The 137,939-nt window shown below is 43.9% G+C and overlaps 8 protein-coding genes across 24 annotated transcripts; 3 read left to right on the plus strand and 5 right to left on the minus strand.

Annotated features, from left to right (window-relative positions):
* Nucleotides 1–13,305: 13,305 nt before the first annotated feature.
* On the minus strand, nt 13,306–22,290 carry paics (phosphoribosylaminoimidazole carboxylase, phosphoribosylaminoimidazole succinocarboxamide synthetase). 2 transcript variants are annotated; one of them, XM_035737173.1, is made up of 15 exons: nt 21,864–22,290; nt 20,866–21,366; nt 20,722–20,775; nt 20,051–20,626; nt 19,696–19,767; nt 18,891–19,042; nt 17,549–17,585; nt 17,149–17,346; nt 16,334–16,512; nt 15,947–16,126; nt 15,697–15,810; nt 15,459–15,542; nt 14,448–14,628; nt 14,024–14,182; nt 13,306–13,905 (listed from the first exon to the last, which is right to left on the minus strand). In XM_035737173.1, exons 1-15 carry the CDS (start codon nt 22,273–22,275, stop codon nt 13,739–13,741), a joined length of 3,066 nt encoding a protein of 1,021 aa, XP_035593066.1. In that variant the 5' UTR covers nt 22,276–22,290; the 3' UTR covers nt 13,306–13,738. The 2 variants fall into 2 exon arrangements, with proteins under 2 accessions (XP_035593066.1, XP_035593067.1); XM_035737174.2 differs by lacking the exons at nt 18,891–19,042; nt 19,696–19,767; nt 20,051–20,626; ... (1 more) ...; nt 20,866–21,366; nt 21,864–22,290 and adding an exon at nt 17,674–17,822.
* ppat (phosphoribosyl pyrophosphate amidotransferase) lies at nt 17,872–26,666 on the plus strand. The gene is made up of 11 exons (XM_052480293.1): nt 17,872–18,440; nt 22,718–22,784; nt 23,235–23,441; nt 23,526–23,638; nt 23,741–23,886; nt 24,340–24,412; nt 24,503–24,654; nt 25,003–25,130; nt 25,324–25,545; nt 25,699–25,819; nt 25,952–26,666. Exons 1-11 carry the CDS (start codon nt 18,310–18,312, stop codon nt 26,119–26,121), a joined length of 1,530 nt encoding a protein of 509 aa, XP_052336253.1. The 5' UTR covers nt 17,872–18,309; the 3' UTR covers nt 26,122–26,666.
* Nucleotides 26,667–26,669: 3 nt separating this feature from the next.
* LOC127912007 (uncharacterized protein DKFZp434B061-like) lies at nt 26,670–32,057 on the minus strand. Its single transcript, XM_052480292.1, has 10 exons — nt 31,772–32,057; nt 30,563–30,620; nt 30,317–30,375; nt 30,170–30,203; nt 30,033–30,079; nt 29,333–29,459; nt 27,298–29,195; nt 27,168–27,204; nt 27,028–27,073; nt 26,670–26,930 (listed from the first exon to the last, which is right to left on the minus strand). Exons 1-10 carry the CDS (start codon nt 31,847–31,849, stop codon nt 26,900–26,902), a joined length of 2,415 nt encoding a protein of 804 aa, XP_052336252.1. The 5' UTR covers nt 31,850–32,057; the 3' UTR covers nt 26,670–26,899.
* Nucleotides 31,153–37,557, plus strand: aasdh (aminoadipate-semialdehyde dehydrogenase). 2 transcript variants are annotated; one of them, XM_035737172.2, is made up of 13 exons: nt 31,153–31,530; nt 32,821–32,941; nt 33,060–33,328; nt 33,462–33,654; nt 33,742–33,983; nt 34,135–34,414; nt 34,523–34,799; nt 34,947–35,065; nt 35,170–36,049; nt 36,364–36,527; nt 36,607–36,732; nt 36,866–36,997; nt 37,104–37,557. In XM_035737172.2, the coding sequence occupies exons 2-13, from the start codon at nt 32,891–32,893 to the stop codon at nt 37,494–37,496; spliced, it is 3,126 nt and encodes a 1,041-aa protein (XP_035593065.1). In that variant the 5' UTR covers nt 31,153–31,530; nt 32,821–32,890; the 3' UTR covers nt 37,497–37,557. The 2 variants fall into 2 exon arrangements, with proteins under 2 accessions (XP_035593065.1, XP_035593063.1); XM_035737170.2 differs by lacking the exon at nt 31,153–31,530 and adding an exon at nt 32,174–32,549.
* Nucleotides 37,558–38,553: 996 nt separating this feature from the next.
* Nucleotides 38,554–67,338, minus strand: cracd (capping protein inhibiting regulator of actin dynamics). Of its 6 annotated transcripts, none has more exons than XM_035737166.2 (9): nt 67,114–67,338; nt 45,815–45,986; nt 43,608–43,740; nt 43,176–43,337; nt 42,742–43,020; nt 40,268–42,605; nt 39,909–40,102; nt 39,605–39,764; nt 38,554–39,407 (listed from the first exon to the last, which is right to left on the minus strand). In XM_035737166.2, the coding sequence occupies exons 3-9, from the start codon at nt 43,647–43,649 to the stop codon at nt 39,247–39,249; spliced, it is 3,336 nt and encodes a 1,111-aa protein (XP_035593059.1). In that variant the 5' UTR covers nt 43,650–43,740; nt 45,815–45,986; nt 67,114–67,338; the 3' UTR covers nt 38,554–39,246. The 6 variants fall into 6 exon arrangements, with proteins under 6 accessions (XP_035593059.1, XP_035593057.1, XP_035593060.1 ...); XM_035737164.2 differs by lacking the exon at nt 67,114–67,338 and adding an exon at nt 61,997–62,130; XM_035737167.2 differs by lacking the exon at nt 67,114–67,338 and adding an exon at nt 52,115–52,194.
* Nucleotides 67,339–68,099: 761 nt separating this feature from the next.
* chst14 (carbohydrate (N-acetylgalactosamine 4-0) sulfotransferase 14) lies at nt 68,100–71,151 on the plus strand. Its single transcript, XM_035737181.2, has 2 exons — nt 68,100–68,540; nt 70,109–71,151. The coding sequence occupies exons 1-2, from the start codon at nt 68,247–68,249 to the stop codon at nt 70,934–70,936; spliced, it is 1,122 nt and encodes a 373-aa protein (XP_035593074.1). The 5' UTR covers nt 68,100–68,246; the 3' UTR covers nt 70,937–71,151.
* A 244-nt stretch (nt 71,152–71,395) lies between these two features.
* cep135 (centrosomal protein 135) lies at nt 71,396–86,209 on the minus strand. Of its 4 annotated transcripts, none has more exons than XM_035737178.2 (24): nt 86,077–86,209; nt 85,460–85,587; nt 85,155–85,345; nt 84,817–84,984; nt 84,498–84,639; nt 81,763–81,976; nt 81,350–81,565; nt 81,181–81,246; nt 80,838–80,988; nt 80,486–80,721; nt 80,175–80,330; nt 76,114–76,332; nt 75,743–75,894; nt 75,528–75,643; nt 75,254–75,408; nt 75,092–75,147; nt 74,794–74,962; nt 74,502–74,612; nt 74,110–74,295; nt 73,695–73,904; nt 72,685–72,887; nt 72,459–72,563; nt 72,171–72,326; nt 71,396–71,992 (listed from the first exon to the last, which is right to left on the minus strand). In XM_035737178.2, exons 2-24 carry the CDS (start codon nt 85,570–85,572, stop codon nt 71,971–71,973), a joined length of 3,513 nt encoding a protein of 1,170 aa, XP_035593071.2. In that variant the 5' UTR covers nt 85,573–85,587; nt 86,077–86,209; the 3' UTR covers nt 71,396–71,970. The 4 variants fall into 4 exon arrangements, with proteins under 4 accessions (XP_035593071.2, XP_035593073.2, XP_035593070.2 ...); XM_035737180.2 differs by having other exon boundaries at nt 73,695–73,886; nt 85,951–86,209; XM_035737177.2 differs by having other exon boundaries at nt 85,951–86,209.
* A 231-nt stretch (nt 86,210–86,440) lies between these two features.
* On the minus strand, nt 86,441–100,391 carry exoc1 (exocyst complex component 1). 7 transcript variants are annotated; one of them, XM_052480294.1, is made up of 20 exons: nt 100,217–100,391; nt 99,453–99,584; nt 99,110–99,240; nt 98,757–98,916; nt 98,496–98,513; nt 96,397–96,584; nt 95,982–96,209; nt 95,124–95,366; nt 94,708–94,776; nt 92,500–92,649; nt 92,201–92,312; nt 91,264–91,308; nt 90,461–90,624; nt 90,206–90,307; nt 90,030–90,109; nt 88,452–88,680; nt 88,167–88,350; nt 87,828–88,027; nt 87,426–87,620; nt 86,441–87,248 (listed from the first exon to the last, which is right to left on the minus strand). In XM_052480294.1, the coding sequence occupies exons 2-20, from the start codon at nt 99,574–99,576 to the stop codon at nt 87,096–87,098; spliced, it is 2,775 nt and encodes a 924-aa protein (XP_052336254.1). In that variant the 5' UTR covers nt 99,577–99,584; nt 100,217–100,391; the 3' UTR covers nt 86,441–87,095. The 7 variants fall into 7 exon arrangements, with proteins under 7 accessions (XP_052336254.1, XP_052336255.1, XP_052336256.1 ...); XM_052480295.1 differs by having other exon boundaries at nt 99,453–99,618; XM_052480296.1 differs by lacking the exon at nt 98,496–98,513.
* Nucleotides 100,392–137,939: the final 37,548 nt, after the last annotated feature.

The raw sequence follows: 137,939 nt of genomic DNA on the forward strand, positions 1-137,939 counted from the left end.
ATGGGGACAAAGATTGTACTTTTTGGAGAAATGTCCTCTGGTCTGATGAAACAAACATACAACTGTTTGGCCATAATGACCATTATTTGGAGGAAAAAGGGGGAGGCTTGCAAGCCGAAGAACACCATTCCAACCACCGGGGGTGGCAGCATCATGTTGTGGGGGTGCTTTGCTGCAGGAGGGACTGGTGCACTTCACAAAATAGATGGCATGAGGAAAGAAAATGATGTGGATATATTGAAGCAACATCACAAGACATCAGTCAGGAAGTTACAGCTTGGTCACAAATTGGTCTTTCAAATGGACAATGACCCCAAGCATACTTCCAAAGTTGTGGCAAAATGTCTTAAGGACAACAAAGTCAAGGTATTGGAGTGGCCATCACAAAGCCCTGACCTCAATCCTATAGAAATTTTGTGGGCAGAACTGCAAAAGCATGTGCGAGTAAGGAGGCCTACAAACCTGACTCAGTTACACCAGCGCTGTCAGGAGGAATGGGCCAAAATTCCACCCAAATTATTGTGGGAAGCTTGTGGAAGGCTACCCGAAACGTTTGACCCAAGTTAAACAATTTAAAGGCACTGCTACCAAAAACGAATTGAGTGTATGTAAACTTCTGACCCACTGGGAATGTGATGAAAGAAATAAAATCTTAAATAAATCCTTCCCTCTACTATTATTCTGACATTTCACATTCTTGACATAAAGTGAGGATCTTAACAGTCCTAAGACAGGGACTTTTTACTCTGATTAAATGTCAGGAATTGTGAAAAACTGAGTTTAAATGTATTTGGCTAAGGTGTATGTAAACTTCTGACTTCAACTGTATCTGCTTTTTATACTTGCCTACACTGGTTTAAGTGTCAGTTCACAGATCACAAGAATCAAATAACTCACATTTCTTTTGTGTACTTGTAAAGGGAATTGTATTTTGTGCATCTTATCGTTGGTGTCATAAAACAGTCCTTGGTTCCTGCCTGTGTCTGGTCAAGATATGAGAGGCGGAAGGCATCATGGCCCCTTCCGGAGGACGATCTGGCAGAATGCCCAAAATATGTTCTTTAAGTTAAGATATGAGACGGAGCCAGTCCCATGTAGGAACCAATCCAATGTATCATGTTTATGTAGGTTTAGGTAGCCGTATATAAGGCTCTATGCAAGTAACGCCGTTTTAGAGCTCACTTCAGACCACTACTTTATGCATCTAAGTTTGACTGTGAACTTTCCAGCTTACTGACAATAAAGAGTGACCCGGTGAAGGTCTGCAAGGGAGACACCGGTGCTGCATTCCCTAGTGCGGGTTTTCCCACACTAGGGTACGCGCAATGCCGTCGTGGGTACGCCAAATAAAAATGTGATTTTTAAATATTTTTTTAATGTCTTCACATTTTCAAAAAGTCCAGTTATATTTTCCAACGGCGCTATACATGTCAGTGAGGTTTTTTTCTCACCTGAGTAGCCTCATTTCACTGCCAAAAATAAAATGAAACCTTCTAGTGTTCAGTGAAATAACAACACAATGTCAAAAATACAGGTAGCCTTGTCAAATAATTGACATTCAATCACATTAACCATTACTCTCTCGCAGGAATTCCACTAATGGTTTGTATGTAGCCAAATGTAACTGCTGCTCATTCCGTTTGCTCAAAAATAGTTTTAAAAAGTAAGGCCCACGTCCACAGAGACACATACCAGCTCTACTGGTAGTACTGCTACTACCAGCAGTACTACACCTGCACCTGTCGACTACACAAGTTGTTCTGCTTCCACGAGCCCATCCAATGCTAACATCAGTAATTCTACATTTGTTGTTAGCCCAGGTAGCATGGAAACTGACATTTGTGAATCTGATGCAGCCGAAGAGCTATTGCCCCCTTACCCGGGAAAGCATTGAATAACAAACAGGGACGTTGGAACTAAGTTCTCCACAGTGGTAGGGGGCTTGCCTGTCCTAGCCACTTGTTAGCTCACCATATAAGACACTTCTATCCCCTTCTTATTACTGGTATATGTTGCTTTGATATATGTCTTACTGCTCGAAATTCGTCTTAATTCTCGCTCAATAAACTCCTGTGGCTTATTTTTCAAATTGGCATGTTTTGTTTCAACAATTACTGCTTCGCATCCAAGCCAGTGAATTCTATGCATTACAGCTGGATGAGTCAACAGACGTGGCGGGCCTGGCACAGCTCCTGGTATATGTCTGCTACGTTTATGGGTTGTCGATTAAGGAAGACATCCTCTTCTGCGAACCACTGGAAACCAGGACAACAGGAGATGATATTTTTTAAGTACTGGACAGCATTGTGACATCAAATTGACTTTGGTGGTCAAGATGTGTTGGTATCTGTACTGATGGAGCAAAAGCCATGACAGGGAGACATAGTGGAGTGGTAACGCGTGGGCAAGCAGTTGCTCCTGACACCACTTGGGTACACTGCAGCATCCACCGAAAGGCTCTTGCTGCCAAAGGAATGCCTGATAGCTTGAAATACATTTTGGACACTAAGGTGAAAAAGGTTAACTTTGTTAATTAAAGCAAGGCCCCTGAACTCTTGTGTATTTTCTGCACTATGCAATGATATGGGCAGCGACCATGTAACGCTTTTACAACATACAGAAGTGCGCTGGTTATCAAGGGGCAAAGTATTAACATGTTTTTTTTTTTAATTGAGAGACGAGCTTAAAGTTTCCTTTACTGACCATAGTTTTCACTTGTCTGACCACTTACATGATGATGAGTTTCTCACACGACTGGCCTATCTGGGTGATGTTTTCTCTCACCTGAATGATCTGAATCTAGGATTACAGGGACTCTCTGCAACTATATTCAATGTGTGGGACAAAATTGAGGCTGTGATTAAGACGTTGGAGCTCTTCTCTGTCTGCATTAACAAGGACACTTTCCATCATTGTATGATTTCTTTGAGTGCAAATGAACTCAAGCTTACGGACAATGTCAAATGTGACATAGTGAAGGACCTGAGTGAGTTGGGTGCGCAATTGCGCAGGTACTTTCCCGAAACGGATGACACAAACAACTGGATTCGTTATCCCATTCATGCCCTGCCTCCAGTCCACTTACCGATATCTGAACAAGAGAGCATCATCGAAATTGAAACAAGCAGTTCTGTGAAAATTGAATTTAATCAGAAGCCACTGCCAGATTTCTGGAGACACTGATGCCCTTTGCAACCATGTTCCTATGTGAGAGTGGATTCTCGGCCCTCACTAGCATGAAAACTAAATACAGGCACAGGCTGTGCGTGGAAAATGATTTAAGACTGAGACTCTCTCCAATACAACCCAACAGTTCAAATTTATTTCAATAAATCTAATTTATTTATAAAGCCCTTCTTACATACGCTGATGTCACAAAGTGCTGGACAGAAACCCAGCCTAAAACCCCAAACAAACAAACAAACAAAAAAAAAAAAAAAGAAACCTAGAAAGGCCAGAACCTAAGAAGAAACCTAGGAGGAACCAGGCTGAGGGGTGGCCACCTAGAGAGGAACCAGGCTATGAGGGGTGGCCAGTCCTCTCTGCCTGTGCCGGGTGGAGATTATAAACCTAGAGGGGTTGCCAGTCCTCTTCAGGAACCAGGATAACCATGAGGGGTGGCCAGTCCTCTTCAGGCTGTGCCGGGTGGAGATTATAACAGAAAATTGCCAAGATTTTCAGGACACCGGAAAAGACAGGAGAAATACTCCAGACATAACAGACTGACCCTAGCCTCTCGACACATAAACTATTGCAGCATAAATACTGGAGGCTGAGACAGGAGGGGTCGGGAGGCACTGTGGCCCCGTCTGACGATACCCCTGGACAGGGCCGAACAGACAGGATATGTGCATCCTTTTATGTGCATCCTTTCAAGCACACCGTTCTCATTAACCTGTGGTGAGTTATTCACAATTTTCGATTAACAAATAAAGTTTTACATGTAAGATGGCTAAATAAAGTGCAAAATGATTGATTATAATTATATTATTATTTGTGTCCTGGTCCTATAAGAGCTCTTTGTCACTTCCCACAAGCCGGGTTGTGACAAAAACTCACGCTCATTCTTGTGTCATATAGTGTGTGTGTGTGACAGGCTTACAATGATGGCAAAAAACAACATTTGAGAGTGCGCTGACCCTGGTGCTAGAGGGGCTACGCAGCTGGAGGTTGAATGTTTGACGGTGTAAGTAGGGGGCTATAAAAAGTTAGGGAACCATTGCCCAAGTGGGAAAGCATAAAGGAAATGTCCTGTTTGACCAAACATGACGTGGACCCGCCCAGACCAGACTTTACCTGAAGATACCTGATCCGCGAACCTCTGAGGGACATGTCTTCTGAATTTCAGTAAGTCAATTTAAATTCATCTGTAAAAAATAATGTAAGCAAGTAACACCCAAAAAGGCACCCATAGTCTTATAGAGAGAAGGCTATTCACTAGTTTTATGAGAAGACTAGAGCGAGGACGTAACGGTACCATGAAAAGCCCCGCTGACAGCTGTCTGTAGGCATTTAGAAGAAATGTCTACGTGGTGTGGCAGACCAGGGGGTTTGGTCAAGACATTTACATAGATCAGACACGGACAGAGCTGGATTAGCTCGGTAACAAACTAAAGAAAAAGAATAGGTCTCCTCCAGGAGACCTCCTCTGTGATACCATCTTCCGGGCTGTATCCTGGGGGAACCAAACTGAGCTCCCGCCGTTATCCCTGTGACTGAGCACGACTATACGGGAGTAACCTCTCTTCCCCCAATCAGCCACTTGATTACTCATCTAGCACAATCAGCTCCAATTACTCCTGGCAGGAGAGCCCATAGAGACCTGGCATGTCCAGCAGAGGGAGCCATCGCCTTGAGATGTAGACTCAGTCTGTCACCAGGCCTCGACGAGTCAATTCAATTAAATTAAATTCAAGGGCTTTATTGGCATGGGAAACATGTGTTAACATTGCCAAAGCAAGTGAGGTAGACAACATACAAAGTGAATATATAAAGTGAAAAACAACAAACATTAACAGTAAATATTACACATACAGAAGTTTCAAAACAGTAAAGACATTACAAATGTCATATTATATATATATATATATATATATACAGAGTCTCCCCCTGGTGGCTGACCTGCTGTACACCACAGTGGACTGCAGCCACAACAAACAACACAAGGTATTTTTGAATATGGGTTGTTATTTATATGTATAGCAGTTGTACATATGGTGCATAGCAAGTAATGACAAGAGAATTGTTGAAGATGCACATGGGGAAATGAAGAACATTACCTAGTGTGTTTGAGAATAATACTAAGTGAATGTGGATGTGAAAGTTGTGTGATTGTGAGATATTATATATTAAGCTGATTGAAATTTGGATAATAAAAGGATTGAAATTATTACTATTAAGATTGGAATTTGGATAACAAGAGTGACATTTGGATGAGATTTATTGGAATTTGAATATTAAACTGATTGATGAAATTTGATAACAAGTTAATAAGAAATGTAGCTATAAATACGTTTTTCAATCTGCAACATTCTCTAGGGTTTTGTCCACCAATGTTGGATCTCCAGGTAGAGGATAACATGTCTCAGAGGATAACATGTCTCAGAGGATAACATGTCTCAGAGGATAACATGTCTCAGAGGATAACATGTCTCAGAGGATAACATGTCTCAGAGGATAACATGTCTCAGAGGATAACATGTCTCAGAGGATAACATGTCTCAGAGGATAACATGTCTCAGAGGATAACATGTCTCAGAGGATAACATGTCTCAGAGGATAACATGTCTCAGAGGATAACATGTCTCAGAGGATAACATGTCTCGATTAGTAACGAGATAACATCATTAGTAACGAGGATAACGTGTCTCTGAGGGTAACATGACTTTAGATGACATGAGGATAACATGACTCAGAGGATAACATGTCTCAGAGGATAACATGTCTCGATTAGTAACGAGATAACATCTCATTAGTAAGGAGGATAACATGTCTCAGAGGATAACATGTCTCGATTAGTAACGAGATAACATCTCATTAGTAACGAGGATAACATGTCTCTGAGGGTAACATGACTTTAGATGACATGAGGATAACATGACTCATCAGTGGAGTTTGATGGTATAATGTTATTATGTAATTGGAGATATGAAAGGAGAAAGTACTATTCCCAAATGTGCTGTTAAATAGAGCAACTAGTGTAAATATCTAAACCCCTGTATGAACAGAACACTAGTCTAAAGGAGGAATTGATGAAGGAAAGAACAAATAGTGTATACGAGGAATTTGACAAAGCAAGGTATGTAGAGTATTGTGTACTTGACTAATTTACTGGAGATTAACGGGAGATTAGCTCCAGCGTGAGAGCTGTGGTTGTGAATGTAAGTGTTAATTTGAGAAACATTTCTAGAAGTTTTTTTTTTAACACTTTAAATATGGGTAATGGAAATAGGAAGAGCAGGATGGACGATCCGAGCTGGGAACCAACGGGGTTTTGTAAAAAGATGGCTAATAAATTTGGTAGGGGGTTACTGAACCAAATAGAAGATTGGACAAAATGGACAGATGGAGATTTCCCAACACTGAGCACTGATAAACTGGAGTCAGTGAAACTTGAGAGAAAAGAAAGACGAATGAAAATGAAACTAAGGACCGAATGACACTGAAGAAGGCACAGCTGATGTACTACTCTGGGAGAGGAAGAGAACATCAATGAAATGGCGGTAACCGTGGAAACCAAAGAGGTAGAGGCCAAGGGGCCCCTGCTGGAGCTGACATAGGGAGAGACTGGAGCTGCTACAACTGTGGGAAGTTAGGGCATTTCTCAACAAACTGTCCTGAAGGAGGAGAAAAACAAAACGATTGGCCTAGCCCACCTGTTGGTGTACAGGTTGACGACCCATTTGGAGGAGGAGGAGGTCAAAGGGCCTACCAAATTTAGGATGAGGTGGAGACAGAAGAAGAAACTAATGAAGAAAACAATGATGAAGAACCAGAAGAAACCTGTTAAAAGTTCAAGTTGACCACCTTGTCAACCCAAAAGCCCCTGATTGACGTTTAAGATAACAACCATAGAATAATATTTTTGGTGGACACTGGGGCCGCGGTCTCAGTGTTGAAAATGCCTGGTTCCTCCATCAAAGAAAACAATGCGCACAGTTGGAGCTTCTGGAATTCCCTCTGAAGAATGTTTGACCTTACCCCTAGATGTGGAGTGGGGTGAGGGGAAATGGAGACACCGAATCCTATATTCATCTACCTGCCCGGTAAATTTGCCGTGTAAAATTAATTTAAATCTGTTGCATGTACTGAAGAAGGATTGTCATTGCGATTGAGAGAAAATGGAATATTCCCGTACCTAATGAACTGTTCCTAAGCCTGCCACTTGAATGAGCAGCATGTTGAGGGTCAGCTGAGAGAGCAATTCCCCTCTTCCCCATTGCATGCTAACTGGGAAGTGTCTGAACACCTACATTGTACTACTGCTGTTCCCTCATTCGAAAGAGACCCTGAATACCAACAGAGATTGTTAAACAAAAAAAAGAAAGTTGAGAAATCCATGAATGGGATATACAGAGGGGTAGACTTCACAACAGCTGGAGTGGTATTGACAGAGTCTGTATGAAGTCCCCGGCTCTGTTCCCCATCGTAGCTTATCAAAAGTTCCTGGAAAGCAAATGGAAAGATGTGGGTGTTTGGGTGAAGACAGTGATGGAAGCAACTGATTGGTTGGCTTGGGAAGGAGAAGGAAAGTGGTCAGCTTCAACAGCTACTTTCTATTCCTCATTCTGGGCTATTGCAATGACATGACCAAGAAAAGGACCAACTCCCATTGAAACCATGCCTGTGGTATTAACAAGATCATTCACACATTGATTGGCAAAAAGACATACCTGAAGAACTGTGGGCTAAATTAAAGACGGACATTGGAAGCATTAAAGGAGCTGCGCCCAGTTGTGGTCATTCCAAAAAGCACCCCGAATTCATAGTGCATTGGTTGAAAGAGGCGCTTTGATTCCCTGTCTGAAATTCACCCTGTAAACACACCAATTTCACCTGTTAGTAAACCATCTGGTGATTATTGTGTTGTGCGAGACCTTAGACTAGTAAACGATGCTGTACATCATAGGGCACCCCTGGTGCCTATAACACTGTAACCATTTTATCCCAGTTGCTTCCAGGTAGTTATTTTTTGTGTGATTGTTTTGGCAAATTCTTTTTTCAGTATCCTGTAGCTGAAGAGTCAATGGAGTGGTTCTCGTTTACATTTCTTGGTAAAAAAAAAAGAAATGGACTTGGACGTTGATGCCCCAGGGTTATGTTGAATCACCGGCCATCTATGTTGCCCCTGGTGGAAGCATTTTGGTTCATTATGTCAATGATTTGTTGGTTTGCTCACAATCAGAGGAGAGTTCTCACAAGGACACTCGAGCATTGTTGCTTTTTTTTTCTCGCAGAAAATGGTCATAAAGTTTCCCCGAATAAAATGCAGTTATGCCGGAGCTCCGTTAAATATTTAGGTCATGACATTACTTCTGAGAGTCGCGCCCTCTCCAAAGAAAGATTACAGACAATTAAAGTTTTGCCTAAACCTGTTACTAAGCAGCACATGATGTCTTTGTTGGATGTGGCTGGATACTGTCATCCATGGTTGAAAGACTATGCAAAGATAGTTTTTTATTTAACTAGGCAACTCAGTTAAGAACAAATATTTATTTACAAAGACAGCCTAGGAACAATGGGTTAACTGCCTTGTTCAGGGGCAGAATGACAGATTGTTAACTTGTCAGCTTGGGGATTCAATCTAGCAACCTTTTGGTTATTGTGCCTATGCTCTAACCACTAGGCTACCTGTCGACACCATTGCAGGACTGTATTTATGGGAGAAAGATGGAGGTGAATGAAGTTGTGGTCTGGACGGATGAGGTTGAGACGGCATTGGTCAAATTGAAACAAACTCTGATGTCTGCCCCTTGCCTTGGCCTGCCAGACCATATGAAATATTTTCATTTATTTGTTTCTGAGATGAGTGGGTTTATGTCAGCAGTTTTGACACAGTATCATGGTGTGGGATATAGACCTGTTGGTTATTATTCTAAATGTTTGGATAGTGTCATCAGGGGAATGGTTTCCTGTTTGAGATTGGTAGCGGCTGCTGTTTTGGCATGTTCTGATATTGTGGCTATGTCTCCCCTAACCATCCATGTGACTCATGCTGGGCAAGTAACTATTACACTGGCAAGAATGGCTCCTTTGACGCCTGCGAGAATGCTAGACAATCAATACATTCTGTTGACCTTGTCCCATGTTACTCTGAAACACTATAATCTTCTCCCCACAGCAGAGGCTGTTGAAGACCATGATTGTGACTTGGCTATTGAAATTGACTGTAGGACTAGGTTGGACTTGAGAGACACCCCATTACAAAATCAGGAATTTGAATTTTTTTGTAGATGGGTCTGCTCAGAGTAATGATAAAGGTGATGATACATCCTTTAGTTGGCTATTCTGTTGTGACTAGTTCGGAGATGGTGGAGAGTGCAAGGCTCCCATCGCATTTGTCAGCTCAAGTAGCAGAATTATTTGGTTTGACTAGATCTTGTATTTTGGCTAAAGATAAGCTCTGTTAACATATACAGTGGCTTGCGAAAGTATTTACCCCCTTGGCATTTTACCTATTTTGTTGCCTTACAACCTGGAATTAAAATAGATTTTTGGGGGGTTTGTATCATTTGATTTACACAACATGCCTACCACTTTGATGATGCAAAATATTTTTCTATTGTGAAACAAACAAGAAATAAGACAAAAAAAACAGAAAACTTAAGTGTCCATAACTATTCACTCCCCCAAAGTCAACACTTTGTAGAGCCACCTTTTGCAGCAATTACAGCTGCAAGTCTCTTGGAGTATGTCTCTATAAGCTTTGCACATCTAGCCACTGGGATCTTTGCCCATGCTTAGGGTCATTGACCTGCTGGAAGGTGAACCACAGCTTTCCCTCAAGATTTTCCCTGTATTTACTGCCATCCATCATTCCTTCAAGTCTGACCAGTTTCCCAGTCCATGCAGATGAAAAACATCCCCACACAATGATGCTGCCACCACCATGCACCACCATGCTTCACTGTGGGGATGGTGTTCTTGGGGTGATGTGAGGAGTTGGGTTTGCGCCAGATATAGTGTTTTCTTTTATGGTCAAAAGGCTACATTTTAGTCTCATCTGACCAGAGTACCTTCTCCCATATGCTTGGGGAGTCTCCCATATGCCTTTTGGTGAACACCAAATGTGTTTGCTTATTTTTTCTTTAAGCAATGGCTTTTTTTCTGGCCACTCTTCTGTAAAGCCCAGCTCTGTGGAGTGTACGGCTTAAAGTGGTCCTATGAACAGATACTCCAATCTTCGCTGTGGAGCTTTGTAGCTCCTTCAGGGTTATCTTTGGTCTCTTTGTTGCCTCTCTGATTAATGCCCTCTTTGCCTGGTCTGTGAGTTTTGTTGGGTGGCCCTCTCTTGGCAGATTTGTTGTGGTGCCATATTCTTTCCATATTTTATTAACGGATTTAATGGTGCTCCGTGGGATATTCAAATGTTTTCTATTTTTTATAACCCAACCCTGATCTGTACTTCTCCACACTTTTGTCCATGACATGTTTGGAGAGCTCCTTGGTCTTCATGGTGCCGCTTTCTTGGTGGTGTCCCTTGCTTAGTGGTGTTGCAGACTTTGGGGCCTTTCAGAACAGGTGTATATATACTGAGATCATGTGACAGATCATGTGACAGATCATGTGACACTTAGATTGCACACAGGTGGACTTTATTTAACTAATTATGTGACTTCTGAAGGTAATTGGTTGCACCAGATCCTACTTAAGGGCTTCATAGCAAAGTGGGTGAATACATATACACGCACCACATTTCCGTTTTTTTTTTTTTAAACAAGTAATTTTTTTCATTTCACTTCATCAATTTGGACTATTGTGTTTGTCGATTACATGAAATCCAAATAAAAATCGATATAAATTACAGGTTGTAATGCAACCAAATAGGAAAAATGTGATGAATACTTTTGCAAGGCACTGTACACCGACAGTAGATATGCATTTGGTGTAGTGCATGGTTTTGGAACATTGTGGAAGAATAGAGGGATGTTGACTTCCTCTGGAAAACAAATTGCTAACGGTAAACTTGTGTCCTCTCTGTTGGAGGCATGTTCAACTCCCCTCGTCAATCTCGTGATAAAGTGTCAGACCCATACTCCCTCTAAAGATAACATTTCTCTGGGGAATGCCAAGGCTAACTGCAGCTAAACTGGCTGCATCTTCTTCTGTTTCCCCTCTCCTACAGATGACAGCAGTTCCAGCTCCCACCAACTTTTTCTCTGTTAATGATATTGTTGCTTTACAGGCCACGGCTGATGCTTCAGAGAAATGCAAGTGGGCTGCGTGCTGTCATAAAGATGGCTCGGGTGTATGGCTTGATGAGTGGAGCAGACCTGCCATGCCCCGCTGTACATTCCATTCTCTTGCAAAATTATCACATGGTCAAGAACATGTGTCAAAAGTAAGGATGGTGAATTTAGTAAATAAATATTGATGTAGGTTTTACTGTGTTTGATTTGTATGTCGCGGCATTTCAATATTCCCTATGTCCCAGCCACGGCCTGAAGGACATTTTGAGCACTTAATGATGGACTTCACTGAATTGACCCCTTGTGAGGGGAATAAGTATTGGTTGGTGATTGTTGACATGTTTTCCTAATGGATTGAAGCTTTCCGTTGCAGGAGAGCCACAGCTCGCGCTGTTGCAAAAGCACACCGTGAGAGAGATCATACCCAGGTGGGGTCTGCCATCAAAAATATCTTCTGACAATGGTTGCAGATTGATTTGAGAAACCATTTTAACTATCATCCCCGATCAGGGGGTGCGGTAGAAAGGGCAAACCAATGTTTGGCTGTCCCATGCAGATGACAAATACACCTTTTTCCCCAGAATGCTTCTTAGCCAGATCTAGCAGGTGAAGCTGAACACTGTTTGAACCCAGGTGATTTCTTGGTGGTGATAGACTTCAGGAAAAAGAGTTGGAAGGACCCCTCATTGGAGAGGCCTGTACCAAGCTCTTCTGACCACCCTCACTGCGGTGATGGTTGCTGAGAGAGATTCCTGGATTCATGTGTCACACTGCAGACAAGTTCCTGATCCAGAAGATGATGGGCCCTCGCCAGTTCCAGTGGTGCAATCTGGCCCTTCTCTGCATTAGCACAGGGGTGCTAATAAGAACAGTAGGTTGTCCTCTTGTTGGAGACCTGACAGAGGTTGAAAAGTCCTGAGCCAAAGGGGCCAACGCCAGCCTGTAGTTGTGGCCCAGAAGGAGATGGTCATCATCGAAAGAGAGCCCCGCAAGGCCCACAACAATGAGGACAACTTGTTCTTCTCTAGAGCAGAAATTGTTGCTAATCTTACATCTGGACAAAAAGAGTGTTGAGTGTGTGGTTTGGGGCCAGTTAAGTTAGGAGCAGGTTTACCGCTTGTGGGAGTTCCCATAGGACTTATCATTCTTAGTGGAGATGCCACATAACACTGACCCTATGACGTTCTCTGCATTACACAACCACAGTCCCACCGTTGTTGGCTAGGACAGATAATACTTAACTCCCACCTAATTCAGTAGCAGGAGTGATGACAACCCCTTGGTGTATTAGGAGGTAATCATTTGGGTGAACTAGAATGTAAATTGTATAATGTATTACAATGGAACCAATACCTATAAGTTAACTGTTAATGCCGACACCTATGGTACTTCAGTCTATAATGACATTATCCCTTTCAGAGGAGCTCCGAATGGAACCGATTGGTTGTGTGGAAAAATGGCTTACTATAGCATTCCCTCAATCGAGGTACGTGTACTGTTGGGTCTGTGGCGAGAGCTATGAGAACCATTCCGAATGATTAGAGGGATCTGAAGGCTTTGTTTAAAGACTTACAAACCCCCTGGAATGAAGAGCGATAAGAGATCCCTCACCGACATCACTCGCACTCTGGCACCTGCCTCCAAGTTCAAAGTAACATCTATCCTGGAGCCCTAGACAAAGATTTCCCCAAGGCATCATTTTCCCCCAATCAATTGAATGTGTAATTTGGGCTAAGATTAGCTTGCAGTTTTTTTTATGAACACCCACGAGTCACCACTTAATTCTGGCGCATTATATAATGGAGGAAACATTACGGTTTCATTAATAAAGGCTTAGAGTATGTGAATGTTGCTCATCCAATTGATATTCAGTGTAAAAAAGAAAACCCCATCCATCTATGGTTTTAATACTTTATCAACATTGTATTATGTCCAACAGGATGTAATGTTGCTACATATTACCACATTTTCAAAATAATGTAATATTATTGTACATGTAGAAAAAGTCTTAAAACAGACACCACAGTTTATATTAATCTATTTATTTTTTATTACCTTTATTTAACTAGGCAAGTCAGTTTAAGAACAAATTCTTATTTTCAATGACGACATAGGAACAGTGGGTTAACTGCCTTATTAAGGGAATGATTAGAGGAATGTGCTGTAGTGCTGATTTTACAGTTAGTAAACTATCATGGTAAACATTTCATGAGACATGACACACAGCCAGGCAGGGACCCATGATAGTTCCCATCTTGGAGGCCAGGCAGGGACCCATGATAGTTCCCATCTTGGAGGCCTGGCAGGGTCTGGAATGGTACTGGGGCTCCTCACAAGCTGCAGGCCTGCAGCTTCTTGTCAGCCTGCTTCAGAGACACCCAGGTGTTGAGCATGGAGGCTCGCAGTTTGGACCACACCAGGTGGTCACTGAGCCCGAAGATCTGAGCAGCAAACTGGGCCGCAGCTTCTGGGGAGAGGACGGTGGAGCAGCCAAGACCTGCGGGAGAGGAGCTCACAGGGTTAAGGTAAACACACAGATACAATAAAAATGGGAGAATTACCACACATTACTGAATACACACAGCAAGAAAGACCGCATGCAGGGATGTACTCACCGCTTGGCATGCGAAGGGATGACCAGATGTCCTGTGCCCCCCAGTTGGGGGTGATAGGAGGGCAGTTGATGACTGGGTAGACGGTGTTTCCTGACATCACTGGACCAAGGCCGTTGCTTCTGCCTGCCACAGCCACAAACACAGTTGGTACTCCGTCACCTGGGAAAATACTGCACATTAGCTCATCCATCCTAATATAAATGTTTTATATTAGATAGCCACTATACTACACAGTTACTCCACATACCAAGCAATTATTTAAAACACTTTCAGAAAAAAATTGATATATCAGAATCTTCCATTCTCAATAAACATAATAAGCAAGCAATGGCTTTTACAATGCATGAACAATCTACGTAGAGGGGTAGCTATATTTGTAGAGGTGCCCAGTAAGCTTAGGGCTAAAAGACTGAGCTCAGCCCACCTTCATATTCAGCTTTGATGCGGAGAGTTTCATCTGGTCCTTTGTGTGCTGAGGTGACTCTGAGGTCACAGGGGATTCCGTAGGAGCCACAGGCCTTCCTGATCTTCTCACAGTGGTCCGTGTCAGAGATGGAGCCCATCAGAACCACCACTCTGCCACTGGCCTGGGGCTCCAGCAGCCGCTAGACAAAAACACACTGCCTGTTAGCCTCTACTGAATGCCTATTCCACTATGGGCTGTACTTGTACCGGGTCTGCAGGTAATTTCAGATTAAAACAAACTTGGTTAATTTGACAGAAGTTGTGAAGGTCACAAATGGTTCACCTGAGAACCTGATAATGTCTAAGAGATGACACTGGATTGGAACACAATCAACAGACACAACCAGTTAATGTTAAACATTTTTTTTTACCCCTTTTTTTCCTCCCCAACTTTCTGGTATCCAATTGGTAGTAGTTACAGTCTTGTCTCATCGCTGCAACTCCCATACCGACTCGGGAGAGGCGAAGGTCGAGAGGCATGCGTCCTCCGAACCACAACCCAACCTACTGCTTCTCGACACAACGCACATCCAACCCGGAAGCCAGACGCACCAATGTGTCGGAGGAAACACCGTACACCTGGTGACCTGGTCAGCGTGCGCTGCACCCGGGCCCCGCCACAGGAGTCGCTAGTGAGCGATGAGACAAGGATATCCCTGCCGGCCAAACCCTCCCTAACCCGGACGACACTGGGCCAATTGTGCGTCGCCCCATGGACCTCCCGGCCAGAGCCTGGGCTCGAACCCAGAATCTCTGGTGGCACAGCGACGCAGTGCCTTAGACCACTGCGCTACCCGGGAGGCCACCAGTTAATGTTAAACTACGTGATTCTCTATCAGTATGGTATGTTGATTCAACACAAACACTAGTGCTTGTCCTCCTGATAACAGATACAGCTGGTCAGCTTAGGCTCTTTTAGGCTAGAGAGCAAAAGGGCACAGGAGTAGTGGGATACACAAGGTTAGCTTACCTTCACGCTTTCAGAGACCCACTCAAAGTTCCTCTTCACCATCTGCATAGCTTCAGGAGTCACCTCCTTCAGGTCCCGGTACACCTGCAGAGAAGAGGAGAGCACACAGGTTTACACTACAGCTAATGTGGTGCAACTCAAAAAATGAGGTGGTTAAATAATGGCAACATTAGATTTTTTCCATAAAGGGATGGCAGGATGGGAGAATTGAACAGAGCGATGCGGGAGATCACCTCACCTGTTTGTCTTTCTGCTGACTCCGATCTCCCGCTGGCCACAGCCTCCAGGAGTCATTGTCAATCACGTCAGCAAGCACTATCTCTTTAGTGCTCACATTCACACCAAACTCAATCTGTCAACAACAAAAAAATACAAAAAAACATTCAAAAGCAATGTTTTACGGGAAGACATTAAATTCAAAATGCCCCAACATGACTTCCACATCTATACCCCCCATGACCAGCAGATGGCGGCGCTGAGCTGCATACCTTCATGTCCACAAGGGTGCAGTTCTGGGTGGCCCAGGCCCTCTCCAGGACCTCAAAGATGGCAACAGTGCTGCGGTTCATGATGTCCACCTCACAGCGGCCAATGGTGAGCCCAGCCAGAGATAACTTAGTCTCCAGCAGCTGCTCCTCTGACCATTGAGGGTCATTGTTGGCATCGTCCTGGGACAAACGGTGACCAAGATAAGACATTGATGTAAATTGTAAAACACAGCAATATTTGTATAAAGGAGGATGAGTTGATTCACCTAACTTTCAATGTTGTCCCCTGAGCGGACAGTGAATGTGTGCAAATCAAACCGGAAGATTGGATTATGGGAGAGGATATGTTTCTACTGGGCATGATTGGACAGAGAAATACACACACACCTTGAAGAACATTTCCATTTTCAGAGGGTAGAACCTGTAGCCCTCCTTGACCCCTGGGTTCCTCTTGAGAAAGGACCCGGTGGCCACCCTCCGACAGACCCACTCGATTGGAATCATCTCACAGCGGGCCGCCACGAACGCCTTCTCCGACTGCTGCCTCACAAAAGCTGTCTTAATGCCTGAGGGATAGGGACATCACAAGGTCTTACTCAGCCACTGATGATTAAATCAAATGCACTACTACTAAGGCCACGAAGCCAATTAACAGCCAGTCAGATATGCCATTGTCTTAGATGAAGGGGAGGAACGAGGGCTAGAGTGGGACACATTCTGAGTTGCAAGGAATTCATTTCCACAGTTAGGCTTACAACGTTTATTTAAAAATAAACGCAACATGGGAGTTATTTCTGATCAAGTAGTGTTTATTAACAGACTACTGTGATTCCAATGTCAAACACAGGAATGTAACATGGCCTGGATACTCAGGACAGCTGGCCACTGTGCTCAGTTAGACAGAACAATCCCTGATAATAGCTGTTTGATTGCATTCTAGCCTGCAGACGAATCCATTCATGAATTGTTGGCACACTTAAAATTTCCCAGGACAATGTATATTTCTCACAGGTCCAATAAGCTTTCGAATTGATTACAAAAAAATTGGATGTTCTCGACACTTGAAAGGATGAGAGGGCACATCTAAAGAAAGTATCACAAGCACCCACACATGCAGACATTGCCAAACTAATCATTACATTTACATGTCATTAGCATGTACCAACTTGCATAATTGACAACAGTGTAGCCTGACGACTCACCGGCCTCCTGCAGCAACTTGAAAACACAGCTCGTGGTTCTGTTTGCTATCGCGGCCTTGCCCTCCATCTGGTCCTTCCTCGCTGCATTCCCTGCTGTGATTTGGTCCTTCGACTGGACCAAAACATGGCCTGGCTCATCCGCGAGTTCGAAAATCTGCTTGGTCTTTCCCTCGTTTAGTTTTTGTCCCAGTTTCAGCTCTTCAAAACCAGAAAACAAAGAAACAGTGAGTAACCCCAAAATATTGCTTATTCGATTTTTACGATAAACGCGTGTTGACAGTAGACATCTGATTGCATCATCATTTCAACTATCCATCTTTAAATTACTTGATGGGGCCCTTTTGCAAATGAACAAACATAAGTAATGGGCCTACAAGTTGTACTTTGGTGGAAAACATACCTGATGGAGACGCCATGTTGGAAGACGATCTGCAACCCTGAAAAGTAAAGCAAGCAAAAATATATTAAATCAAGTGTGGGAAATGTACACCCAAAATATCGTATTTATAATTTTCGCAACTTCACCCGCAACAGGAAGAAAAGTCAGCACAGAAAGAGGACTCTGCACTGCGCGAGTTCGTTGTGCATGGCCTGGTTCACTGGGTGGGCGGGGTTTGTTGATTTAGACGCAGTCAAAGTAACGAAGGCCTCTCCACGTGGGGGGAAGTTATGCCTCATCATACAATGGCTTATTTGTCTGAAATGCCAAGTGTCGTTTTTTGATTAGTATCTCTTGAATACTTTCAAATAAATCTCATTGCACCTTTATCTCACACACACACAAAAAAACAGGGCGAATTATTGAAATCTTGGACGAGCTGACATTATCAGTCAGTCATCAAATCTATATACTTTTTTTTCCGTTTGTAAATTGTCGGCCTAGTACTTTCGCAATCTGCCACGGATGATTCCGTCTTGTCAGGGGCTGTCAACTCGAAGTAACGTTACATTTTAGCGAGTCAATTCAATAGGCTTCATAGCAAGCATCCCCATTTTGTAGCCCTGTACTAGGTTGAGCCCGTCTGTGTGTAGACGCTAACCAACAAGAGGAAGCATACTTTCCCGCGAGCTCTATTTTTAACACGTGGTCAGTGTGTAAAACGTGGAATTGCACTGCTGTGAGTGTGAGGTATACAAGCTGAGACGCGCAGGGACTGAAGAATGAGCGAGTTCGAAGAATCTGGCATCGGAGAAGAGTGCGGAGTGTTTGGCTGTGTTGCAGCAGGGGAATGGCCAACACAACTAGAAGTTGCCAAAGTGTTAACTTTGGGTCTTGTAGCGCTACAGCACAGGTGAGTTGATGTTTTCTAGCTAGCACGTTTACATAGCGCCGTCAACTATTTTGTATACCCACCCGCTAAGCACAAATTCCGATTATCTTTCCCATAATTGATTATACACTTGCTTTATCAAACCCTCAACCCCGTTGTGCAACTTTCAATGAGAAAATACATTGGAGGGAGCGGTCCATTTCTCAGAACAACACATGATGTTACGTCAAACTTTCTTGATCACTTCTTGCTAAATTGGACATTTTAAGTGTTACTTTGTTTCCCGTGAAAGTATGGACATCTCGTCCTTGGATTCCAGACTAGCGCTGATTACATTTCTCCAATGGAGACTCAACTCAATATCTTTCGTGAAGGTATTGTGTACCACGACTCAGACAGACTCTTATTGTATACAACAGTCAACTGGTTACTGTGATGCTAAAACATACTTTTTCACATTCTGACGCCTACCTGTTTTTCTCGGAATGAGTCAGAGGCTGCCATGGAACAGACTGAGTTGATCTCTATAATAGGAATGTATTGATCCTCCTCTTTGTACTGGAAGTCAATACTCTCAGCACAGCTGCCCCCAGTGTCATGCCTTTTCACAGGTCTATGTGTATCTATAAAACAAGGAATCAATAGGGTCAGTACATCAGAGATTGAGTTGAGGGGTTAAGTGAACACATGGGTTGTGTTCATATAGGCAGCCCAATTCTGATCTTTTTTTCCACTAATTGGTCTTTTGACCAATTTGGATCTGACCAAATATCTGATGTGGTTGATCAAAAGACCAATTTAGTGGAAAAAAAATATCAGAATTGGGGCTGCCATGATGTACAAAAGAGCAATCTGGCGCAGGTTCTTGACCGTGGTCCTCTCAAATTGATCGTGCTTGATGTGCTCGAAGAATATTTCAAAATGTGCACAAAAGAATGTGATCTCTTCAGATTTTGATGACAGATTGTAATCTTGATTCGACTGGTAAACACTGTTCTACTTTTTGAACAGATGGGACAGACGTAAAAGCCATATTTCAGTTTTGTAAAGGCCAATGTTGTAGCCTTTTCTCAGCAGTTTCCTGACTCCTTACCAACCCACCCTCTCGTGATTTGATTAGGAGACTCCTTGGCAAGTCACTGGACTGACTCACCCAGTCACACTGTCCATCATTAGTCTGTTACTGAGCCTTTGGTCACGTGTGGATTTTAAAATGAGATAAGACATTCTCGTGATGTGACAAACATAATTGTTGATGGACGAGGTACAATTTAACCTTGATCCAATGCTTTCCTCTTCAGCCCTCTTTTTGCTGTCGCGTCCTCTCTTTTATCCATCTCGGCATTGCCTGTAAGAAACCAATAGGCACAGGACAAATCAGTGTTCATGCACAATATCAGAACCTCTTTTCCTCCACCAAGTTCTGCTGTCTCCGACTACCAGCTTTGGGGCTGATTGGGGTTCACTTTTAATCTGAGAAATGAGCTTGTTATAGGCTATAACATAGAGATGTGGGATATGTCTGAAGATGTAATGGCTTGTTTGTTATCTTTTATATGGTCGCCACAAAATTATTGAGTGACGGTTTATCTACAATTGCTATCTGAGTCATTTTTTTTTTTTTTTTTTACCTGTGTATGCTCGTTTGTCCTCATTCCTGGGGATAACCTCGTAACTTTGAGCTGTGTAAGAGTTAACTGGACGAGTCCTTTCTTCATGTCCCATTCTTGCAGTTGCTCTATCTGACGACATGAAAATGGCATCTTTGCCATCCTCGTACCCCATCATGGCCGCCCCAGCCAAAATGGCACCAGCCTCTGTTTGTTCCTCATATCTCATGGCAGGTCCACTATCCGACCTGGTCAAAATGGCATCCACCTCATCATAGAACCTCATAAGGTGGCGCGGGTCCGTGCCGTCAGCCCTTCCCCTCTGTAAGGAGCGGTACAGGTACTTGAGGTTCTTGTATTTGGTGTGACACTGCTTCCAGTCACGCTCCACCCCTTGCTGCAGTAGTCGGCAGGAGATCTGCACAAAGATGTCCCTCTTCCTGGTGGAGCTCTGCAGCTGCCTGCACACGCCCTCTTCAGACCACACCTGGATCAGTGCACGCACCTCCTGGTCACTCCAGTTCCGTCCTGTGTCGGACACCGTTACCACGTGGAACTGCTCGGCGCTAGACTGGTCCAGTGGTGATATGTGGGCCTCTATTAGGGTGGGAGACAGAATAGTGAGTGGGCAACGGGCATAGCTGTTAAATTTCAGAAGGCATTTCTGCTGTAGGTTATTTGATTACACATACCTAATTCCCTTTGATTTGGGTCTGTGTCCAGCTCATAATCGTCACTATTGTCATCTGAAAGAGACATTTGTTCCAGGACTGTAAAAAGTAGAACTAAGACTAGGCAATGTACTCATTCAGTATCATCATTCATTAAAACCTCACCATCAATCTCAATGACCAGGTCTCCTGCAGGTGCTGTTGACTGTGTCGGACCTCCAAGAGTTTCCAGCCTCCCAGCTCCCCGGTCAACATCAGGTCCTCTCCTCTGCATATCATGGGTCCCATCCTTCCCATCAAGTCCCCTGTCCAGCAATATGGCCTCCAATTCGTCGAAGAATTTCATGTACCTTCCTGGGCCACTGCCGCTGCTGCCTGCGGCGGCCTGGGCGCTCTTGGCCATCTTGTACTCATACTTGAGGTTCTTATATTTTGTGCGGCATTGTTTCCAGTTGCGCACCACTCCGAAACCTCTTTGCATGCGGCGGGCCATCTCCTGGAAGATGGCCTTGTTGCGTAGCGTCCCTTTCAGACGCTGCCGGACGTGGCGGTCAGACCAGACGCACAGCAGAGCCCGCACCTCCTCATCTGTCCAGTGGCGGCCCCCCTCCGGGCCCACGCATTGGGCGTAGGGGAGAGCCCCATGAAGAATCTGACCCGGGACTCCTAAACGAACACACACATACGCTTACATTTTTAAAGGAATGTGAATCAAGGGATACTTTTTTGATATGGTCTGTTACAGATACTCAGGTTTATTTAGATTCCGTGTACTCCTTTTTCTAGGCTACTGGTATGTGACTCCAGTTGTGTCCGAGTCAACATCTTGGTCACAAAGCAGCCTCTGAGGCTTCTTATTTAGATGAGGGATCACTTAAAGACTGCTAGTTAGACTACTGCTGCATATACTAAACAACTTAAGATTTGGTACTACATTTATTAGGCATAGTCTATGGTCCACTGTTTTTCAGACATTATCTTAACAATCCTTCACCCACAGCTAGTGTGTTGGGATGCCGCAGATCGTTTTATTTTATTGCTTCCTATAACCTACGCCAATTGCTATATACTCTAATTGTTTCAAAGTTTCCGTATACAAATATTTTGTAAGCACTTGTATATTTCTCTCCCAATATAACACTGTTCCTGTAACTCCGAGTTACCTTCCTGCATTGTGACTAAGGAAGAGTGGGCCTCTTTCTCACTGGTCAGATCCTCCTCCTCTTCCACCAAGTCACTTGGGGTCATTTGGGTGTCCATCATGGCTGCTGCCCCCTGATTGTAGTTGTTGAATGTGCCTGGTGATTCAGCCTTCCTGGCTTGCAGTCCCAGCCTCCTGCACTGGGCTTGACACTCCCTCCAGTCCCGCAGCACGCTGAGCCCTCTCAGCTGCTCTGAGATGCATTCAAATGTGGCTCTGCTGCTGACGCCTGAATGCTGAGCTGCTCCCAGCTCCCCCCACACTGACAGAAGAGCCAGCACCTCCGCTTCCCCCCACTGTCCTGCTGCTCCTGTCTCCTCTACCTCTACCGTCTCTTCTTCACCTCTTCTTTGTCTCCCTGCTCCTCTCTCCATGTTTGAGCTGACCTGGAAACGCTTCTTTCTCTCCCAGCCCCCCTTCCTCTGCTGCCCGGTTCCCTAGGCAACCAGGCGTTTAAGCCTGAGAGGAACGCCCACGCAGCCTCACTACTGGCTTAAGCTTTGTGATGTGGGGGAGGGATGGACTGTAATCCGAGAAGCAGCTTGGCAAATCGTCTGCAGCGCAAGGCCACTCCATATAAGGAAACTCCACTGCAGATACACACAACCCCCCTACACCACCTCTCCTTCACCAAAACGGTTTAGTCTGCCCCAAGGCATTATGCATGCATAAAAGCTGGCCTCAAACATGTTGCATCAAGCAAAGTCGAGTAGGTTTGGCTGTAAGAGATTTAAGGACTGCTGTGTCATTGTTGCAAGTGTTTCCACCTCACTAACACTGTCATTCAAGCAATCTATTTGTTTTTGTTTTACCTAGGGGTCAGGAAAGTGCTGGGATTGTCACAAGCAATGGAGTCAACCCACCAACGTACAACACCCTCAAGGTACAAATGTGTGACAAACAGAACCATTCAGTATGGAAACATGAAAGAGAAATGACTACAATCCTACTCATTCTAGATTACAAAGATACTCAACTTGTCCTCTAATTTACACAACATCCCATCAGTTGCCTCAAACTAGGCATAATACTATCACCCCCAAACAACAAAAACAACATTTTTAAACCCTTCCATCTGTGGGAGTTTCAGTCCTATTAGTTAACTAAAATCTAAGAAGTACAAGGAGAGAACACACTATAGAAATGAGACACTTGTAGCATAAAAACAGGCATGTGATATCATCACTTTAAAGTTTTACTAGTCACAGTTCGGCTACATTTATTTGTATTTTTAATGCACAGGGTTTTAGGAGAGCAAAGTTCAGTGGGTGTGTACCCAAGATGTCCCTGTCTGCCTATGTGTTGTGATTAGCTGCGTCTCTTCCCAACTCAGGGAATGGGCTTAGTGAATAACGCCTTCCCACCTGAGAACCTTCTGAAGCTGCGCTACGGTAACCTGGGCATCGGGCACACGCGCTACTCCACCACGGGCATCTCTGAGCTGCAGAACTGCCAGCCCTTTGTGGTGGACACACTGCACGGCAAGATCGCTGTGGCACACAACGGGGAGCTGGTCAATGCAGCCGCACTGCGTAAGAAGGTGGGTTGTGCTGTCATAACACACACGGTCGGTGGATTTCTTTGTTTTAAAGGTACATTACTGTGTGTGTTATGTGTATGGCAGGTGATGCGTCACGGTGTGGGCCTGTCCACCAGCTCAGACAGTGAGCTCATCACCCAGCTGCTGGCTCTGACTCCACCCATGGAGGAGCTGGATGCCCCTGACTGGGTGGCCAGGTTGGTTCTAGAACCTTCTATTCTAATAATACCCCATCTCCTCTTTTACCTCCTGTGACACTCTTCTTCATCTTGATTGATTGTTTATTCTCGCCATTGCAGGATAAAGAACCTGATGCATGAGACCCCGACATCCTACTCGCTGCTGGTGATGTACACAGATGTGATCTATGCTATCCGTGACCCGTATGGAAACAGACCCCTCAGTATTGGGCGCCTCGTCCCCATTTCTAAACTCCACACTGCAGGTATTTTTGGTCCTTAGCGCTGCATGGTATTTTTGGATCTCTTGATTTGTGCATTATCTATGAGCAGGGTTACTAATCTATAATCAAATATATTGGCACTCTTGCACTTTGCAATGGAGCAGAGTGTTCTCTTTTCAAAACTGGTTGAATGGCAGGTAAGATAAATTACACATGAATGAGAATCACTTGCCTTCGTTTTAATTTTGAATAATTTCGTTCAGGCCATTGTTCACTTTCAGTCAAAATCTAAATTTCAATATAGAATTTTTCTTTCTTGGTGCTGTGCAGTAGTAAATCAAGCAAATTCACGTGTGAACACCATTTTTATTTTAAAATGTCTACTCATTTGAGAAGAAATGGTGAATTGTGCCACTGCCAATATATTTGACCACAACTGTATAAAGGGGTGGAAGCGGATGGATGATTGACAGGCCATACTCTGTCCACTGTCAGGTGCTGGCGTGGGGGAGACAGAGGGCTGGGTGGTGTCATCAGAGTCCTGCAGCTTCCAGTCCATCGGTGCCAAGTGAGTGCTCTCATCATCATGGTTACTGTTCTCTTATTGCCATGGCAATGTGTGGCTCACAAGCCTCTTTCTGCTCGGTCTGGTCCTCAGGTACTACAGAGAGGTGATGCCTGGAGAGATAGTCCAGATCTCCAAACACGGTGTGAAGTCCCTAAGCATCGTCCCTCGCCCTGAGGGAGACCTCCCTGCATTCTGCATCTTTGAATATGTCTACTTTGCCAGACCAGATTCCATATTTGAAGGTAGGCATATTTAGAAGTTGGCCAGCTAATAACACTAAAACTGATTTAGTACTTAGTCGGTGAGAGTAGTGAATAGTTTGACTGGGAGATTACGGCACACAATGTGTTTTTTTAAAAAACATTTATTTAACTAGGCAAGTCAGTTTAAAAAAACAATCATCTTATTTACAATGACGTCATACTGGGGAACAATGCCTTGTTCAGGGGCAGAATGGGACAGATTTTCACCGTGTCAGCTCTGGGATGTGATCCAGCAACCTTTTGGTTACTGGCCCAACGCTCTAACCACTAGGCTACCTGCCTTTGACCTGATGCCAGAGCACCTATAGTTTCCCCCCGGTGTTTCAGGTCAGATGGTGTACACGGTGAGGCAGCGCTGTGGACGTCAGCTGGCCGTTGAGGCCCCTACAGAGGCAGACGTGGTCAGCACTGTGCCCGAGTCTGCTACACCGGCTGCACTGGGATATGCTCAACAGGTGAGGCAGCAAAAACACACTGATCAGGTCTTCTGTCTGTGTTTTCCATGACCATTTTTTTCTATGTAGTCACCTATAGGACATTTTGATAAGTTGCATGTCTTGACTATTCTTTCATATTGTTTTATGCTGGGTATGTATGCATGTGCCTCTCTTGGGCTTCAGTCTGTACTATGCTGTTCCATCTCTGCAGTCGGGACTGCCGTACGTGGAGGTTCTGTGTAAGAATCGCTATGTTGGGAGAACGTTTATTCAACCAAACACACGCCTCAGGCAGTTGGGGGTGGCCAAGAAGTTTGGGGCACTGACAGACAACTTTACAGGCAAGCGAGTGGTGCTCGTTGATGACTCCATCGTCAGGGGCAACACCATCTCCCCCATAATAAAGCTCTTAAAGGAAGCAGGAGCCACAGAGGTGAGTTGCCCAGTTGGATCGCTATCAGCTCTCTTTCTATCAATTATACTACAGGTAATCTCTCCTTGTTATAATGGTTGAGTACTATACTAAGTTTGGTCTTGCGTTGTCTGTAATGACCACTCATTTTGGTTGCTTACCTCCCTCCTATAGGTTCACATCCGTGTTGCCTCACCACCCATCAGGTTCCCATGCTACATGGGCATCAACATCCCCACAAAAGAGGAGCTCATCGCTAACAGGCCAGAGTTTGAGGACATTGCGGGCTACATTGGTGAGATTTGGAACGCTACAAAGTTCATGTTTTTGAGAGTAGTCCCCTCTAGATTCACATTTTAATCTGTGACTTGAGAAATAGTTTGCTAACACCAGTTGTGTGTGTGTGGCAAACTGATGTGTTCTGTAGGTGCAACCAGTGTGAGGTATCTGTCGGTTGAGGGCCTGTTATCAGCGGTGCAGGGAGGAATCCCCTCCCTCCAGGGGAAGGATGAGAGGATCAACACCAATGCCAGCAGGAGAGTGGGCCACTGCACCGCCTGCCTCACAGGCAAATACCCTGTGGAACTGGAGTGGTGACCATTGACCACAACCCTCTCAACAAGTCAGACACAGATGAAGCTGCCATAGATGACCACAACCAAACTGTTCTCGATCACACTACTGCTGTTTATTGTACTTAACTCTGGGGCATTAATGCTGCCATTCTGGCAACACAACCGTATGCATGTCAATGTATTACATTTGAACCCAGCCCTTTCATTCCACGTAAGATTACATTCCATTGTTACTGAAAAGCAACATTTTGTGAGGTGAAAGTAGCTGTGTTCCAACCCCTTATTTCTATCCTCTTATAGGAGAGATGTTACAAGTTGCCTTATCAGCTGTAAGACGCACAAGACTAAACAATGTTTAGTGGAAACAACTTGCCTTCATTTCATATAGCCAAAAATGTTTAAATAGGCAAATACATATGCAGACCTGTTTAAAGTAGTTGAATCCTCTGTCTCCCTTATTTACATGAATCCTCCTGTAAAGTACATTTCAGTTTTTCTATGTTGATCATAATTAGATTTACCCTATTGTGATATGTAAGAAAATTAAAGTGATAAAATAAATCCATACAGCCAAAAAAAAGTCAACTTATTTTATTACAAAGTAATTTAGTATGTATTTTATGCATCTATCCATTCAAAAAACAGCTATTGTTATCCCACGGGGGCATAAAAAGACCTTGTGGGAACACTGTTCATTGTAACAAACGAGTTAGTAATTGGAACATCAGAACTGTTTTAAAAGCTGATATATAAAACAACATTTAACAGTCAGGCATATCATCTCGAGGTGCAGGCCGACATCATTTATACAGAAGCTGTCTCCTAGAGAAACTGGGGAAAGAAGGGAGGCTGGTTAACATGAGAAACAAAAATGAATCTATGAAAGATTAACGACAACACAGAACAGACTGAATAAGGTCATGGTTACCTTGGCGAACAGCCACATTGGCACTCTGCCTTGACAGGTGACTTTCCTGGGGGGAGAAATGGTCTCATCAGAACTGAATACATTCATTGCGGTGGTCAAAGTTCGGAATTTTATTTTCCAAGAAAACAAAGCAAACGAACCTGGATGAATCCCAACAAATCTGTTGTATTTCGCTCTCTAAAACAGGACACAGGACAGCAATGTTATAAAAAATATAAGGAAACAATACTGGTATTCTGTATGTACATTGTTTCTGTGGAAGACCCTTACACAAGCAGGAGAGGGCTGATCAACATGCAGGCCAGACCAGGAGCCTGCAGCTTTCCTGACTTCTGCGTCTGAGTGGTGATGGGGGCTGTGGCGGATCTGAGACAGGCTGGCCCTATGCGGGCTCCAGGTGTGGGAGTCACAGGAGATGTCCCTCTGGGTGGAGGACAAGTGGCTGTCTAAGCGATTCTGGCACCTGATCATTTCTCTCCTCTGGCGGAGAGATCCTGGTGAGTACACGCAGGAGTTGTCTCTGAAGCGTTTGGACTCTGGGGAATGTTTCTGGACCAGCTCCCTGCGACGCTTCCTCATGACAGAGTGGTGAGGAGACAGGGCCAGGGCAGCCAGAGCAGAGGAGGAGGGGCCTCTGGTGGTCTCTGCTCTCCTCTCACACATGCGACAGGAGGGGACCGATTTGCCCTGACAGACAAGCTTGTGGTATTTGCCCTGACACACAAGCTTGTGGTAGAGCTTCTGGAAGTCCTCATCGATCTGCTTAGTGGAGTTCCTTAGACTGGTGGATGGGGAGAATGAATCCAGGGAATAGTGTCGCTGGAGCTTTGGCTGAGCTGCCCCAGCAGTAGACTCCTGATGGGTGACTCGAGATGAGTGGACTTTCAGTTGGGAGGCACTGCAGGTGTCTAGGTGGTGGAGCTTCCTGGGTGACAGAAGACTCTGAAAAGAGGGGGAAAACGCAGGGGAAGATCTGGGTTCCACCGTCACCATGTTTCTCTGATGATATCCAGCAACGCCTGATTTGAGGCTTGTATGGTCAGTGTTAGGAGATGCACGCTGGCCTTCCCAGCTCAGCAGTCTGGCTCTGTAGGGACTTTGTGCTGCTGAGGAGCGGTAGACAGACCTCTCTGTGTCTGAAGACATGACCACAGGGCGTACTGCTGTGAAAATCCTCTGACTGGGGACGGCACACCTCAGAGATGGGCTGCTCAACCCTCCTGCTGTGGAAGGGCCTTCAGATCTGTCAGGACTGAAGACAAGGGTAGTATACCTAACCCTGGTGGGTGGGGCAGAGGACATAGACACCGTGAAGGTTTGGTTTAGGGGGGCCTCATCTAGCTCAGGGTTCTCCTGTAGGGAGGAGTCTGCAGAGGGAGGGGAGGAGGGAGCGGAGGAGGCTGCAGAGGGAGGGGAGGAGGGAGGGGAGGAGGGAGCGGAGGAGGCTGCAGAGGGAGGGGAGGGGGGAGCGGAGGAGGCTGCAGAGGGAGGGGAGGGGGCTGCAGAGGGGGCTGCAGAGGGAGGGGAGGAGAGAGCAGAGGGAGGGGAAGAGGGAGGAGCAGAGGGAGGGGAAGAGGGAGGAGCAGAGGGAGGGGAAGAGGGAGGAGCAGAGGGAGGGGAAGAGGGAGCAGAGGCGGCAGGACTGGAGCCTGCAGAGGAAGGACAAGAGAAGTCCATCAGTGGAAAACGGCGAGACGGTTGTCCGTTTCCTGAATTTGTCCGCTTCCTGGGTGACTGCCTCTCTGCTGGCCTCTTCTGGAGGATGACCTTGGTCTGTGGAGGATGGGTGCCGTTTGTCCTTTTGAGGTTAAACTTTGGACTCTTGGGGTTACTCACATTCGGTGTGGTGTTCTGAGATGTTGGGAGGATGGATTGGCTAATGTTGAGGTCAGGTTTTCTGTGAGCTGGTCTCAGGGTGCTGTTGAAGGTGCGGTTGAGGTTTCTGTTAGACGACCGCCTGAGTCTGTGGTACCTCCTTAGCACCCCTACAGCTGCGTCGGACACATGTTGGCGCCTCCAGGCCTCTCCCATCTGACTGAGCATGCTGGGATACAGCTCCTGTAGAGTGCTCCGTTGACTGCTCAGAGAGCGCTCCAGCTCCCCATCCTGCTCCTCTGGTGCCCCCCACAGGTTACTTCTAGTCTCATTCACCTTGGAATTGTCCACCCCTGTTGGAGGCGATAAATCCAATTTATTCATCAGAAATGTCAAAAACTTTAAAAAAGTGCTGCAGTTGTATTTCATGTTAACTTTAAAATGTTCAATTCATAAGTCACTGGGGTTTATGTTGAAATAATTAACGTACAGTGGCTGCTCTCGGCAGCCTGATGCATAAAAGAATCGTTACTGGGGGCAGTGACAGCACTCGTGTCTACAGAACCCTCATCGACACAATCACTGCTGGCATCATACTGGTGGTATGAGATGTCCATCTGTTGGAAACCATGAGAAGTACAGTAAGATTTATTTTTCCATGGGGTTTTGTTATGTGTATTTAAATCTTATTCTTGACAAACGCTACTATTATAACATTGCATTTTTGCTACACTGATTATATATTTATATCCTGGATTCTTGACATATCAGGATTACTGTTACGGTGCCACTTGGGTTAATTGACTCATTCGGACATTAAGATTTTATATGTATTGATTATTTGCATACTTTGACCTTTTACTACATTGTTAGGAACTAGTAACATAAGCATTTTGTGGCACTCGCTATAACATCTGCAAAACGGTGTACGCGACCAACAACTTTCATTTTATGCTATAGTAATGTGAACTGTTAACATCTGGTTGGACTCTAATCAGTTTTCTGTGTGTGTAGGTCATTACTCCATACATTTTTTTATATTACATTTATTTAACAAGGCAAGTCAGTTAAGAACAAATTCTTATTTTCAATGACGGCCTAGGAACAGTGGGTTAACTGTCTGGCTACCTAGGCTACCATGGCGCCCCAGATTGGGAGAACTGCAATTAGATTAAGTAAAAGCAATTTACCTTGAAGTCTCCAGTGGTGTCATGTGGCCTGTGTATTTCAGAAATATCTAAAAGAACAAAACATAACTTGAATACAGATTTAGATCAATTGAACAAGTGCACATCTCACAGAGAAACAACATGTTGTAGTTCCCTACCTCCTAGTGACAGCTCTGCCAGGCCAGCATCACTCTAAAGAGAAGGTGTGATCCAGAAAGAGATTCCTCAGAAAAAATGTAAAGTCAACATAAACAGAAAATGTACAAAGTGGATGTAAAATAATTAGCCACAGATCATTTACAAACCTTTGACAAGTCCAGCTTTGACAGCGCCAACTCTGACTTGAACATGCAACGGCTCACCTCTTCTCCATCCAATGACAGGATACATGAAAAAAAAACAAGAAAACATCAAGGCATGGAGCCAATTCTTCTGAGTCCAGATGGTTTACCCATCAACATAAAGCTGGCTACTTGTTGTTGACAAGACTAAACAATTATTCTTCAAGCACTGAAGGTCCACAGTGACACCATAAACTGACTTTTGTTTACCTTGGGGAGTTATGTCCTCCAGGTTCACCTCAGTCCCATCATCATGCAGCTTTGAATACTGTTGAGTCAGAAAGAGTAAATACAGGCACATTTGGATGTTTCCCTACAGGGGGGGTCAGAGACCTGGCCGTGTGGTGCCAGGATAACAACCTCTCCCTCAATGTGATCAAGACGAAGGACTACAGTCGTGAAGAGGGCACGACAAAGCCTATTCCCCCTCAGGAGACTGAAATGATTTGGCATGGGTCCTCAGATCCTTAAAAGGCTCTACAGCTGCACCATCGAGGGCATCACTGCCTGGTATGGCAATGGCTTGGCCTCCGACCGCAAGGAACTACAGAGGGTAGTGCGTACAGTCCAGTACATCACTGGGGCCAAGTTTCCTGCCATCCAGGATCTCTATACCAGGCGTGCCAGAGGAAGGCCCTAAAAATTGTCAGACTCCAGCCACCCCACCCATAGACTGTTCTCTCTGGTACTGCCAAGTCTATGTCCAAAAGGCTTCTTAACAGCTTCTACCCACAAGCCATAAGACTCCTGAACAGCTAATCAAATGGCTACCCAGACTATTTGCATTGTCACCCCACCCCTCTTCTACACTGTTCATTATCTATGCATAGTCACTAACTCTACCTACATGTACATATTACCTCGACTAACCTGTGCCTCGTTATGTTATTTTACTGCTGCTCTTTAATTTTTTATTTTATTTTTTTACTCATCCATTTGTATTTTTTTACTTACTTAACTCTTATTTTTCTTAAAACTGCATTGTTGGTTATTAAGGGCTTGTAAGTAAACATTTCACTAAGGTCTAAACATGTTGTATTCGGAGCATGTGACAAATACAATTTGATTTGGTACATGCTTGGTAGTCCTGAGTGCCATTGATGAGGGGTGTGCATTGTTGGAGCATTTCGTCCCGTGGCCATAAGGGGGATTGGCGAGAAAGACTAGCTACTACCAAAGTGAGTCGCTACATACGGTTTGAAAACTGCATCTGCTCTGCTACTACTAGTTAGTTGGCGAACACCAAAAGAGGGTGTCTTTTCTAACTATGATCATCATACAAAATCGTCAGAAGAATACGGTCTACAAAATAAGCAAACTTCTAGTTACAGTCACGGCTCACGGCAGTTACATGTTAGCCAACGTTAGCTAAACTAACGTTCCCCAACGTTAACTAGCTACCAGTCCATTTCCACCTACCTTCTGAACGATTCTCTCCAGATGATCAGTGTAAATCTTGACATTGTTCTGAAATTTATTTTTTACGAAGTCGTCCATGTTGTCAGTCTTTATCAATCAAAACACTAAAACGAAAAAATGTATTCCCCTCATTTGTTTGCTTCCCTCCGGGTCAAGGGCTCTTGACTAGCGGAATACAGCTTCGACCGGAAGTAGTTTTTTTTGTAGCAAGTTAGGATAATTAATGTGGTAGGTTAGGAGACAGGTTTAGGTTTTATGGTTAGCTAAATTGATCTCCTACCCTGATGCAAAAAGTCCCTTCCGGTCGTAGCTGTACTCCATCTAGTCACGAAAATATTTTTAAATTTCCCGCAACAAAATACTGAACTATGATTGGATGTTTCACAATGTGACACGTTTTTTCTACATGGTGTGATGTCATCTTCATGCGACAAAACATCGACCAGCCAACAACAAAATCAGTAGTTCTGTAAAGTAACTATGTAACATGAATTTGATAGTGAATAGCCATACTTTAGATTTTCCGTATTCACCCGGAGATGGCAACGAAAACACTACAAGACATGGTGCTCGCAGCTTCCTCTTTGCATAGTGGCAAAATAGCTGTCACATTTGACAAGGGAATACCAGAAGGAGGTCCTATGTTGCTTTATTACCACGAACTTGTTGCTCTTGGAAATGAATTAACACATTTTCTACAGATACAGTGTGTGCAAAATACAAGAGCTATTGCATTATATTGTCAGCCAGATATCAACCTTCCTGTGTGGATTCTGGGGTAAGTTTATTATTGGAAATCAAAGCAATTGTCTATTTATACAATAGATGATCTGGAACAGCACCATCCAATTAGCCCAAATTAGATCCATCTCTATGGCAAGATATTATTCACTGCTCTCTTTTTAATGGTGTGCAGATAGCTAATGACTCTCAATGGGGGTTGTTGATCAGCTGTTGCATACCATAGATTAGTATTACCCAAGTCTACTGTAAGTTCTAGGCTTGGACTACTGTAAACACAGCTCTCAAGGGGATCCTCTGTCTGTCAGCATCCTCCAGTTACCTGCTGCGTATGTACCACTGGACCCAGATGCCCCAGCACTCTTGTCTGCTCGTATCATGAAACAGTGTGGGCTGAAGTACTGTGTTCTACAGAGTGACCTGTTGCAGGTAAGAGTGGACTTCACAGAGCATTATGAGAGTGGTTTATATTACAACTGTGGCTTAAAATTATGATGACTTCCTGACAGGTTTCACCTTCTGACTATTCGACTCTCTCTTTCCCTAGCAATTCCAGATGGCATTTTCCAACCTCATGTCTATAGAGGTGTGTGCAGTGTGGTCTGCTCACAACCTAACCCTCGTATTAGTACAGCACAGACCAACTGCAGCACGTAAAGAAGAGCCGAATGCTGACCTGTTTACTCCTGCTGCAGTTCCAGAGAGTGCCAGCCAGGGGGCACTGGCATATATATTACACACATCTGGAACCACAGGGCTTCCCAAGACCGTGAGGGTACCACATAAGTGTATAGTGCCCAATATACTGCACCTCCGGTATGTCCCTTTGGCTGGATTGGTGTAATGCATGTATTCCTGTATATCAATGTCCAGATTACTGGTTGCATTGAATGTTAAGAATTTCATTAAATGTTGTTTGTTTAACAGCATTCTGTCTTTATCTCTTCAGATCTCTGTTTCAGATGACACCAGATGATGTGGTGTTCCTGGCCTCTCCCCTGACTTTTGACCCTTCAGTGGTGGAGATATTTTTGGCGTTGTCATCAGGGGCACGTCTCCTCATCGTCCCCACTGCGATTAAGAGAATGCCCAACAGACTGGCTCATGTGCTGTTTAAGAAACACAAAACGACCGTCTTACAGGTAACTATGACAGTGGGATGAGAGTAACTTATCAAGCCTTTTGTTGCTTTTTGTTGTTGCATGTGCTAATTTTTTTGTCTCCCTCAGGTGACGCCCACTCTGCTTGGGCGTTTTGGAAGGCGTGTCCTACAGGAAGAGGTCCTCTCTGCTGGCTCTTCTCTGCGTGTGTTAGCCCTAGGCGGTGAGGCCTGTCCCTCCCTAGCCCTGCTCCGTAGCTGGAGGCAGCAGGGGAACTGCACTCACATCTACAACATCTACGGCATCACTGAGGTTTCCTGCTGGGCCTGCTGCTACCACTTACCAGAGAGCCTCCTGCAGTCTACTGACGTGTGAGTGACCACTGCACCCTAAAATCCTGACTGTGGCATCCAACTGCTGCCTAAACCAGCAACTCATTTTATGAACCTTTTATCCATTTCTCTGCACCCTGGACATATAATTGATTTGACTCTGTTGTTTACCGGGATGGATATTTCACAGGGCTGAATCCTCTGTGCCGCTGGGTCCTCCCCTGATGGAGACCACCGTGGAGCTAAGAGATGAGGATGGCTGCGTCATCACTCAGGGGGAAGGACAGGTGTTTATAGGTGGGATGGACAGGGTGTGCCTTCTAGATGACGAGGTGACTGTTGCTCCTGGTACAATGCGGTCTACAGGAGACTGGGTGCAGATTAGAGACACACATCTCTACTTCCTCGGGAGGCGAGACCGACTGGTCAAACGCCATGGACAGCGGCTGCATCTGGACACCTTACAGCAAGTCAGTACCATTTCAGACAGCATGTCATGTCAGGCACATATCACCAATTTTCCTGTGCTATCCCCACCTCCAGTCATTGATCTTTCAATCCTCCATATCCCCCTTCAGGTTGTAATGAGTCTACCCCAGGTGGAGGCATGTGCTGTGGGTCTGTATGAGGGGTCTCGGCTGGTGGCCTTTGTCGTAGCCTGCTCTACGTCTGGAGAACAAAAGGCAACCCATTCCTCCTCCCCTGTAGAGCACCAGGTAGAGCATCTTGAAGAGACTGCCCCCTCAACTAGAGGCCTACAGAAGGCCATCCTCCACAGGTTGTCTCAGGTCCTACCCAGTCACAGTGTTCCAGACACCCTAGTCCTGGTCCCGGCCCTACCACTATCCTCACATGGTGAGTGACACTGTCCTCTGTAGCTGAGCATCGCTAGACTCTACTGTAGATGCTGCATTCTAAAACATTTTCTATCAGGGTTTTACCATTCGTTTTTGACCATGGTAGTATCTGAAGTCTGGTGTAAATTAAATGGTGTTTCTTCAGGCAAAGTGTCTATGGGTGAACTTATGAAGATCTACCAGAGACAGAGAGCAGGTTCAGAGTCCCATAGTGCACTGGGGGACATGGAGACACTGAGAGAGAGACTCCAGTCTCTGTGGAGGGTACAGACAAGCCATTATGTTGTTTTATTATGGTCACATACAAGTCAGTATCCCCTTTACATCAAGAGTTTACATATTTGTACCTGTATATTTGTGTGTGTCAGGAGACTTTAGGTCTAACGGAGGATGAAGCCATCCAGGAGGACTCCAACTTCCTGTTAAGTGGAGGCGACTCTCTGCAGGCCCTGCGTCTCTGTGATGACATCACCACTGCTGTTGGAGTGACCTCATCAGGGCTTCTGGAGGTTATCCTGGACGGATCCTTCTCAGAAATACTGCGCCATGTTACCATAGCAACACTGCCTTTCCCATCTGAGCACAGCCGGACATCCCATCCTGTGTCCATGAAACGCCCAGCAGACCCTGTCTCCTCAGCACAGCCCAAGAGACAGCATACAGACCCCTACTCTACAACAGCTGCAGAATGGCCTCTGGGAGTTGTAGTTTCTTCTTTGAAGAAGGCTGTAAGATGTACAGTGGTAAGGAGAGCAGGGGAGGTTGTAGAGATGGGTCAGTCAGACTCTTTGAGGACCAATGAAAACTCCTACTCAGACTCAGAGGGACCAATCAAAAGAACGAGAAATACACAGGAAAAAGGAGCCAATGAGAGTATAGAATCCAACCACTCCCAGACATTTGGATGCAATAAGTGGACAGAAAGCAACCATTCCCAGGATGTGGAAACCAATGATCCCAGTGCTAGCAGTGTTACCCCTCCCTCCAGAGAGGTTGGTGGTCTGGGGCTGGTGGTGAGCTGGGAGTCAGACACAGGGAGGTGTGTAGACGCCTCTCCAGTCCTGCTGGTCCAGAGAGGAGCGGACGGGTCCTCAGGAGGCACCAGGGCCACAGTGTTCATTGGCTCCCATTCCCACAGGATGCAGGCCCTGGACCTGACCACCGGGGGTCTGCTGTGGGAAAGGGTTTTAGGGGACAGGATCGAGTCCTCTTCTGCTGTGTCCCGATGTGGAAGACTCGTCGTGGTTGGTCAGTATCCACATAAAGCATCTGCTTTTTTTGGTTATGATAAATTGTTTAGTCTATTCTACTCTACAGTGTATATTTGGGGGCGGCAGGTAGCCTAGTGGTTAGAGCGTTGGACTAGTAACCAAAATGTTGCTGGATCGAATCCCCGAGCTGGCACGGGTAAAATCTGTAATTTTGCCCCTGAACAAGGCAGTTAAACCACTGTTCCTAGGCCGTCGTTGTAAATAAGAATTTGTTCTTAACTGACTTGCCTAGTTAAATAAAGGTTAAAAATAAATACATATTGAGGGTCTATGTTGTGTGTTTGTTCTCAGGGTGCTATGATGGTGGTGTGTATTTCCTGTGTGTGGAGTCTGGGGAGACACAGTGGGTGTTTGAGACTGGAGACGCAGTGAAGAGCTGTCCTACTGTGGACCCTCTCACAGGCCTAGTGATGGTGGGGTCGCATGATGGCCACGTCTATGCCCTCGACCCACAGGTGTGTGTATGTGCATACCTTTCCAGTGTAAATCTTGCATCACATGCTTAATAGTTATGTGTTTTTGTGTGCATTCTAGGTTCGGCAGTGTGTTTGGAAGCGCCACTGTGGGTGTGGGGCGGTGTTCTCCTCACCCTGTCTCCACCCCTCTCTCAGGCAGCTGTATGTAGCCACCCTCGGAGGACATCTCCTCTGTCTCAATCCTGTGAGTGTCCATGCTTCCTTACCTGCACAAATCGCACTTAGTAGTAATACCCGCGCTTGTTTACTGACATGGCTCAGAAGCACTAGCACTGTTTGAGTGAAGACAACCGACTGACTCAACGTTTTTCTGTTAGGACACTGGTGCTGTCCTGTGGACATATTCCAGGAAGACTCCATTCTTCTCCTCACCAAGTTGCTCCTCAGGTCACATCATCATCGGCTCTGTGGATGGAAACATCTGCTGCTTCAGCCACACAGGGGAAATGGTGAGAGGAAGACCTGGCACTAAGATAATGGCCGTTAAGTGTCTTTATCGTCTTCATTTTCCTCACTGAAGTGTTTCATTTGTTTTAATGCTTTGTGTTTTCGCAGGTCTGGCAGTATGTGACCAATGGACCAGTTTTCTCATCCCCCTGCATCACACCAGACAAGCAGAGGGTTGTGTGTGGGTCACATGACGGGTGTGTGTACTGTCTGAACTGTACTGACGGCTCATTGGTGTGGCGCTATCAGACCCCCAGCAGGGTGTACTCCAGCCCCTGTGTGTTTGACGGGTCAGCCTGGGGTAAGGAGGGTACATTGGTAGGCCTGGCCTCCACAGACGGGACCCTGTGCATTCTGGATGGAGAGGATGGGACCTTGAGAGCATCTCTCTCTTTGCTCGGGGAGCTGTTCTCCTCTCCTGTGGTGTGGGAGCGCTCCCTGGTGGTGGGATGTCGCAATGACTTTGTGTATTGTGTGGCGCCGACAGGGGAGCTCAAATAGATTCCTGAGATATGATATTGTGTTTTTGTACCCTCTTATAATATTAAAGAATAAGATGGGAAACAAATGTGTCAACACTCATTTGAATGAGGAATATGATTCTAAGCTTTGAGTTCAGACGTCAGTATTTAATTTACGTCATTCATAACATTTGCATCACTTTAAGATGTTCTCATGAATACCTTTTAAGTCAGACAAAAAAAGTGCAAATATTATCGAACGATATGTTGTTACATACAACACTGTGTACACTACACTATTGCACACAATCAAAGTTAAACAAAAATGCCAAAGTGACTGAGCCTTGGGGGGTCCTCTTTTTGACCAACGTTCTGGTAAAAACCGCCTCTAACAACACACACATACAGGTCTTTACATTGAGTAGTGAGAGCAAGGTAGTGATGGGAGAAATAGCCATAGGATGTCTGTCATCAACAGACAGCCCAGCAGATGTTCTCATAGCAAGGCTAGCTGGTTCACATGACATTGAGGAAAATGGAAGAGGATGTGATATAGCTGTAAGCTTATCCCATGATGGGATTCACAGAATGTGACTTTCCAAATGCTGGAGGAGAAAAGGCCTTATTATAGGTCAACACATTAGCGGTGACATGACAGGAGAATGTATGTTACAGCCGGTAGGTTGTCTTCTTTCCACAGCAAAGCAAAATACAGGACACAATTAGAGTGGTAAGAACATTGTGCAATTCACAACCACCTGACACCTGGTCTATAATGGTTTGTTTCAGTACAGTCGACATTTGATTATGACAGATCTAGTGTTATTTTACAAACTGCGGTGAGATTCAAAACAACTCTGTCATGGCAATGTATTTATCTTTTTTTTTTTTTACAATATAGCATCTTTGACAGCTGTCACAGTCATCACGGACACAGTGAGAATAGTTCTATACTAAGTACTGCTTTTGAATACATGTTTGTTTGTTTTTTAAGAAAAAAAGAAGCTTATTCTGTACATTGCAGACAAGGCTCAGAGATGACAAATATATTGTTTCAACATGGTTAAAACCAGTGCTTGAAATAAACCCCCACGAGATAAGGAAATGTTTTTATTTGAAGGGAGATAAACCAGGGGTGATCATGTTGGGTTATTGGCTACTGGTAGCCCTTAAAACACTGTCCCCAAAGTACCCTTGAAATGAAGAATCTTTATCCCTTTTCAGACCTGTCAAGACACATCTTTCCAATACGTCACATTTTTTATCTTGTATTATGTTTAGTGTATGATCTATTTACAGCTGTGGAGCTTTGATTGGCTACTGAAGGGAAGGAAGGGTTGGGATTGGCTAATGCAATGGCCAGCAGTGGCCATGATTGGCTGCTATAGGATCTTTTGACTTGTTGGAAGATATTATATAGTTGATAGTATACAGCCAGGTAATCTTGAAAAAATAATTGCGTTTGTGTTCATGTTTTCGTGTGAGAGCATGCTTGAACTGAGTGTTCATGTTTTCGTGTGAGAGCATGCTTGAACTGAGTGTTCATGTTTGTAAACGTGTGATCATATTTATATTATGAATGTGAAACACACTTTTGACATAATCAAACAAGTGCATGGTTATTGTGGCATGGGAGGAGAATGACTTGGTCTGGTGGCTGAGGTTAGAATGCAGGGTCAGGTGCACACCAGAGAGGAGAGGTCAGGGGATGGTTTGGGACAGGGGTCATAGTTCATGGGCAGTGTGTGTGTGTGTACTGTACTGATGCAGTGTAGACGTTAGAGAGTAGGTTATTTGATGATCTGAGGGCAGTCACTCCAGGCTTTAGCCTTGCGCTTGGCCAGAGCCAGCCAGGCCGGCTCAGTGGACACCTGGGGAGAGTCAGTGGATGGGAAGCGCTTGGTCAACTCCTTCACTGCAGGGGGCGATGGAGTGGGGTCTGCAATCTCAACTGGAACACAAGACCCAGAGAGAAAGGGTTATAAAGCACGCCGAGGACGCCATAAAAGTGTAGTCATCCATGCAATTTACATAACAGATTGGTTTGATTATGATGATCCAGATGTAATATATGTGAGATATCCTAACTGTCCGATCCGATCTTGGGAAAGTGTGATGTCAAACACTTGTGAATATGCAAGCTCTTACCTGTGACAGAGCTGGGCAGGGTGTTGGCTTTCTTCAGGAGGTCCCGGCGCTCCAAGCGGCCCAGGAGGGTGTCTGGTCTCTTAGCTTCCTCCGGTGTCTGTGGTTTGGGAGAGTTGGTGTTTCTACTCCCCTTACCCTCCATAGGACTAAGCAACACATCCTATGGAACACAGTTACCTTTCAGCTGTGCTCTCCTACTGTTATTAGTACAGGTGACTACTGAGAACGTGCATGTCTTTCTCTACATAAGCACATGTGTGTGTGTATGTACGGCATTTGTGTATGTTAAAGTGCAGTAACATACGCTGTCTTTGTCCTTGGTTTGCTTCTCAGACAGTTTGGCCTCTCTGTGGCTGCGGCGTTCGTCTCGGCTCTGCTGCTGCTCCCTGAAGCCTTTCTGTTTCTGCAGCGCTAGCGTGATCCACAGAGGCCCTGACTCCTTGTCCTGGACCCGCGTACTGTCCAATGAGTGCCTACTCTGCAGTGATGGCTTTCCCTCTGTAAGGGGCGAGACGAGACAACTATCATATACTGGGACATTCACACAAAATGACTCAAGTAATTAAAATGCAGGAGTGACTTTCCTACTCGCTTAAAAAAAAGAAATCCATCAAATCTCTGTCTTGGACTCGCAGCACAGGCGTTTCCCAAGGTGACACTGACCTCTTCTGATGAGCTCCGTCTTCCTGTCAGCCTTCTCCCGCCAGGGGATACTGATGGAGGGGAAGAAGGACCTCTTCTCCTTGGGCTCCCCCTCCCCCTGGCCCTGGCTCTGTCCCTGGCCGTTCCTGTGGAGCTGGGCCACAGCTGAGGTCTCCTCCCTCCTCCTCTCACCTCGCTCCTCATGGCCAGCTGAATCAGCCTCCACCCAGCTCCTCTGGACCACTGCGTCACTGGAACTCTCTCTGCCCACTTTGGGGAGTGGAGAGGGGGGAGGGGTTGCAGGTTTAGGGGATGTGCTGGGTCTCTGGTAAAGTGAGGGTTTGGACGGCAGCTTCTCCCCCTCGCTGTGCATGGAAGGGGTGGGAGACTTGCCTGCTTTGGCCCGGGGCTCTGGAAGAGATACAATCACATGTCCAGGCTTGACCCCAGGAATGCTCTCTCTGAGTGGAGATGCAGGGCTGGAGCTATTAGAGAACACTGAGGCGTCAGAGTCGCGGTCAATGGGGGTCAGAGGTGAGGGGACCCCGTCAAAGCTGTCGCCGGCGCTGTACCTCTTCTTCCTCTTGTCTGTCGACTGATCACTGTGGAAGCGGAGGGAGTAGTTGGTCCTCCTCAGCTTGATCCCAAACGGAGATGGCTGGCCCTTCTCCTCCCCCTCCTCCCGGCCATCAGAGTCCTCTGATTCTCCTCCCAGGCTCCCAGTATCTGTCTCAGAGCCCTTGGGTCTGGGTGAGGCCTGGGAAGAGCTGGGGACTATGAAAGACGGGAGGTCTTTGGCAAACATGCACTCCCCTGTTCCATCTGCAATCCGGACAGTCTTACCACCCCGGCTCTGGGTCTTGCTGTCTGGGGCTGGTGAAGCTGCAGGGGGAACAGAGGCACTGGAGGAGGTGTCGGAGACAGCAGATGCTGGCCTTCCTCCTTCCTTCTCTTCCTGACTCAACACCTCAGAGTTCCTGTTTGAGTCGGCAAACTTCTTCCTGGCCGGGGTGATGGAGAACTTGGCGCTGGCGGACATGGTCTTCCTGAGGTTGCTATGGAGGAACGGACTCTGGTCCTCACTGCTGGGTCGGCTCTGGCGGTCTGGGTATTCCTCATACTTTCCCTCCCCCGCCCCCTTGAATATCTTGGAGCGGATACTGGCCCACTCTGCAAGGACGGCTGCACTGGACTGGTCTGTGGACTCGCTGAGGGATTTGGTTTTCCCAGACTTGCGGTCTGGTGAAGTCTTGCTCTTGGTTGGTGGTGGGGTGCCCATGGCAGCTTTCTTTTCATCTGCCAGACCCAGGAGAGACTTACAAGCTGTTTCTTTGATATGGTCCAGGTTGACAGCAGTCCCACAGAGCTGGGCACCCGTCACCAGGATGGCTGTGTGGGGGACATACTGAGAGGACGGGAGGGTTGGGGAGTCAGCTCCTCCAGGGGACGAGGCCTTGACTCCCTCTTTGTGTTCAGTCACAGCGCCCCCCTGCTGGCTGGAGGCCGGCGTAACAGGCGTCAGGTTGACCTTCTGGAACAGAATCTGCTTCTCCCCAGAGGACACTTTGAAGGTGAACGGCCTTTGTCTCTCCTCCATCTCTCTCCAGCGCACCTCCTCCGCCCTCCTCTTCCTTTCAGGGTCAGAGCTGCTCGCAGCCACTTCTGCACACAGTCTCTTCTCCTCCTCCTCCTCTGCAAGCAGTTTTCTCTTTTCTTCCACCTGGTTTTTCTTCCTTTCCTCCTCTTCTTCTGCCTCTTTCAGTCTCTTTTCCTCCTCGACACAGAGACGCTCTGCCTCCAGTTCGTGCTGCTTCCTCTCCTCTTCCTCTTTCCTCATTCTTTCCTCTTCCTCTTTCCTCCTTTTCTCTTCCTCCAGTGTCCTCTGCTCCTCCTCTCGCTGCATAAGCTCCAATTCCTCCCTCATCCTTCTCTCTTCTTCTCTCTGTATCCTCTCTTCTTCCTCTCTGATTCTCATCACTTCCAGTTCTCTCTGTCTCCTTTCTTCTTCCTCCCTAATCCTCCTTTCCTCTTCTTCTTTCATCCTCCTCTCCATCTCCTCTCCCTGCCTCCTTTCCTCCTCCTCTTTACGTATAAGTTCCTCCTCCTGTTGGCGACATCTCTCCTCCTCTAACTCACGCAGCCTCCACTCCTCTGCTTTCTTCTTCCTATCCTCTTCTTCCTCTCTGTGCCTTTGTTCTGCCAGTTCTCTCTTCCTCCTGGACTCCTGTCTCTCGTCCTCCTGCAGTTTCTGCTTCTTAGTTTTCTCTGGGGGTGTCTCTTCCTCAGCGGTTCTGTATTGGACGTCGGCGGCATCTGTTTCCTCCTGCAGTATGCCAGAGATATCCACCTCTTGCAAATCCTGGAAAAAAAGTATGTATTTTGATTTCTATTGTTGAGCTCCATCTCACTCTATTCCATCTACATGACAATTCTATGCATTGCACATTTATACCAAAGAAAGACCACCAACTGTAAGGAACCTGACCCCCTCTCACCTGTGTGAATCGGCGGTGCTTGCGGGAGATCCTCTGGTTTTTGGGTTTGACTGACAGTTTATGCTTGGCAGCGGTGTTGTCCAGTCTAGGGACAGACTGTGGGACTCCGTCCAGGTCGATGGACTCGATGGTACCGGTGGCTGGAAGAACTCGTTTGGACCTAGGAGATTTCACTGGAGTACTTGGAGTCCCGGCCTGGGCAGCTCCGTGGCTCTGGCTGGGCCCTTGGCTCTGGCTGGGCCCTTGGCTCTGGCTGGGCCCTTGGCTCATGCTGGCCCCCTGGTTGTCATGGAAAGAATATTGTCAATCTCTTCCTATATTTCCAATACTAATTCTTTAGGTTACTACTGTAGCATTATAAGCTAACAGTGAACCAAAGAGTATGCAATTAGTATGTATACCAATGGTGCCCAGTCTGCCATTAATAATCCTACCTTTACCTTTGTCTCTGTGTCCACTGGCTCAGCTTCCACCTGGGCTAAGACCTTCAGGGGGCTCCTGGGCACCTCCTCTTCATCTGAGCTGCCCTCGTCTCCCTCACTCTTCCTCAGAGAGGGGGGCCTCTGGCCAAACTTGATATTCTGTGCTATCTGCCTCTGCACATTCAACACGTACACACACACATTTTGGGTTTGGTGTTAGACATTGACGAGAGCAGGAACGCTAAAGTGTCTGTTAGAGTGTAATTGATTGTTACCTGGGGCAACGGTTGACTTACTACAAGTCATCAACCAAGACTGTGAACATACATCTGACTGTGTGTGTGTGTGTGTGTGTGTGTGTGTGTGTGTGTGTGTGTGTGTGTGTGTGTGTGTGTGTGTGTGTGTGTGTGTGTGTGTGTGTGTGTGTGTGTATTTAAGTGCCACCTGCAGGTTCCTGACTTTATCGGAGACGTTTTCCTGGGACATGGTATGTTCTGGACTGGGCTCCTGTACTGCTTCCTCTGGGATAAACACACTGTCGTGGGAGAGGGCTCGGGAGCCAATGGGGTTCAGCTCCCTGCAAAGACAAAACGGACTCTACAGATATAGTATGTTATTACAGTCAGTCATTCATTTCTGACAGGGTGTAGTGTCCCTCACACACTCTAAACTCCATAAATGAAAAGCTAAAAGTCAGTCAAGCAGTTTATAGACCACATTTCAACTGAACCGCACCCCTTTCTCACCAGACCGTGAGATTTAATCGACTCTGCTGACATGAACATAGATCACCAGATCCATTGCAATCGAGAAGCCACATGGTAATACAGTGTCTTCAGAAAGTATACATACCCCTTGATCTATTCTACATTTTGTTGTGTTACAGACTGAATTCAAAATGAATGTAAACCAATCTACATACGATACCCCATAATGACAATGGGAAAACATGTTTTTCTACATTTTTGCAACTTTATTGAAAATGAAATATCTCATTTAGATACATAAGTATTCACACCCCTGAACCAATACTTTGTAGAAGCTCCTTTGGCAGTGATTACAGCTGAGTCTTTCTAAGAGTCTAAGAGTTTTGCACACCTGGATTTTACAATATTTGCACATTATTTTTATTTTTTTTTATTCTTCAAGCTCTGTCGAGTTGGTTGTTGATCATTGCTACACAGCCATTTTCAAGTCTTGCCATAGATTTTTAAGCCGATTTAAGTCAAAACTGTAACTAATCCATTCAGTCAGGAACATTCAATAATATCTTAGTAACCAACTCCAGTGTATATTTGACCTTGTGTTTTAGGTTATTGTCCTGCTGAAAGGTGAATTTGTCTCCCAGTGTCTGTTGGAAAACAGACTGAACTAGGTTTTCCTCTAGGATTTTGCCTGTGCTTAGTTCAATTCCATTTATTTGACTCTTTAAAAAACTCCCTAGTCCTTTCTGATGACAAGCAACCCATAACATGATGCAGCCACCACCATGCTGGAAAATATGAAGAGTGGTACTCAGTGATGTGTTGTGATGGATTCGCCCCAAACATAACGCTTTGTATTCAGAACATGAAATTCATTTCTTTGCCACATTTCTTGCCGTTTTACAAACAGGAATCACAGGATGCATGTTTAGGAACATTTGTATTCTGTGTAGGCTTCCTTCACTTCACTCTGTCATTTTAGGTTAGTATTGTGGAGTAACTACAATGTTGTTGAGCCATCCTCAATTTTCTCCTATCACAGCCATTAAACCCGGTTTCCTTCCTCTCCGGCAACTGAGTTAGGAAGGATGCCTGTATCTTTGTAGTGACTGGGTGTATTGATACACCATCCAGAGTGTGATTAATAACTTCAGCATGCTCAAAGGGATATTCAATGTCTTCTTTTTTTAAATGTATGACCCATCTAACAATACGTGCCCCCTTCTTTGTGAGGCTTTCTTTGTAAAAACCTCCCTGGTCTTTGTGGTTGAATCTGTGTTTGAAATGCACTGCTCGACTGAGGAACATTACAGATAATTGTATGTGTTGGGTACAGAGATGAGGTAGTCATTCAAAAATCATGAAAAACACTATTATTGAGTCCATGCAACTTATTATGTGAGTTGTTAAGAACATTTCTACTCCTGAACTTATTTAGGCTTGCCATATAACAAAAGGGGTGAATGCTCGACTCAAAACGTTTCCGTTTTTCATTTTAAATGAATGAGTAAACATTTCTGAAAACATATTTCCAGTGTCGGCCAGTGACACAAAATCTCAATTGAAATTAATTTTACATTCAGGCTGTAAAACAACAAAATGTTGAAAACGTCTAGGGGTGTAAATACTTTCTGAGGCCACTGGATATAAGTTGGGTCTTCGTGGGAATAGTATCATAAGCTTTCTCTGTGGTCTGGGTAAGTGTGTCTTTACTGAAAGGGATTAAAGACATAATGTGCTCAAGGCCATGCAGACTAAATTATTGATAAGACCCGTGTTTAGAGTTTGTTTCATTTTGAGGTGGAGGCCTGTACAAGCAATCGGTGGGGGAAACTGCAATGGCGGTTCAACTCTTTATGACAACATTATGAACAATGTATAGATGCAATCTTGACTGCCGGAGTATTTCACAGCATCAAACCGAATGCATAAATGTCCATGTTTTACCTCAGATGTTGATTGGTCTCCTCATCATCTGAGACGACTCCGTTGCACACTTCCCCTGTGGAGAAGCTAGCCTTCAGCTCTACTGCATCAAAGCCCCTCTCCGCTGCCTCCCTCTTCTTCCTCCTCCCAAACAGGCGTCGGAACGGCTGGAATTTGCCCTGCCGTCGCCTCTCTGCAGGCAGAAAGTGAAATGATAACCAAAGCCGCTAGCCACGCACTATCAGCTTATCTCTCTTTATATCACACCCATGAACATGTTTGATTACATATAAATGTGAATGTGTGCAACTTACACAAGGTGTGTGAACGGATACAAAAGAACTCCACAGCAGATGAAGTGAAGAGAAAACCTTGGCTCGGTTGATAATACTTACCTTCAACAACAGTACGTTTATGTGAGCGCCTATCTGAAAGCCTATGTACAGTAGTAGGACTACTCTGGAGGACATGGTTGAGAACCAACATTCTGATCACATAACAGGCTGAATCATTCTGTCCTGACTGGACCTTTGGGAGTCACTCAGGAAATCACTCACTCTGACTGACTGACTGTGTCCTTCCCTATCCAAACATATACTGTAATCCGTGTAATATCACGTGTTTCACTTGATTACTCAAAACGCTCTTTGGATAATGTAGAGACACAGGTGAGGAGCACTCCTTTGGTTATAGTTAATCCATGAGGTGATCTTTGATCAAGGAATGAAATATTATAAAACAGAAATACTATAAAACAAAATGGCTGTTGTAGCCTCAACGGTGCATTTTTTATTCTTGCAATGCATAAGCCGTGAACAATAAAGTTTTTTTTTTTATCCACAGGTGTTCTAAAACTTTTGGCTGGTATTGTATATTTGTGTTCTTTTGTTGAGGAAGCATTTTTTAAATCAAATAAATGCATTATTATTGATTAAAATCACAGAATTTAGCTCTATCCCTCAGTGTACACTCAACCCCGTTACGCCAACCAAACACCGCCAATAAAAATGGTCAGTCCACCCTTATGTGCCATCATTAACAGGAAGTGGCATTATTCAACCATTCTTAACTGCATGGTACGTAATCACATTATTTTATATCTTTGTTTTATTGTTTTTTAAAGACAGGTGGGGACTGTTGAGCAGACCAACACAACCCCATTACATGAAATACAGATGGAAAACTAGTACTTATCAAAATGATACTTTAACCCATAAAAATATACAATACATTAATTTCGTTGCACACCATGTGGTCTCCTGTCCTTCACCACATGAGAAGCCATTTTGAGCCCCCAAAGGAGGCCATTTTGAGCCCCCCCCTCCCCAAATGAAACCCTGTCACACTCAACCCGTACACATGTTTCATTGTAACTGTCACGCCCTGACCTTAAAGAGCCTTTTTATGTCTCTATTTGGTTTGGTCAGGGTGTAATTTGGGGTGGGCATTCTATGTTCTATTTTCCATGTTTTTGTATTTTTTTTGTTTGGGCCGGGTATGGTTCTCAATCAGGGACAGCTGTCTATCATTGTGTCCGATTGGGAACCATACTTAGGTAGCCCTTTTCCCTCCTTTCTGTGTGGGAAGTTTTATTTGTTTGTGGCACTATAGCACTTAAGCTTCACGGTCGTTTTGTATGGTTTATTGTTTTGTTGCCGTCATTTTAAATAAAGGAAAAATGTAAGCTCACCACGCTGCGCTTTGGTCTTCCTTCAACGACAGCAGTGACAGTAACAGGGGTTGTAAACCTGTGACAGGCTTGAGTTATATACTTTATTTATGAATATTGCATCTAAACAAATACATTTGTCAATATATTATACATGATATATAGTTTATATTCACTTATGAAACATGCTGTAATGTGTTCCATGTGAACAAAAAAATATATTTTAAGGCAGGTAGCCTAGGGGTATGAGAGTTGGGCTCTTAACTCCAGTTGTTCCTTTAAGTCGCTCTAGATCCTGAATTACTCAAGGATTATAGTGTATACATGCATATATTCTAAGAATCTTTGATTTAACGTTATCCACTGAAACATCTCGGGAATGGTGGCTCCCACATCAACAGCAGAGAGACAAAGGCAGTGTGGAGCACGTCAAAATGATGACCCAGTAAAAAAGGGAACAATACCTTGAGACGGAGCGTCAGATATGGAAAAGAAATGTTGAGGCAGGGAAAACGGAAAAGATCAGTGATTTAAAGTGAGAGAGACCAGCGTCAGAGGCGTAAACAGTGGAGAACAGCATACAAAAGAAGCAAGGAGGGGAAAGGAGCACTGTGAGGAACTTGACCACTCCTCCACAAAGTCCAGATCATGTTCCAGAGCAGTCCCCACAGACAGGATCTTCAAGGTCAGGGCAATGTGGCAATGGTACATGGAACTTTTTGTTGTTGTTGGAGTCAAGCCATGGAAAAGGGGCTCCTGATGGTGTGGGAGGAACGTTGGAGAGGACGGGAGGACGGGTTGGTGGCTGAGGGCCGTGATATCCAGTGATGCACAGGAGCTTTACAAAGCCCTCCGTGAGACAAACACGTCAGGGAAGCTGTTCTTTGTGAAGTGTGCCGATGTCGAACGTGCGATGGAGATGATGTCAAGCCCGATAAAAGCGGTGCCCTCCACCATGAGAATACACCAGGTCATCACCCGCGCTCCTGGTGAGCTGATGTCTCGTGATGTCAGCTGCCTTTGTTCAACAAAGAAGGACCGAAACTGTACATGCTTTAACACACACTACTTCAGTTTCAGGCAGAAGGTCCTGGCTGCTCCAGTACTGCCAGCCAATGAGGAAAATCCACAACCTGTGGACGAAATCCAGTGGGGAAATCCAGGTCTTCTTAGGCAGTGGTGTATAGTGGAATACGATGATGACCTTTATCCAGGCTTCATCCTCTGCACGGATGAAATGAGTGTACAAGTGAAATGTATGCATCGTGTAGGACCAAAAAAAAACATTTTTCTGGCCTTTTGGAGACGACATCCACTGGTTTCAGTTTGATGAAGTCCTTGAGATGATTCCACCCCCACAGCGTGTGACATCCCGCCACGTAGAGGTTGAGAGAGACGTGTGGGCCAGACTCTCAGGAAGAAAACCATGAATGAGTGACTATGGTGCTCCTGAGAAGAAGGATAGTCATGTTGACACTGTTGCTGTAGTTACAGCTGTTCTAACATTCTAAATGCCCTAAAATGTTCCTACAGTCTGATGACACGTTGAACTTTTCTGATGAAACGTGTTGAATGTTATTAATTACTCTAATGACGGATGTTTTTTTAATTCGTTTTTAGATATTTACTGCAGTTTGGTTAATAAAAACCAGATTGTTCTAAATATATCTGAATGTCCTTATTACATAGTTGCATCCAATGAAGTGCAATGTTTGCGGGTACATCTTGAAGGGATTTTGATAGTAAACTAAACTAGTTTATATCGAAACCGAAGTGTCTCTTCAACCCTGTTACAGTATTCAACCATCACCCTAGTCTCAACCCTGTCACATGACAATATTTGTTCAAAGAAATGTCAAAGATGAATAAATGTGAATTGAATGTTTTCTGAGCTCAGTCTGAAATGTTACGGACAATCCCAAGATGATTAGATTTATGTTAGAATTCTGAATTGAAAGCATTTTTTTTTTTAAATGATGAGCCCGTTGACACGTGTCTATTTCAGGGTTTACTATAGGAACATTGTGATTTTGCATACATTTTAACGTGTTTTTGCTTCGTCATGTGGTGCGGCAGGGTAGCCTAGTGGTTAGAGCGCTAGACTAGTAACCGGAAGGTTGCAAGTTCAAACCCCCGAACCGACAAGGTACAAATCTGTCATTCTGCCCCTGAACAGGCAGTTAACCCCCTGTTCCTAGGCCATCATTGAAAATAAGACCAGGCAACCATGCCTGGTTGAATAAAGGTTAAAAAAAGAATAATAATTAAAAAAATTATGGGGTATTTTGTGTAGATTAATGAGGATCATCAATGATCGGCTATGAAAAGCCAACTGACATTTACTCCTGAGGTGCTGACTTGTTGCACCCTCGACAACCAGTGTGATTATTATTATTTGACCCTGCTGGTCATTTATGAACATTTTAACATCTTGGCCATGTTCTGTTACAATTTCCACCCGGCACAGCCAGAAGAGGACTGGCCACCCCTCATAGCCTGGGTCCTCTCTAGGTGTCTTCCTAGGTTTTGGCCTTTCTAGGGAGTTTTTCCTAGCCACCGTGATTCTACACCTGCATTGCTTACTGTTTGGGGTTTTAGGCTGGGTTTCTGTACAGCACTTTGATATATCAGCTGATGTAAGAAGGATTATATAAATACATCTGATTAGATTTGATTTAAAATATATATATATTGTAGAATAATATTGTAACGTATCAAAATGTGGAAAAAGGAAAGGGGTCTGGATACTTTCTGAATGCACTGTATTCCAGCTATTTATATATAATTTCCTGTTGTACTTTATCAAAAGCCTTTAAGTCAACTATGAATACCAGGCCTGGTTTCCCTGATTTTTCATAATGTTCTATTTTTCCCAGTACTTGTTTTATATTACCTCCAATGTATTGTCCATGTAAAAAATCTGTCTGATTAGGATGAATAATATCCAACATTTTTTTTAACACCTTTTTAATTCTATACGCCATGGAATTTGTCTGAATTTTTGCCATTTTTGAATTGTAATGGGCCTCCCATTTTTTTTATGGACTGGATCTTTATATTTACCACTTGGGTCCTGTTTCAGAAGTTATGAAAATCAGACCTGGTTGAGTATCTGATAATCTACCATTTTTACAGGAGTGGTTAAAACGGTCCTCTGAGTACATCAAAAACTGTTTGGTATACCTCAACTGATATGCCATCTATCCCTGGATTTTTCCCAGACTTAAATGCTTTAATTGCATCAATAAGTTCCTCCTCTGTAGTTTGGCCTTCACATGAATCTTTCTGTACAGTTGTTAATTTTACACTATTAACAGAAAAAAAATCCATACAATTAACTTCAGTTAGTGAAGATGGAGGAGACTGAAATGAAAACATATGCTTAAAATAATTAGCTTCCTCTTTAAAAACATAGTTTGATGAATCATGGGTGACTCCATCATTCGTAACAAGTTTCAGTAAATTCTTTTTGGTTGCATTTCTATGTTGAAGATTCATTTGTTTCTTCTCCCATATTCCATCCAGTTCACTTCATTTTTTAAATAATATGTTATATTTGATCTTTCTTGAATAAGTTCCTCTATTCCTTTTTGTTTTTTTCTATAACGTATTCCGTGCCTCTATTGCTCTCTGTCTGTACTGTTAGTCCTTTTTTACTTCGTTAATATGAACTATTTTGACCTAAATTGCTTTTGTTTTAAAGATGAGTATTGAATTGCATGGCCTCTAAAGGCACATTTAAAAGTGTCCCTCACATTAAGGGGATTTGCTGTACCTATGTTATGTCGGAAAAAGTCAGTTACAAATTATTCTGTTCTAGTTAAAAACAAGTTATCATCCAATAGGCTTTGATTAAAGTTCCAATATCCTTTCCCACATGGAAATTCTGTAAGAGTAAAGGTATATGCCAATTATTTGATGATCCATTATGCCAAGATAGTGCAGGTCCACTTAGGTCATGGCCCAGTGAGTCCCAGTAGCCGGGCCATGGAGGTGGAAACACAAAAGTATGAGGCTTTTTGGTAAAACACTAGGGTAAATCCTCAGTGGAAATGCAACATTATTAAAGTGTAGGGAGCTCCTAATGTGAACATTGGTGCTCAGCATGCCCACAGAGCATTTTAGATCTGCCAAGTGGTAGAATGCTAGCGCACCAGACCAGCTAGGCCACAAACAAAACAAACCAATATGATATCTACAGAATCCCTGTCTATAATATTGAATGATGAAGCTCTACTACAGCGAAGACAGGAAATGACATTGACAGCTATGCTCAAGAGAATTTCCTGTTTATCAGAGTATAAAATGCGGTTCCCTGAGTGCCGAAGCTTATCTCTGGAAATGTCAATGTCAGTGTGTAAAGGACACATTACAGTGTACATCTAATTTCTTCTCTCTACAAAATTCATTAGAGATTCGCACCCTGAGACCTAACCTCATAATGCACTTATGGACAAGAAAGTCTCATGGACAAGGAAGCTTGTTGTTCATTTATCTACAAGGCAGTTGCTTACTGCTACTATAACAACATAATGATTACAATATAATTTTGCTGGTATTGGCCATGTGAATTATAGACCCGTAGTATCCAGGCTTGAAATATTGATTCAGTAAATTACCTTTGTCCAAAACATAAATCATAGTGTACCTACCTACCACACAACCACGGACGATGCAAACCCCTCCACTGGCTCACACTGATAGGGCATGATTTCAGTTGGTCATGACTGAGTCATGGCAAAAGAGCAGTTTTAAATGCCACAGGGTTGAATTGAAGATAAGACGAGGACCTTTGATTCCAGTCTTTATCGCCTTGTTAGCTTTCCTTGCCAGTCAGATATAAACTTTAAGCCATATAATCTAAACATTCCCACATCAGGGGTGGTTAGGGGGTGTGTTCTCCTGGATTAGTGAGCAAAAGCTGAAGAACATACGCACATCCAGGTACTTTTTTTGTATGTGCTGGAGTTATGGTTGAATTCATAAAAATAACAAGGAAAACGCTGCTGTTCATGCTCCCAGGTGGTTTTATTGTTACAAGGTTTCGACCCTTAGGTCTTTATGAGCGCCCATGTGTCTGTACGAGCAGCTATGTGTGTATCTATGTCCGTGTGTGTGGAACTATACTAGAATAGTACACTTTTTTGTTGTTGTCGACATACTGTGTACATGTTGTTAGTCCCCACAAGATGAAATGCTATTTCTAGGGGGTTTAGGGTTAAGGGTACAATTAGTGTTAGAATTAGGTTTAGGGTTAGGAGCTAAGCTTAGTTTTCTGGGTTAGAGTTTGGAGCTAGGGTTAGGTTTAGGGTTAAGGTTTTCGGGTTAAGGTTAGGGGTTAAAATCCTCCCTGGATTTTGTGTTAAAAGCTCTACAACAAAGCTTTCTTAGTGTCCAACAAGCTTTCTCTGCCCTTAACCTTGTTCTGAACATCTCCAAAACAAAGGTCATATGGTTTGGTAAGAAGAATGCCCCTCTCACCACAGGTGTGATTACTACCTCTAGAGCTTGAGGTAGTCACCTCCTACAAGTACTTGGGAGTATGGCTAGACGGTACACTGTCCTTCTCTCAGCACATATCAAAGCTGCAGGCTAAAGTTAAATCTAGACTTGGTTTCCTCTATCGTAATCGCTCCTCTTTCACCCCAGCTGCCAAACTAACCCTGATTCAGATGACCATCCTACCCATGCTAGGTTACGGAGACGTCATTTATAAATCGGCAGGTAAGGGTGCTCTCGAGTGGCTAGATGTTCTTTACCATTCGGCCATCAGATTTGCCACCAATGGTCCTTATAGGACACTGCACTCTATGCTCCTCTGTAAACTGGTCATCCCTGTATACCTGTCGCAAGACCCACTGGTTGATGCTTATTTATAAAACTCTCTTAGGCCTCACTCCCGTCTATCTGAGATAGCTATTGCAGCCCTCATCATTTACATTACATTTACATTTAAGTCATTTAGCAGACGCTCTTATCCAGAGCGACTTACAAATTGGTGCATTCACCTTATGACATCCAGTGGAACAGCCACTTTACAATAGTGCATCTAAATCTTTTAAGGGGGGTGAGAAGGATTACTTTATCCTATCCTAGGTATTCCTTAAAGAGGTGGGGTTTCAGGTGTCTCCGGAAGGTCATCCTCCACATACAACACCCGTTCTGCCAGTCACATTCTGTTAAAGGTCCCAAAAGCACACACATCCCTGGGTCGCTTGTCTTTTCAGTTCGCTGCAGCTAGCGACTGGAACGAGCTGCAACAAACACTGAAACTGGACAGTTTTATCTCCGTCCATTCAAAGACTCAATCATGGACACTCTTACTGACAGTTGTGGCTGCTTTGCGTGATGTATTGTTGACTCTAACTTCTTGCCCTTTATGCTGTTGCCTGTGGCCAATAATGTTTGTACCCTGTTTTGTGCTGCTACCATGCTGTTGTCATGTTGTGTTGCTACCATGCTGTGTTGTCATGCGTTGCTGCCATGCTATGTTGTTGTCTTAGGTCTCTCTTTATGCAATGTTGTGTTCTCTCAATGTGATGTGTGTTTTGTCCTATATTTTTATTTAATACGTTTTATCTGTCATCCCAGCCCCCGTCCCCGCAGGAGGCCTTTTGGTAGGCCGTCATTGTAAGTAAGAATTTGTTCTTAACTGACTTGCCTAGTTAAATAAAGGTTAAATAAATGGGGAAACTAGGATTTTGAATGGGACTGAATTGTGTCCCCCCACAAGGTTAGTTATACAAGACTGTGTTTGTGTGTGTGTTAGTGGGAGGTCCTGTGATGAACTGAAGTGGGTTAGAGTTACCAGGCTACTCTACACCACTGTGAAGACAAACACTTTCTGGGCTCTCTGAGTATCCCTTTCAGGGCTATAAGTAGCAACCAGTGTGGGATTTCACTCAGTGTGTGTTGCTGCACAGGGGCATTGTGGGAAATGATACAGTAAACTCCATATCATCATCTCTGGCAGCTGCGTGAGTTTGAGTAGTGTGTTATGCTAAAAGCATCAGCAACTACATCCATCTATCCTTCGTGATTCAAATACTATACTGTATGTTGACTGTTCACTCGTGACCATGTAAATCCTATCAAAATGTCCACCTTTACCAAGACCTCAGCCAAATCATAATCTGTCCTCATATCCAATCCACCACATCAGTGGTATAAATCAATCATAGAATCAGTGTTACCTTATCATTTATTAACAATGGTGCAATTTAGAAAAACAAAGGCCTTAACAGAACAGTGCACCAACAGGATGTCAACAGTGTGCCAGTCTGTTGAACCAGACTGCTGACTGAGCCAACCCAGAGAGTCTACTGGACTCCGCCTCTGTGTTTTTAGCGTGTGTTATTGAGTAAACTGATGAGCTTCTCCAGCCTATTTATCTCTGACTGTCAGACTGTTCCTCACTCCCTCTGTGGAAGTGCTGAGTGTCATTGTACTGTGGCACTGATATCCTATTTCCCCACAACGTGCTCTGCTCTCCCAGCATCAGGACCTGTCCTGCACTGCTTCTGCTCTGTTTCGCTAGCCGGCCCCATACTGCACTCACTGCCTCTGGCGTGCTCACACACTCATGCGTGAAACTGTAAAGGACAAGTTTTCTGCAGAGTAGAACACTCAGCAGCACTCCACACGTCTACTCGAGCTGGCCGACTCCCAGGTTATGTCTATGAATGGTCCACATAAAACATCTTGTACACAGTAAAGGTATTACTACTAATATTCTGCTCCCAACACATACCGACATTTTGAACTACAGCGCAACATTACATTAGACTGTCTGTGAATGGAGAAAGGAAATGCTTAAAGCCCGAGCATAAAGTGGAGAGATGTGGGCCGTGTATTGATTTACCAAGGCCTGAACCATAGTCAACTAAAACGATCCTATTGATCCAGTTTTGTTATTTACCGTAGCTCGTATATCAAACAATCTACTGCCATTCACTGCTCGCTGTCCCGATTCATGTTGTTTTCATCCCTTTTTGTTTTTGTCCTGACAATTCAATCAATTCAGAATGTATCAGTTCACCACGGTAAATATCAATAGGAGATAAAAGAGCAGCTCTTCGAGCGAGAGCATAAGTGCAGAGAACACATAGGGTCAAAGCAGAGGCCTTAGCACATCACACACATCTAAGACAGGCCTATGTAAAGCTTTTGATGTCAGTTACTGTACTGAATAAATCATCACACCATGCCTTTCTTAAAGAGACACTTAAAGAGAGCTCTAAATGTAATCCAACAAAGGCCTCGTTGTAATCCTGACGTTATCGTTCATTCTCGTCTAAGTCCTGTCTCTTTAAGGCTGTGTCTAAAATCACTCTTGTTTTCCTTATTTACCTGGGCTTTCGGATACGGTTACCTCTAAATGAGTTTCACTGGCGTCCGTAGCCATGGTAACGGCACAGCTTGTCTGCGGTGAGAGAAAAAGGGAGTGAACATGGGGGTTGTAGTTGTCTTTAGTGGGAGAGTCCCTTGTCAGGAAAGAGAAAGAGAAAATGCTGTGGACAGAGCAGCACTCACTGAGTGAAGGGAGAAACATGAGAGTTCACGCAAAGGGCGCACTTTGAATGGCACACTTGTCCCTTGCTCTCCTCTATCGAGCTATGCTCCTCTCTCCCCTCTTTCGGAGAGTCCCTTGGTGACTAGCTTGTTAATGGCAAGGGGAACCGCTCAGAGACCACTGTGCTCCACACATTTTGTGTACAAACATCACTGCTATTATGAAGCCAAACACACACCCAAGATAGCTGGAAAAAGTTTTCGCAATTATATGACACTAACACACCTTTCAAATGACACCTAACGCACCTTTCAAATCAATATAATCCCAACTGAACAAAATCACAGGATACTCACAGTATCATTTCCCTCTGCCTCTCCTCCTCCCCCTCCTCCTCTCCTCCTCCTCCTCCTCCCCTCCTCTCCTCCTCCTGTCCTCCTCCCCTCCTCCCCTCCTCCCTCCTCCCCTCCTCCTCCCCTCCCCTCCCCTCCCTCCCCTCCTCCTCCTCCTCCCTCCCTCCCCTCCTCTCCTCCCTCCCCCTCCTCCCTCCCCTCTCCTCCTCCCCTCCTCTCCTCCCCCTCCTCTCCTCCCCCCCTCCCCCCTCCTCCCTCCTCCCCTCCTCCCCCTCCTCCTCCCTCCTCCCTCCTCCCCCTCCTCTCCCTCCTCTCCTCCTCCCCTCCCCTCCTCTCCTCCTCCTCCTCCTCTCCTCCTCTCCTCGCCCCACTGCAGCTGTGAATAATGTGTTAACCCAGCAGGGAAGCACTCTGTTGCTCCAGACCTGCATTTGATTACAGACCCTCCACGTAAGCACAACGTGGATAATACTCGTCACACATGACTGCAGTGCTCCCTCAGATCAAAACCACATGGTACACCCACCAAGACCACCGCCACTTCTAACAGACACCATTTAACAAACATAATGTATGGACATGAAAGATGCTGGTGTTATCTTGCACCAGAGGATGGCTGCAACACCTCCATCATACACATAGCCCTCTGGCTGCAACACCTCCATCATACACATAGCTCTCTGGCTGCAACACCTCCATCATACACATAGCCCTCTGGCTGCAACACCTCCATCATACACATAGCTCTCTGGCTGCAACACCTCCATCATACACATAGCCCTCTGGCTGCAACACCTCCATCATACACATGGCTCTCTGGCTGCAACACCTCCATCATACACATGGCTCTCTGGCTGCAACACTTCCATCCTAAACACAGCGCTCTCTGGCTGCAACACCTCCATCATACACATGGCTCTCTGGCTGCAACACCTCCATCATACACATGGCTCTCTGGCTGCAACACTTCCATCCTAAACACAGCGCTCTCTGGCTGCAACACCTCCATCATACACATGGCTCTCTGGCTGCAACACCTCCATCATACACATAGCTCTCTGGCTGCAACACCTCCATCATACACATGGCTCTCTGGCTGCAACACCTCCATCATACACATAGCTCTCTGGCTGCAACACCTCCATCATACACATGGCTCTCTGGCTGCAACACCTCCATCATACACATAGCTCTCTGGCTGCAACACCTCCATCATACACATGGCTCTCTGGCTGCAACACCTCCATCATACACATGGCTCTCTGGCTGCAACACTTCCATCCTAAACACAGCGCTCTCTGGCTGCAACACCTCCATCATACACATGGCTCTCTGGCTGCAACACCTCCATCATACACATAGCTCTCTGGCTGCAACACCTCCATCATACACATGGCTCTCTGGCTGCAACACCTCCATCATACACATAGCTCTCTGGCTGCAACACCTCCATCATACACATAGCTCTCTGGCTGCAACACCTCCATCATATACCTGGCCCTCTGGCTGCAACACCTCCATCATACACATGGCTCTCTGGCTGCAACACCTCCATCATACACATAGCTCTCTGGCTGCAACACCTCCATCATACACATAGCTCTCTGGCTGCAACACCTCCATCATACACACGGCGCTCTTTGGCTGCAACACCTCCGTCATACACATAGCCCTCTGGCTAAAACACCTCCATCATACACATAGCTCTCTGGCTGCAACACCTCCATCATACACATAGCTCTCTGGCTGCAACAACTCCATCATACACATAGCTCTCTGGCTGCAACACCTCCATCATACACATAGCTCTCTGGCTGCAACACCTCCATCATACACATAGCTCTCTGGCTGCAACACCTCCATCATACACATAGCTCTCTGGCTGCAACACCTCCATCATACACATGGCTCTCTGGCTGCAACACCTCCATCATACACATGGCTCTCTGGCTGCAATACCTCCATCATACACATGGCTCTCTGGCTGCAACACCTCCATCATACACATAGCTCTCTGGCTGCAACACCTCCATCATACACATAGCAACACCTCCATCATACACATGGCTTTCTGGCTGCAACACCTCCATCATACACAGCCCTCTGGCTGCAACACCTCCATCATACACATAGCTCTCTGGCTGCAACACCTCCATCATACACATAGCTCTCTGGCTGCAATACCTCCATCATACACATGGCTCTCTGGCTGCAACACCTCCATCATACACATAGCCCTCTGGCTGCAACACCTCCATCATACACATAGCTCTCTGGCTGCAACACCTCCATCATACACATAGCTCTCTGGCTGCAATACCTCCATCATACACATGGCTCTCTGGCTGCAACACCTCCATCATACACATAGCTCTCTGGCTGCAACACCTCCATCATACACATGGCTCTCTGGCTGCAACACCTCCATCATACACATAGCTCTCTGGCTGCAACACCTCCATCATATACCTGGCCCTCTGGCTGCAACACCTCCATCATACACATAGCCCTCTGGCTGCAACACCTCCATCATACACATAGCTCTCTGGCTGCAACACCTCCATCATACACATGGCTCTCTGGCTGCAACACCTCCATCATACACATAGCCCTCTGGCTGCAACACCTCCATCATACACATAGCCTCTGGCTGCAACACCTCCATCATACACATAGCCCTCTGGCTGCAACACCTCCATCATACACATAGCCCTCTGGCTGCAACACCTCCATCATACACATAGCCCTCTGGCTGCAACACCTCCATCATACACATAGCTCTCTGGCTGCAACACCTCCATCATACACATAGCCCTCTGGCTGCAACACCTCCATCATACACATAGCCCTCTGGCTGCAACACCTCCATCATACACATAGCCCTCTGGCTGCAACACCTCCATCATACACATAGCCCTCTGGCTGCAACACCTCCATCATACACATGGCCCTCTGGCTGCAACACCTCTCATCCAACACCTGTCAGTCTCTAGACACCATCACCTTGTTGAGCCACAGATTTTCAGATGTACAGTGGAAACACACGGTGTGTAAAATTCGAAGCACTTGGGCCAGAAGCCTGGCATGGTGAGACAGTCCTGAGAAAGGGATGGGGAGAAATAGAGACAGACATATAAAGATGGGGGGGTAGAGATAGAGGGAGCGAGAGGGATAGAGACAGAGAGAGCACGAGGGAGAGAGAGAGAGAGAGAGAGGGGGAGGGATAGACAGAGAGTGAGATCAACAACGTGCTGTACTCTCTCTGCTACATGCTTCTCCTTTCTGAGGGTGACAGGGTCTGACAGAACCTCTCAGAAATGTCTCACCAAGAATGGCTCTTTGTCCTGACTGACGATAGTTAGGGCAGGACAAGGAGCCAGCAATCACGTGTGGAGATGTATAAGAGGGAATGTGTATATTGTGTGTATTGATGTGGGTGAGAGTATGCTATTGGTTGTAAGAGAGTAGTGACTGTGTTAGTGTATGCCGGTATTCATGTAATTGGTGTGGAAGTGTGTATGAGTGTTTGCATACGTGTACAGTATGTGCGTTGTTATGGATGTACAGTGCCTTCAGAAAATATTCATACCCCTTGACTTATTCCACATTTTATTGTGTTACAGCCTGAATTCAATGGATTAAATATATATTTTGTCCTCACCCATCTACACACAATACCCCATAATGACAATTTGAAAACATGTTTTTAGACATTTTGGCAAATTTATTGAAAATTAAATACAGAAATATCTCATTTACATAATGTGTCTTTCTGGGTAAGTCTCTAAGAGCTTTCCACACCTGAATTATGCAACATTTACCCATGATTCTTTTAAAAATTCTTCAAGCTCTGTCAAGTTGGTTGTTGATCATTGCAAGACAGACACATTCAAGTTTTGCCATAGATTTTCAAGTAGATTTAAGTCAAAACTGTAACTCAGTTACATTGTGTCTTCTTGGTAAACAACTCCAGTGTAGATTTGGCCTTGTGTTTTAGGTTATTGTTGTGCTGAAAAGGTGAATTCATCGCCCAGTGTCTGTTGGAAAGCAGACTGAACCAGGTTTTCCCCTATGATTTTGCCTGTGCTTAGCTCCATTCCGTTTCTTTTTTCGTCCTGACAAATTCTCCAGTACTTAATGATTACAAGCATACCCATAACATGATGCAGCCACCAATATGCTTGGAAATATGGATGGTGGTACTCAGTAACGTTTTGTATTGGATTTGTCCCAAATATAACACTGTGTGCTTTGCCATATTCTTTGCAGTATTACTTTAGTGCCTTGTTGCAAACAGGATGCATGTTTTGGAATATTTCAATTCTGTAAAGGCTTCCTTCTTTTCACTGTCATTTAGGTTAGTATTGTGGATAAACTAAAATGTTGCTGACCCAGCCTACATTTTCTCCTATCACAGCCATTAAACTCTGTAACGGTTTCACAGTCATTATTGGCCTCATGGTGAAATCCTTGATTTCATTCCTCTCCAGCAACTAAGTTAGGAAGGACGCTTGTATCTTTGCAGTGACTCAGTGTATTGATTCACCATCCAAAGTGTAATTAATAACTTCACCATGCTCAAACAGATATTCAATGTCTGCTTTTTACATGTTTTATCTACGCCCTTCTTTGCGAGGTATTGGAAAATCTCTCTGGTCTTTGTGGTTGAATCTGTGTTTGAAATCCACTGCTCGACTGAGGGACCTTACAGAGAATTGTATGTGTGGGGAACGGAGATTAGGTGGTCATCATGATAAACGCTATTATTGCACACAGAGTGAGTCCATGCAACTTATTATGTGGCTTGTTAAGATGTTTTATTTTTTTTACTCCTGAACTTAATTATGCTTGCTATAACAAAGGGGTTGAATACTTATTGACTCAATACATTTCAGTTTTCATTTTTTATTAATTTGTACAAATTTCAAAAAACATAATTCCACTTTGACATTACGGGATATTTTGTGTAGGCCAGTGACAAAACATTTGAAATGCAGGATGTAGAACAACAAAATGTGGAAAAAGTCAAGGGGTGTGAATACTTTCTGAAGGCACTGTATGTGACTGGGCATATTTTGGGTGTGTGAGTAGAAAAGCTTTAGCTAAGCTGACCATATGGGTGTATGTTGGGCATGTGTCTGCATGGCAATGTGTGTGTGTGTGTGTGTGTGTGTGTGTGTGTGTGTGTGTGTGTGTGTGTGTGTGTGTGTGTGTGTGTGTGTGTGTGTGTGTGTGTGTGTGTGTGTGCCTGTCTGTCTATACTGTGGTAGACAGACTTGAGAGCAGAGCTGCAGATGGGATGAGAGAAGCACGAGGAGCGGCCATGTGCTCTGCAGAAGCAGAGAGAGAGATGCCTTTGACAAGGGTACAGCTGCAACACAGTGTGACAGTGGCATAGCATCACAATGCTGTGTTGCAGTGGAGCTGCTGTGTAGCCACTGGAGAGCTCAACATCACTCCACTGTGACACAGCCCTGTGCAATGGCTTCATAGCACAGCTCATTGTCATAAGCACAGTGGGACAGCTAACAGCTAACTGCCATAGCTCAATGGCATAGCTCAGTGCCATGATAAATAGCGCAATGGGTTGGCTAAAGTGTCGTAGCTTGACAGCGTAAACAGCTTGTTGTCGAAGCAGACAGACGAGGTGGAACTGTGCAACCCTTTACCTATTTTAGCGGCACAACTTGACAGGGCTGCGCACCACTGCAGATAAACCTTAGGGAACATCGATCTGCCCTTCTGCACAATGTTTTACCCAGACCAGTGGTGTTGCTGCTGCTGCTTCCTCTCTCTGCGGCTTTGGGAGAAACAAAGGGAAATAAAATACAAACAGAAAGATAAACAGCAGCTTTGGGGTTGTTATTAAAAATATAGGATGGCGATCAGGTATGAAATGGAGGGCAACTAAAGGTATTTGAAGGTATGGATGAGGATGAGGGTTGGAGCCAAATTCCCTTACTTTAGCAGATACCTGTAGCCTCAAGGCAAGTTTTTAATTGGATTACAAATGTCCCTTATATTGAGGAAGCAAACCTAATAAGTAGTACTACATAGCAAGGTGGGCGTGGGGGACAAGGACATAGAATCCATAGATTCAGGTCAGGGCCTCTAGTTGGTTACAGAATATTGGTTGTTATTGACTAGAGTGCCAATAACGTCTGCAATGCATTACAACAGGGTTGTTATTGTCACATTTACCCCTCTCTTTGTCTCACTCTCTCTTCTCTCCATCCTCTGATGACAAATATCTTAAGTTTAGCAACCACAGGTTCCCATGGCAACAGAGTCTTGGCAAATCAGAACCGAAGGAGACGCCAAAGGGATCTACCACCACAAGAGGCTTGTCCCTCCTCACTCCAAGGAAGACTCAACTATCACCACTGCTTCCGTAACACATAGAAGCTGACGTCACAATGAGATCGGCAGGAACATGATGGCCAGATGATGTTCCCTGTCACCATACTGCAAGTCTTACCATATGCAAGAATATATCTTCTATAAAACCGAGAGCAACAACATCAGCTATAATATGACAGCAGGAGTTGGAGTGAAAAAGAGGATGATAGAAGGGATCAAACAGAAGATGGACCAAATTGAAGTCAAGATGTGAAGAGTAGCAGAAGACAGAGGAGACAAGATTGGATGGCGGGACAGAGCATAGAGATACACAAAGCAGTAGTCACATGACCAACAGGGTTACACTTACCCTACTGACCACTAGTGAGGTAATAGGCTTCCATCCTGTGCCATGCAATAACAAAAAAACTAAACAAATTGGCCTTTTCTCCCCCTCACACTTGCCATCTCACAATGGCACAGTGATGTGAGGCTGACACATCATGTGCAAACTGTTCATGTTACCTACTGAAGCATATTTGCATCCTATAAACTTGGACAATACAGTATAGCATTATTCATTTACCCATTTACCAGGAAGAAATGTAAAATGCTGTTCCAATCAAATATGATTGCATGTTTTTGGGTGATGAGCATTACACCAACCTGCTACAAGTTGAATTCCGTCAGGAGCAAGCTAACAGTAATTATATCATTCTACCATTGTGCTCCAGTACTACACATACAGGACATGTACTTTACAATTGACACAATGGATGTTTAAAGAGAAATAGTGTTTGTTACTGTGTAAGAATGCAGTCTTACCTTGCTGCTATTGTGTCTGTGTGCAGAGATACTGTATCTCTATGCGAGTGGTGTGTGTGCGCGTGGCCATTCAACCTGCCTGCTGTCACTGTGGAACTAGGGCATTACCTGGAGTCAGGTGTCGTTGCGCAGATGCAGTGAGGGCTTGAGTGTGTCCGTGTGTGTACCCCTTGCATGTGACCGTGTGTTTTTGTTTCCAAATGTTAAGACTGCAAGTGCACGCAGTGGCTATTTGTTGTGATTGTCAGCACATGGCATCTGCAGTATGTTTGCATGCATATAGAACTTTCTGTGGGACTGTGTGTAGACACGTTCATGTTTAAGTGGAGGTGTCTCTCTGAGGGAAGGGCGTGAGGAAGGGGTGGCCTGTCAGCCTGTGATAGGAGAGACGCTGGGTGTCCTGCTGTGTCAGTTGCAGCTGTGCCAGTTGCTGGGAGCCTAAGGAGGCACAAAGTGATACTTTGTTTCCTAGCCTGATCTGCCAGTGCAGGAGGAGAACAGTGGCATTTTGTCATTTCAACTGGCTGACGCACACAAAGCCGATCACTGTGAATGAACTGCAAATCTGTGTGTGTAACTGTGTGTGTGCCTATTATAATACATGTGATACAGTGGGTCTCGTGTTGTAGCAGTATCTCAGAGCACTTCCCTAATGTCAGGAGACCCATCTTGCAGTCTTGAGGAATGCAGTCTTTGTGGACTCCTTCATAGAGTAGTCTGGTGGAATTATGATGTTGTCAGAGGGTTCAAGTCACAAGAGTCACAAGATCAATTGTATAGGATTATAAACATCTGAGAGGGTTAGAAACCATTAGGTCTAAAGAGATATCATTGGATGATCATAAAATGATGAGGCTTTATTGGACTAAAATCCAAATGTTATATTAGGGTAAAGCTATACAAGTTTTATTGAGAAATACGTTGTATTGTAATCTGAGATCATGTACAGTAATCGCATCAGATAAAAAAATAATTGTATTTGGCTAGCAGACGACTAGCCATCACTATTTCAAAGTTAGAAGGGTCTCCTCCAGCAGCATAATGGGGTGTCGCGTTACAGCCTAATAGGCCTGTACGAGTCACCTATAAAGCCCCTCAGAGCATTGGCAGTATTATCACACTGCAGTCTCATAAGGATATGGTAATGTTGGGGCTTTACCAGCCTGGAGGCTGGCTTCATTACAGCAGTATAACACATCAAAGACTCACTACTCTCTGACTGGCTTTATTAATAGAAACTCCCACAAAACACACACACACACAGGGGAAATGTGAGGAGAAATAAGTCTAAATCATTTAACATTATACGAGCAGGGAGATTTATCAACAGCCTGCAGCGATGACTCTCAGTCATACAGTGGCAGCCATTGCTCGTATATCGTAAACTGTGGCTTTTAATTTGAATGCAAATGTGTATTGATCGGAATGAAATTCCTCCAGTATGATTGGCCTGTTAGATGGTGCTTTATGGAAAAACTGGTCCAATTCTTATTCAGGAATGTCATGTCCTGATGGATTGAACTATGTGGTGCTACAGGAATTGTGCGGTGTTTGAATAGTGTGATTGGATCGGATGCTGTGGTAAGAGGCTCATGGATAAAATGATTGTGAAAATGGACTAAAATCTATTACAGGAATGGCTCAGATCCATTTATGGAAGAGGAAGCCAGTACCGAATGCAGACAAAAACAACCCTTCATAGAGTAGTTTGTCGACAACGCTGGGAAAACAGGATGCATATCAATTCATTCCATTCATTCATTCCTAGAATTCCCTCAAGGATGCTTTCTCTGACTGCTATTTTAGCTTGAACTAAATCTGTGAAAATGCACTATCATACTGTACTTACAGGCCAGAGGGTCAAATTACAATTTGGACAGACCTGGGAAGGAATCAAGTGATTCAAGTGATTAAACATCACCGATTACACTGTGTGACACAGAGACATGTCCTCATCCTCCCAAAAAAAGATGCTGTTTGAGCACATTTCCATTTGTAATTTCTTACAGTATATCAACAATACTTGTTGCTACATGTAATCTCTCTCCCCATAGATTACAGGGAGCACACACTGTTTATATGGCAAAGCCAAATGTATAAACAAACAACATACCAATACGCTATGGTTTTGACCACGGATTTGATTTCTGTCTATAGCAAGAGACGACTTGACTAAGCTACTGTATCTGAGAAACCACAAAAACTTGTCAAAAGCGGAGGACCTTACACCGTGGCAAGGTACCAAATACCAATGCAGTATTTTATGTTCTTTCTAAAAAAATAAAAAATGTATCCCCTGCCCCATGAATTATTGACAGCGAAAGTGACGCTTTGGGAAATTGTTTCTCTAGTTCCCACTGCAAAGGGTAGAGTACAGACTACAGGGCTACAAAATGCAGCAACTCATTTTGATGACTCCAAACATTCAGTGCTACAGTAGGGAAGGAGCATCCATCTGTCTATGTGCCCACGTATCACCTACCCAACCATATACATCCATAGACTTTAAGCAGGGATATGATTATTTTTGCCAAACCACTTTGGTCTCATTTAAGACATGGAAGTAGGCACTCGGAGCTCATTTAGGGTTAGATGTATGAGCTATGAGATATGTAAACACTCTCAGAGGTCTATTGTCAACAATGCTCCCCATCTGGGAGACAAACAAGTCTGGGCAGTTAAAAAAAAAAAAAAAACGTCTACACATCAAGGCATGGGGCTTTACTGGATCTTCTTATTGCTCATTCTGCAATGAGTAAGCTAATGAGATACTCGAAAGAAGCCAACCATACCTGATATGTAGACAACGCAGCATCAGCCAACGGTATCTTTACTAGAGATAATAAACCTGAATGTTAATTTCCGGCTAAATTCATGGACTAAAATCGAAGGAAAATTGCAATACACAACGGTAAATGCTGCATTGAAGAACGAGGCCAACATCTTTGACTGAAACACCACAGATCCGTTGTTACAACGTTTGAGACAATGATTTCTGTTTTATACATTCCATCTAATATATGGGGATAAGGATCGAAACAATAGTGCGTGAAATGCATAATGGCATCTCTCGGGTCCATGGCAAAATAAGAAATGTCACAGGTAGGCCCTACGTCATGGAAGTGATGCAGGGATGGACCCAAGAGACCGTGGGGGGTCGGCAACATAGTAAAGATTTTCACTATAACAGAGGCGCTGCATTCTTGGTTATATATACATTGCTATAAGAAGGCGCATGTAAGCATGATATGGAGCACAAAGCATCTATCTTTTATGTAATATGTTATCACAAATATGCCAACTGTATATTGAGACAGTAGCCAACAAACGAAAGCTGTAGGATGAACATCCAATTGATGCAATCATCGAAAATATGATAATGAAAATGACACACAGCCAATTATCGGCGCAATTCGAGCCATGCCAAATATGTTCACGCATTTATAATGAAATAAAACAACATTGTCCATTTCCAGCACACAAACACATCTGTAAAGGATGGAGCAATCGTCAGCAGGTCAATGAAAACGAGAGGCTGTGACAAGGTCAGCAGACTATTGAAAAATAAAGACACCATTTATGACAAAGAAAATATGCCAGAATAAAGAACAAGCTCCACCACCTTATAAGTGATCTCGTTTCCCCCGCAAATCGGCCTTGAAGTTGCCGGCGGCGCCTTGTATCTCCAATCTAACAGCTCATCGACCCTCTTTGTGTTGCTGATGCTGCGGGTGCTCGCGACAGACAAGCACGCATGGCCAAGCGTACAGACCGCTCTGGTGAGAAATAGAGTCCCGCACAGTTGCACGCACGTGAGGGTGTGGCTGGCGGAGGCTGCGCTTGGCACAAGAATCACCCAACGTCCACAAGCGATCTCCTTCCTCAAGGCTACGATGCCACCCTCCTGTTTGTTAAAAATCGTTGCCTAGCCTAGGCCTATATAGTATATGTTCACACAATAGCTTTGGCTATTGATCTAGTATAAATAATGTCTGGATAGGCATAGTATATGTCTTTGATTTGATTCGGAGTGGAGGTGCTTGTTTGTCATTGACAGTCTTCACGGTCTGTCACAGTGAAGTGGCCTATCACATTTTGTCTGAAAATGATTACTATATTAGTATAGAAAATCTCACTTCAATTGGGCTAAAATTTGATGTGACGAATATGCGCTCTCTCTGTATTTATATATGGAGGACATACGTGACACCGTTATTGTTCGTTGGCTGTGGGGCAAGACTGGCTTCTTTGTGCATCTTGAGCCAGCCCTTGCAAAATGACCAATAAGTGGGTGCTTCCACAATTCACGAAGCATAAAGGCCTCCATAGTTGGAGACGATTCCAATGATTTAGCACCACCCTAAAAAAATACGCCTAAAATAATACAAAAATGTTACTTCTTTATCAGATCAATGTGCAAAACTGCTGTTGGAAAGACAGACATTCATAACGCAGTCATAAACTGAAAACTAGTTACAACTGTAGGTAGGCTGGACTTCCAGTAGGAGTCGGCATAGGATTCGTAAAGTCCTTCCCTGCTCCCTCCCAAACCCAGCGGGACAAAATATACTCCACAACTACAGTTCCCACAATCCCCACTGACGCTTTCTTCTTTTTACAGGAACAGGAATATTTTTGGTAGTAGCAGCCTACTTACTGAGAATACGATATTATGTGTACGTGGTAGTTTACACACTTTTTTTCTCCTCATAAAAACAATATATCACATATCCAACGGACATCATTCAGAGATCGATGATGCCTCCGCGAAACCAAGATTTCGGACTGAAAAAGCCTGGAGGGGCCAGGAGCGGGTCCGTGATAAACTTCAGAAAAACAGTGCATTCCGGCTCTTTACGCCGCAGCTCTGCTGTCTTGCCATCGGTGCTGACGTTCGCTGTGATCGTGGCGTCCGGGGGCCTTCTGCTCATGATAGAGAAAGGAATGCTGAATAGTATGGAGACACCACCACCTCTGGGATACAGCAAGAGGTCAGGCTACCTCAGACAAGCCCGAAATCTCGATCCAGCTGTGGACGCAGAATCGCAGGTAAATTGAAGCCACGGTGTGTAGATTCCCAGTGGCCCACCTCTCGATTTGGCTGGACATGTTTTGGAAGAATATGACGTTAAAATACCTTAGGCCGACAAATGTATTCATAACCAAATAACTAAAGGACTTATTACTCCATTAATGTTTTTGTCACAGGACACTTTGTGTAAACAAATAATGTAGGCTATAACTTCAAAGTAATTTTATTTATATAAAAGTACATGATGCCATCTCGTGATGAAATGTTAGGCCTTGCTTGAGCACTACAGATATTTAATAGAAATCAAGTGCCGTTTGCCCATGAACATTTAATGGGAAGCATTTGCTATATAATTTCCATTATCTTAGTGGTCTACTCTGATGGAATGCATATCATAACATGTTGTGTAGGTATTAGATTGACACGAGTGATATTGTACCATTATCTTAAATGTCTTACATGAACTCAGCAAACAAAAAGAAACATCCTCTCACTGTCAACTGTGTTTATTTTCAGCAAACTGAAATATTTGGGGGACAAACTGAACAAGTTTCAAAATCAAAAGTAACCCTGAGTCAGTATCTGGTGTGGCCACCAGCTGCATTAAGTACTGCAGTGTATCTCCTCCTCATGGACTGCACCAAATTTGCCAGCCAGTTCTTGCTGCGAGATGTTACCCCACTCTTCCACCAAGGCACCTGAAAGTTCCCGGACATTTCTGGGGGAGAATGGCCCTAGCCCCCAGCCTCCGATCCAACAGGTCCCAGACGTGCTCAATGGGATTGAGATCCGGGCTCTTTGCTGGCCATGGCAGAACACTGACATTCCGGTCTTGCAGGAAATCATGCACAGAATGAGCAGTATGGCTGGTGGCATTCTCATGCTGGAGGGTCATGTCAGGATGAGCCTGCAGGATGGGTACCACATGAGGAAGATGTCTTCCCTGTAACACATAGCGTTGAGATTGCCTGTGTAACGGATGTGAAACGGCTAGCTTAGTTAGCGGTGGTACGCGCTAAATAGCGTTTCAATCGGTGACATCACTTGCTCTGAGACCGTGAAGTAGTAGTTCCCCTTGTTCTGCAAGGGCCGCGGCTGTTGTGGAGCGATGGGTAATGATGCTTCGCGGGGTGACTGTTGTTGATGTGTGCAGAGGGTTCCTGGTTCGCGTCCGGGTATGGGCGAGGGGACGGTCTAAAGTTATACTGTTACATTAATGCTGTTGACCCGGATCACTGGTTGCTGCGGAAAAGGAGGTCAAAAGTTTGTAAGTCGCTCTGGATAAGAGCGTCTGCTAAATGACTTAAATGTAATGTAAATGTAAAAGGGGGGTGAGTGTAACGGATGTGAAACGGCTAGCTTAGTTAGCGGTGGTACAGGTGCATGTTCATGAATTGTTTATGGTTCATTGAACAAGCAGGGGAAACAGTGTTTAAACCCTTTACAATGAAGATCTGTGAAGTTATTTGGATTTTTACGAATTATCTTTGAAAGACATGGTCCTGAAAAAGGGATGTTTCTTTTTTTGCTGAGTTTAGTTTTAAAATTTCTTTTTTCTTTTACATCTCCCCCAAACCCCATTCAGATTCTCCAGGAGATCCGTAACCGCACCATCCGGACCATGTGTGGTCAGAAGAACATGCCTCACAATGTGTGGTCCCTGAGCCCCCTGCAGAGGAAAACCCTGCTGCAGCACATCCTGGTGAACGACGAGCACCGCTTCCTCTACTGCTACGTCCCCAAGGTGGCCTGCTCCAACTGGAAGAGGGTTCTGAAGGTCCTGAGTGGGGCTCTAGAGAACGTGGACGTCAACATCAAGATGAACCACAAGAGTGACCTGCTCTTCCTGTCCTCCCTGAAGCCTGAGGAGATCCGCTATAGGCTGAAACACTACTTCAAGTTCATGTTTGTCAGGGAACCTATGGAGCGCCTTCTCTCCGCTTACAGGAACAAGTTCGGGGAGATCAAGGCCTACCAGGAGAAGTACGGTGCCGAGATCATCAGGCGCTACAGAAAGGGCCATGCCAAGGATACAGCAGTGGCTGGGGATGATGTGACTTTTGCGGAGTTTGTGCGCTACCTGCTGGATGAGGATGTGGACCGCATGAATGAGCACTGGATGCCCATCTACAACCTGTGTCAGCCATGTGCCGTGTCCTATGACTTCATTGGCTCCTATGAGCATCTGGAGAGTGATGCGGACTATGTGCTACAGCGTATTAGTGCACCTCCACACGTCCACTTCCCTGAGCGACAGACGTGGTACAAGCCTGTCACCAAGGAGACGCTGCACTATTACCTATGCAGTCTGCCTCAGAAGCTTCTCAGGGAACTCCTGCCCAAGTATATTCTAGACTTTTCCCTGTTTACTTACCCCTTCCCCAACACAACCACTGAGTACTGCAGACATTAACTGCAAGATGGTATTTTATACTTGGAAATATTATTTTTCTACAGCATCTTGTTACACATTTGCCATGTCTTTTTTTATTTTGTATTATTCTGAGGGAACAAGCAGTATTTTGATATGTTACTTTTTACATTGTTGCACAATGTTACAGCATTGGGAAATATGAATTGTGTGTTTGAGTATATGCATAAAACCACTAAAACTCAACAGGAATTGTATTTTAGAAGGAAAGAGGATGTTACTGAATCAAATCAATTAAGACATTAAACTGTTACTGTCCAATTGCTCTAATTACTGTGCACTCCATTTGGGCTTCAACCAAACAATGACCCAACAAAGTATTACAGCCCCAATAACACATTTGTATTTTGTAAATACATTTTCCTCTACACTTTTATGGAAATCTCTTATGGGTCATTTAAAGGCTGTTGTGTTGTCTCTGTTAGGTACAGACGAGTGCAGTGAATTTGTTTGTACAAAACTTTATTTGAATGAATAAGTTATTAATTTAGGCATAATGGGAATAATATGTAACATTAAACATGTAAAAAATACCACAGAACACAAAGCTGAACTAATGACCTATTCTCCTATCAGTGGTCTACTAACCACGTCCAGTTTCTTATATAAATACATTTGGTAAAAGTATCTCAGTCCAATCACCTATGGATCTCCCAAGTATAAGCAGAAAATGTACAGTACCTCCAAGGTACACTTCAATTTGACAATACTATTAGTAGCTCAATTAGTCTATTTTTTTCCATGGAGAAACATAATATAGACAATCAAATTCTTCAAACAATTGGCACTGGAATTATCTTTAGTGAGAGGACGGCATGATTTCAACTTTGATCCAAGTTATTGCATCCTTCATAGAGAAGGACGGTGGCATTTTAGACCATTAGAAGCATTTTTGTTGGACCCAAGAGTTGCTAAGTTGTGTGTGAATCGTTTGTGTGATGCGTCCAAACTGATACCCTTACAGGCTTCTCACGCACTCACTCCAGCTCCTTCATTTCCCTGTCTGTCGGGTGTCTCTACTCCTTAAAGCTCACAATTCTGTGGAGGAAAAGGGAAGTCGCATCAATTACAGGCTTGAATACAAATCAGTGTGATCTATAAAAAGTCTGTTTTATAGATGCTAGGGGATCGCAGTGATTGCAGAATGGATATGAAAGTAGGAAGTGGTGTGATGTGTCTGTGCAAGCACGTACGTAGTATTGTGAGTGTAACTCACTTCTCTGGTGACCGGTCGGTCGAGCGCTCTGGAGTTCGCAGGATGGACCGTTCCGGGGAGGGGGGACGGGGACTCAGAGATCTGCTCAGGGGGGAGGAGCTCCGCAGTGAGGAGAAAGACATACCTTGCCTGCGCATCTCCTGCACAGCCCTCTCACTGAGGTAGAGAGACAACAAGGGCATGAGGGACAGATAGTAGCTCTCAGCCTTTTCAATTACACGCAAACAAACATTTGGATTATTGAGGTAGGTGACTGATAAGCTGGGCACATCGAGTCATTCAGCTCACCGCTCAAAGCGCTCAGTGGTCAGCTGTCTCTTCAGCACGTCCATCTCTGTCTGCAGCTGAGAGACTTTCCCTCGGAGTAGTGAAACCTCCCTGGCATGCCCTGCCCTGCACACACACGCAGTAACTTATCTTTATTAAATCAGTAAGACTCAAGATTGTGTGTAATCAGTGGGTCTGTGAAGAAGTACATTCGTTGGCTCGAGGATTCTTTAGGACCTTCTCTTACGTTTTGCTGTCAGCTAGGGCGAGTCTGTCCCGCAGAACCTTCAGCTCAGACTCCCTCTCGCTGGCGCTCAAATGAGTGTGGAACTCCTTCTGCCGATTGGAGGAGAGAAGTGTCTCTAGGTTACGGACAGTCAGCCTCTCACTGGCCAGCTGCTTCTTCATCAGCTCTGCCTCCGAGCGCACGTCCTCCAGCTCTCCTGTCATCTACGAGAGCAGCACAAGCTCATAAACAGACATAATGAAAGGCAGAGTCGACACTACACAGACAGGGCACATTTTCTTATAGCTGAGGTTCCTGCATTTAGCCTGTAAGGCCTGTATCGCAACTTATTGGTACATGCATTGTGTGTGTGTGTGTGTAGTCAAAAGTTCCAGGGTTCTTTATTTTTACTATGTTCAACATTGTAGAATAATAGTGAAGACATCAAAACTATGAAATAACACATATGGACTCAAGTAGTAACGAAAAAAGTGTTTGAAAAATCAAAAATATATTTTAGATTCTTCAAAGTAGCCACACTGATGACAGCTTTGCACACTCTTGGCATTCTCTCAATCAGCTTCATGAGGTAGTCACCTGGAAATATTTTCAATTAACAGCTGTGCCTTGTTAAAAGTACATTTATGGAATTTCTTTCCTTCTTAATGCATTTCAGCCAATCAGTTGTATTGTGACAAGTTCAGGGGGTGGTATACTAAAGATAACCCTATTTGGTAAAATACCAAGTCCATATTTGCTGAGTAAAAAAACAATTTTATATATATTATATATATATATATTTAGCAATGGTGGAAATGTACACCACACACGTGTGTGTTTATATTTAAACACACACACACACACACACACACACACACACACACACACACACACACACACACACACACACACACACACACACACACACACACACACACACACACACACACACAGTGTACATTTCCACCATTGCTAAATTCATGAAGGGAAAAGAAAAGGGTGGAGGACTGAGATGCAGTCAGTTTGCTCACCCTCTCCAGCTCCATGCTCTTGGAGGTGAGCTGGCGGGTGCTGAGCTCTTTGCTTGAGTCTAGTTTGACACAGAGCTCCCTGACAGAGGTCAGGTCAGACAGCAGGACAGTCTTCTCCCCCCGGGCCGCCTGCAGCTCCTCCTCCAGCCGGGACATGCCCCGGGCCAGGGACGACACCTGGGCCTCGTATGCCTGCAGGGCATTCATGTGCTATAAGGTTGGGACAGAGCAGGCATCCTCATCACCAATTGCAACAATGCAAGTGAATTCAGTACAGTAGATATTGGGTAGAGGTAGGCAAGAACAGATATCATAAGCTATTGGACATTTTAAACAAAACTCAAACTCTACCCATTTTAAGCTTTATCTACAGCATTTTTCTCCACCCACATTTGCCCCCCTCCCCCAGTCTCACCTCCTGGATCTCTCTCTCCTGATGTCCCACAGTCTCTCTGAGGTGTCGTCTCTCTGTGTCTGAAGAGAGCAGCTCCAGGCGGATGGAGTTGTTGAGGCCCTCAGCGTGCTGCAGCTTCAGCTCCCGGTCCTCTGACTCCCCATGGGCCATCCGGAACCGCTCCAGCATCTCCCTGTTCTCCTTCTCCTGGAAGACAACATTATTTAAATCAGTTAAAAACTATTGGAAGGACTCCATAGCAACTGGAGGATGGCTAAACACTGGAAAACAGCCATTATCAATTCCAGTAGATACATCATAATCCAATTGTAATATCTACACTAGAATACAATCCCTTTGAGGGAAACATCTAGTGTGAATATACTACTGCTGTGTAGAGTGTTCCTGCTTACCTTCGCAAGCATTATATTCTCTATCCTGGCCACTTCTGAGATGTACGAGTGAACTCTCATCTTCAGCTCGTCTTTCTCATGCAAGGCCTCTTCCATCTCGGCATGCACAGCCTGGACACACAAACACGTGCAAATGAGACCCATGAAAACGGAGTATGTATGAAATGTTGGCATCCCAATTAAATTAAATAACTTGTAGGGTAAACGTGCCCCCAAGTTAGATACGTCTATTGTGGGTGACAAGAGTTTTGTTCTGTTCACAAAAGCTCCGTTATCCAACTGTGCTCTGTACCTGGTTCTCCCTGGTCATAGTGGCTAAGTCATCCTGTAGTCTTCGGTTCTCTCGCAGGGCGATCTCTCGGTCTCTCCCCACTCCAGACAGCTCCTCCTGGGCAGAGTCAAGTTGTCTGCGTAGACTGGCTATCTCCCGCTCACGGCTGCTCAGTGCCCCCTTCAGCTGACTGCAGGTACAACACAATATCACTGATCCACTCGCTCGCCACACACACACACATATATTCGGTAGACATGCCTCTCACACAAATACACGAACAGACAACTCAAAACACACAAGAAGAGTGTACACTTACTCTAGGGAGTTCTCCATGTCTTTAACAGTAAGTCTAACTTCCTCCAGTGTCTTCTCCTGCAGAACGAGAGACGGAACAGTGCTCACTCTGCAGGACTGCCTACTCCTATAGTTCTAGTCCCTCTAACATGTACAGGCCAGTCACTGGTATCTAGTGCCCTACCTTCCTGGACAGCTCGTCCTGCAGCAGGGCCAGGCTCTCAGTCTTCTGGTCCACGTCATCCTGCAGAGCATCCTTCTCCCTGTCCAGAGCAGAGACAGTCTTCTGGAGCACAGTAACTCCGTCTCTCTGGGTGGAGCCATGGCGACTCAGCTCAGCTGATGGAATTATTTATTTATTTAAAAAAATATTTTTAAAAGCATCTCAGAATAAACAAAGGGAAACAGTATGTAAGATATCTAGGTCTAACTAACCCCTGCATCCACAAACCCCTCACCTATTTTCTCCTCCAGTTTCTCCATCTGCTGGTGGGCAGCATGGAGCTCGTTGGTCTTCACAGAGAGCCTGTGTTGTGTGTCAAACAGAGACTGTTCCATCTGCTCCTGCAACAGCCTGAACATAGAGCGGGAATTAGCCATTTCCCATCACTACATTACATAAATGACATCACATCCACACAAAGAAAGACAGACGGACACCGACAGACAGTACCGTAGTGCGCTGGACTCAGCTCTCTGCTGGGCCGTCTCCTCTGCAGTGTGGACCAGGGCAGTGGAGCGAGCCTTCAGCTCCTCCTCTATAGCCACCCTGCCATCCTTCAGCACTGACACCTGAGACCGCAGGTCCAGACGCTCCCTCTCCAACTGGGGACCAAAAACACACACCATAACACACTCTACTCCTGGTACATCATGCATGTAAGATCAGCTGAGGTGGTAATAATAGCTGAGGCAGACATGATTGACAGCGCAGTACACGGTGGTTGTAAAATCTGTGTACGGTGTTCTATCTACAAAAAGTAATATGATCAGCTGCGACAGGATCATTTGGCTTTGATTTGGTGAGAAGTTGATCAGTCTCACAGTCTTGATGGTGTTTTCCAGGTTCAGGATCCTCCGCTCCTCTTCCTCTCGGTCTGTGAGAGCACAGGTCTGGGCAACTTTTAGTCTCTCTCGGAGTGTGTCCCTCTCGGAGGTGATCCTTTGTAGGACAGCATCAGCCTGCTCCCTCTCCTCCTTCAGCCTCAGGACCTCTGTGGACAGCTCTGATCCTGTACGGACCTGCCTCAGCTCCTCCTGAACCTACAGTAAAGACATAGATATTAAAGGTCGACCGATTAATCGGCATGGCTGATTAATTAGGGCCGATTTCAGGTTTTCATAAAACGGTAATCTGCCTTTTTGGCTGCAGATTATGGCCGATTACATTGCAATCCACAAGGAAACTGCGTGGCAGGCTGACCATGAGTGCATCGTCAAAAGGACCTTGTGGCTGCAAGGAGCTAAGGTAAGTTGCAAGCTAGCATTAAATTTATCTTATAAAAAACAATCAATCTTCACATAATCACTAGTTAATAACACATGGTTGATGACATTACTAGTTTAACTAGCTTGTCCTGCGTTGCATATAATCAATGCGGTGCCTGCTCATTTATCATCAAATCACAGCCTACTTCAACATCGCCAAACGGGTGATGATTTAACAAAAGCGCATTGGCGAAAAAAGCACAATCGTTGCACAAATGTGCAGTTGAAGTCAGAAGTTTCCATACACCTTAGCCAAATACATTTAAACTCAGTTGAACTATTCCTGACATTTAATCCTAGTAAAAATTCCCTGTCTTAGGTCAGTTAGGATCATCACTGAGTCAGGTTTGTAGGCCTCCTTGCTCGCACATGCTTTTGCAGTTCTGCCCACACATTTTCAGAAGCTTCTAAAGCCATGACATCATTTTCTGGAATTTCCCAAGCTGTTTAAAGGCACAGTCAACTTAGTGTATGTACACTTCTGACCCAACTGGAATTGTGATTAATTGAAATAATCTGTGTGTAAACAATTGTTGGAAAAATTACTTGTGCCATGCACAAAGTAGATGTACTAACCGACTTGCCAAAACTATAGTTTGTTAACAAGAAATTTGTGGAGTGGTTGAAAAACGAGTTAATGACTCCAACCTAAGTGTATGTAAACTTCCGACTTCAACTGTACCTAACCATAAACATCAATGCCTTTATTAAAATCAATACACATAAGTATATTTAGTTAAAGAAATTCATGTTAGCAGGCAATATTAACTAGGGAAATTGTGTCACTTCTCTTACGTTCAGTGCAAGCAGAGTCAGGGTATATCCAACAGTTTGGGCCGCCCTGGCTCGTTGCGAACTGCGAACTAATTTGCCAGAATTTTACATAATTATGACATAACATTGAAGTTTGTGCAATGTAACAGCAATATTTAGACTTAGGGATGTCACCCGTTAGATAAAATATGGAACGGTTCCGGATTTCAATGAAAGAATAAACATTTTTGTTTTCGAAATGATAGTTTCCGGATTTTACCGTATTAATGACCAAAGGCTCGTATTTCTGTGTGTTTATTATATTATAATTAAGTCTATGATTTGATAGAGCAGTCTGACTGAGCGGTGGTAGGCCGCAGCAGCCTCGTAAGCATTAATTCAAACAGCACTTTACTGCGTTTGCCAGCAGCTCTTAGCAATGCTTGAGGCACAGCGCTGTTTATGACTTCAAGCCTATCAACTCCCGAGATTAGGCTGGCAATACTAAAGTGCCTATAAGAACATCCAATAGTCAAAGGTATATGAAATACAAATGATAGAGAGAAATAGTCAATGCATAATTCCTATAATTAACTACAACCCAAAACTTCTTAACTTCTTTGGGGTACCCCCTTCTTCTCAATTTCCACCTAAAGACATACCCTAATCTAACTGCCTGTAGCTCAGGCCCAGAAGCAAGGATATGCATATTCTTGGTATCATTTGAAAGGAAACACTCTGAATTTTGTGGAAATGTGAATTGAATGTAGGAGAATATAACACAATAGATCTGGTAGAAGAAAATACAAGGAAATAAACATATGTTTTCTGTTCTTTATTGTTGCGGCATCATATTTCAAATGACCAAGAACAGCCAAACATATAGATAGGATGCTGGGGATGATTTTAATTAAGAACTTTTTTAAAACATGTTTTTTTCACCTTTATTTAACTAGGCAAGTCAGTTAAGAACTAATTCTTATTTTCAATGACGGCCTAGGAACTGTGGGTTAACTGCATGTTCAGGGGCAGAACGACAGATTTGTACCTTGTCTGCTCGGGGATTTGAACTTGCAACCTTTGCAACCTTTAGGGGCTACCCTGCCACCCCAACATAAGATGGCAACAATAGCCGAGCAAAGTTTTAGACAGATAACTTAAAAAATGAGCGAGCTACATGACATTGAGCATGAAGTCACCCAGGTGTCCCATATAAATGTACCCAAGTGGCCGAATTGGTACAGCGATACATTTTGAAGGTAATAACTATATACAAAATACATAAATGCTATTCTAACACACACCAAAAAGTACATATAAAATTATTATTATTATTATTATTATTATTTTTTTTAAATAACAAGGCTAACTATTTACTCGGTCTCGCTTTCTCTATCAATTTCCTCTATAATTTGGGTTAAATCTGTATACCTAGACTTTGTTTTAGCTTTTCCTGATTTATTCGCCATAATTTAAATATATAAACTTGCTGAAAATGCAATTGACTATGTACTGCTATGCGTAACACTTGTGGCTCCGTCAAGTAGGATTTGCAATGGCGAATGAAACTCTTTTACAAAGGCTGGTCTTCGAACGTATAACCATTACATATTGCCGTTTACCTCAACTCATTGGCTATCTTCCAAGCTAGATTTCAAGATGATCCGTGGTCATTGGGCCAAAATACAGTCAATCAACAATAGACCGGTCCTACCATTGGTGCGCAATGAGGTCATTGATTGGTGTCTTCAAATCGGTCAATACATCCCGGGAAAAGAACCATCACGTATGGTTGTGTTAGTAACAACTAGAGGATTGCAATGAAACCAACCATGACTGGATAAACATTTATTTAGTGTGTGTAATTACCACGAACGCTTCGTCCAAAGTTGAATGAGACGGAAATCACGACGCAAGCGGTTTACAAATGTTTCGTGTTAGGCTATAAAAATGGATGTCATCAAACAAAACAAACATTCACTGTGTAGTTTGGACACTTGGCATTGCCACCAGAGGAAGATCTTCAAAGGTAAGCAATTTATTTTATTGTTATTTCTGACTTTCGTGACGCTAATGCTTGGTTGGAAAATACTAGTAATACTTGTGTGTGCGGGGAGCTGTCCTCAGAAAATAGCATGGTTTGCTTTCGCAGTAAAGCCTTTAGGAAATCTGACACAGTGACTGGATTAATAAGATGCTCATCTTTTAGTGGGTTCGATTCCCGGGACCACCCATACGTAGAATGTATGCACACATGACTGTAAGTCGCTTTGGATAAAAGCGTCTGCTAAATGGCATATATTATTATTATTATTATTATTATGTAAAATCCATGTATTTACAAGAATGTTTACGATAACAAATGGTGTATTTAGAATGTTACCGCTCTGCAGTTTCACCGGATGTTGGCCTGGTGGGACGTTAGCGTCTCACCTACCCTAGAGAGGTTAACTGGGAATATTGAACCACCAGCTTTCATATGTTCTCATGTTGGGGAAATTGGTGAGAAAAAGTGTAGATTGCAGGAAATTAGCTTTAAAACAAAATTCTCTTCGCCAACAAGAGGGGTGTGAACAGTTTGGGGTTGCGAGGTTGGAGTTTGTTACTATACCGATAAACATGATTATTATTATATGACAATATCCATCCAGACCTTTGCCATCTAGGAAATGTGTGTGACCGGACAGTAGTAGTACTTGAGTGCCCCCGTCATAGACACTGGCTTTTAAATACTGATCCAACGGAGGAGGGTGTAAGAAGTACATTTGACACCTGAATTGATAGGTATGTTTAGACTTTAAATGTTTGGTACTACACTGAAACAATCTTTTTCATTTGATATGCCATGTCCTGGCCTGTCTCACCTTTTTGCACTGTAAACTAAGCTGGTCCCGCTCAGCAGTAAGGGCCTTGACGTTGGTTTGGATGTCCTCCATGTGTCTCTCAAAACCCAGCAGTACAGCCTGGAGCTCATCTCTCTCCTTCACTGTCCGGGAGAGCTCCAAATCAACATTGTCCCCCTAAATAACACAGAAAAATAAATGATTTACCATACATGCAAACAAAATAATGATATAAGAGGCTTACTAGTACCATGAGTTTATGTACGTATATACAGTAAATAAGAACATAACTATGTATTCTTTGCATTAGTATAAATGGCTGGCTCCTTCACCCTGCCATGCCAGCCTGTTCTCCCCCTGGGGCTCCTGCCTGGGCTGCTGCGGGTGTTGGTGTGGTCCATGACGCCTGGTCCCCTGGCCCTGCGGTAGCGCTCAGCCTCCTGTCGGTAATAGTCTCGCTCCTCTTCCAGGCTCCTGACAAATGCGTCCAGGCGAGATGGGGAGCGGTCCTTCCCACACACACCGTGTTTAGACCTCATGCTCTCCAGCTCAAGCACCAGCTCTTTATCTAGATACAGCAACCAGAGTCAGTTGGGCTTAGGCCAGCTCAGGCCAACTATAATCAATGAGAGACATTTGAGTCCCAAAGTTCCAGTGAGACAGGAGAAAAACACTGCTACTCACCAGCATCAGTCATTTTCTCTAGTTTGTCCTGAAGCCTCCTCTTCTCTTCCTCCAGGAAGTTCATCAGTCCCTCCATCTTCTCATTCTGCTCCCCGAGCTCCCCCAGCTGGTTCCTCAGACGGTCCTTCTCGTAGTCTCCCTCAGCGTGGTCCTAAAACATCCAGTCAGATACAACTATGATATTGTGAGTAAAATGCTGCACAGATTCAAGTTTCCCTTTAACAACTATCTGATGTGGTACTGTAACAGATAGACATTCTCTAGTCATTGAGACGTTAAGTTTTAACAGGAACGTGAAGGCTACAAGCCTTTATAAGCCCAATAAATAAATAAAAAGTCATACCCTTCTTAACTTTGTGATTACATCTTCCAAGTCCTCCAAGGCTCGGTGTTGCTTTTGGATTTCTTTCTGAGGAGAAAAACAGGCCACAGATTTTCCTCAAATTGAACCCTCTGTCTGTCTTTATACAGTACTCCTCCTGTTCCCATTTATCATCTTCCTCCTTTCTCACCTTGGCCTCCTGTAGTTCCAGGTCAGCAGTCTCCAGCACCAGGTCCTTGTCCTTCTCCAGCTGCTTGGCCAGGTGGTCTATGTGGGTGAGCTCCTGACACAACTCCTGGTTCTTGGCACTGAGGTCCGCCACCTCGGTGGATGCATCCTGCTTCCTCTGCTGCAGCCCCTGAACCTTCTGCTCCAGAGTCCTGTTAGTCTCCTGCAGGTACTCGATCTGGGAACACGACACCGAGAGGTCAATGTGTGGTAAGTGCTCAAAGGACTTTGGCAAGCCGGAGTTAATGGTTGTTGGTGTTGACAGAAACAAGTAAGTTATTTGTGGTCAGTTTCAATTTGAGGGTAGGTTGCGGAGATCAATTCAATGTGTGGGTAATACCCATTGTGTGAAGTGGGTCAGGTTTCAGTTCTTACCTGCAGGTTAAGGTGGGCAATCAGTTTCTCATTGCTGATGGTCTGAGCCTCTAGGGAGATGACATCATAAGGACGCCCTCCATCAAGTGCTCGACTAAGACGCTCAATCTCTTTTTCTCGCTCCTCAACCTGTATGTGCAGGTGTTTGATACCGCCCTGAGCTCTTTCAAGGTCTAATTTCAGTTTGGTTACATCCTGCTGCAGCTCCTGGATCCTAGGGTAAAATTAATCACAAGTTATTACTAGGACTGTAATGGTACACATATTGTATTGGACTGGGGGGGTATATAGATAGATATTCTAAAATGGATTAAGAAATATATATCCTCAATCTACACACAATACCCCATAATGACAAAGCGAAAAATATAAAAACAGAAATACCTTATTTACATAAGTATTCAGACCCTTTGCTATGAGCCTCGAAATTGAGCTCAGGTGCATCCTGTTTCAATTGATCATCCTTGAGATGTTTCTACAACTTGATTGGAATCCACCTGTGGTAAATTCAATTGATTGGACATGATTTGGAAAGGCACACACCTGTCTATATAAGTTGACAGTTCATGTCAGAGCAAAAACCAAGCCATGAGATTAAAGGAATTGTCTGCAGCATTGAAGGTCCCCAAGAACAGTGGCCTCCATCATTCTTAAATAGAAAAGTTTGGAACCACCAAGACTCTTTCAAGAGCTGGACGGGTGTGTGTAATCCATTTTAGAATAAGGCTGTAACGTAACAAAATGTGGAAAAAGTCAAGGGGTCTGAATATTTTCCGAATGCACTGTATGTATGTACACACACACTAAGATCTGCTTTTTCAGACTGACCAGGTGAATACAGGTGAAAGCTATGATCCCTTATTGATGTCACTTGTTAAATCCCCTTCAAATCAGTATAGATGAAGGGGAGGAGACAGGTTAAAGATGGATTTTTAAGCATTGAAACATTGATTGTGTATGTGTGCCATTCATAGGGTGAAGAGGCAGGGTGAATAGGCAAGACAAAATATTTAAGTGCCTTTGAACAGGGTATAGAGGTGCCAGGCGCACCGGTTTGTGTCAAGAACTGCAACGCTGCGAGAGTTTTCCACACTCAACAGTTTCCCATGTGAATCAAGAATGGTCCACCACCCAAAAGACATCCAGCCAACTTGACACAACTGTGGGAAGCATTGGAGTCAACATGGGCCAACGTTCCTGGGGAACACTTTCGACACCCTGTAGAGTCCATGCCTCAAAGAATGCAACTCAATATTACGAAGGTGTTCTTAATGCTTTGGACACGATCGATAGTGTCATGACTCTCCTGGCTGAGGATCCAAGGCCTCAGATCAGCTTAGCAAATAGCTGACGATGACCAGACCTTGGAAAGTGTACGCACTGTTTATGTCAAGATTCCATCCAATACGTGGTGTAGACACATATTGTTGGTGTAGACAATATGCAAAAGGTTGAAACTATTTTTGTAAAGATAGGAATGTGATTTTAGTTCTCTAACGAGATCAGTTTTTGCTTATACTTTGCACAGCAACTAGCCATGCCCCGAATAAGGTCAGAGAGCTTGTCAGCATGATGGAACCGCCCTTTTCAACCAGAGTGCTTAAAAGGACTGGGTAAGAATGAACATTTCATACCAGAAGACGTGAGACCATGGTCCATACGTTGAAATGGTTGGAAACTCTAAAGAAATAACCTCAGCTACCAGACCAGAAAAGCGTGGAGCGTTAGCTACATGTGGGAAATGGTTGAAACAGTGAACCAACACGAGGTGAAGAAGATCCTCACCTACCAGACCAGGGTACTGCCAGTCTGCAGCTGCGTGTGTAACGTGCTTCAAACTCTGACTAAAGACACGAGGTGTGAAGGAGAAAAATCGCATCTTAGACAACCATTGGTGTATCTAAGTAGCTGCTGAGGAAACAGCCCATTGAAGCCAGGACAACTAAGAAGGACATTGTGACCTCTGGTGGACAACCAGAGCCTTACACCAATCGACCCCTTCCTATAGAAGAATTGATTGGTTGCATCAAAGACATACAACGAACAAAGACATCCACACGTAAATGCATTCATTACTTCTTATTCCAAAACAGGCGGTGGTTCGTGCGCAAAGTAAATGGTTACTATGAGCGTAGTTTCCAAATGTCTCTTTCGCTCTCACTTTTTTTTGTGACAGCCCCATTACATTACCGCGGAGTGGGAGATGAGAAGTACCGCGCTACAGACACGCCTCCTTTATGAGAGTCACAAATGCACATATTTTTCTCTTTGTAAGAAAACATTATAGCATAAGCCTATACAATGTCTGAATCATGTTTACATATTGATTTCACATGCATATTGCACATTATTTTAGTGTTGTTATTGAGTTGTTATTGATTTAAGAAAATACTAAGTGTTGATATGGCACCATATACCTGATGAGAGCACAATCAGGAACACCAATACTTTCTATTTTCTAAAATAAATAAATATTAACTACAGTAACGGCTGGCATTGAATTTTCCACTGTACCGAAAGCGAATCGTGACCCCCAAACCCACAATACGTACTGAACCGTGGCTTTGGTGAACTGTTACACCCCTAGTTATTACAAAAACATTGTAAATATCCATTTGATGCATCTTGATGTGAATAGCACTAGCATACTATTTAATTGTACATTGTTAATATGTTTAAATAAATACAAAATAAATTGCTTGAAAGTGATTAAACAGCTACAAGGAGTATCCCACCTGTCATCAGCCACCTGCAGAAGATCTGCGATGTACGGGTCATCAGGCTGCGCCACAGGTTGAGTGGGGCCAGAGGAGGGCGGGATAAGGTCATCAATCTGCATCCGCTGACGTCTGAAAGGAATGCTGTGCTTTTTCCCTCCTGCCAAATCATCATTAATGGAAACATCCTGGTGTGTGGTTGTATAGAGGCTGGATGTACACGTTAGAAAAACAAGACATGTAGTGGTGCTCTAGCTTAAGAACTTGAGTGAATAACTTGTGGGTGAGTAATAGAAGTATGAGGTGGATGCCAGTGGATGTTGGGTCTATGTCCTACCTGGTGTCTGCACCACAGCCTGCATATTCTTCTCCTGCAGCTGCTGAATGCGCTCAGTCTTGGCCTTGCTGTCCTTCTCCAGGGAGCGGACCTTGTGCACATACTGGTTGTTAAGGAACTTCAGGTCTGATGTCTCATGGTCCAGCTTTCTGATGTAGGCTTTGAGCTCTGAGACAAAGGGCAGTGACAGGTTTCAAATCAAAATATATGGATTGCCAGTGATAACAGAAGGAGTCAAAATGAATGGGTTAGACCAGTTATTTCTGTTACGAGAGGACAGTGGGATTCATATATGAATGGACTACTGCTTCACTGAGTGGCATTGTGTGGACTGATACCTCTGCTTACTCGCTCTTTCTCCTCCCCGAGTTTGAGGAGTCCAAGGTGCAGCTCGTTGTTCTCCCGGACCAGCCGGGCATTCTCCGTCTTGTATGGCTCAAGGAGGGCATCTAGATTACGGCTTTCTTTCTCAGTCTTCCCTGCATTGAGCTTGGCATTGCGCAGACTTTCTGTGGTGTGGACCAGATCACTGCAATAGAGGAAGAAACACACAAACCTCATTCACTATAACATGGGACGCAATAACATCTCCCTATACAACTGGTAATTTACTATCATGTCCCAGAGGTGAATATGTATTTACCTGAACAATCTTTCCACCAGTGGCAGGGTCTCGATTCCCAAAGGCTGTCTGTATCCCAGTTGATCCAGACGTTTCCGAAGGTTGATAAACTTCCTCTCTGCATTGGTGCTCATTGTTGCTGCAACAGTCTAGAAAACAAGACATAGTAAAGATTCGGAGACAACTCCATCTGTGGTTATAGCTAGTTTATTTGCTGACTACGGTTTATTGACTACATAGCTAGCCAATACTATTGGACTAGCCAAAGATGGACTGGTAGTGCATTGACAACTGAAACGGGCTTCTATTGCACCAGAGCAAGTAACGTTAGCCAGCTCATTCATCCTATCAAGCTGCAGCTAGCTAGCTAACGTTAGCTAAGTCGTTCAGGCCAGGTAAAGTTATGGCAAACGGAAAAACAGGATTTCACTGACAGTCTAGCTTGCTATAGCTAACTTATATATTCTTGCCAGTAAACTTTCATCAATTGTTAGTCGCTAAATTATACTCACAAATCTACGGTCCGGTTTGCTAGATAGCTAACTTAGTTAGCTAACGTTAGCTGTGATTGTTGACATCACTTCTGTAAACAAAGTTATCGAACAAACAACGCTGAAAAGACTGCATGAGACTCTCACGTATGTGCCAGGTGGAACACCTTGTAGAGGTTTGCGATGGTGGTCAGTCAGTACATGGATTTTTCATGAATGCAAAGCTGTCGTTCGACTCGCCCTGATCTGAACTAGCTAGCTAGCTTGTTCTCTGTCGGCGGTAAAGTAGTTTGAAAATGGCGCCGAAGCTCATCCCACTTCGCTTTAACTTCTCCATGGAAACGAGACACATGTCACCTGAACCTGTGCCAGTGAACATCTCCAAAGTCTCCAACGAGTTCAGTAGTAGCCTACACTCAGTTCTACTTCGCAGTTATCACTACATAATGAATGAGCTCAGTGCTTCTAATCTAATGCAAACTATAAAATAGAAATGTTAAACAAATCCATGAAAAATTTGACATTTTTACATTTATTTGGCAATATGGCATTATGTTGAAAGGTTTGCAATCACACAAAAATATTCCAGTAGAAGACTGACATTCTGTGACTATACAAAGTTCAAGACATCAGTGTGATGAAGGGGGCTTTAGATTTTGAGTAGTGTCATACAAGCTAACATGTATTTGGCCCACAACCTCACAATTTTGAAGAGTTTATCATGTACAGGCGATGTGCGTTATAACAAAGGAAAATCACAGACAGAAGAAATCAGTAACATTGTGATCTCTGTGCAAATAAGATCTCACTCACTCACACACACACACATTTACATAGGAGTCATTTAGCAGATGCTTTTATCCAAAGCAACTTACAGGAGCAATTAGGGTTAAGTGCCTTGCTCAAGGGCACAATGGCAGATTTCCACCTAGTCGGCTAGGCTTTTGTGCCTGCTACCACACAAAACTTTTTACAACTGTTAATTCATTCCCATCCATACCAGTACTGCAGACAATTTCAAGTGCCATTTATTCAATTTCAATTAATGTACTTCGTATTGGCCACACAGCAATGACGGATTGGTTTCAGTAAATAGTGGTTCTTCTGTGTGTGGCACTATGAAGCAATAGAGAGCATGTGTAAAGTTATAATATGTATGTTTGTAATTAATGGGACTGGGCAATGCTTGAGAAGTACTCCAACATGTCTCCAATGGTAAACTCCATGGTGATACCAGACCCAGGGTAGCAACGGCCAATCAAGCCTTCAAAGTGCTTGTACTGACGGATGAACTCATCCTGCATGGAGTGCCACACCACCTATTGGAGAAATTGAAAAGTACACAACAACAAAAAAACAAGCCCAGGATCAACCACTGAAACTACCAGCTGTTAAGATAACATATCTACAGATCTATAATAGATCAACACAATAAATGATCATTATAATAATCTAGAATAGACACACTGCAAACTTCTAGGTTCTCTATCACTAACCTGTAACAGGCTCTCCTCCTCACACAAGTGCTTATCCACCTTCTTGTACAGGTTGTCCAGGCCCTTCTTCACCTCCTTGCCGGGGTACTCCTTGATAACTTTACGCAGCTCCTGTTTATTGAAAGCCAACTGGTAGCTGACCTCCTCCTCACGCACCCCCTGGGCCACACGCGCCTCCACTCCCTCAAAGAAGTGCTGCAAAGCATAGAGGCGTACTTGATCAACTTTGTGCGTTTTTAAATTCTGTACATTCAAGTATGCATGCCATGTAAATATGTGAAATCACATAATGTGTTATATGTGAAATCACAATGCGTTACAGTTATCATATAACATGTATGTTACATATAAACATGAATCAAATTTACATTAGCTTTGTCAAGTGCAAACCCCCTCTCTCACATTGAGTTTCTCCAGGGGCTGGCCCAGGGAGTTGATGACGTAGGACTGCAGATGGTCTGTGTACTTGTGTTTGGCCTCTCGCCTCTCTGTCTCAAGGCAGGAGATCTTCAGGCGCGACTGTGTGGAGAAGATGTGGTGGAAGTTCTCCATCATCACCACGTCCCGGGGCGTCTTCTGACTCTCATTGGCCACTTTCTCCACTGGATACACCCCCAGCAAGACAAACACCAATCAGAGCACAGACTATCAGCCAACCACATTACTCAACATACACACAAAACATTCACCAATCATAATATTCAATCTTCCTGACAACACAGGGCAAGTATTAAGACCTACCATTCATAAAGACGGCTCTGATAAGCTTGACATATGCCTTGTCCAGATCCCCTCTGCGCTCTGCATTACGGAAGATGGTTTCAGCCAGCTCAGCAAACTCCTCGAACCCAGTGACAAAGGGCAGGATGCCCACCTTGCTCTTCTTAGAGATCTTCACTTCCTCCATCTGTCTGATCTGACCAGACTGAGAGAAACATGAACAGCTTCACACACACATCCAACAGTCTGTAGCAGTACTAGATACACAGATCAACAGACTCAACTGTTAACCTGAACTCTACTCACAATGCACTTGTCAAAGTTTCTCTTGACAGTGACCAGCACATTGCCGAGGGTGGTGCTGAGGTAGGAAGCGGGGTCCACATTCTGGGCTGTCCACACGTGGTGACTCATCTTCACCAGCATGTACAGGGAGTGGAAGCTGTCGATCTTGTCTCCCAGGGCGATGAGGCTGTTGAGTTCCGTCTCAATGCTCTGGAAGATCTTGTTCATCATCAATCGCACCATGTCCTTCCTGAGGAGGACCAGACGGGTGATAAGACACAGAACGAAAGATAATAATATGGTAAAAGTGAAGAGGAGGATAGAAGTGGACCATGAAAGATGGTATTTGGACTTGTCATATTTGTCGCATGTTTAGTGCCCCAAGTACAGTGGTTACCAACCAGTCGATTGTGATCCTCAAGGCATTCCTAGTCGATCACCAAACATTTCTGTAGAAAAGCCAACAAAGGCTTGCGCTCCTTTTTCAATTGATTTTTTCACTGCTGGCGGGAGGTGCACATGATTCAGAAGCCATGTGCACCGGGTAGGCAAAATGCCCCAATTTTGAACTTTTTCAATTGTCTGAAAATACAAAACTCTGGGAGCTCTGTGGCTAAATCAAGTGTGCCTACTGCGCTGGCCAATCGGATAGCTCACAGCCTACAGCTTCCAGCAAAGTGTGATACTAGCCTACATGAGATTTCTTAACATTTTAAAAGCCATGACTAGAGAGAGACTGAAGAATACAGCAAAGTGCTGCTGTTTTTAAGAGTGAGTTCATGTTTACGTTTTTATTCAGCATTGACAACACTTTTTATTCAACACTATTACAAAACAAAAAACATGCTTCTCCATACTACCACTTGCGCTGCAATGAATTAGTAGCCAGGTGTATCGATAGCCCTGTATTTGTATTATTTTGTGCACGAGGCAGATGCGGTGAGACTCGAGTTTTGCAATCAGGTGGAAGACTTGTGTCCCCTCTGGTCAGTCTCACTGGAGGAAAGGATTGAGAGAGCAGGGACCGTGAGAGGCGAACCAAAACAACTGTGAACTAGGACATCTCCGACTTGTTTTGAAAGGTCATCCAACTCGGAATTCCAAGTAGGAAACTCGGGCATCTTTCTAGAGTTCCGATCTGAAGATCACTGACATGAGTTCCCAGTTGTCTTGAAAGAACCATGACCATCAGATGCAGGTACCACCAGTCCAGTAAAATAAAAAAGCAAATTATTTGCAAATTATTTCAATTTATACTCAGCTATGCCTCACAAGTGCTACTACACCAACTGATCTATTTTGTTATCAAAGCTTGAGTTTTGAAATAAAATATGGTCTGAGAATATAGCCAATATGCTGTGATAATGTATTTGGCCTACTGCACAAACCTCATTCCTACATAACTGTTATAATTAGGTTAATGTTACATTTTTTAAGTCATGTTAAAAAATCTAATCTGAGCAGTCGATCATGGCTTACTTTTTGACTGAGAAAGTGATCTTGACTCAGAGAAAGTTGGTGACCACTGCCCTAGCACTATTGATGGACATTCAGAACATACAGTAAATGTCAGTAAGAGATGAGAGGCTAGCTACTCACTCAGTCAATGACATTGAGTGTCTGTGTTCCCCTGCAGGGGGCTGTCTGGAGGGCACCCCTCCATCAGACTCCACTTCTCCCTGATAGAACAAACAGAAAACTGTGGTTAATCATTTAGAAGTTACTCATAATCTCACTTGCAAACACTCAGCCAGTCAGACTAGCATGGAATTCACCTGAGCCAGGGTGGGGTGCTGCTGTAGCTTGAAGAACTTGCTGATGAAGTCTTGTTCTGCTAGACAGAGAGGCTCCAGCTCACTAAGAACCTGCTCAAAGATCTACAGAAAGAGAGACCCCTACATCAATTGATCCAACATAAATAAAACACACAAAACAAATGGCGCATCTAAAACGATAAAAAGATCTACAAAAAACCACGGGTAGTATGTGCAATATATAGACTGTAGTAAGGCCCTGTCTGTGAGCATCACCTTGTCGAACTTGGTCCTGTCGGCCACATCCAGGTCTGAGGCAGACATGTTGCCCATGTCCAGCAGAGAGGAGGACTGGGAGCGCCTGCTGCTGGAGCCCTGCACTGCCAGCTTATTCAGACTGGAGGTGGAGCCCGTCAGCTTCCCAGAGCTGCCATGCAGGCCTGGGGCACCAGAGGGGAAACAGTTGAAGGCACATTCTAACCACAGGCTAAATACTAGTCTGTGGAACATTTCCCTATCTATAGCCCATGAGACTAAAGCTGCATTCACATGGACTTATTTTCAAAGCAGAGCAACTGTGCTGTTAAAAATGAAGAACTTTGTGGCATCTCAAAAAAAAAAGTGTGCCACAAAGCCCAAGTGAATATGCATCTTTAAAACATGTTAGTTTAGCGGTAATTACACATAACATGAACAGCTGAAAACAATTGAGAGACAAGAACATATGCAACATTGAAACGTTGAAAGGCGTGCTCGGTGATAAAGACCATTAAATATCTTATTATGGATGTTGGACATTCATTATCAGAGAACCTCGCTGGATGAGTAGTAGGATCCTATGCCATACAGAATGTACATGCTCATTGTTTTTAAATGTCTGATCGGTGTTAGTTTAGGTGCTCTTTAAAAAGTGGCCTGTAGAACGTTCTATGGATGGCAGATTGGGGTTACTCTAGGTGGAGGGCTGAGGGAGGGGGCCCTGGCTGTGCAACAGTATCAGGGACACAGTAGTGGGGAGCAGGTGGGTGTGGGTGGCAGGTTACAGGGGTCTCACTGCGTGACCCGTATGGGATACTTACTTTCCGTTTCCTGTTTGAGAGCACTCTCTTTCCGTGGAAGCGTGGCTGGCGGCCAGTTAGAACGGCAGGCATCAGAGACAGAGACATGTTAGGCTCATGACATGAAGAATGGGGGGCACGTTAAGGAGGTGAGAGTCAAAGGTAACAGACTGAAATGCACTGCAGAGGCTGTGGTTGGCCTTAAGAAAGCCTTTTTGAAAACAACAGTTTTGCTAATTTTGTTTTCTAGAGAGAAAAGCTAAGACTGAAATTCAGAATTCAGGAAGCAGAGCCTTATACTCCTCCCAAATGAAAGGACCGTTTTTAGAGCATTAAATACAGTATATTTCAGTTTACTTTACAGGTAAACTTAAATGAGGGATTTCATTCCCCATGTAATGTTTAGGCTCCCCAGTTAGTCTTAAAACACTAAATTAGTGAAGTCATACTCTGCAGTTAAAATGAGTAGCAGGGTTAATTTTCGGCTCTTCATACAGTAAACAGACAAATAGGGAAATAACAATGAGCAAAACACCAGCTAGCAACACTGAGCAAAACAATGACATCACACAGGGGCCTTTCCTAGGCAGTGAAAGCTATGACACAGGAAGCAGTACAGGGCAGTTAACTACATGTAGTTGTGTTTGCTGTTACCATATAGTCCAGGAATACCGCAAGGGGAACCATGCAGAAAAAGCTGGTGATGTTACAGTATAGATGGACAAATATTGAACAGAATTACACACACTTACCTCAAAACCAAATCACATAAATACAGTACACACACACACCACAAATACAAACAATACGCAAAAACCCAAGGGGAAAAAAAAACGCACCTAAATTGGCTAAACAACACCACAAACAAACCCCACAGCAACTACAAGCTCTCACAGGGAAAATAAAAGACAAACAATCACAAAAACATCACACATTTAAAAACACGCCAAGGTCTTACCAAACTTATTTCCTTTCCCCTCTTTGGTTGTGCCCGCCATTTTGATCTTCGCCACCTCAAAGAAATCTTTGATTTCTCGTTCATATAATCTGGTCATGTAATCAACATAGGTCTGAAAACAGAGGGAGAAAAATCCATGAATACCTGTCTACTTGTTATGAGACACAGTAAGCGATGATGGTAGGGCTGCTGGTGATGGAGACGTTATAGTAGTGGTGGTAATGGTGATAACAATAGAATATAGCTAGGGCAAAGGCAGTAATAATGATGATGATGATCTTTGAGAGGAAGCCACTCACCCTGGACAGGCCGTCATACTTCTCTCTCTGGGTGTTCTTGAGCCACTCCATGAGCTTGGCGTATCTCAGCAGGTCCCTGTGCAGGGGGCTGTGTTTAGGCAGGGTCAGCTCTGCCGTGTGTTGGGAAAGCGTGGAGCTCTGGTCATGCCCCTGGATGTAGGGAACACAGGTAGTTAACACAGCTCATATAGAGAAACACCCTCTCAAACACACACACAGGCAGGGAGAGACTTTTTCTTGAACCATCTTGGTCCCTTTAAGGACATCCCCTGCATTTGTGTGGCCCGATGGACCACTGAGGTAGTACAAGATTAACTGTTCAGATATTCAACCTCAACATTCAAATAACCTCATCGACAAGAACATCCTGGCATTTGTAGATTTTCAAGCTTTTTTCCCTTTCTCAGTTAATTTATGGCTGGGGGCAGTATTGAGTAGCTTGGATGAATAAGGTGCCCAGAGTAAACTGTCTGCTACTCAGGCCCAATTGCTAATATATGCATATTACTAGTAGATTTGGATATGAAACACTCTGAAGTTTCTAAAACTGTTGAAAACACGCCAAGGTCTTACCAAACTTATGATGTCTGTGAGTATAACAGAACTCATATGGCAGGCAAAAACCTGAGAAAAAAATCCAAACAGGAAGTGGGAAATCTGAGGTTTGTAGTTTTTCAACTCATTCCCTATTGCATACACAGTGTCTATGGGGTCATATTGCACTTCCTAAGGCTTACACTAGATGTCAACACTCTTTAGAACCTTGTTTGATGCTTCTACTGTGAAGTGGGGGCGAATGAGAAGGGAATGAGTCAGAGGTCTGCCAGAGAGGCATGAGCTGACCACACGCGTTCACGTGATAGTTAGCTTGAGTTCCATTGCATTTCTACAGACAAAGGAATTCTCCAGTTGGAACATTATTGAAGATTTATGTTAATAACATCCTAAAGATCGATTCTATACATTGTTTGACATGTTTCTACGGACTGTAATGGAATTTTTTTACATTTTGTCTGCTCCTAGTGAACGCGTGTCATGAATTTGGATTACTGGGCTAAACGCGGAAACATAAAGGAGGTATTTGGACATAAATGATGGACTTTATCAAACAAATCAAACATTTATTGAGGAACTGGGATTCCTGGGAGTGCATTCTGATGAAGATCATCAAAGGTAAGTGAATATTTATAATGCTATTTCTGATTACACCACATGGCGGATATCTGTTTGGGTTGTTTTGGTCTCTGAGCGCTGTACTCAGATTATTGCATGGTGTGCTTTTTCGGTAAAGCTTTTTTGAAATCTGACACAACGGTTGCATTAAGGAGAAGTGTATCTATAATTTCATGCATAATAGTTGTATCTTTTATCAATGTTTATTATGAGTATTTCTGTAAATTGATGTGGCTCTCTGCAAAATCACAGGATGTTTTGGAAGTACTGAACATAACGCGCCAATGTATACTGAGTTTTTTTTTATATAAATATGAACTTTATCGAACAAAACATACCTGTATTGTGTAACATGAAGTTCTATGAGTGTCATCTGATGAAGACCAAAGGTTAGTGATTTATCTCTATTTCTGCTTTTCGTGACTCCTCTCTTTGGCTGGAAAAATGGCTGTGTTTCTCTGTGACTAGGCACTCACCTAACATAATCGTTTTGTTTGCTTTCGTCGGAAAGCCTTTATGAAATTGGACACTGTGGTGGGTTTAACAAGAAGTGTATCTTTAAAATGGTGTAAAATACTTGTATGTTTGAGGAATTTTAATTATGGGATTTTTGTTGTTTTGATTTTGGCGCCCTGCACTTTCACTGGCTGTTGTCATATCGATCCCGTTAGCGGGATCTCAGCCCAAAGAGGTTAATTCACTTGCTTCTAGGGCTGCTACCAAGCATGCAGACAGGCAGAAGTATTATGACATGGCACCCCAGCACAGCAAAGTCACAGCAGCACTCTGACACAGGAAGGAAGCAAAGTGCAAGGTGAGCCCAGTCAATCCTTCAATGGAGGTAGTGGAGCAAGGTCTGAGACGTTCAGACCCGTTGAGATGAAAGAGAGGAGGGTTAGCTAAGAAGTCATGAGCAGCACAACTCATGCGGTCAGTAATGCATTTTGTGAAGAAATCAGAGGCGTGTAGATAAGTAGGAAAGGTCAGCGGTAAGAGGGGAAGGGTCAATGGGGTTGCTGTGAGGGTACTACTCACTGGAAGCGACATACAGGAGGACCTATAGAACTGAGGGATGGTCATTTTGAAGTGACTGAAGTGGTTGAACTGACAGGGACAGAGAGCAGAGAGAGCAGAGTGGGGTGGTTCAGAGTGAGGCAGAGAGTGAAGGACAGGAGGACCAGAGTAGTACAGGAGGGAAACAGCATAGAGACAGGAAGAGACACGATCAGAGGAAACAGAGCTTAAACTAGGAAGTGGATGAGGAGGACAGAAAAAGCCACCTGCCGAAGGCAGGAAACATTCAAATACTGTAACAAGAAATGTGTACAGCACTCTGTTATGCCTCATTTCTAGTCATAAATGTTGTTCAATACGAATCTGAATATACATCTTGAGACCATGTTTAAATTACCTAGAGATCTAATGAAGTGTTATTGTGTTGTGTGGATTACCTGGTGGACGAACACGTTGTTGAGGTGATTGGTGAGGCGCCGGGCAAAGGTATCTCTGAGCTCAGTGAACAGGTGCTGCTGCTGTTTCACAGCCATCAGTTTCTCATGACCTGGTCTAAGTGCCACGTTCATGCACTGCAGTAGAGCCTCAGAAGCATTGATACAGGCCTCAATGCCTTTGGGCGAGGACAAGTCTCCATCCTGCAGGGCCCTGATGTGTCCCTTCGACAAGTCCATATAATTCTGAGGGACAGGTATTCATCATTTACATTTAAATTGTAGTCATTTAGCACACTTTTTCCACTCAGTCCCCCTTTTCAGCATTGGGGAACATCCTCCGTCCCTGTGCGAGGGCACCATGTCTATTTGTATGGTCACAAGCACTGTTCATGACACAAACTGGTCATACGTGACACAAAATGTTGCAGTTTTAAACCTAATTGTCTGGCAATTCTATAACATTTCCATGTCTAATGTTTATTCATGTGATATCTGAGTGACTCAAACATCACAACAAAATCTATGGGCTAAAAAACCTAGCTAAAAAAACATTAGCTGACATGGGCTAATTGATCTTTATAACTTTCGGACAAGTTATAAATAGCTCTCTAAGGTTTGCAATGAGTAACATGACAAGACGAACTGATGCTGCACTATCCAATTTCGAAATCGCACCTTGTGCATTCTACTATTATAAGCCGGACTGACTTTTGGAAAAAGAAAAAAAAAAACATTGAACCACCGCTTTAGCAGATGCTCTAATCAACCACGTACAGCATCAATTGGAGTTAAGTACCATTCATCCAAACAAACCAACAGCAACAGGAAACCTCCCCCCACATCAACCACAATGCTCACCACCAGGAACTGGATCTCGTCCAGCAGCTTGCCATTGTTGGTGTTGCTGATCTGGATGAGGCGGTTGCTCTGGGAGATCTGGTCCATCTGCTCCTTGACGCTCTGCAGCATCTCCTCATAACTGCTCAGCTTGCCCTCGATGGTGTCCACTTCCGACAGAGCCTCGTCCAGCAGCTGCATCAGGATGTTCACCTGCTTCTCAGATGCCATGATGGACTGGATGTTGGCCTGGGATTGGGGGGTATTATTGGAGGTGGTCACTTTAACTACACTGTTCATCAAATCACGGTGAGCCAGACCACACTGTAATGTGCTCAACCATAAATCACAAAGGGCAGTAGTCTGCGCATGTCAGGCAACTCAAGTCTATGTTGTCCTCAAGAAGACCCAAGTCTCCATGGCGCTGTCTACTTACCCCATCCAGAACCTGTAGCTCCCTGGAGAGTTTCTCAGCAAAGGCCTCTGCGTTAGAGATGGCATACTCGCACACCTCCATCATGCCTTCAATGTCTTGCTCCTCACGGGCATTCAGCTCTTGGTAGTCATCCAGAGCATCCTCGTCGCCCCCGGCAACACTCTGGCTCTCACCACTGGGGACTGACTCTAAACCAAGGGCGGAGAGGATGGTTTAACATTGTGCACAGCGCATACAGTACAGTACACACACACATCCACACAAACAAACGTCACCCTTCCATTTGAACAAATATACAATCAAAAACACATACACTACCGGTCAAAAGTTTGAGAACACCCACTCATTCAAGGGTTTTTCTTTATTTTTACATTGTAGTATAAACGTGAAGACATCAAAACTGCGAAAGAACACATATGGAATCATGTATTAACCAACAACAACAAAAAGTGTTAAACATATCAAAATATATTTTATATTTGAGATTCTTCAAATAGCCACCCTTTGCCTTGATGACAGCTTTGCACACTCCTGGCATTCACTCAACCAGCTTCATGAGGTAGTCACCTGGAATGCGTTTCCATGAACAGGTGTGCCTTGTTAAAGGTTAATTTGTGGAATTTCTTTCCTTCTTCATGCATTTGTCCCAATCAGTTGTGTTGTGACAAGGTACGGTGGTATACAGAAGATAGCCCTATTTGGTAACAGACCAAGTCCATATTCTGGCAAGAACAGCTCAAATAAGCAAAGGGAAATGACAGTCCATCATTACGTTAAGACATGAAGGTCAGTCAATCCGGAAAACTTCAATTTTGCAGTCGCAAAAAGCATCAAGTGCTATGATGAAACTGGCTCTCATGAGGACCCAGAGTTACCTCTGCTGCAGAGGATAAGTTCATCAGAGTTACCAGTCTCAGAAATTGCAGCCCAAATAAATGCTTCACAGAGTTCAAGTAACAGACACATCTCAACATCAACTGTTCAGAGGAGACTGTGTGAATCAGGTCTTCATGGTCGAAGTGCAGCAAAGAAACCACTACTAAAGGACACCAATAATAAGAAGAGACTTGCTTGGGCCAAGAAACATGATTAATGGCCATTAGACCGGTGGAAATTTGTCCTTTGGTCTGGAGTCTAAATTTGAGATTTTTGGTTCCAACCACTGTGTCTTTGTGAGACGCGGTGTGGGTGAACGGATAATCTCTGCATGTGTATTTCCCACCGTAAAGCATGTAGGAGGAGGTGTGATGGTGCTTTGCTGGGGACACTGTCAGGGATTTATTTAGAAATCAAGGCACACTTAACCAGCATGGATACCACAGCATTCTGCAGTGATACACCATCCCATCTGGTTTGGGCTTAGTGGTACTATCATTTGTATTTGAATAGGTCAATGACCCAACACACCTCCAGGCAGTGTAAGGGCTATTTGACCAAGAAAGAGAGTGATGGAGTGCTGCATCAGATGACCTGGCCTCCACAATCACCCAACCTTAACCAAATTGAGATGGTTGGACCGCAGATTGAAGGAAAAGCAGCCAGCAAGTACTCAGCATATGTGGGAACTCCTTCAAGACTGTTGGAAAATCATTCCAGGTGAAGCTGGTTGAGAGAATACCAAGAGTGTGCAAAGCTCTCATCAAGGCAAAGTGTGGCTATTTAAAGAATCTCAAATATAAAATATATATTTGTTTAACACTTTTTTGGTTACTACATGATTCCATATGTGTTACTTCATAGTTGTGATGTTTTCACTATTACTCTACAATATAGAAAATAGTATAAAATTAAGAAAAACCCTTGAATGTGTAGGTGTTCTAAAAAAAATGTTTAAAGACCGGTAGTGCATACACTATAGAAAATGTCTATACAAAAACAGAACAGACTAATATTCATATGGACTTGCCTAGTTAAATAAATGTTAAAAAATTTAATAAACATCTAGTAACACCCATTCAGAAGCCACTCACTCAATATCCAAATAAGGGAAACAATAGCAACAACTTTCAAAGATGTGCGAGTCTACTATGAGAATAGTGAATCAACACTATGAAATCACAATGAAGAGGAAATGGGAAAAGAAGTTAAGTGCTACCAACCTTCCGCTTTAGGAAGCTCTGGCCATTGACAGTTTAAGAGAGAAGAGTGAGAATAAAGATGTGTTAAGCCACAGAAAGCCACACCAAAGGTCAACTCACAGGTTAAATAGATTTATCTGGAAACACTTCAGGTTGAGTTCAGGAGATTGGGAACAGGCAAGAAAGAAAAGTATCACAGATGCAAGGTACAGGGATCAGCGAGAGTCACTAGAAAAACATACATGCTTTTGATACTCCCCCATAGTTAGAGAGCTGTCATACCTTCGAGCAGCTGGGAACTGACATTCACAAACTCCACCTTCTTCCGCAGGTAACGCTGGTTCAGCTTCCAAATGCAGGAGATGAAGGAATTCTTCTCAGCTGTGCTGCTGGCCACCCATCGATACACCTTCTCAAAATGGAGGTCAAACTCTGGATTCTCCTGAATGACAAGAGCAGAAGAGATGCCATATGTGAATATCAATAAAATTAGCAGAAGCATAAAGCATATGAGGAAAGGAAGGAAAAGAAGAATACCCACGTTAGGAGGAAGAGAGGGAGAGAGAGACAAGGTTGTATGTGAAATTACATTCAGGCAGTGAGAGGAAGTTGAGAAAAATGACTCTTTCCCTGACCTTGCTGGCATCTTTTGCATCCACTTCAGCCAGATCCCTCAGTTCCCAGGCCATCTGCCGTTTGTAGAAATCCCCTTTGTCTGACTTCTTCACTTTGACCACTCTCACCTGCACCGGCCTCTCTGTGGTGACTGAGGTAGAAGCATCAAACCGTTATAATAGTCTAATAATGGGGTAAAAGTGATATGTGGATCCATTTCTGTAAGCCTTATCAGTGAAATCACTGTTTCTGATGTTAAATCTCTGACAGTGGTTTTCAAGTTCGGAATGTTTACATCATGACACTGGTGAGATGGTGAAAATGGCTGATTCATGTTAGACTTTAAAGGCATTTATGCCACACCTGTGGCACACAGGAAGCAGTTCTTCTTCTTTTTCCCCGCCTTGCAGACGTTGACGATGCTGAGGAGACGCTCATCATTGGGCGTAAAGATGTCCCTCTGGAGGGCGTGCTTGATGGCTGTCATTGTTGTTACTGTAAATACAAATCAGGCAGACATAATGCTAGCCTGACGGCTCGCAGTAAATTCGTCTGCTACAAGAAACGAACGTCCGTGCGCGTAGCGTTTGGCCGGAGCAAGAAGTCTGGGTAGCCAGGCAAACTCAATGCAACCTTATATAATTCCGTTTTACACACCATTTTATTCCTCCCAGTGGGACACAGACTATGACACTATAATTTACAAATACATTACAACTATAGTATAGTACCATATTACTCAAGATTTGTACCAGTCTACCTGATCATTTTCCGACCTTACTACAGTATACATTAACATTATGGTAAGAACGTCTGCACCGTTTACATCACAGTACTGCTGGTCAATGGTGCAGTCAAAATAAGTAAACAACTGTTAGCTAGCATGATGTAGTTAGCCAAAATGGTTCTGGACGTGTCTAGCGATTGACAGCTAGCTATACAGGCCAGCCAACTTTACATGTAAACAAAAGGGCCATTCTGTTAGCTATATCGTTCTGCAAAGTGAAGACAGTGTCCTTCAGAAAAGCATGAGAAGCAGGCCATTCTTCCTGGCTAACTGCTAACGTTACTAGGTTAGCTAGCAAAGTTGTAAGGCTAGCTTGGTGTCTTATACAGAACATACGTACCTTAAATTGAATTTTGATAGAGAATCTAATGCACCAGGGATGTCCTACACTTAATCACTATTTATTGTCATTTAAACGTGATATTTTTTTAGCGCTATTAAAACAAAAAACGTTAAGCAATCCCCTCCACTGCTATAAAACAGGCAAGAATAACTAACTACTTCCGGGTCACGTATTTTTGGAGTCCTTCAGAATAAGAGTCCCGTTCTGTATACTTTGTAAATTAATAATGAGGGTGAAATGATGGAAAATATGCACAAGTATCTATATATTTATACTAGCTATCATACATAGAATAATTACAAGTATTTCTATGAAATGTTATGTGATTTTTTAAATCTTTTTTTTTTTACCTTAACTGTTTTTGGTGTGATACCTCTATCATCTATTGCACTGTACATACTTTTCTGTACAAGGGGGTCCATTCTACACAGGAGCACTTCAAGTTTCCAAATCCATAGAGTTTACACCCAGAGGAGTGCCCCATTTTGCGGCCCTTAAAGAGTGGCCATAAGCATAACCATTCTACTCAGGAGCACTTCTATACTGACCACAAATATAAACACAACATGTAAAGTGTCAGTCCCAAATATCTCAGAAATGTTCCATATTTTATTTTACCTTCATTTAACTAGGCAAGTCAGTTAAGAACAAATTCTTATTTTCAATGACAGCCTAGGAACAGTGGGTTAACTGCCTGTTCAGGGACAGAACAACAGATTTGTTTATTGTCAGCTCGGGGGTTTGAACTCACCGCTCTAACCACTAGGCTACACATATTTCTTTAAAATGTTGGGTACAAATGTATTTCTACCCTAGAAGTGAGCATTTCTCATTTGCCAAGATAATCCATCCACCTGAATTGTGTGGCATGTCAAGAAGTTGATTAAACAGAATGATGATTACACATGGGACAATAAAAGACCACACTAAAATGTGCAATTTTGTCACGTTACACAATGCCACAAGATGTCTCAAATTTTGAAGGACCGTGCAATTGGCATGCTGACTGCAGGATTGTCCACCAAAGCTGTTGCCAGATAATTTAATTTAAATTCCTCTATCATAAGCCATCTCTACCAACGTTGTTTTATAGAATTTGGCAGTATGTCCAACCGACCTCACATACCACAGACCAAGTGTAACCACACCAGCCCATGACCTTCACATCTGACTTCTTCACCTGCGGGATCGTCTGAGACCAGCCACCCGGACAGTTGATGAATCTGTGGGTTAGCACAAACAAACAATTTCTGCACAATCTGTCAGAAACCATCTCAGGGAAGCTCATTTGTGCGCTCGTTGTCCTCACCAGGGTCTTGACCTGACTGCAGTTTGGCATCATAACCGACTGATCGTCTCTATGCAAAGGAGATGTGTTGCACTGCATGGGGCAAATGGTGGTCACATCAGATACTGATCAGTTTTCTGATCCACACCCTACCTTTTTTAAGGTATTTGTGACCAACATATGCATATCTGTATTTCCAGTCATGTAAAATCCATAGATTTGGGCTGAATGTATTTATTTCAGTAGACTGATTTCCTTATATGAACTGTAAGTCAATAAAATCTTTGAAATTGTTGCATGTGGCGTTTATGTGTGTTCAGTAGCTAGCTTTTCCCCAATGGTTCCGTGCTAGCTAGCAAGTTATTCTGTACAGTCGTGGCCAAAAGTTTTGAGAATAATAAGAAATATTAATTTTCACAAAGTCTGCTGCCTCAGTTTGTATGATGGCAATTTGCATATACTCCAGAAAGTTATGAAGAGTGATCAGATGAAGTCCCTCTTTGCCATGCAAATGAACTGAATCCTAAAAAATAATTTCCACTGCATTTCAGCCCTGCCACAAAAGGACCTACTGACATCATGTCAGTGATTCTCTCGTTAACACAGGTGTGAGTGTTAACAAGGACAAGGCTGGAGATCACGCTGTCATGCTGATTGAGTTCAAAAAACAGACTGGAAGCTTCAAAGGGAGGGTGGTGCTTGGAATCATTGTTCTTCCTCTGTCAACCATGGTTACCTGCAAAGAAACACGTGCCGTCATCATTGCTTTGCACGAAAAGGGCTTCACAGGCAAGGATATTGCTGCCGGTAAGATTGCACTTAAATCATCCATTTATTGGATCATCAAGAACTTCAAGGAGAGTGATTCAATTGTTGTAAAGAAGGCTTCAGGGTACCCAAGAACGTCCAGCAAGCACCAGGACCGTCTCCTAAAGTTGATTCAGCTGCAGGATCGGCGCACCACCAGTACAGAGCTTGCTCGGGAATGGCAGCAGGCAGGTGTGAGTGCATCTGCACGCACAGTGAGGCAAAGACTTTTGGAGGATGGCCTGGTGTCAAGAAGAGCAGGAAAGAAGCCACGTCTCTCCAGGAAAAACATCAGGGACAGACTGATATTCTGCAAAAGGTACAGGGATTGGACTGCTGAGGACTGGGGTAAAGTAATTCTCTCTGATGAATCCCTTTTTCCGATTGCTTGGGGCATCCAGAAAAAAAGTTTGTCTGGAGAAGACAAGGTGAGCGCTACCATCAGTCCTGTGTCATTCCAACAGTAAAGCATCCTGAGCCAAGGGAGTGGGCTTACTCACAATTTTGCCTAAGAACACATCCTCCGAGAGCAACTTCTCCCAACCATCCGGGAACAGTTTGGTGACGAACAATACCTTTTCCAGCATGATGGAGCACCTTGCCATAAGGCAAAAGTGATAACTAAGTGGCTCGTGGAATAAAATATCGATATTTTGGGTCCATGGCCAGGAAACTCCCCAGACCTTAATCCCATTGAGAACTTGTGGTCAATCCTCAAGAGGCGGGTGGACAAACAAAAACCAACAAATTCTGACAAACTCCAAGCATTGATTATGCAAGAATGGGCTGCCATCAGTCAGGATGTGGCCGCCCAGAAGTTAGTTGACAGCATGCCAGGGCGGATCGCAGAGGTCTTGAAAAAGAAGGTTCAACAGTGCAAATATGGACTCTTTCCATCAACTTCATGTAATTGTCAATAAAAGCCTTTGACACTTATGAAATGCTTGTAATTATACTTCAGTATTCCATAGTAACATCTGACAAAAATATCTAGACACTGAAGCAGCAAACTTTGTGAAAATTAATATTTGTGTCATTCTCAAAACTTTTGGCCATGACTGTATATATCAAGTCCAGTCTGCTGTAGAACTTGAAGCTGTGTAAAACACAAACTGTCATTGAAGTGAACGAGATTATGACGTAACTTTTACAAAATCAGTATCCCTTCTATCCAAGACCCAGCCTCTGCCCTACAGTTTCCTGTTTCTGGGATGGACCCGTCATGTGACCCAATGCTGCACATTGTTGCCAATTATTTTTCAAGGAAAGTAGCTGTTGGTTGCTGCTTTTTAAATGTGTTATCTTTATATATTTTATTAACAAAATAAATGTTGGCTGCTGGTTTCTACATTTTTCGCGAGATGACGTCATTTTGTAATAGTGACCTAATCAAATCAAAATCAAAACAAATGTATTTATATAGCCCTTCGTACATCAGCTGATTTCTCAAAGTGCTGTACAGAAACCCAGCCTAAAACCCCAAACAGCAAGCAATGCAGGTGTTGAAGCTCGTTGGCTAGGAAAAACTCCCTAGAAAGGCCAAGACCTAGGAAGAAACCTAGAGAGGAACCAGGCTATGAGGGGTGGCCAATCCTCTTCTGGCTGTGCCGGGTGAGGATTATAACAGAACATGGCCAAGATGTTCAAATGTTCATAAATGACCAGCATGGTCAAATAATAGGTCTGGGACAGGTAGCATGTCCGGTGAACAGGTCAGGATTCCATAGCCGCAGGCAGAACAGTTGAAACTGGAGCAGCAGCACAGCCAGGTGGACTGGGGACAGCAAGGAGTCATCATGCCAGGTAGTCCTGAGGCATGGTCCTACGGCTCAGGTCCTCCGAGAGAGAGAAAGAAAGAGAGAATTAGAGAGAGCATACTTAAATTCACACAGGACACCGGATAAGACAGGAGAAGTACTCCAGATATAACAAACTGACCCTAGCCCCCAGACACATAAACTACTGCAGCATAAATACTGGAGGCTGAGACAGGAGGGGTCAGGAGACACTGTGGCCCCATCCGATGATACCACCGGACAGGGCCAAACAGGAAGGATATAACCCCGCCCTCTTTGCCAAAGCACAGCCCCCACAGCACTAGAGGGATATCTTCAACCACCAATTTACCATCCTGAGACAAGGCCGAGTATAGCCCACGGCACAACCGAAGGGGGGGCGCCAACCCAGACAGGAAGATCACATCAGTGACTTAACCCACTCAAGTGACGCACCCCTCCTAGGGACGGCATGAAAGAGCAGACCAGACCAGTAAGCCAGTGACTCAACCCCTGTAATAGTGTTAGAGGCATATAATCCCAGTGGAATAATGTTAATTTGCACATTTTATGCACGTTTATTATGTCCGTCAAGTCTCAGGAAATGAGAAATTATCCAAAGCAAAACTAAACAGAATGTTTTTTTATGTTTATGCTGTCCTTCAATCTCATGCAATGATAAATTATCCAACAACTAACTATAATGTCTAAAGCTAGAGGACTCCAGATATCTCCAGGAGTGATAAGTATAAACACAAGTATTACACATCAACCAGGATTAATGGGTAAAGCAATTTGTGACTGTTTTTGTTTTTCGTAATCAGTGGCTGTATTGGAGAGGGAGTGATTTCACCTCTTTTTTGAGCCTTTAACCAGTTTCTCAGGCCCCCTACTCAGTGTACTTCAATCTATAGCTAGCACACTCCTGATATCTCCAGGAGTGATAAGGTTAATTTTTGTCTTAATCTGTTGTCTAGTATTGTCTTTTTGCTAGCTAGGGCCAACTACTACTTTGCTAGCTAGGGCCAAGTGCTGTCTGTCTTCCCAGTAGCCTACTTGGTGTGTGAAAGTATAGATCAAGAGCACACCTCCCGGTACTAGTTGCTTTGGAGAGGAGAAACCACTCCCCCTCCAATACAGCCACTGATTACCAAAACAACACCCATAACAATTTAAGCATTAAGAAACGTATATTCGATCAAATAAATCTTGCTTAGCAAATATGCATTAATGTTTTTATTGACCAAATTCGACACTCATTGACCTCCGTACAAAAACTCCTTGCTTGGTGGGCGAAACAACGAAAAAACGCCACCTGCTGGAGGGAGACAGATTTTCCACCGAGTTGGGACTCTTCGTCTTCCTACTTTTTGGAAGAGGTAGGGTTTGATGTTTTCAGAAGATGGGCAAGGACTCTGATGCCCTGGCTTGAGGGGGAAGCTGATTCCACCATTTGGAAACTAGAAGTGCTCCTGAGTAGAATGGGCTCCCCTTCACTGAGAGAGGCCCAACTCGGTGGAAAATCTGTCTCCCTCCAGCAGGCAGCGTTTTTCGTATTTTCGCCCACCAAGCAAAGGGGTGCCCATTCTACACAGGAGCACGAACAGCTTCCAAAATGGTGGAACCAGCTTGCCCATGAAGCTTGGACAGCAGAATCCTTGCACATATTCTGAAAACATCAAACCCTACCTCTTCAAATACTATTTTAAATAATCCCACAGCGCCCCATTGCACGAGAGGCTAAAGCGAAGAGGGGCGGGGGAGGCTCATAATGCCTAGGGGTCTCAAACAGGTTGATCGCAGCCCACCTATGATTAGCTTACCAAAACATTCTAAAAATACATGCAATTTAAAAGTTCCTTTACACAAAAAAGATTGCAGGTTTGAAAGTGCAGTTCACTGTGGTTTTCTGGACGCAGTAATCGCACTCTAACTGCAGTAAAAAAAAAAGGTTATTTTGGATGCAGTATTTGCAGCATACTACAGTTATACTGCACTCTAACTGCAGGTATACTGGAGTTTACTGCAGTTATACTGCACACTGACAGAATTTCACCGCAAACTGTCATAAATAAATCTCACAAGTATCCACCACACAAGCTCCCAGCTACTATCTAATCAATGCAACTTTTGACATTATCCCAGCCCTGGTTAGCCACTATTGTCTTAAGAAGCCAAACCTAACAATATCTGCCAATTCATTTCCATCAATATTACCTGTCTGTCTATGTGGTGCGTGCTTTTGTCTATTACTGTTACTCTGTGTGGAGCCAGCCAGTCAGGGGTGCAACTTTCACTGGGGACGAGGAACATCATTTATCAATATATTTTAAATTTGAGATTCTTCAAAGTAGAATCCCTTTGCCACCCTTTGCCTTGATGGCAGCTTTGCACACTCTTGGCATTCTCTCAACTAGCTTCACCTGGAATGCTTTTCCAACAGTCTTGAAGGTGTTCCCACATATGCTGAGCACTTGTTGGCTGCTTTCCCTTCATTCTGCGGTTCAACTCATCCCAAACCATCTCAATTGGGTTGAGATCAGGTGACTGTAGAGGCCAGGTCATCTGATGCACCACTCCATAATTCTCCTTCTAGGTCAAATAGTCCTGACACTGCCTGTAGGTGTGTTGGGTCATTGTCCTGTTGAAAAACAAATGATAGTCCTACTAAGCGCAAACTAGATGGGATGGCATATAGCAGCATAATGCTGTGGTAGCCATGCTGGTTAAGTGTGCCTTCTAAATAATATCACTGACAGTGTCACCAGCAAAGCACCCCCACACCATCACACCTCCTCCTCCATGCTTCACGGTGGGAACCACACATGCAGAGATCATCTGTTCACCTACTCTGCATCTCACAAAGACACGCGGTTGGAACCAAAAATCTAAAATTGGATTCATCAGACCAAAGGACAGATTTCCACCAGTCTAATTTTCATTGTTCTTGTTTCCTGGCCCAAGCAGGCCCAAGCAAGTCTCTTATTATTATTGGTGTCCTTTAGTAGTGGTTTCTTTGCAGCAATTCAACCATGAAGGCCTGATTCACGCAGTCTCCTCTGAACAGTTGATGTTGAGATGCATCTGTTACTTGAACTCTGTAAAGCATTTATTTGGGCTGCAATTTCTGAGGCTGGTAACTCTAATAAACTTATCCTCTGCAGCAGAGGTAACTCTGGGTCTTCCTTTCCTGTGGCTGTCCTCATGAGAGCCAATTTCATTATAGCGCTTATTGGTTTCTGCGACTGCACTTGAAGAAACTTCTTGACATTTTCAGCATTGACTGACCTTCATGTTTTAAAGTAATGATGGACTGTGATTCCTCTTTGTTTATTTGTTTATTGTTTATTTATGGACTTGGTCTTGTAGCAAATTGGGATATATTCTGTATACCACCCCTACATTGTCTCAACACAACTGATTGGCTCAAATGCATGAAGAAGGAAAGGAATTCCACAAATTAACTTTTAACAAGGTACACCTGTTAATTGAAATGCATTCCAAGTGATGAAGCTGGTTGAGAGAATACCAATAATGTGCAAAGCTGTCATCAAGGCAAAGGCTGGCTACTTTGAAGAATCTCAAATATATAATAAACTCAAATAAAAAAGAAACATCCTCTCACTGTAAGCTGTGTTAATTTTCAGCAAACTGAAACGTGTAAATATTTGTATGAACAAAGCAAGATTCAACAACTGAGACATAAACTGAACAAGTTCCACAGACATGTGACTAACAGAAATGGAATAATGTGTCCCTGAACAAAGAGGGGGGTCAAAATCAAAAGTAACATTCAGTATCTGGTGAGGCCACCAGCTGTATTAAGTACTGCAGTGCATCTCCTCCTCATGGACTGCACCAGATTTGCCAGTTCTTGTTGTGAGATGTTACCCCACTCTTCCACCAAGGCACCTGCAAGTTCCCAGACATTTCTGGGGGAATGGCCCTAGCCCTCATACTCCGATTCAACAGGTCCCAGACGTGCTCAATAGGATTGAGATCCGAGCTCTTTGCTGGCCATGGCAGAACACTGACATCCCTGTCTTGCAAGAAATCACGCACAGAACGAACAGTATGGCTGGTTGCATTGTCATGCTGGAGGGTCATGAGGATGAGCCTTCAGGAAGGGTACCACATGAGGGAGGAGGATGTCTTCCTGCTGGCCAGATTGCCTGCAGACACAAGCTCAGTCCGATGATGCTGTGACACATGCCTCAGACCATGATGGACCCTCCACCTCCAAATCAATCCTGCTCCAGAGTACAGGCCTGGTGTAACGCTCATTCCTTCGACGATAAACGTGAATCTCAAAAGACAGAACTGCGACTGCTGAAATTTTTCTGGGTCATATATTACGTTGTTGCCGGTGATATTGGTGAGGACCTGCCTTACAACAGGCCTATAAGCCCTCAGTCCAGCCTCTCTCAGCCTATTGCGGACAGTCTGAGCACTGATGGAGGGATTGTGCGTTCCTGGTATAACTAGAGCAGTTGTTGTTGCCATCCTGTACCTGTCCCACATGTGTGATGTTCAGATGTACCGATCCTGTGCAGGTGTTGTTACACATGGTTTGCCACTGCGAGGACGATCAGCTGTCCGTCCTGTCTCCCTGTAAGTGCTGTCTTAGGGGTCTCACAGTACGGACTTTGCAATGTATTGCCCTGGCCACATCTGCAGTCCTCATGCCTAAGGCACGTTCACGCAGATGAGCAGGGACCCTGGGTATCTTTCTTTCTGTGTTTTTCAGAGTCAGTAGAAAGGCCTCTTTCGTGTCCTATGTTTTCATAACTGTGACCTTAATTTTCTACCATCTGTAAGCTTTTAGTGTCTTAACGACCGTTCCACAGGTGCATGTTCATTCGTTGTTTATGGTTCATTGAACAAGCATGGAAAACAGTGTTTAAACCCCTGTACAATGAAAATCTGTGAAGTTATTTGGATTTTTGCTAATTATCTTTGAAAGGCAGGGTCCCCAAAAAGTGACGTTTTTTGTTGTTGCTGAGTTTATATTTTGATTTGTTTAAAACTTATTTAGTTACTACATTATTCCACATGTGTTATTTCATTATTCTACAATGTAAAAAATAGTAAAAAATTTCAGAAAAACCCTGGAATGAGTAGGTGTGTCCAAACTTTGATTTGATTTTGATTTGATTTAGTGTATAGCAAAAAATACACCTTTGAAAATGTTTACTGATCGAAAGTTTATTATTTGAGATGATTATATATTTTTAAATGCAACCTTTATTTAACTAGGCAAGTCAGTTAAGAAGTAATTATTATTTACAATGACTGCCTACACCAGCCAAACCCGGACGACGCTGGGCCAATTGTGTGCCGCCCTATGGGACTCCCAATCATGGCTGGGTGTGATACAGCCAGTGATACAGCCAGCCAGTGATACAGCCAGCCATGACAGCCTACAGCCTTGATGGGTGTGATACAGCCAGTGATACGGCCAGCCATGACAGCCTACAGCCTGGCTGGGTGTGATACAGCCAAGCACTGAGATGCAGTGCTTTAGACCGCTGCACCATTCGGGAGCCCAGGAAAAGACTAATCTGACCAAGATTGTTTTTAGATGCCCCCAAAAATTCTGAGGGATGACCCCCAGACCCCCCCGCCAGGTTATGCCCCCTACTTCTAAAACCAAATTTGCACCCCTGGAGCCAGTTGATGTGATAACCATCCTGTGGGTTGACAGCTTTACTTTCCCTACAACCTTCTCAATTACACTAAACAAAAAAATAAACGCAACATGCAACAATTTCCAAGATTTGATTGAGTTGCAGTTCATATAAGGAAATCAGTCAATTTAAATAAATCATTAGGCCCTAATCTATGGATTTCACTTGATGAGGAATACAAATATGCATCTGTTAGTCACAGATATCTTTAAAAGCAAAAGGTTGGGGAGTAGATCAGAAAACCAGTCAGTATCTGGTGTAACCACCATTTGCCTCAAGCAGCGTGACATCTCCTTCGCATAGAGTTGATCAGTCTGCCAGGAATTGTGTACAGATCCTTGCGACATGGGACCGTGCACTATCATGCTGAAACATGAGGTGATGGCGTCGGATGAATGTCACAACAATGGGTAGCTTATGCCTGCCCATACCATAACCCTACTGCCACCATAGGGCACTCTGTTCACAACGGTGACATCAGCAAAACGCTCGCCCACATGACACCATCTGCCCCGCACAGTTGAAACTGTGATTCATCCGTGAAAATCACACTTCTCCAGCGCGCCAGTGACCATTGAAGGTGAGCATTTGCCCACTGAAGTCGGTTACGACGCCAAACTGCAGTCAGGTCAAGACCCTGGTGAGGATGACGAGCACTCAGATTACCTTCCCTAAAACGGTTTGTGCAGAAAGCTCTCATCCTGGGGCAGCCTTAAAAAGTACCCATATTTGTTGCTATACTCTTTTACCAATAAAAGTCGCTGGAGGGGTCTGAAAACTCGCCAGCGACGAGGTCGCTAAAATTGACAACACTTGCTGATGCACAACAGCACAACCCATATATGCAGTCATTGACACAACCTGCCCCTTTTCAGTCTTGCGCATTGGTGATGCCTTTTCCACCATTCATGAAGAAACACAGTTTGAATAAATACGTAGGACATTTTCTATTTTTAGTGTGCAGGCTGTACGTTTTCTGTAGGTTACATATGCCTACATGTAAGTTTACAGACATCAATGTGAGGAATCAATCCCCAGAAAATCGAATCCGATTTAGATTTACACATACTGTAATTGATTTATGGAAAGAAGTGGGAATTATTTACTTTTCCATGTTATTAGTGAAGAATCACATTTCAGTGGTTGTGAGGAATTAGGAGGTTTCATAAACTGGCAAAACCTCAAACATGTAGCTCTGATGTTACTCAGTGAAATCAAAATATGTAAGTGTGTCTTTATTGAGTATGGTTGTGTGCTAGTGACTGTTCCTGAATATCTATGACTGGCATGGTCCTGGTGCTGGTTTGTTTGATTTCTGCTGAAAGTGTTAGAATGAACCAAACAGACACCACTTTTACAGGCTAGCTCATCCCTGTGGAAATGACACAACACATCACTCTCACCTCTCTACCTACACCTCTGATAACTCACAACAGGACCCAATTACCATCTAAGAACACCAGGTGGCAACATTCATCTGTTTCCGCACTCCCATTGGGCACAGATGTCGATTCAATGTCCATTCCACATTGGTTCAATGTATGTAATTTAATTGAAATGACGTGGAAACAATGTTGATTCAACCAGTGTGTGTGCCCAGTGGGTTATGTCATATTGTTAACTATCTACAATAACAAATGTCTTATTAATTATCTATCATTTCAAATAGCTGAATATGAATATTGAAATATCTCAAAAACACATTATTTTGTCTCTTTGCCCAGGATACACTAGACAAGCTATTATATATATACCAAATCAAAGTGGGTGGTCTGCATCATCTTTAGTTTTTTTTGGGGGGGGGGGTCTGTAAACCCCATCCACATACTGTACTTGTCCTTCAGAGACATCGCTTGATTCAATCAATTGTGTGGGTTGGTCAGATAGAGAGTGTAATATAGCAAGGTAGTGCAGAGGTTGCTATGTTTTGTTTTCTACAGACACAATTGTGTCTTGTCTCTGTCATTGTTTCATCGGTGCCCATTATCAATATTCACAATAAGCAAGGTGGCGGAATGTGTTCATTTTGTACAAAAATAAGTTTTAGATAACTTTGTAATTTGATGTAATGCTGCTATGAGCGTGTTTTTTGCTCCTTCACAGTAATTAGTTTAGACGTTGTATTTACGACCTCTCTCTGACCACAGCAGCCTAGTTGAATGTCCTATCTGTCATGACGTTGCCCTCTTTGGTTATAGCAAGCCGCATCTCCCTCTCCCTGCCTCCCCCTTGCCTCCTTCAATAATAATAATAATAATAATATATGCCATTTAGCCGACGCTTTTATCCAAAGCGACTTACAGTCATGTGTGCATACATTCTACGTATGGGTGGTCCCGGGGATCGAACCCACTACCCTGGCGTTACAAGCGCCATGCTCTACCAACTGAGCTACAGAAGGACCAGCAACTAGGCTGCTGTGGTCAGAGAGAGGTCGTAAATTCCTGAGAAGACCCTGCCACATGGCCCCACAGTACAAGAGGCAGAGTAAATTTTCATAGAGCACAAAGGAATTTCTTCCACCTCACAGAACTTGAGGTACGAACAAATGTCATGTTCCGGACAAAGTATAAAAGATTGGTGAAGAATTCAGCTACGAACTGGTCCGTTTGTTACAACTTCGGGAAGCTCATGTGAGACGGTGTGGCCACATTATCATAACACTGTTTATATAATAGCCTCAGATATGAGGTTTACATCTAATTGTTGTATAATATGAATGAATGAGTATGATACTGTTTACACAATTTTACAATGTGATTTTGGACGGTTTAATGAAGGAAAACTCAAAAAGGGAATTGGAGTTACCTAAATCAGAGGACCGCCCCTGAGCCCTAGGGTCAGACATCCTCGGACAGCCCTTTTCTGCAATTCCGAATAATACCCAACTTTGAGAAATTATCGGCAGACCATGTTTTTCTCCATTAGGAGAGGACAAAGGTTGTAGACCATTGCTGAATATTTTAACCATACCACGTGGTTAAACTCTTAGACTATCGATACCGACAGAATAAGAACAAGTCTTTGATATTAATTACTAGTCTGCAGCTAGGAATTCGGTATCATTGAACGCGAAGAACGACAACTGCCGTAACATCCATTCTATAACAAATTAATGTCACTCTGAACTATCCCCTCTAACCAAGAGAGAGAGAGAGAGAGAGAGAGAGAGAGAGAGAGAGAGAGAGAGAGAGAGAGAGAGAGAGAGAGAGAACGAAACTCTCCAACAGAAACAAACTTTTCAACAAAGATCCCGACGACACACTGAGTGTAAATATATATTGATTGCAATTGTTCCCGAATGAGTGAGTGTTCATATGCAAAGGATTAGCATTTTAATTGTTATAATTATCAACTTTGTAGTGTCTCATCTCAGTTGACCCCCACTTCCCCTTTTGTCTAACAAGCCGTAATGCCTGTTTAGCCCACTAGGACACATTCCCCTATCATTTCTTGTAACCACATTTACCTTGTTTGTTTGTTTATGCATTTCTGTGAATTACTTAGTTAGTAATAAATAAATTATTGAAGACAATTGATGTATGGATGACTCATAGGGAAGACTGGGTTCGTGCAGATAACCAACAATTTACGACGTTTGGAATGAGACTAACGTGAGGTAAAGTAAATAATCCATTAATCAGAAGACTATGGATCAGATATGAAAATATCTGAAAGGTTATATTAGGAAATTATAACCTTGTAATCTGAATATTTTTCCTTGGTGCCCCGACTTCCTAGTTAATTACAGTTACATGATTAATCAGTTGATCGCGTAATACTAATTACAGAGAATCTTTGATTAAAAACTATAAGTCTTCAATTTAATGATAGTAAAGACACAACATATCTAAAACATAGATATGTGTCCTTATAGATCCCGACAGTGATCTAAGGATTTGCACTTCTCACATGTTGACCCAGAAGGTTATGTTTACATCTGTTTCTTTGGTTACATGTACATATTACCTCAATTACATGTACATATTACCTCAATTACTAACCGGTGCCCCCGCATATTGACTCTGTACCGATACCCCCTGTAAATAGCCTCGCTACTGTTATTTTACTGCTGCTCTTTAATTATTTGAAACCTTTATTTTGAATTTTTTTCTTATCTATTTTTTACTTAACACTTATTTTTCTTAAACTGCATTGTTGGTTAAGGGCTTGTCAGTAAGCATTTCACTGTAAGGTCTACCTACACCTGTTGAATTCGGCGCAAATTAATTTTATTTTATTAGATTTAATTAGAGATAAATAGACATAGGAGATAAAAAGCTGATAGCCCCAAAGGACTGAAGCAGATTCGGGGAGGTGAGTAATTCAGAAGTGTGTGAGAGAGGTCAAGACTCTGGGGTAAGGGTTTTTAAAGCGAACAACCACCCTTTAGCTGTTTTTACCATGGTGCCTGTGTATACTGTGTGTTTTCTCGACAAGTCATTTTCAGCTTTCTGGCATCGTTCTGGCCCCAGGATACCCATGAGCCTTTAGAATGATGGGAAACTAAAGGCCAAGCATGGCTGTTTGAGATAACTGGATGTTAGAGTTGGCAGTGTTGGAGATTTGATTATAGGAGTGCACTGAGATGTACGGAGCTTCTCACATCCCACAGCAAGGCTTTGAGAACAGTTATTGCTTTAATATGAAAATAAACATTTTGCGTGATATAACATTTTCTTCAGAGAAGAAGTGAAGTAGAACAGTGTTTATACAGTAGCCTATGCGCGTTTATCACGTAAAGTGCCTTCAGAAAGTATTCAGACCCCTTTACTTTTCCACATTTTGTTACACTAAGCCATATTCTAAAATTGGTTAAATTCAACATTTTCCTCATCAATCTACAAACAATAACCCACAATGACAAAGTGAAAACAGGTTTTTATACTTTTTTGCAAATGTATAGAAAATAAAAAAGATTTACATAAGTATTTAGACCCTTTGCTATAAGACTCGAAATTGAGCTCAGGTGCATCCTGTTTCCATTGATCATCCTTGAGATGTTTTTACAACTTGATTGGAGTCCACCTGTGGTAAATTCAGGATTGTGACAGGATTGTGTCAAGGCACAGATCTTGGGAAGAGTACCAAAACATTTCTGCAGCATCGAAGGTCCCCAATAACACAGTGGCTTCCATCATTCTTAAATGGAAGAAGTTTGGAACCACAAGACTCTTCCTAGAGCTTCCAGGACAACCATCTCTGCAGCACTCTACCAATCAAGCCTTAATGATAGAATGGCCAGACAGAAGCCACTCCTCAGTAAAAGGCACATGACAGCCCACTTGTAGATTGCCAAAAGGCACCTAAAGGACTCTCAGACCATGATAAACAAGATTCTCTAGTCTAATGAAACCAAGATTGAACTCTTTGGACTGAATGCCAAGCATCACGTCTGGAGGAAGCCAGGCACCGCTCATCACCTGGCCAATACCATCCCTAAGGTGAAGCATGTTTTTCAGAAGCAGAGACTGGGAGACTAGTCAGGATTGAAGGAAAGATGAACAGAGCAAAGTACAGAGAGATCCTTGATGAAAACCTGCTCTAGAGCGCTCAGTACCTCAGACTGGGCCAAAGGTTCACCTTTGTAACTTCAAGACAAGTCTCTGAATGTAAGTCTCCAGAGCACGGACTTGAACCTGATTAAACATCTCTGGAGAGACCTGAAAATAGCTGTGCAGCGACGCTCCCCATCCAACCTGACAGAGCTTGAGAGGATCTGCAGAGAAGATGGGAGAAACTCCCCAAATACAGGTGTGCCAAGCTTGTAGTGTCGTACCGAAGAAGACTTGAGGCTGTAATCACTGCCAAAGGTGCTTCAACAAAGTACTGAGTAAAGGATCTGAATACTTATTTAAATGTGATATTTAAAAAAAAATGTAAATACATTTTAAAAAAATTCTAACTACCTGTTTTTGCTTTGTCATTTGGGGTATTGTGTGTAGATTTTAGAATAAGTATTTAATGTAATAAAAGGTGAAGTGGTCTAAATACTTTCTGAAGGCACTGTAAATACCGCTACACAATCATTTATTGTACAAATAAATCTCCCTACAAGGATGAAGAAATTGCAGTAATTGCATAAAGGACGTGTGCATGCGTCAAATGAGCAGCTGAATAGGTTGTCCTAAATAACTGCATGCCTGAGTATGATCATATTTGGCCGTGTCACTTTACATGGTCTTGACTGGTTCAATGTGACATGCTGACGCGTGTGTTTGGCTCAGAGCGTTCGAGGAAAATGAGCCTGTTTTAGCCCAACATGTTTAATGTGTATACTGTGGTATTAACAGCCCACACATACACAGCCATTAGCTTTTACCAACGCACATGTTTTTCATTCCACAAACTCTGCTTGCCTTTGGTCATGATTCACTCACTGGTCCTGCAATTTTGCTGCTTGATCTCACTTGTCCACATATTTATTTATTTTGAGAAAGTCAAAGGAAGATGTTAGTGCCCACGTAGACAATCTGTCGATCGATGTGTTGACACAAAAACAAAACCCCAGGTGGCTAGAGGTTACAATCAATGCGTAACACCAGCTAGCTCCACTCCATTATCCCATCATTAAGAGTGTGATAAGGAACTTCCCACAGTGGGCTCGACCACCACGACTCCGGGGACAAGAGGTGTCTCTAGTAAGTGAACCTGTCAGGAGTGTACCACAGTGTTGAGGGAGCCCCCTACCACACGCACAGAAAATTACGTGCAGATGTGACCTGCAAACAAAAGAGCTTTTCACACCGGAACCGCAGCGTCGAGGGAGAATGGTGGCATCTGTGTAATCTACATTGACATTCACAATGGTGATAAAATCATTGACAGCCTTTCAATATTTGATAAAGAATCAGAAAGGTCTCTAAATATGCATTTTAAGCAGGTTGACATTTTGGGTAGCCTTGTTTTAGCATGCTTAGAGTCAAATCTGTTTCACCCATGTCTTGTTCTATTGCCAGGACTAACATAGGGGTTAGAAAACCAAATTATCTTAATAATTATAATTAATAACCCTAATAATGAGTACTCTGATACTATGCTGCAGACCTAAAAGCAGAGCATATACAATTGTTCAAGAGACCAGCACAAGATTCATTAGCTATGTGAAAGTTGTCCAAAAACATGTATTTTCTGTGTAGGAAATGCAATGAGTAGAGCATAAAATAAAATCAAGTCTAAAAAAAGAATTACACTCACAAAATAGGAAAGCAAGTGTAAGTACCATTGGCGCCCGTGGTCTTGGCTTCGTGGGTGATTAGTAAAGATTTTTGTTGATTATATGAATCTCCACTTCACATTCTGGATGGAAAGTGATCTGGCAGATATAATAGTGGACTTGTATCTCCTCTCATCATTTACATTGAAACTGTTGCTTCTCGAACAAAATGTTCTGTTGAGGGTCTATTTGTGATCCAAAACACTGTTGAATGTTGTAGCTTCAGAATGACATTCATGTGGTCCGTTTTTGACCTGATGGAGGGTTAAAAAGGTGCTACTTTTGCAGCTCTGTTGACCATGGGTTCTTATTGCTCTCTTCAATCAACAGGTATAGTAAAATAATAGTTGTTTGGGGAAAATTATTATTATACTAGTGCAATTACTCTATAATTAAGTGAGACCAAGATTAAGGATATTAGTCTGACCATTAACAATGATTTCAAAACAATGAATGTCTCTATCCTGGAGTCAAGAATGCCCTATGGAAAATCTTAGAGCTAAAATAATATTTAAGGTATAATATACCCTCTTGTTAGTAGGATGAACTCGTAAATGGAGATCAGCGGGTAAAGGATGAACTAGTGTTGATATCTTATTATAGTGATAATAATCAATCATATTCTATGAGAGTGAAATCCGTTATTTCTCTGTTCTTTGGGTTCGTTGTATTGAAATCCCTCATCAGTCAAATGGCTCTTGATAACAGCCTTCTCACCCCAAAGAGACAATGAGGGCTAAATTATCAGTGTTGAACATCAGTATTTACTGGCTCACAAGGAGGGGCTTTTCCACAGATCACTAAAGACGGAAACAGACGATAATTGCAGATACTCACAGGATACTGGTACATGAGCTATGTACAGAGGTTTTCTAAGCATTGATTTTCCTGATTTGCACAATGTGAAAAAACACAGTGACTTGCCATATGCACTCTTCTTTCTATGAAGACAAGACGAGTCTGTGGCCGATTATTCCATCACGTTTATTTATCCTTGTATTTATTGTTTCTAATTGTAAACAAGAGGTCAGGGAAAATGGGTTTGAATGGAAACATCTCTGCTTGTTGTAGAATCATTGCAGAGTAAAATTATATGTTTATTTGATTGAGAAAATCACCTTTCTGTATCCTATGATGTCAATTTACTGGCTTACTGCTTATAAAAGCAACATGTCTGGATATAAAAAGTGTTGGTTCACTTTATGACAATCTCTCCCATGTGGTTGTCCTCTTTAATACTGAGGTAAACCATGTTAAGCCCAGGCCTAAATTGAGCAAGCCTAATTACTCCAGTGATACAAGCATTTCGCTACACCCACAAAAACATTTGGTAAATATGTGTATGCTAACCATTAAAATGTGATTTGATACGTCACAGAGACAGTAACCTTCCCACAATACCTCAGGGTCCCGTCTCAAACAAGCCAATTAGGGCTGGGCATGCAAATGCCAATCTAGATCCCCCTACCATCCCCAAACTCAGAGTGCAGTGTGATCTAAAAGGTCATGACATTTCACCACTTCTTCCATGAATGGTTAGCCAAAGGCATCTGTCTCAGACAAAAACAGGAGGTTTTACAAGTCAGGTTTGGATGAAACAAAAACTGTAGGCCTCCACATCAATATCACATCCAGATACAGTGTAAAGAAGTCTATGGTCATTGTATAACATTTGTGCCACTGAGTGTTATGGGTAACCCTTCATTTAAAAAAAGGTTAATTATATGAATTTACGAGGTAAATACTTAGTAACAAAAACTAAATACGTAGAAACAATTTAATCTTAAACAGACTCACTAGGAACTAAGAAAGTAAGTACTACATACTTATTTAGTAATAATATAGGGAAGTACAAGTAAGAAGGTAAGTAGTAAATACCAGCGCATTACTATATAAATACATGGTCACTCCAGTCTCTTTTAAAGTATACCTAAGAAACACAACAGAACATGCATGGTCATTTCTCATTAATTACCAAATAAATACATTCAAGCCATCCTCTGGTGTTGATATTCTCTCCCATTGTTTCTATGCAATTTCCTTTTAGTTACTGTGTATGTTCATAGTAACAGGGCTATAAAATTAAGTGGTGTCTGTTTCCGCTTAGACCCCTTGACTATTTTCAATTTTTGTTCATTTACAGCCTTATTCTAAAATGGATTACATTTATTTTTTACCTCATCAACCAGAAGGTTGCAAGTTCAAACCCCCGAGCTGACATGGTACACATCTGTCGTTCTGCCCCTGAACAGGCAGTTAACCCACTGTTCCTAGGCCGTCATTGAAAATAAGAATTTGGTCACCTGTTGGGGCTAGGTTAATTTAAAACCTGTTGGGGCTAGGGGGGCACAAGGAGTTCCCTGAAGGGAACACGCCCTCCCATTCAGCTGATAAAAATATTATTTCGAAATATTTTACTTTCACACATTAACAAGTCCAATACAGCAAATGAAAGATAAACATCTTGTTAATCTACCCATCGTGTCCGATTTTTTTAATGTTTTACAGCGAAAACACAACATATATTTATGTTAGATGACCACCAAATTCAAAAACACACAGAGCGGTATTTCACAGTCACAAAAGCATAAATATAGACAAAATGAATCACTAACCTTTGATTATCTCCATCAGATGACACTCATAGGACATCATGTTATACATGTATTGTGTGTTTTGTTCGATAATGTGCATATATATATATATATATAAAATCTCAGTTTACATTGGCGCGTTACGTGCAGAAATGTTTTTATTCCAAAACATCCGGTGATTTTGCAGAAATACTCACAATAAATATTGATAAAAGATGCAAATGTTATTCACACAATTAAAGATAAATGTATCCTCTATGCAACCGCTGTGTCATATTTTTTTAAAAACTTTACAGAAAAAGAATAATCTGAGAACGGCGTTCAGAACCCAAAGAAATAGCCGCCATTTTGGCGTCAACAGAAGCTACAAAAAACACTATAAATATTCACTTACCTTTGAAAATCTTAATCAGAAGGCAGTTCCAGGAATCCCAGGTTTGACAACAAATGACTGATTTGTTCCATAAAGTTCCAAAAAGCCCATAATTTAGCCACTTGTTGTTAGCTTGTTCAGCCCAGCATTCAATCCTCAAAAAGCACGAGCAATTCCTCCAGACAAAAACTCAAAGTTCCGTTACAGGTCGTAGAAACAAGTCAAATGATGTATGCAATCCATATTTAGGATGTTTTTTAATCAGCAATAAGGTTCCAACCGGAGAATTTAATTGTAGGACACTCTCTCGTGACCGCGCGTAATGAGACCGAGGCTTTCTACCAGACCACCCACACAAAGATTGGACATGATTTTGGAAAGGCACTCACCTGTTTATATAAGGTCCCAAAGTTGACAGTGCATGTCAGAGAAAAAAATCAAGCCATGAGGTCTTGTGTTGAGGTACAGATGTGGGGAAGTGTACCAAAACATGTCTGCAGCATTGAAGGTCCCCAAGATCACAGTGGCCTCCATCATTCTTAAATGGAAGAAGTTTGGACCCATCAAGACCCTTTATAGAGCTGGCAGCCCGACCAAGCTGAGCGATCGGGGGAGAAGGGCCTTGGTCACGGAGGTGACCAAGAACCCGATGGTCACTCTGATAGAGCTCCAAAGTTCCTCTGTGGAGATGGGAGAACCTTCCAGGACAACCATCTCTGCAGCACTCCACCAACCAGGCCTTTAAGGTAGAGTGGCCAAACGGAAGCCAGTCCTAAGTAAAAGGCACATGACAGTCCGCTTTGAGTTTTCCAAAAGGCACTTAAAGTCTCTCAGACCATAAGAAACAAGATTCTCTGGTCTAATGAAACCAAGAATGAACTCTTTGACCTGAATGCCAAGTGTCACGTCTGGATTAAACTTGGCATCATCCCTACGAAGCAGGGTGGTGGAAGCATGCTGTGGATATATTTTTCAGCGGCAGGGACTGGGAGACTAGTCAGGATCGAAAGAAAGATGAACAGAGCAAAGTACAGAGAGATCCTTGATGGAAACCTGCTCCAGAATGCTCAGGACCTCAGACTGGGGCAAAGTTTCATCTTCCAACAGGACAATGACCATAAGCACACAGCCAAGACAATGCAGGAGTGGCTTCGGGACAAGTCTCTGAATGTCCTTGAGTGGCCCAACCAGAGCCCGGACTCGAACATCTCTGGAGAGACCTGAAAATATCTCTGCAGTGACGCTTCCCATCCAACCTGACAGAGCTTGAGAGGATTTTTACAGCTATGTCTTCAGATACAGCCATCGTGTTTCGCATTTCACAAGCTGCTCTTTGGTAGTAACACTGATCAGGAAAATGACAATCACAATGACCTCCACTGATGGACCCATTTTACACTAATAAAGCAAGGAGGAGGGAGTATAAATTAGAGAGCGAGTTACAGATTAGCATAGGAAGTGCAGAAGGCTGTGGAAGAGTGTGGGCACTGACAGGAAATAGTACTGGTTCATCACTGCACCTCTCTGCCATGCCTCTGAGCTAAGGGTCAGTCTCAGGTTAAATATGACAAAAGATAATGGGACAGATGGACCCCAGAAAAAGGAGATGTGTTTTGGCTCAGTAAGGGGATGACTGCCGCTCTTAACCAACTGTGCTATTTTCTGTGTTTTTTTCGCATTGTTTGTAACATATTTTGTACATAATGTTGCTGCTACCATCTCTTATTATCGAAAAGAGCCGATGGATATCAGAACAGCGTTTACTCACCTCGATTTGGACAAATAGTTTTTCTTTAATGAGCCCGACGCCCGCAGGATATACTGTTTCTCAGAGACCAGGCCCAAATCCCCATCATTCGCATAAAGAAAAGACGGAGGTACAGGGGGCGGAGATAGCCCCAAATTGTGAGAATTTGTTGGTGAGTGGGTATCCCACCTCTACCATCTGTTCTATTGGCCAACGTGCAATCACTGGAGAATTTACTGGATAAGCTCTGTTCGAGACTATCTTACCAGCGGGATATTAAAAACTGTGAAATCTTGTGTTTCACTGAGCCGTGGCTGAACAATGACACGGATAATATACTGTTGGCTGGGTCTTCCATGCATCGGCAGGACGGAACTGCTACGTCCGGTAAGATGAGGAGTGGTGGTGTGTGTCTATTTGTCAATAACAGCTGGTGCGCAATGTCTAACATTAAGTAAGTCTCAAGGTATTGCTCGCCTGAGGTAGAGTACCTCATCAAATCAAATCAAATCAAATGTATTTATATAGCCCTTCGTACATCAGCTGATATCTCAAAGTGCTGTACAGAAACCCAGCCTAAAACCCCAAACAGCAAGCAATGCAGGTGTAGAAGCACGGTGGCTAGGAAAAACTCCCTAGAAAGGCCAAAACCTAGGAAGAAACCTAGAGAGGAACCAGGCTATGTGGGGTGGCCAGTCCTCTTCTGGCTGTGCCGGGTGGAGATTATAACAGAACATGGCCAAGATGTTCAAATGTTCATAAATGACCAGCATGGTCCAATAATAATAAGGCAGAACAGTTGAAACTGGAGCAGCAGCACGGCCAGGTGGACTGGGGACAGCAAGGAGTCATCATGTCAGGTAGTCCTGAGGCATGGTCCTAGGGCTCAGGTCCTCTGAGAGAGAGAAAAAAAGAGAGAAAGAGAGAATTAGAGAGAGCACACTTAAATTCACACAGGACACCGAATAGGACAAGAGAAGTACTCCAGATATAACAAACTGACCCTAGCCCCCCGACACATAAACTACTGCAGCATAATTACTGGAGGCTGAGACAGGAGGGGTCAGGAGACACTGTGGCCCCATCCAAGGACACCCCCGGACAGGGCCAAACAGGAAGGATATAACCCCACCCACTTTGCCAAAGCACAGCTCCCACACCACTAGAGGGATATCTTCAACCACCAACTTACCATCCTGAGACAAGGCCGAGTATAGCCCACAAAGATCTCCGCCACGGCACAACCCAAGGGGGGGCGCCAACCCAGACAGGAAGATCACATCAGTGACTCAACCCACTCAAGTGACGCACCCCTCCCAGGGACGGTATGAAAGAGCCCCAGTAAGCCAGTGACTCAGCCCCTGTAATAGGGTTAGAGGCAGAGAATCCCAGTGGAAAGAGGGGAACCGGCCAGGCAGAGACAGCAAGGGCGGTTCGTTGCTCCAGAGCCTTTCTGTTCACCTTCCCACTCCTGGGCCAGACTACACTCAATCATTTGACCCACTGAAGAGATGAGTCTTCAGTAAAGACTTAAAGGTTGAGACCGAGTTTGCCTCTCTTACATGGGTAGGCAGACCATTCCATAAAAATTGAGCTCTATAGGTGAAAGCCCCGCCTCCAGCTGTTTGCTTAGAAATTCTAGGGACAATTAGGAGGCCTGCGTCTTGTGACCGTAGCGTATGTGTAGGTATGTACGGCAGGACCAAATCATAGAGATAGGTAGGAGCAAGCCCATGTAATGCTTTGTAGGTTAGCAGTAAAACCTTGAAATCAGCCCTTGCCTTGACAGGAAGCCAGTGTAGGGAGGCTAGCAATGGAGTAATATGATCACATTTTCTGGTTCTAGTCAGGATTCTAGCAGCCGTATTTAGCACTAACTGAAGTTTATTTAGTGCTTTATCCGGTTAGCCGGAAAGTAGAGCATTGCAGTAGTCTAACCTAGAAGTGACAAAAGCATGGATTAAGAGCATGATAAACTGTAAACCACACTATCTACCAAGATAATTTTCATTTCTATATTTCGTAGCCATCTATTTACCACAACAAACTGATGCAGGCACTAAGGCCACACTCAACGAGCTGTAAAAGGCCATAAGCAAACAAGAAAATGCTCATCCAGAAGTGGCGCTCCTAGTAGCCGAGCTGCCTCTCTAGCCTTTAGTGGGACATTAATCTGGACGCTTATAAGAAAACCCGCTATGCCCTCAGACGCAAGGCCAGACGGATTACCAGGATGTGTACTCAGAGCATGCGTGGACCAACTCGCAAGTGTCTTCACTGATATTTTCGAACTCTCCCTGACCGAGTCTGTGATATCTACATGTTTCAATCAGACCACCATAGTCCCGGTGCCCAAGAAAGCGAAGGTAACCTGCTTAAATGACTACCGCTGTCACACTGCATAAATGATTGGAGACAGGCGCTGGAATTCATAATAGGGGGGTTTAATACTCCACCCAAAATATACAACATGCCATGGAAAGGCACGGGGAGGAAGCCCAAAACAAACATGTATACAAAAACACAGGGATGTAAGCCAAACAAGAGAGCGAGGTAAAACCTCTAATAAATACACAGGACGAGCCCCACAATACACTACACGGGGCGAAACCCGTAATAACAAATGCACAACAATATATGGGACGAGACCCGTAATGACAAGTGCACGCAGCACAAAAGCCGAAATAACAAAGCACAGGTACTCACAGCCCAATGGACATGGGAACAATAACCGACAAGACAACAGTGAACAGAGGGCACATATATACAGTTACCATCAGTGGAATTGGAATCAGTTGTGCATAATGAGACAGTCCAGTGATGCCTAGAGGCCTGTGACATAGACCTCTGGAACTGATGCTCAGAATGAGCAGCATTACCGGGGGAATCTGTGACAACCGCCCCTTAGGAAAAGAAGGGTTGAACACGCCCCCATTCACATCAACGATGCTGTAGTGGAGCGAGTCGAGAGTTTCAAGATCCTTGGTGTCCACATCACCAGCAAACTATCATGGTCCAAACACACCAAGAGTGTCGTGAAGAGGGCATGACAACGCCTTTTCCCCCTCGGGAGAATATATGGCATGGGTCCCCAGATCCTGAAAAAGTTCTACAGCTACACGATGGAGAGCATCCTGACCATAAAGCGCTACAGAAGGTAATGTGTACAGCCCAGTAAATCACTGGAGCCAAGATTCCAGCCATCCAGGACCTACACGACCGTTCAAAAGTGTGGGGTCACTTAGAAATGTCCTTGTTATTGAAAGATAAGCACATTTTTTGTCCATTAAAATAACATAAAATTGATCATAAATACAGTATAGACATTGTTAATGTTGTAAATGACTATTGTAGCTGGAAACGGCAGATTTTTTTATGGAACATCTGCATAGGCGTACAGAGGCCCATTATCAGCAACCATCACTCCTCTGTTCCAATGGCAGGTTGTGTTAGCTAATCCAAGTTTATAATTTAAAAAGGCTAATTGATCATTAGAAAATCCTTTGCAATTATGTTAGCACAGCTGGAAATTGTTGTGCTGATTAAAGAAGCAATAAAACTGGCCTTATTTAGACTAGTTGAGTATCAGTATTTGTGGGTTCAATTACAGGCTCAAAATGGCCGGAAACAAATAACTTTATTCTGAAACTTGTCAGTCTATTCTTGTTCTGAGAAATTAAGGCTATTCTATGCGAGAAATTGCTTAGGATTTGAAGATCTCGTACAACGCTGTGTACTTGTATGGTCTTGTATGTAAGCATTTCACGGTAATACCTGTTGTATTCAGCGCATGTGACATTTTTGATTTGATGTATTTGGATGGATGCTCTAGTAATCTAATGGCACGTCCAAAGTGTTCCTGTGTAATACTCAGGTAGACCATTTTGATTCACTTTCTATTGTTTATTTTGGGATTGAGTGCTGAAGTGTTGCAGAATAATACATTTTTTTAAGTGCTCCTAGATGCCAGTGGGGAAGTTAGATCTTCTTAAAGAGTCATTGGTTGAAACAAACAAACAAACATTTAAATAATACTTTTCTTTGATTTTCTTTAACTACCTCTTATTCTTCTTGATCAATATCTCCTTCCTTCATCCTTATCAGTTATAAATGCAAATCATCAAATGTGACCTACTACAGCTGAAGCAATAATCCTCTTTTAAGGGTTCTTCTCATATTTATTAATTCATTTGACATTTGAGGTGTATTTCCCTGTGGCTCTGAACATATTGTGTGTATCAGATATTGTTCCCACGTGTGTCAGTTACTGTATAACTGCAGTGAGACAGTGAACACACACACACACACACACAGACACACACAGACGTAAATGCCTTAGTCTTGTTTGGACTCCGGGAAGAGTAGCTGCTGCCTAGGCAGCAGCGAATGGGGATCCGAAATAAATACAAAATACACACGCACACGCACTCACACAAACAAACAAAGGTTAGAAATGTTTGCATCATCAGTCACCTGAAATATTTAACGAGGATAGCATTGATGAGTTGTAGTTTAGTTTGACATGTGGCATGTACAGTATATGCATAGGGGTTATTTAGACCACTGTGAGCCCAACATCCAGAAGAGATGATACTAATGCATCTGATTGCACATTTTTCCCTCATTATCTCCTGAGGCATCTGACACCAATTAAATATTAAATCACTATGCAACAGTGTTGTGAAGATGAACATTTCTGGTCTGTCCTTTTCCAGTAGTTGTAGCATACTATTCAGTTGGTCAATGACGCGCAGTGGGGTCGGTGGCTGGATAAGCACAGGCTATTATCAAAGACAGATTTATTCACAAATAAACCTTGATGAAGCCAAAGTTCACCATACAAGCGATAGCCTCTGATGGCAGCATATTTCATATCATCCAGCAAAATGGCACACTTCTCAACTCAGCTCAGCTATAGATCGATGTAGCATCCACAGTTACAACTGATAGGTGGCACTAAAGACCAATATATGGACACATTTCATCCGAATAATTTGCTATGCAAACTCCATAGCCTTTCACAATGGATTTACAATTCTTCCAGCGCAAACACACACACACACACACACCACATAACATTAACAGCGAGCAGTGAGGGAGTTGGTGGTTGCCTTGCCTGTCATGAATAATGTCATGTTTTGTATGCTGTATGCTGCTCTGTCTGGTCTTAACTTTCATTATAGTTGACGTTCCACTCTTTGAACCCTCCAAATGGTGCATTACATTATTTCAGGTGCAGTATAGTAGTGTCCATTTGTCAGCTTTTTTTGTTAGCTAGCTTTGTTCACTTCAAGGGAATGCAATGGCAAATTATGCAGACACAACATTGCCCTGGGGACTTGCTTCCATTCAGCCACAAGAGCATTAGTGAGGTCGGGAACTGATGTTGTGCGATTAGGCCTGGCTCGCAGTCGGCGTTCCAATTCATCCCAAATGTGTTTGATGGGGTTGAGATCAGTACTCTGTGTAGGCCAGTCAAGTTCTTCCACATTTATCTCAACGAACAATTTCTGTATGGGCCTTGCTTTGTGCACGGGGGCATTGTCATGCTGAAACAGGAAATGGCCTTCCCTAAACTGTTGCCACAAAGTTGGAAGCACAGAATAGTCTAGAATGTCATTGTATGCTGTAGCATTACGATTTCCCTTTGATTGGAACTAAGGGTCCTTGCACAAACCATAAAAAACAGCCCCAGACCATTATACCAACTCCACCAAACTTTACAGCTGGCACTATTCATTGGGGCAGGTAGGATTCTCCTAGTATCCACCAAACCCAGATTAATGGACGCTTCCAGATGGTGAAGCGTGCGTGATTCATCATGCCAGAGAACGAGTTGCCACTGCTCCAGAGTCCAATGACGGCGAGCTTTACACCTCTCCAGCCAACGCTTGGCATTGTGCATGGTTATCTTAGGCTTGTGTGTGGCTGCTCCCATTTCATGCCGCTCTCCACATCTTTCTGGCCCTGCTTGTCTGGATGCTTCCGATTCTCCTGTTCCCCCGGCTGAGGATAACAAGCCTGATCTTTCCCACGTACCTCAGGATTACTGGGATGTGGGTCAGGTCTTCAGCAAATGAAGGGCCAGCGAACTGCCTCCTCACAGGTCCTACGATTGTGCCATCGATCTCCTGCCGGGCACCACTCCTCTGAGAGGAGGGCTGTATTCTCTCTCAGGTCCAGAGACTGCAGCCATGAACAGTTATATTAAGGGGGGGCTGGCGGCTGGTTTTATTCGGCTGACCACTTCACCTGCAGAAGCGGGGGTTTTCTTTGTTGGAAATAGGGATGGGGGATTTACATCCCTGTATTGATTATCGGAGTTTAAATAACATTACCATCAAGAACCGTTACCCTCTTCCTCTTATGTCGTCAGCCTTTGAGAGACTCCAGGGAGCTATGGTTTTCTCAAAATTGTATTTACAGAACACGTTTAATCTGGTGCGCATCAGACAGGGAGAGGAGTGGAGACATCGTTCAACACCCCAAATGGACATTATGAGTACCGTGTCATGCCATTTGGACATACAAATGCTCCAGCCGTTTTCCAGGCCCTGGTTAATGATGTGTTGCGTGACTTCCTTCACCAGTTTGTGTACCTGGATGACATCATCTTCTCCGGGTCCATGGTTGAACACATCCAACATGTTTGCCAGGTTCTTCAAAGACTCCTCACTCCCCACTTGTTCGTGAAGACCGAAAACTGTGAGTTTCACGTTCCTCAGATCTCCTTCCTGGGGTACATCGTGCCTCAGGACTGTGTATGGATGGACTCCCAAAAGGTAGAAGCGGTGGTCAACTGGTCGCGGCCAAGCACAGCCAAGCAAGTGCAGCATTTTTGGGGTTTTGCTCAATTTCTACCAGAGATTTGTGAGAGACTTTAGTTCTGTGGCTGCGCAATTGACAGCGCTCACCAAGGGCTTGACTGGGCATGTAAGCTGGGCTCCTGCTACTGAGAAGGCGTTCCAGGACCTGAAACGTCTTTTCTCTTCTGCACCCATTCTAGTTCATGCGGATCCTTCTCTTTCCTTCGTGGTAGAGGTGGATGCCTCTGATGTTGACGTTGGCGCTGTTCTGTCTCTGCGCTCGGCTGAAGATCAAAAGCTTCATCCTTGTGCCTTCTTCTCCGGGCGTCTCACTCCAGCTGAGAGGAACAATGATGTCAGAAATCGGGAGCTTCTTGCGGTCAAACTGACTTTGGAGGAGTGGCGGCATTGTTTGGAGGGTTCGAAATATCCCTTTACAGTTTAGACTGACCACAATAACCTGGCTTTTTTCCTCTTGAGGCACGGTCCAAGGTACTTCAGTGGGCCCACTCGTCGCATCTCACCTCTCATCCGGGAGGGCAGCAAATGCTAGAGTTTCTGAGGAGGTTTTGGTGGCCCTCGGCGGAGGCGGACACTCGGACCTTTGTGTCTGCCTGTCCGACATGTGCTCGGAACAAGGCTCCCCGTCAGCAGCCTCTGGGGCTTCTTCATCTGCTGCCAACACCTTCTCGACCCTCGTCTCATCTCTCTATGGATTTCATCACGGTTCTTCCATCCTCAGGGGTCCACACTGTCATCCTGGTCATTGTGGAAAGCTTTTCCAAGGCGGCACATTTCATTCCGCTGCCTAAGCTTCCATCTGCCCGTGAGACTGCTCAGCTAGTTTTTCAGCATGATTTCCCCTTCAGACTTTCTCTGGACATCGTCTCCAACCGGGACCCCGAGTATGCCTCCAGATTCTGGAGGGTGTTCTGTAATCTTCTGGGGTCATCAGCCAGTTTGTCCTTGGGCTATCACCCTTGTTAACAAATTATAGTTTGGCCTCCCGGGTGGCGCAGTGGTTAAGGGCGCTGTACTGCAGCGCCAGCTGTGCCACCAGAGACCCTGGGTTCGCACCCATGCTCTGTCGTAACCGTCCGTGACCGGGAGGTCCGTGGGGCGACGCACAATTGGCCTAGCGTCGTCTGGGTTAGGGAGGGTTTGGCCGGTAGGGTTATCCTTGGCTCATCGAGGACCAGCGACTCCTGTGGCGGGCCGGGCGCAGTGCATGCTAACGAAGGTTGCCAGGTGCACAGTGTTTCCTCCGACACATTGGTGCAGCTGGCTTCCGGGTTGGTTGTGCGCTGTCTTAAGAAGCAGTGCGGCTTGGTTTGGTTGTGTATCGGAGGACGCATGACTTTCAAACTTCGTCTCTCCCAAGCCCGTACGGGAGTTGTAGCGATGAGACAAGATAGTAGCTACTAACAATTGGATATGATGAAATTAGGGAGAAAAAGGGGTAAAATTCAACAAAAACAAACAACAACAAAGAAAAGTGTTGGCAAATCGGTTAGGACATCTACTTGTGCATGACACAAGTAATTTTACCAACAATTGTTTACGGACAGATTATTTCACTTATAATTCCAGAACAATTGCCTTTGAACAGCTTGGAAAATTCCCGAAAATGATGTCATAGCTTTAGAAGCTTCTGATGGGCTAATTGAAATCCTTTGAGTCAATTAGCGGTGTACCTGTGGATGTATTTCAAGGCCTTCAAACTCAGTGCTTCTTTCCTTGACATCATGGGAAAATCTAAATAAATCAGCCAAGACCTCAGAAAAAAAACTTGTAGACCTCCACAAGTCTGGTTCATCCTTGAGAGCAATTTCCAAACGCCTGGAGGTACCACATTCATCTGTCCAAACAATAGTATGCACAATGGGACCACGCAGCCATCATACCTTCAGGCGTTTGATTTCCTATCATTTCCAAGATGGCGTAGCAGTGCAGACGTCTTTTGTTCGTCCTCCCGTGTACTTTTGTATTTTTTGTCTTTTTGTATTTATTTAAATTTAAATTTCAATCTCTTTTCCATTTTCATTTAAGTTATACCTTCCGGTAATCTGCCTTACCCAATGTGATACGGAACCGTTATTATTTAAACATTTTAGACCTTATAGCAAGAACCACCTAGCCATCAGAAGCCAACCAGCTAATTAGCTACAAGTCATTATTAGCCACTGCTAGTGGCCTTTACCTTCTGCACAGATACCAGCCCTTTTTTTGCCTGGATAATACTCGCCAGCCTACCAGTATCGGACTGTCTCTCCACTACAACGCCGGATTCGTCCCGTAATCCCTGGACCATTACTCCTGATCTTCACAGCTAGCTAGCACCCACCGAGTTACCCAGTACCAAAGCTATCCCTGACGCCCACCTCCCGGCCTACTCAGTTGTTCACCCAGACTCCACCCAAACACGGCTAGAACCCACTACTCCACCAAATCCTTGCTGTAAGCTCTGGACCTTGGCACCGGGTTACTGCTGCTACCGAGTGGCTATAGTGGCTAACGCCCCTGCCCCGAAGCTAGCACCAGTTAGCCGTGAGCCAGGCGCATCTCCTGGCTAGCAAACTAAATTACTACAACTACAATACCTCTTTTGCCATCTGGCTTGGATCCTTTCTCGACACGGTGCCCCACCGCACCACCACGACTGGTCTGCTGACGAATACTCCATCGGCTGTGCCTTCAACCGGCCTCCGTTGGACGTCGGAGCAGGCGCTTCAACTAGCCCGAGCTACTAACTTTAAATGCTGTGTCGCCCGCGTGCTTGTGTAGTAACGAATGCCCCCTGGACCCTATGATCACTTGGCTACATAGCTGATGCCTGCTGGACTGTCCATTAATCACGGTACTCCATTCTGTTTATTTATGTATATTTATTTATTTGTTTTTTCTTGTTTATCTGTCGGCCCCAGCCGCGAACTCGGGCTCTGTGTGTACATTTAACATTTAACATTTACATTTAAGTCATTTAGCAGACGCTCTTATCCAGAGCGACTTACAAATTGGTGCATTCACCTTATGACATCCAGTGGAACAGCCACTTTACAATAGTGCATCTAAATCTTTTAAGGGGGGTGAGAAGGATTACTTTATCCTATCCTAGGTATTCCTTAAAGAGGTGGGGTTTCAGGTGTCTCCGGAAGGTGGTGTAGTTAACCGACCCTCTCTGCCCAGTCATCGACATTTTACCTGTTGTTTTTGTTTTAGCTGATTAGCTGTTGTTGTCTCACCCGTTGTTATCTTAGCTAGGTCTCCCAATCAACACCTCGGGTTACTTTATGCCTCGCTTCGCTGTATGTCTCTCTCAAATGTCAATATGCCTTGTATACTGTTGTTTAGGTTAGTTAACATTGTTTTAGTTTACAATGGAGACCCTAGTTCCACTCATCATACCTTTGATACCTCCATTGTCCCACGTTCCACACATGCGGTCACCTCACCCATTATAACCAACAAGTCCAGAGATACAACCTCTCTTAGCATCACTCAGTGCCTGGGCTTACCTCCGCTGTACCCGCACCCCACCATACCCCTGTCTGCACATTATGCCCTGAATCTATTCTACGACGCCCAGAATCTATTCTGCTCCTGTTATTCTTTGTCCCCAACGCGCTAGGCGACCAGTTTTGATAGCATTTAGCCGTACCCTCATCCTACTCCTCCTCTGTTCCTCGGGTGATGTGGAGGTAAATCCAGGCCCTGCGTGTCCTCAGGCACCCTCATTTGTTGACTTCTATGATCGAAAAAGCCTTGGCTTCATGCATGTCAACATCAGAAGCCTCTTCCCTAAGTTTGTTTTACTCATTTCTTTAGCACACTCCACCAACCCTGATGTCAGTGCCATGTCTGAATCCTGGCTTAGGAAGGCCACCAAGAATTTGGAGATTTCCATACCCAACTACAACATTTTCCGACAAGATAGAACTGCTAAAGGGGGAGGAGTTAGCCTGCAAAGTTCTGTCATACTTTCCAGGTCCATACCCAAACAGGTGGAACTAACTCTCCAGAAATAAGTCTATCATTGTTGGTCCCCGTTATTGACCCCCCTCCACTCCCAGCTGTGCCCTGGACACCATTTGTGAATTGATCGCCCCCCATCTAGCTTCAGAGTTCGTTCTGTTAGGTGACCTAAACTGGAATATGCTTATTAACACCCCGGCAGTCCTACAATCTAAGCTAGATGCCCTCAATCTCACACAAATCATCAAGATACCCACCAGGTACAACCCTAAATCTGTAAACATGGGCACCCTCATAGACATTATCCTCACCAACTTGCCCTCCAAATACACCTCCGCTGTTTTCAATCAGGATCTCAGCGATCACAGCCTCATTGCCTGTATCCGCAATGGGTCCGCAGTCAAACGACCACCCCTCATCACTGTCAAACACTCCCTATAACACTTCTGCGAGCAGGCCTTTCTAATCGACCTGGCCCAGGTATCCTGCAAGGATATTGACCTCATCCCGTCAATCGAGGATGCCTGGTCATTCTTTAAAAGTAATTTCCTCACCATCTTACATAAGCATGCCCCGTTCAAATAATGCAGAACTAAGAACATATATAGCCCTTGGTTCACTCCAGACCTGACTGCCCTTGACCAGCACAAAAACATCCTGTGGCGGACTGCAATAGCATCGAATAGTCCCCGCAATATGCAAATGTTCAATACACGCAGTCAGTCAGGAAAGCAAAGGCTAGCTTTTTCAAGAAGAAATTTGCATCCTGTAGCTATAACTCCAAAATGTTTTGGGACACTGTAAAGTCCATGGAGAACAAGAGCACCTCCTCCCAGCTACCCACTGCACTGAGGCTAGGTAACACGGTCACCACCGATAAATCCATGATAATCGAACATTTCAATAAGCATTTCTCAACGGCTGGCCATGCCTGCCCCCCCCCCCCTCCTGCAACTACTCGCCCAAGCCTCCCCAGCTTCTCCTTCACCCACATCCAGATAGATGTTCTGAAAGCTGCAAAACCTGGACCCATACAAATCAGCTGGGCTAGACAATCTGGACACTCTCTTTCTAAAACTAACCGCTGCCATTGTTGCAACCTTTATTACCAGCCTGTTAAACCTCTCTTTTGTATCGTCCGAGATCCCTAAAGATTGGAAAGCTGCCGCGATCATCCCCCTCTTCAAAGGGGGTGACACCCTAGACCCAAACTGTTACAGACCTATATCCATCCTGCCCTGTCTATCTAAAGTCTTCGAAAGCCAAGTTAATAAACAGATCACTGACCATTTCAATCCCACCGTACCTTCTCCACTGTGCAATCCGTTTTCCGAGCCGGTCACGGATGCACCTCAGCCACGCTCAAGGTACTAAACGATATCAGAACCGCCATCGATAAAAGACAGTACTGTGCAGCCATCTTCATCGACCTGGCCAAGGCCAGGCAGACTCAATAGCTTATCGGCAGACTCAATAGCTTTGGTTTTCTAATGACTGCCTAGCCTGGTTCACCAACTACTTTGCAGACTTTGCAGAGTTCAGTGTGTCAAATCGGAGGGCATGTTGTCCGGACCTCTGGCAGTCTCTATGGGGGTACCACAGGGTTCAATTCTCAGGCCGACTCTTTTCTCTGTATATATCGATGATATTGCTCTTGCTGCGGGCGATTCCCTGATCCACCTCTACGCAGACGACACCTTTCTGTATACTTCCGGCCCTTCCTTGGACACTGTGCTCACTAACCTCCAAACGAGCTTCAATGCCATACAACACTCCTTCCGTGGCCTCCAACTGCTCTTAAACGCTAGTAAAACCAAATGCATGCTTTTCAACCGTTCGCTGCCCGCACCCGACCGCCCGACTAGCATCACCATCCTGGACGGTTCCGACCTAGAATATGTGGACAACTATAAATACCTACGTGTCTGGTTAGACTGTAAACTCTCCTTCCAGACTCATATTAAACATCTCCAATCCAAAATCAAATCTAGAATCTGCTTTCTATTTCTCAACAAAGCCTCCTTCACTCACGCCGCCAAACTTACCCTAGTAAAACTGACTATCCTACCGATCCTCGATTTTGGCGACGTCATCTACAAAATTGCTTCCAATACTCTACTCAGCAAACTGGATGCAGTCTATCACAGTGCCATCCATTTTGTTACCAAATCACCTTATACCACTGTCGTGACGTTGTGTTAATGTGACGACTGTTGCTCATCGAATGATTAAACATTTCTAATTGCGTGATTAACTGAATCAAGCAATTATTAACTCATTAACCTGGGGCACCATGGGAAAATACGTTTTTATTGAGTTTCTATTTCCCAAATTAACTCAAAGAATATCAGAATATCTATTTTCTAATAGATACAATCTCGTTCTGAACGTCGTTATAATCCGGGAATCTGCACGGACCCGGGTCTCACCAATGAGTTCGTACCACACCAATCTTAGTTGAGTATTTATTTACTAGAAAGCTAAAATGATGATAAAAGATACACATACGCAAAAACAAATTCTAGGCTATTGATTAGAACTTAGTATAACGGGCCAATACACTATGACGCAATTTACCCAAAATGGGGATTTAAAAGAGAGAGAAAAAGAGAAAATACACGAGAGAAATATACATTTGGGTGAATTTGTCAGCTATGTTTATTCTAACCCTAGCCTTGCCCCAAACTGCCGCTCTTATGGGTCAGAATACAATGATGTAATTACGTGGGGAAGGTCTCTGTGGATTCTCTGCGTAGACCGTCCAGGCTGCTCAATGACGCACTTCTCCGGCGCACCTCTCTGGTCGTCCTCACGATGTCAGTGTCCTTATGGCTTAAGAGTCTGTTCCCTCGCCCTTGTTCTGGAAGGGCTCTTCTGAGGACAGACAGCTCTGTAGCTCAGAGCTCACAGTGTAGGAATGAAACAGTGTAGATACCACGATTCGATGGGAGGTGGAGGCTAGGTGGTTCGACTTGAATTCACCCGCTTAGACACAGCTACTCAGCTTGGGTAGAAAAATATTTCTTTGTCTTCAAACTTGTGTTGCGTTTTGGGGTTCGTTGACTTTTTAGACCTCGGCTGCAGCTTGGGTCACGTAGTGTAATCTGTAAATTCTTTACTCAGGTTTTATACCCTCGTGTCAGAAGTGGGCGTAACCGCCTTGAGGGCAATTCTCTGGGCGTACCAAGTTATGGGCAAGGTCTAGATTTTAACTCAGATTTTTGACAAATAACTTCACATTTCATCTTTACCAAAAGATTCCCTTTGATTTGTACATTTTCCACACAACGTACAATGTATAAACATCAAACATATACTAGGAAAACTCTTCACGTTACAATGTTTTCGAAATAATGTAATCTATTAACCTTTAATAACAAAACAAAAATGACATACATTTTCATTTTCCATCTATCGTCATGACCACCATTGTGGCTGACGGAAACCATTGTTCCAAAGTCCCTTTATTGCATGTTCAATGTTCTGAGGTTGGTTCTCCATATTGAGAGGACACAGGAATGTTGTGTGGCCTAAGATTTACCAGGGGCGTGAGGGGTCATAAAACCCCACATCTTCAGACCGATCTCTCCTCCTCTGTTGAGGTTGAGATATAATCTGTAGGGTTGCGGTCTCCTGTAACCTGACCTGATCAGGACAGTCATGACACCACCCACCACTGCGACCTGTATGCTCTAGTCAGCTGGCCCTCGCTACATATTCGTCGCCAGACCCACTGGCTCCAGGTCATCTATAAGTCTATGCTAGGTAAAGGTCCGCCTTATCTCAGTTCACTGGTCACGATAACACCCACCCGTAGCACACGTTCCAGCAGGTATATCTCAATGATCATCCCCAAAGTCAGCACCTCCTTTGGCCACCTTTCCTTCCAGTTCTCTGCTGCCAGTGACTGGAACGAATTGCAAAAATCGCTGAAGTTGGAGACTTTTATGTCCCTCACCAACTTTAAACATCAGCTATCTGAGCAGCTTACTGATCGCTGCAGCTGTACTAGTCCATCTGTAAATAGTCCCCCCAATCTACCTACCTCATCCCCATACTGTTTTTATTTTATTTACTTTTCTGCTCTTTTGCACACCAGTATCTCTACTTGCACATCATCATCTGCTCATTTATCACTCCAGTGTTAATCTGCTAAATTGTAATTATTCGCTCCTATGGCCTATTTATTGCCTACCTCCTTTTGCACACACTGTATATAGACTTTTTCTTCTTTTTTCTACTGTGTCATTGACTTGTTTATTGTTTACTCCATGTGTAACTCTGTGTTGTTTGTGTCACAATGCTTTGCTTTATCCTGGCCAGGTCGCAGTTGTAAATGAGAACTTGTTCTCAACTAGCCTACCCGGTTAAATAAAGGTGAAATAAAACATAATTGAAAAAAAATACCGCTCAGGAAGGAGATGCATTCTGTCTCCTAGAGATGAACGTACTTTGGTGCGAAAAGTGCAAATCAATCCCAGAACAACAGCAAAGGACCTTGTGAAGATGCTGGAGGAAACAGGTACAAAAGTATCTATATCCACAGTAAAACGAGTCCTATATCGACATAACCTGAAAGGCCGCTCAGCAAGGAAGAAGCCACTGCTCCAAAACCATCATAAAAAGCCAGACCAAGGTTTGCAACTGCACATGGGGACAAAGCTCATATTTTTTGGAGAAATGTCCTCTGGTCTGATGAAACAAAAATAGAACTGGTTGGCCATAATGACCATCGTTATGTTTGGAGGAAAAAGGGGGAGGCTTGCAAGCAGAAGAACCCCATTCTAATCGTGATGCACAGGGGTGGTAGAATCATGTTGTGGGGGTGCTTTGCTGCAGGAGGAACTGGTGCACTTCACAAAATAGATGGCATCATGAGGTAGGACAATTATGTGGATATATTGAAGCAACATCTCAAGACATCAGTCAGGAAGTTACAGCTTGGTTGCAAATGAATCTTCCAAATGGACAATGACCCCAAGCATACTTCCAAAGTTGTGGCAAAATGGCTTAAGGACAACAAAGTCAAGGTATTGAAGTGGTTATCACAAAGCGTGTGTAAGCAAGGAGGCTACAAACCTGACTCAGTTACACCAGCTCTGTCAGGAGGAACGAGCCAGAATTCACCCAACTTATTGTGGGAAGCTTGTGGAAGGCTACTAATTGAGTGTATGGAAACTTCTGACCCACTAGGAATGTGATGAAAGAGATAAAAGCTCTCTACTATTATTCTGACATTTCACATTCTTAAAATAAAGTGGTGATCCTAACTGACCTAAGACAGGGAATTTTCATTCAAATTAAATGTCAGGAATTGTGAAGAATTGAGTTTAGATGTATTTGGCTAAGGTGTCTGTAAACTTCTGACTTCAACTGTAAGTTCATTAGGCTACAGTATCTATTTCATTACGTTGATGGCTTGGTGTTTTAAAGGCCTGGATATAGACACATTTTG

The sequence above is a fragment of the Oncorhynchus keta genome, chromosome 26 (genome assembly GCF_023373465.1).
Source record: "Oncorhynchus keta strain PuntledgeMale-10-30-2019 chromosome 26, Oket_V2, whole genome shotgun sequence".
Classification (NCBI taxonomy): domain Eukaryota; kingdom Metazoa; phylum Chordata; class Actinopteri; order Salmoniformes; family Salmonidae; genus Oncorhynchus; species Oncorhynchus keta.

What these genes read in the sequence shown, in the direction of transcription:
- paics (XM_035737173.1), bottom strand. Translation starts at nt 22,275, where the DNA reads ATGGAGAGAGGAGCAGGGAGACAAAGAAGAGGTGAAGAAGAGACGGTA. An exon ending in GGACAAACGAGCATACACAG is followed by an intron (nt 19,768 to 20,050) that starts GTAAAAAAAAAA and finishes GGTTTCTTACAG; the next exon opens with GCAATGCCGAGATGGATAAA. An exon ending in CAACATGGCGTCTCCATCAG is followed by an intron (nt 17,347 to 17,548) that starts GTATGTTTTCCA and finishes CTGGTTTTGAAG; the next exon opens with AGCTGAAACTGGGACAAAAA.
- ppat (XM_052480293.1), top strand. Translation starts at nt 18,310, where the DNA reads ATGAGCGAGTTCGAAGAATCTGGCATCGGAGAAGAGTGCGGAGTGTTT. An exon ending in AGGAAGCAGGAGCCACAGAG is followed by an intron (nt 25,546 to 25,698) that starts GTGAGTTGCCCA and finishes TCCCTCCTATAG; the next exon opens with GTTCACATCCGTGTTGCCTC. An exon ending in GGACATTGCGGGCTACATTG is followed by an intron (nt 25,820 to 25,951) that starts GTGAGATTTGGA and finishes TGTGTTCTGTAG; the next exon opens with GTGCAACCAGTGTGAGGTAT.
- chst14 (XM_035737181.2), top strand. Translation starts at nt 68,247, where the DNA reads ATGATGCCTCCGCGAAACCAAGATTTCGGACTGAAAAAGCCTGGAGGG. An exon ending in CTGTGGACGCAGAATCGCAG is followed by an intron (nt 68,541 to 70,108) that starts GTAAATTGAAGC and finishes AACCCCATTCAG; the next exon opens with ATTCTCCAGGAGATCCGTAA.
- aasdh (XM_035737170.2), top strand. Translation starts at nt 32,311, where the DNA reads ATGGCAACGAAAACACTACAAGACATGGTGCTCGCAGCTTCCTCTTTG. An exon ending in CTTCCTGTGTGGATTCTGGG is followed by an intron (nt 32,550 to 32,820) that starts GTAAGTTTATTA and finishes TCTGTCTGTCAG; the next exon opens with CATCCTCCAGTTACCTGCTG. An exon ending in TACAGAGTGACCTGTTGCAG is followed by an intron (nt 32,942 to 33,059) that starts GTAAGAGTGGAC and finishes CTCTTTCCCTAG; the next exon opens with CAATTCCAGATGGCATTTTC.
- cracd (XM_035737162.2), bottom strand. Translation starts at nt 46,279, where the DNA reads ATGTTGGTTCTCAACCATGTCCTCCAGAGTAGTCCTACTACTGTACAT. An exon ending in TAAACGTACTGTTGTTGAAG is followed by an intron (nt 45,987 to 46,188) that starts GTAAGTATTATC and finishes TTCTGCCTGCAG; the next exon opens with AGAGGCGACGGCAGGGCAAA. An exon ending in ATAAAGTCAGGAACCTGCAG is followed by an intron (nt 43,338 to 43,607) that starts GTGGCACTTAAA and finishes TTGAATGTGCAG; the next exon opens with AGGCAGATAGCACAGAATAT.
- LOC127912007 (XM_052480292.1), bottom strand. Translation starts at nt 31,849, where the DNA reads ATGGACGACTTCGTAAAAAATAAATTTCAGAACAATGTCAAGATTTAC. An exon ending in GGCAGAGCTGTCACTAGGAG is followed by an intron (nt 30,080 to 30,169) that starts GTAGGGAACTAC and finishes TTGTTCTTTTAG; the next exon opens with ATATTTCTGAAATACACAGG. An exon ending in GGCTGCCGAGAGCAGCCACT is followed by an intron (nt 29,196 to 29,332) that starts GTACGTTAATTA and finishes CGCCTCCAACAG; the next exon opens with GGGTGGACAATTCCAAGGTG.
- cep135 (XM_035737178.2), bottom strand. Translation starts at nt 85,572, where the DNA reads ATGAGCACCAATGCAGAGAGGAAGTTTATCAACCTTCGGAAACGTCTG. An exon ending in CTGCAGGTGGCTGATGACAG is followed by an intron (nt 81,977 to 84,497) that starts GTGGGATACTCC and finishes ATTTTACCCTAG; the next exon opens with GATCCAGGAGCTGCAGCAGG. An exon ending in AGAGCATGGAGCTGGAGAGG is followed by an intron (nt 72,888 to 73,694) that starts GTGAGCAAACTG and finishes CTGCTCTCGTAG; the next exon opens with ATGACAGGAGAGCTGGAGGA.
- exoc1 (XM_052480294.1), bottom strand. Translation starts at nt 99,576, where the DNA reads ATGACAGCCATCAAGCACGCCCTCCAGAGGGACATCTTTACGCCCAAT. An exon ending in ACAACGTGTTCGTCCACCAG is followed by an intron (nt 94,777 to 95,123) that starts GTAATCCACACA and finishes TGTCCCTGTCAG; the next exon opens with TTCAACCACTTCAGTCACTT. An exon ending in AGCCCCTGGAGAAACTCAAT is followed by an intron (nt 87,621 to 87,827) that starts GTGAGAGAGGGG and finishes TATGCTTTGCAG; the next exon opens with CACTTCTTTGAGGGAGTGGA.